This window comes from Heloderma suspectum, chromosome 3 (assembly GCF_057233095.1).
Source record: "Heloderma suspectum isolate Gila_16-S chromosome 3, 16-S_ref, whole genome shotgun sequence".
NCBI lineage: Eukaryota > Metazoa > Chordata > Lepidosauria > Squamata > Helodermatidae > Heloderma > Heloderma suspectum.
In genome coordinates this window covers 328149543-328292896 of record NC_139460.1, presented here as the reverse complement: position 1 = coordinate 328292896, position 143354 = coordinate 328149543, and the positions used below count along the sequence as shown (strand labels likewise).

Sequence of the window (143354 nt, the reverse complement as noted above, 5' to 3'; positions counted from 1 at the left end):
AAGATGGGGGATACCTGGCTTGACAATGATTTGTGAGAAAAGGATCTTGGAGTTATAGTCTATCACAAACTGAACATTAGGGCTGTGCACCACTTTGGTCCAAAGCCTGAAGTCCAAGCAAGCTGCTTCAGAGGTGCCTCGCGTGATCGGAGGCAGAGCGGAATAGCAACAAGGTGCCCTGGAGCAAAGCAGCTTGTATACGAAGCACCTCGTCCAACTCAGTGATTCATTCTGAGCAACCCAGACAATCTGGAGCCAAAAGTATCAACTTGAGAAACTTCAGTGAGGGGTTGAGGAGGAGGAAGGGGGGAGGGGAGGAGGACGAGGGAGGGAGGGAGCTTTGGTGAATGGAAATTCTAGCTGCCAAATTAGGTAAGGTAACCCAGCAATCTCCAGTCAGTGACAGTGGTGGAGGAGGGGGGGAGACTGAATAACTGGAGAAAAATAGCTGCATTTCAGAGACAGAGATCATTCTGGTGGTGTTACTTAGGGATGTGAGAACCCACCTCCATCAGGGTTTTCCAGATGCACCCCCCTCCAGCTCGTGCTCTAGTCGCTGGTCCCTCCACCTTTGCTGCAATCACCATATTTTTAAAAAACATGGCAATTGGAAGTCTATGTGCTCATAGATGTATATGCAAAAAGCACCGTGAATCTTGAGTATATGGGCAATTCACAGCATCTTTTGTGTGTAAGTCTATGTGTGCACATAGCCGTATACGCAAAAGGTGCTGTGAATCACCCAGGCTGGAGGAGGAGGAGGAGGCATGGCGCACGCCCCTGATGCTAGCTAGCTGTCTCCTCACGAGCAGGAGATGGCTAGCTGTCCTTGGGGCACCACCCAATCGCTTCCACCAGCGATTTACCCCCTCAACTGACAAGGCACAGCGCTATCTCAAGGCTCCGATTCTCCTTTGTTTGGTTTATTGCATTAGGAAGAAACTATTTCCACCCTTCGTTATAGAGATTCTGCAGGTTAAAATGGGGGCTGGTTTCCATCTTTGTGTTCTTCCCCCCCCTCTTTCCCAGCACAAGCATATGTGTGTCTACTCGGAAGTAACTCCCATTGTGCTCAATGAGGCTTGCTCCTGAAATGCAGATGCATCTGGACTTTCAGGGGAAAGGAGGAAGGGGGGGAAGCCTCTCTTATTGGTTCAGCAGCCCCTGCCAGTCAGAGGCCGTTCACTCCAGCCCCCCCCCCCCCCAGCATGTTCTGTGAAGCGATTTTTACTGGGCCAGGGAATCTGCTCGTGGAGCCCTGCTCTCAGCAGAGCTGATTCCTTTTAAAGAACCCGGTACTCCTCCATTAGCTTCTCCTTCCGTTGTTGTGGGAACACGGCCGCAGGCAGCTGCGCAGGCAGCAGGAGGCGGCGGCTGAGAGGTATGGCTCTTTGCTTTGAGAGTTTTTGTGGAAAAAATCAAATTTCACCTGCACCTAGCACAAAATGTACTGACCCAAACTCTCTGAAATTTGGCAAGTGGGATCCCCTCCAGGTCGACAGAGAGGTCCCCAGGTTTTATTTATTTATCGTGAAAACTGAAAAAGTTATTGCCGTTTGTGTTTTTCCATGCAAGTCAATGGGAAAACACCCAAAACGAGTGCTCTGGATATCGAAATCTCACTTTGGATCCGGAACTGAGTCGAAGCGGAGGGGGTCTGAATCGGTCTGAGCTGAAGCAGGGCTAATTTGGAGGATCTGAAGTGGCATCTGAAGTGAAATGGGGGGTCTGTGCACAGCCCTACTGAATATGAGTCAGCAATGTGATGTGGCTGCAAAAAAGGCAAATACAATTTTAGGCTGCATCAATAGAAGTATAGTTACCAAATCACAGGAAGTTCCACTCTACCCTGCTCTGGTCAGACCTCGCATCAAATACTGTGTCCACTTCTGGACAGCACACTTTAAGGAGGATTCAGAAATATTGGAACGAATAGGAAGGAAGTCCTACAACGAAAGATGGAAGGAATTGGTTAAGTTTAGCCCTGAGAAGAGAAGACTGAGGGGGATATAACAGCACTCTTCAAGTACCTAGAGGGTTGCCACACAGAAGAAGGCCACAACCTGTTCTCTATTATCCAAGACATGAAATAATGGGATTAAGTTATAGGAAAGCAGCTTTTGGCTGAACACCAGGAAAACCCTCCTAACGGTCAGAGCTGTCAGACAATGGAACTGGCTACTGAGGAAGGCAGTGGGCTCTCCATCACTGGAGATATTCAAGCAGCTGCTGGACAGCTGTCTGTCAAGGATGCTTTACACTGGATTCCTGCACTGAGCAGGGGTTTGGATTCAACGACCTAAATGGCCCCATCCAACTCTATGGCTCTATGATTTCTGAGCCCAGTTCAAAGTGCTGGTCATTACCTGTAAAGGTCTAAATTATCTGGAGTCTGGGACACTTAAAAGCCTGCCTGCCTACTCCCCCATGCTCAAAAAATGAGATCAGACTCATCAGAGGAGGGTCTGGTTCATGTCCTTCCCCCATGAGAGGTGCGGCTGGTGGGCATGCGGGAGAAGGCCTTTTATCTCCATAGGTCTGCCTAGATCTTGGAACTCCTTGCCTCTCGCAATGTTTAGATGCTAGGCAAAAGCTATCCCATGTGAAATCAATAAACAACGTGCCTATGGGAATGTGTCAGAATAGTCCACCTACATGGATTTTTTTGGAAGGATCTCTGAGCAGGTGTAGATCCCTTCCAGCTCTTGCTTATGGGAGCATCCCAATGAAGTCCAAGTGGATAACTTACGTTGGATGTAATTCCTTCCTAGAGATCATTCCAGGTGGATTACCGTGGAGGCAAAGTTTATGTCTGAAGAGGCCTCCTCACCTGCCAGTTCTGTCCACCGAGTGCTGACTTGGGGCCTGTGTGGCCTTAAACGCAACTGTAAATCAAGTTCATTGCAGTGCCTGTGCCAACCAGGGGAGAGAGGGCTGCTTGCTACAGACCAGAGATGTTCCCGCATCAGCAGTTTTGGCCCATCCTGTCTTTCAGAAAGCAATTGCTCAAGCAGGATTTGCAATCACATCTTTCCAATTCATTTCAGCAACTTTAGCTGGTCGAGCGGCTCTTTCTCAAAGAAGCTGGCACAACATCTGATCGCCAAGACTCAGTGAGAGCTTCTGGCAGCAAGAGGCACTGCTTTCTTCTGCTGGGCAGCCCAGACCAAGTCTGCTCAGGGGCTGGATGATGGCCAAGTGGTGCCAATTGGCCAGCAAAACCTGCGTCCTAACACTGAAGGCTTCTAATTTTCCAGCATAAAAAATGGGGAGGAAGAAACCCCATTAGAAAATAAACTAAAGATGGGGCAAGCATTCATCCACACTTGGCTTGGAATCAAACCCAGGGGGTTTGGAGGACTAAAGTCCCAAACTGGAAGGGAGCCTTTCAACCCCTGAACATCCTTTCCCAAGTGCTCAAAATCTGAGCACCTGAAAGAGGGAGCCCCACACCCTCCTGTTTCCCCCAAGCCATCTCTATCAATGCTCACGCACACACGCACGCACGCACGCACACCTTTCCCTTCTTCCCTTCCCTGCTTCTTAAAAGCAGGAGCAGTAGTAATGAGAGGGAAAAGGTGAGAGGTTCCTCCCTCGGCTTCCCACTCCCCATCCCCATCAGGACCACTTGGACATTGTGGATTGTGGATCCCTTAAACATCAGCAGAATGCAAACAATGAGCTATTCAAAAGGGGGTGCAAACAAATGCTGTCCTCCATAATTCGAATCAAACAATAGCTGTAGGTTTGAATGAGGCAATTTGACACAGTCATCTTTGGCACCTAGTTTTGCTTCACCAGACAAGATACTTGTTTTTCGCCAACCATCCCGAAGAATAAGAACACCACTGAAGCATCTCTCCCATGCCGCTTGCATGTATGAATGTAAATGCAGGACAGAAAGCAGAAGAGAGACATTTTGATACTGAATGGACGTGCTGGGATGGGTAGATGAAATGCTGCAATGACAAAGGGCACACTGGAACATCGGAAGCTGCCTTATACCGAGTCAGACTTTTGGTCCATCTAGGCCAGTATTGTTTATGTTGACTGGCAGCGACGGCTCTCCAGAGTTTCAGGCAGGAGTTTACCAAGCTCTATCTGGAGATGCCGGGGATTGAACCTGGGACTATATGCATACAAAGTAGGTGCTCTATCATTCAGCTATGGCTGCTTCTGGGAAGTTCTCCTGCATAAGTCCCATTGGTTGCATGCACAACTCCCATTCATCTCAATGGAGCTTGCACAGGAGACCTTCCCAGTTCATTTGTGCTGGGACATACACAAGAGCATCTCTTCTTAGCCGATAGAGAAGTCTGTGTAACTTAGAAGTCTGTATATTCCTGTCCTGGCTGACCTTGATCCAATGAGGTTTCTCCCTCTGTCTTGGCATCTTTCTAAGATGAATGTGCCACATGTCACCTTTCATTCTGCAGATAACAGCCCCCTTCTGCCTGTCTGAGCTCTTGGTTTGCAGCTGTCATCTTTAAAACCGTGACAGTGAATAGATTTTAATTATTTAGTGTTCCGAATAAAATGTTAACAGCCTCTTATTTGTTTCAGCTGAATGTTTTTGGAGGAACCTCTAGCGTTTTAAACAGAATCATTCTCCCAGCCAGGAGATTCTGAATTAACACCAGGCTGTGGATGCCAGAGTTTTTCCCTCCCTCCCTCCCTCCCTCCCTCCTTCCCTCCCTCCCTCCTTTTCTTTCTTTCTTTCTTTCTTTCTTTCTTTCTTTCTTTCTTTTCTACAGCAGAATTATTATTTCAGACATTTTGGTCTCTAATATTCACTCAGAGGAGGTTCTCCCTCTGCATTTCCGGAGCAGCTGTGGGCAGAGTGACTCTAAATGGCAAGGGACTCCAGCCAGGAGACAGAACCAGCTGAAAGTGCAGTTTTATGTTTCTTTTTAATCTGCAAAATTACCCCCCCCCCCAGCTAGGTTTCCAATGTGAAAAATTCTGATTTGCAAACCTGCCTGCTTCTAAAACTCAACACTGAAATTCAGACCCTCTTCTGACCTTGCATTTCCACCTTTTGTCCTGGGGTACCTGGATCTCTCATAAATAATAACTACAGTTTATTATTTATACTTAATAGATTCATGACAAGGAGGATCGGTCTATAATTTGATACTCCAGCATATGAAGCTACTTTTTCTTGGATCAGACCAAGAAAAAAAAATATTGAGCTGGATGGTCCATCCAGCTCAATATTGCCAGCAGTGGCTGACAGCAGCTGTTCAGGGTTTCAGACAGAGAGAGGTCTTTTCCAGCGCTACCTGAAGATGCTGCCTGGGCGTTTTGCATGCAAAGCACATGCTCTACCACTGAGCTACAGGCCTTCCTCTAATAATAAAATAGATTGGAATTCTTGTGGTTCTGAATAAAGGACTGCTTTAAATAGCATAGGAAGTTGCCTTATACCAGATCAGTTTATCGATCCATCTCACTCAGTATTGCCTGCTCTGCAGTCACCAGCAGTGACAATCCAGGGTTTCAGACAGCCCCCCCCCCCCCCCGCACATGGAGATGCCAGAGATTGAACTTGGGACCTTCTGCGTACAAAGCATGTGCTCTACCACTGAGCTATGGCCCCTGAGAGCATAAGAGCCATGCTGGATCAAGCCAAGGGTCTATCTAGTCCAGCATTCTGTTCACATACTGGGCAACCACAGCTGTCGACCAGAAGCCCACAAGCAGGACAGCAGCACCCTCTCACCCATGTTCCCCAGCAACTGGTGTTCATAGCCATACTGCCTCTGATACTGGAAGTAGTGTATAGCCATCAGGACTAGTAGTCATTGATAGCCTTCTCCTCCAGGAATTTGTCCACCCACCTCTCAAAGCCATCCAAGCTGGTGGCCATCACTTCATCTTCATGGAATCATAGAATCATAGGGTTGGAAGGGGCCTACAAGACCATGGAGTCCAACCCTCTGCTCAGTGCAGGAAGCCTGATTCCCAGGAAGTCTCCCATCCAAGTACTAACCAGGGCTGACCCTGCTTAGCTTCAAGATCAGACAAGATCAGGCTTTGTAGACCTCTATCATGTCTAGCGGATTCCAAAGCTTAACTGTGCGCTGTCTGAAGAAGTCCTTCCTTTTATCTGTCTTGAATCTCCCACCAGTCAGCTTCATGGGATGACCCTGTTGTGTTCTAGCATTACGGGAGAGGGAGAAAAACACTAGACTTTGTCATTAGACAAAGGCCCAGTTCAGACAGGCCAGAAATAATCTTTGGGTGGTAGAGGTCCGGGCACAATCCTTCCCCTCCACCCCAGCAACAAGGTCACATATGATTCACCCTCAGTCGCTCAGACATCCAGTTTGTGCAACCTCCTCTACTTTTTTGGAGAGGGAAGAAACTCACAAACCATCTGTTGCACGTTGCTCATGACATTATCTACCTGGCAGGGGAGAGGGTGAGGCCTGCCTGCTCCTCACCACATGGATACTTGAGAATGTATTAAATCAAGGGTGTTGAAACCCAGGCCCAGATATGGCCCACCTGGGGTCCTAATCCGGTCCTCTGGGATTCCCCAGAATTGAATACAGCTAGAAGAGGTCTGCCCCTTCGTGGATCACTGCCTTGTTGTGGCGAAGGGGCTTGTGTAACTCAGTGAAGCCATAAGCTATGCCGTGCAGGGCCACCCAAGACGGACAGGTCATGGCAGAGAGTTCTGACAAAATGTGGTCCACTGGAGAAGGAAATGGCAACCCACTCCAGTATTCTTGCCAAGAAAACCCCATGGAACGTATCACAAGGCTAAAAGAGATGACGCCGGAAGATGAGCCCCTCAGGTCGGAAGGTGTCCAATATGCTACTGGGGAAGAGCAGAGGGAATTTCCAAGTAGCGCCAGAAAGAGTGAAGCGGCTGGGCCAAACCCGAAAGGACACTCAGCTGTGGATGTGTCTGGTGGTGAAAAGAAAATCCGATGCTGTAAAGAACAATATTGTTTAGGAACCTGGAATGTCAGATCAATGAATCAAGGTAAGCTGGAGGTGGTCAAACATGAGATGGCAAGATTGAACATCGACATCTTGGGAATCAGCGAACTAAAATGGACAGGCATGGGCGAATTTAATTCAGGTGACCATCATATCTACTATTGTGGGCAAGAATCCCTTAGAAGAAATGGAGTAGCACTCATAGTCAACAAAAGGGTGGGAAAAGCAGTACTGGGGTACAATCTTAAAAATGATAGAATGATCTCAGTACGAATCCAAGGCAAACCATTCAACATCACAGTAATTCCAGTCTATGCCCCAACCACTGAGGCCGAAGAAGCTGAGGTTGATCAGTTCTATGAAGACCTACAACACCTTCTAGAACTAACACCAAAAAAAGACGTCCTCTTCATCATAGGGGATTGGAATGCTAAAGTAGGAAGTCAAGAAATCACCGGGATAACAGGCAGGCATGGCCTTGGTGTACAAAATGAAGCAGGACAAAAGCTAATAGAGTTTTGCCAAGAGAACATGCTGATCATAGCAAACACTCTTTTCCAACAGCACAAGAGGCGACTCTACACATGGACGTCACCAGATGGTCAATATCGAAATCAGATTGATTATGTCCTTTGCAGCCAAAGATGGAGAAGCTCCATACAGTCAGTCAAAACAAGACCTGGAGCTGACTGTGGCTCAGATCATGAGCTGCTTCTTGCAAAATTTCGGCTTAAATTGAAGAACGTCGGGAAAACCACTAAACCGTTCAGGTATGACCTAAATCATATCCCTGATGAATATACAGTGGAGGTGAGGAATAGATTTCAGGGATTAGACCTGATAGACAGAGTGCCTGAGGAACTATGGACGGAGGTCCGTAACATTGTTCAGGAGGCAGCAACGAAATCCATCCCAAAGAAAAAGAAATGCAAGAAAGCCAAGTGGCTGTCTGATGAGGCTTTACAAGTAGCTCACGAAAGAAGGGAAGCGAAAAGCAAGGGAGAAAGGGGAAGATATACCCAACTGAATGCAGAGTTCCAGAGAATAGCAAGGAGAGACAAGAAGGCCTTCTTAAGTGAACAATGCAAAGAAATCGAGGAAAACAACAGAATGGGAAAGACTAGAGATCTCTTCAAGAAAATTGGAGATCTCAAGGGAACGTTTTGTGCAAAGATGGGCATGATAAAGGACAAAGAAGGCAGGGACCTAACAGAAGCAGATGAGATAAAGAAGAGGTGGCAAGAATACACAGAAGAACTATACAGGAAAGATCTGAATGTCCCTGATAGCCATGATAGTGCGGTCACTGAACTTGAGCCGGACATCCTCGAGAGTGAAGTCAAGTGGGCCTTAGGAAGCATTAGTAACAATAAAGCTAGTGGAGATGACAGTATTCCAGCCGAGCTATTTAAAATCCTAAAAGATGATGCTGTTAAAGTGCTGCATTCAATATGCCAACAAATCTGGAACACTCAACAGTGGCCACAAGACTGGAAAAGGTCAGTTTACATTCCAATTCCAAAGAAGGGCAACGCCAAAGAGTGTTCAAACTACCGCACCATTGCGCTCATTTCACATGCCAGCAAGGTGATGCTCAAAATCCTACAAGCTAGGCTTCAGCAGTATGCGAACCGAGAACTACCGGAACTACAAGCTGGGTTTAGAAGAGGCAGAGGAACTAGAGATCAAATCGCCAACATTCGCTGCATCCTGGAGAAAGCAAGAGAATTCCAGAAAAACGTCTATTTCTGCTTCATTGACTACGCTAAAGCCTTTGATTGTGTGGATCACAACAAACTGTGGCAAATTCTTAAAGTGATGGGAGTACCAGACCACCTTACCTGTCTCCTGAGAAACCTGTACGAGGGTCAAGAAGCAACAGTAAGAACCAGACATGGAACAACCGAGTGGTTCAAAATTGGGAAAGGAGTACGACAAGGCTGCATATTGTCACCCTGCTTATTTAACTTATATGCAGAGTACATCATGAGAAATGCCGGGTTGGATGAATCAGAGGTCGGAATTAAGATTGCTGGGAGAATTATCAACAACCTCCGATATGCAGACGATACCACCCTAATGGCAGAAAGCGAAGAGGATCTCAAGAGCCTCTTGTTGAGGGTGAAAGAGGAGAGTGCAAAAGCTGGTTTGAAACTCAACATTAAAAAAACGAAGATCATGGCATCTGGCCCCATCACTTCCTGGCATATAGAAGGGGAAGAAATGGAAGCAGTGACAGATTTTACTTTCTTGGGCTCCAAGATCACCGCAGACGGTGACTGTAGCCATGAAATTAAAAGACGCTTGCTCCTTGGGAGGAAAGCTATGGCCAACCTAGACAGCATAGTAAGAAGCAGAGACATCACCTTGCCGACAAAGGTCCGTCTAATCAAAGCTATGGTTTTCCCAGTAGTAATGTATGGATGTGAGAGCTGGACTATAAGGAAGGCTGAGCGCCGAAGAATTGATGCTTTCGAACTGTGGTGTTGGAGAAGACTCCTACGAGTCCCCTGGACTGCAAGGAGGTCAAATCGGTCCATCCTAAAGGAAATCAACCCTGAGTGCTCATTGGAAGGACAGATACTGAAGCTGAAGCTCCAATATTTTGGCCACCTAATGCGAAGAGAAAACTCCCTGGAAAAGACCCTGATGCTGGGAAAGACTGAAGGCAAAAGGCGAAGGGGACGGCAGAGGATGAGATGGCTAGATAGCATCACGGATGCAATGAATATGAACTTGAGCATGCTCCGGGAGAGAGCGCAGGACAGGAAGGCCTGGCGTGCTATGGTCCATGGGGTCACGAAGAGTCGGACACGACTGAACGACTGAACAACAACAACAACAACAACAACAGAAGAGGTCTGACACCCCTATATTAAATGGGATGAACCAGGCTCAGTCCATGAGGACAGCCCACCAATGGCCATTAAACATGAACACTAAACGGCACCTTCTTGTTCAGAGCACTTACGCCAGGTACTCGGGGCAAATGAGAGACAATGGTTCTCCTGCTTTTGAGTTTCCCGAAGACATCTGCTATCCACAGTTGGACACTAAATGCTAGATTAGACGGGCCTTTGGTCTCATCCAGAAGGAGTTGTCTTATGCTCTCAGATCAAGGGCAGAAGAAAGTGGATGGGAATCTACTGGTGGATCTCTGGGTGGTATGCAATAGACTGCCAAGGGTTACTGCCTTCCAATAGCTTAGCAATAGCAAGGCAAATTGCAAGTTAAAATACACTCTCTTCCATGCCTGACACTGTGCTAAGCTGCTCATCTTTAGGCTGGCCAGGTCTCCTACTTTACAGAGGACAGTCCTCGATTTGAAGGGCTGCCAGAGGACAGTCCTTGATTTGAAGGGCTGTCCTGTCCAAGTCTGTTTTAAAGATACAGAACCATCAGAAGGGTGAGTGATTGGGGGTGGGGAGGACCTTGACATGAAGAACATAAGTACACGAGAAGAGCCATGATGGATCAGACCAAGGGTCCATCTGGTCCAGCATTCTGTTCACACAGTGGCCAACCAGATGTCCTTGCTCTGATTAGAGGGCCTCTGCATTCTAGTAAACAACGAAGTAGATCCCACAAGCCCAAAGTCTGCTGAGCTGTGCTCTAAAGCACTGTGAGCATCTCTACACGAGCCTAAAATCCCGCATTTAAAAGGGGGCCTTTTGCTTCCATTTTAATGCAGGATCACAATGGACTCCCTTTACACACACTTGAAAGGTTGTCACAGAGAGGAAGGCCAGGATCTCTTCTCGATCATCCCAGAGTACAGGACACGGAATAATGGGCTCAAGTTACAGGAGGCCAGATTCCGGCTGAACATCGGGAGAAACTTCCTGACTGTTAGAGCAATATGACAATGGAACCCATGACCTAGGGAGGGGGTGGGCTCTCCCACATTGGAGGCGTGTCAAGATGAGGCTGGACAGCCACCTGTCAGGGATGCTCTGACTTGGATTCCTGCACTGAGCAGGGGGTTGGACTCGATGGCCTTTTCCATCCAACCCTACTATTCTACTATTCTATTATTCCTTCCCCCCCTTCCCCCCCCTCTCCCCCTAATCTGAGTCTTCCATATGTTTCATTGATTTTGCTCCTTTTCTTGCTGCTTTTCCTGTTTCATGGAGGGAACTCAAGCAGAACACACAAGCGGGGTAATTTGATAGCTCATTATCTCTGATCTATTTAAAAGTGGAATAAAGGCCATTTAGTGCAGGAGACACCATGGAGGTTAATGGCATCATCTAAAGAGCCCGCAGATGTCCTTGAGTGAGCCATCTCAATAGCAGGATTAAAGCTCCTGTGAAGAAGCCCAATATCTATTGCTAGGGGGGCTTCTGATCCTTTCTAGAGCTCTACTTTGCTGTGATTTTTGAGCACTAGCTCTACCTGAAATCTGCTGCTTCCCTGGCATAAGAAGATTGAAGGCAAAAGGAGAAGGGGACGGCAGAGGATGAGATGGCTGGATAGCATCACCAATGCGATGAATATGAACCTGAGCACACTCCGGGAGGGAGCAGAGGACAGGAGGGCCTGGCGTGCTGTGGTCCATGGGGTCACGAAGAGTCGGACACGACTTAACGACTGAACAACAACAACAAGTGTAAAAAAAGGAGGGGAATGCCCAGAAAATAATCAGGTGCATGTTTCAGAAGGCTGGACTTCAGTTTGTGTGTGTAGAGACATCCTCTGACTGCACTTAATGAGAAATGAAGTTTGCCCCATGAATTATAGAATGGCTCTTCCCTCCCCACTCCACTGGGAGCCTGGAGCCACCCAGCCAGGATTTACTGCAACCTTGTTTTAATTACGTCCCCATTCACAATCAGCAGAGGTGTGATTAAAAGCATTGCTGGTTACAACACAGACACCCACATTGCCTGGCACAATGTTCCGCTTCTCTGACTACACACTGGCCTAAATCCATCCTGACCTGTTTGGCTAGGGAGACAGCATCTTTAAAAGCAGTGAGTGAGACCAGTCTAGAAATGCCCTCGCTGCAGTTACTACTAATTCTCACCTTTCTTCTGTCCTGGGGGTGTTTCCACGCTCTCAGCTTCACCTGGCTTGCAACTTTGTTGCAATGTTTCCCCAACCGCATCGGCTCGGTTCCCAGTTTCCACAATGCTCGAAGGCCTGGCTTATCGTTGCTGCAGCCTGGGGCTACTGAGCTAAAATCGAATTATTTTCTTGATGGCTGGGCGGCGTCTGGGTTGGGTCTGATTACCTCATCAGTGTTCCTGTCACCGCCTCTTGCTGAGTCCCCCCTCCCTCTCCCCCTTCGCTGACAGAAACATACTTCCGGGTGGGGTGGGCAGATTGGAAGTGAACGTCATCAGGCTGGCAGGGGCTGCTGAACCAGTCAGAGAGGCTCCCCCCTCCAGGCTCTACTCCCCTTAATGGCAATCTTGGGAACAAGCCTCATTGACCACAGTGGGAGTTACTTCTGAGTAGATCTCCCAGACGTCTGCCCGATTCCGCCCATTTCCCCCACTTTCCCTCTAAATAGCAGGCTACCACATTAGCAGGCATACACTAAGTTGCTATCTCATTATCATACTATTGCAGAAGTCTTCCATCAATACACATACCCTCCACATCAGTATGTTGCTATGACTCAATCACTCTATCACTCAACAAAATAGCACTAACACGCATTTGTGCTATTGCGCAATAGCGCATTAGTCCAGGGGTGCCTGCTAACTCCTGTTGAGGTCAAGGGGACTTGTTTCGGAAAATGCACTACCGCGTAATAGCGCAAATGCGTGTTAGTGCTATTTTGTGATTGAGTGATAGGGTGATAGGAAGATACTGACATAGAGGGTGTGCATATTGATCGAAGACCTGCACAATACTGTGATAATGAGATAGTGACTAAGCATGTAATATGAAAACTAGACTATGATGCTTGCAGCATCGTTTCCCTGGTCCAAACGGCACAAAGGAATATTAGTCGTGGATCCTCCCCACGTGTAATTCTGGGGAAGTGAATTGTGATAAATCTGATTTCCTGGATGTAGTGGGAGTACTTGCTTGTCTGTGATAGTAGGCTTATATGCACTAGTGTTCTAGCACTTATTTTCAATGATATTTTAAAAGTTGGTCCCTTGGCATCCTGCTCCAAAACAGCAATGAAACTTCTGGAAAACAGGAAGGAAAAGGGTTGGGTCACTGAGGTCACGAGCGACACACCCACAAGGGCTGGGCTACACACCCCATGGACATGACTATGATACCCGAACCCAGTATGGCTATGGAAACAGGTCAGTAACGAAGCCAAAGTAAGCTGGAAAAGTCAGACTATAGCCAGTCTCAGAAGAAGCGTTTTTTCCACGATAAAATGTGGGGCTGGGGCTGAATGGCCACGACGTCGTGGAAACACAGAGACCTCACCGCGCAGCCAGGTTGGAGTAAGTCACTGGTGGAAACACAGCCCTGGGGGGGGGGGGAAGCTGCATATTTTGTAGATCACTTTGGTTGGGAGAACAGCGGCTTGTGGAGGACATCTATTGGCTAGTGTCTATAACATCTCCCATATACATCTCTCATACACACACCCGCACACACCTGCACACACAGTCTTTATTTATAAGCTCTCATTTGTATTTTTAAGGTGGAAGCTTGAGAGGAGGGGCAGCATTTGTCTTGCTAGCGTGGATGTATGTAAGGCAAAGTTGGAGCCCAGCTCCAGCACCACAGGGGGCTCTAGAGTTTGCAGTCGGAGTCTGATCAGAAGTGGTCCAGAATAGTCTGGACCCCAGTTCAGTAGTGGGAAGCCCGGGGCCTAAGAGCGTGGCTATGCTTTGCTGTTCATGTAATGGCAAGAGGGGCTGCTGGTTTGGGCTGAATCCGACTGTGGAATGTCAGAATAAACGTGAGCTTAGCTCTGCCAGTTTTCTCAGATAAACTAGCAGAAGGGGAGTGAGTGTCCCCTGTCCAGCTGCTACTTGTCGACCTTGAATGTCATGCCTATGGTCAAAATAGCGAACAGCCTCTCCCCAAGAAGCTGGCAGAAGAGACCTGTTCAGAGTGTTCAGGTCAGAGGGGGGTGTTCAGAGGTGTCACGCAGGTCGACAGGTCAACTCTGGAGCCTGGGGAAGGAGGACCAGCCAGCAGCTGCACCGGGTGATCCATAGAATCATAGAATAGTAGGGTTGGAAGGGGCCTACAAGGCCATCGAGTCCAACCCCCTGCTCAATGCAGGAATCCAAGTCAGAGCATCCCTGACAAATGGCTGTCCAGCCTCGTCTTAAAGGCCTCCAGTGTGGGAGAGCCCACCACCTCCCCAGGTAATTGGTTCCATTGCCGTATTGCTCTGACACTCAGGAAGTTTTTCCTGATGTTCAGCCGGAATCTGGCTTCCTGTAACTTGAGCCCATTATTCCGTGTCCTGCACTCTGGGATGATCAAGAAGAGATCCTGGCCTTCTTCTCTGTGACAACCTTTCAAGTACTTGAAGAGCGCTATCATATCTCCCCTCAGTCTTCTCTTCTCAAGGCTAAACATGCCCAGTTCTTTCAGTCTCTCCTCATAGGGCTTTGTTTCCAGTCCCCTGATCATCTTTGTTGCCCTCCTTTGAACCCTCTCCAGCTTGTCTGCATCCTTCTTAAAGTGTGGTGCCCAGAACTGGACACAGTACTCCAGATGAGGCCTAACCAGTGCTGAGTAGAGGGGAACTAGTACTTCCCGGGATTTGGAAGCGATGCTTCTATTAATGCAGCCCAAAATAGCATTTGCCTTTTTTGCAGCCACATCACATTGTTGGCTCATATTCAGCTTGTGATCGACGACAATTCCAAGATCCTTCTCGCTCGTAGTGTGGTTGAGCCACGTATCCCCCATCTTGTAACTGTGCATTTGGTTTCTTTTTCCTAGGTGCAGAACTTGGCATTTGTCCCTATTAAATGCCATTCTGTTGTTTTCTGCCCAGCACTCCAGTCTATCCAGATCACTTTGAATTTTGTTTCTGTCTTCCAAAGTATTAGCTATCCCTCCCAATTTTGTGTCATCTGCAAATTTGATCAGCATTCCCTGCACCTCCTCCTCCAAGTCATTCATAAAAATGTTGAAGAGCACTGGGCCCAGGACTGAGCCCTGCGGTACCCCACTCGTTACCTCTCCCCAGCTTGAGAAGGTCCCATTGATAAGCACTCTTTGAGTCCGATTCTGTAGCCAACTGTGGATCCACCGGATCGTTGTTTCATCTAGCCCACTTCGAGCAAGTTTGCTCATCAGGATATCATGGGGCACTTTGTCGAAAGCTTTGCTGAAGTCGAGGTATATGATGTCTACAGCATTCCCACGGTCTACAAGGGAGGTGACTTGATCAAAAAATGAGATCAGATTTGTCTGGCAGGACTTGTTTTTGACAAATCCATGTTGGCTTCGAGTGCGCACTTAGCGAATCCTGAGCCTGAGCCTGCTTCTGCCCCCGCCACAGGTACTTAAGGCGGGGCTGCCAGAGGCAGCGCCTCGGCGTCGCGCTAAGTGCGCACTTAGCGTCGCAGTTGGAGTCGCAAGATCTACCCACCTGCCTCTCCAGAGACACCAGCAGCCACAACACCAGCAGCAAATAGCAGCAGCAGCAGAGGGCAGCAGCTTTAAAGACCAGGGGAAGGGGCAAACGTGGACTATCTGCTCCTTCTTAGCTGCTGTTCTCTTTTATCTCTTTTATATTCTTTTAAACTGTTGTATATTTTATATCCCCTTCATGGATCACTGCCTTGTTGTGGCGAAGGGGCTTGCGTAACTCAGTGAAGCCATAAGCTATGCCGTGCAGGGCCACCCAAGACGGACAGGTCATGGCAGAGAGTTCTGACAAAATGTGGTCCACTGGAGAAGGAAATGGCAACCCACTCCAGTATTCTTGCCAAGAACACCCCATGGAACGTATCACAAGGCTAAAAGAGATGACGCCGGAAGATGAGCCCCTCAGGTCGGAAGGTGTCCAATATGCTACTGGGGAAGAGCAGAGGGAATTTCCAAGTAGCGCCAGAAAGAGTGAAGCGGCTGGGCCAAACCCGAAAGGACACTCAGCTGTGGATGTGTCTGGTGGTGAAAAGAAAATCCGATGCTGTAAAGAACAATATTGTTTAGGAACCTGGAATGTCAGATCAATGAATCAAGGTAAGCTGGAGGTGGTCAAACATGAGATGGCAAGATTGAACATCGACATCTTGGGAATCAGCGAACTAAAATGGACAGGCATGGGCGAATTTAATTCAGGTGACCATCATATCTACTATTGTGGGCAAGAATCCCTGAGAAGAAATGGAGTAGCGCTCATAGTCAACAAAAGGGTGGGAAAAGCAGTACTGGGGTACAATCTTAAAAATGACAGAATGATCTCAGTACGAATCCAAGGCAAACCATTCAACATCACAGTAATTCAAGTCTATGCCCCAACCACTGATGCCGAAGAAGCTGAGGTTGATCGGTTCTATGAAGACCTACAACACCTTCTAGAACTAACACCAAAAAAAGATGTCCTCTTCATCATAGGGGATTGGAATGCTAAAGTAGGAAGTCAAGAAATCACCGGGATAACAGGCAGGCATGGCCTTGGTGTACAAAATGAAGCAGGACAAAAGCTAATAGAGTTTTGCCAAGAGAACATGCTGATCATAGCAAACACTCTTTTCCAACAGCACAAGAGGCGACTCTACACATGGACGTCACCAGATGGTCAATATCGAAATCAGATTGATTATGTCCTTTGCAGCCAAAGATGGAGAAGCTCCATACAGTCAGTCAAAACAAGACCTGGAGCTGACTGTGGCTCAGATCATGAGCTGCTTCTTGCAAAATTTCGGCTTAAATTGAAGAACGTCGGGAAAACCACTAAACCGTTCAGGTATGACCTAAATCATATCCCTGATGAATATACAGTGGAGGTGAGGAATAGATTTCAGGGATTAGACCTGATAGACAGAGTGCCTGAGGAACTATGGACGGAGGTCCGTAACATTGTTCAGAAGGCAGCAACGAAATCCGTCCCAAAGAAAAAGAAATGCAAGAAAGCCAAGTGGCTGTCTGATGAGGCTTTACAAGTAGCTGAGGAAAGAAGGGAAGCGAAAAGCAAGGGAGAAAGGGGAAGATATACCCAACTGAATGCAGAGTTCCAGAGAATAGCAAGGAGAGACAAGAAGGCCTTCTTAAATGAACAATGCAAAGAAATCGAGGAAAACAACAGAATGGGAAAGACTAGAGATCTCTTCAAGAAAATCGGAGATCTCAAGGGAACGTTTTGTGCAAAGACGGGCATGATAAAGGACCAAGAAGGCAGGGACCTAACAGAAGCAGATGAGATTAAGAAGAGGTGGCAAGAATACACAGAAGAACTATACAGGAAAGATCTGAATGTCCCTGATAGCCATGATAGTGCGGTCACTGAACTTGAGCCGGACATCCTCGAGAGTGAAGTCAAGTGGGCCTTAGGAAGCATTAGTAACAACAAAGCTAGCGGAGATGACAGTCTTCCAGCTGAGCTATTTAAAATCCTAAAAGATGATGCTGTTAAAGTGCTGCATTCAATATGCCAACAAATCTGGAACACTCAACAGTGGCCACAAGACTGGAAAAGGTCAGTTTACATTCCAATTCCAAAGAAGGGCAACGCCAAAGAGTGTTCAAACTACCGCACAATTGCGCTCATTTCACATGCCAGCAAGGTGATGCTCAAAATCCTACAAGCTAGGCTTCAGCAGTATGCGAACCGAGAACTACCGGAAGTACAAGCTGGGTTTAGAAGAGGCAGAGGAACTAGAGATCAAATCGCCAACATTCGCTGCATCATGGAGAAAGCAAGAGAATTCCAGAAAAATGTCTATTTCTGCTTCATTGACTACGCTAAAGCCTTTGATTGTGTGGATCACAACAAACTGTGGCAAATTCTTAAAGTGATGGGAGTACCAGACCACCTTACCTGTCTGCTGAGAAACCTGTACGAGGGTCAAGAAGCAACAGTAAGAACCAGACATGGAACAACCGATTGGTTCAAAATTGGGAAAGGAGTATGACAAGGCTGCATATTGTCACCCTGCTTATTTAACTTATATGCAGAGTACATCATGAGAAATGCCGGGTTGGATGAATCAGAGGTCGGAATTAAGATTGCCGGGAGAATTATCAACAACCTCCGATATGCAGACGATACCACCCTAATGGCAGAAAGCGAAGAGGATCTCAAGAGCCTCTTGTTGAGGGTGAAAGAGGAGAGTGCAAAAGCTGGTTTGAAACTCAACATTAAAAAAACGAAGATCATGGCATCTGGCCCTATCACTTCCTGGCATATAGAAGGGGAAGAAATGGAAGCAGTGACAGATTTTACTTTCTTGGGCTCCAAGATCACCGCAGACGGTGACTGTAGCCATGAAATTAAAAGACGCTTGCTCCTTGGGAGGAAAGCTATGGCAAACCTAGACAGCATAGTCAGAAGCAGAGACATCACCTTGCCGACAAAGGTCCGTCTAATCAAAGCTATGGTTTTCCCAGTAGTAATGTATGGCTGTGAGAGCTGGACTATAAGGAAGGCTGAGCGCCGAAGAATTGATGCTTTCGAACTGTGGTGCTGGAGAAGACTCTTACGAGTGCCCTGGACTGCAAGGAGGTCAAATCAGTCCATCCTAAAGGAAATCAACCCTGAGTGCTCATTGGAAGGACAGATAATGAAGCTGAAGCTCCAATATTTTGGCCACCTAATGCGAAGAGAAAACTCCCTGGAAAAGACCCTGATGCTGGGAAAGACTGAAGGCAAAAGGCGAAGGGGACGGCAGAGGATGAGATGGCTAGATAGCATCACGGATGCAATGAATATGAACTTGAGCACGCTCCGGGAGAGAGCGCAGGACAGGAAGGCCTGGCGTGCTATGGTCCATGGGGTCACGAAGAGTCGGACACGACTGAACGACTGAACAATATTTTATATCTTAATATTTTAATATGTGCCTGGGAGGACTATTGGACAACTCAGGGGGTGGGGGAGGTGCCACCATAACTGTGGTCATGGGCAAGGGGAGGTATGGCGTTGGGGGATTAACAGGCCAGCTGAGGAGAAGAGGGGCTAGACACCTTACAGCTGTCCCCTCTTCTGGTTCTTCCCCCAACCTGATGGTTCCTGGCAGCCTTACCAGTCTGCCCTCGGGTCTGGTGGTGCTGCTGCTGAATGCCAGGTCGGCCCAAAATAGGACCTCCCTCATCCATGATTTGATTGTGGATGAGGGGGCTGACCTGGCATGTATTACTGAGACCTGGGTGGGGGAACTGGGAGGGGTCACTCTCTCCCAGCTGTGCCCTCCTGGGTACTCAGTGCAGCACCAACACCGACTTGAGGGTCGGGGAGGGGGGGTTGCCGTGGTCTATAGGAATTCAATCTCCCTCTCCAGGCTTCCTGCTCATTCGAGTGCAGATCTTGAGTGTCTGTACCTTGTGTTAGGTACCCGGGACAGATTAGGGATTCTGTTGCTGTACCGCCCACCCCGCTGCCCATCAGACTCCCTGCCTGAGCTGACGGAGGTGGTCTCGGACTTGGTGTTGAGGACCCCCAGGATGATGGTCCTGGGGGATCTCAACTTCCATGCTGAGGCCGCTGTATCCGGGGCGGCTCAGGACTTCATGGCCGCCATGACAACCATGGGGCTGTCCCAACATGTCATCGGCCCAACGCATACAAAAGGACACACGCTTGATCTGGTTTTCTCGACTGGGCAGGAGGATGGTGATCTGAAAGTGGAGGAATTAACATCTGTCCCTTTGTCATGGTCAGATCACTTCCTGCTGAGGTTTAGACTTCTGGCGGCCTTTCCCCTCTGCAAGGGTGGGGGACCTATTAAAATGGTCCGCCCCCGGAGATTAATGGATTCCAGAGGGCTCTGGGGGATTTTCCCGCTGGTATGGCTGGTGCTCCTGTCGAAGCCCAGGTCGCTCTGTGGAATGCAGAGATGACTCGGGCGGTTGACACGATCGCGCCCAAGCGCCCTCTCCCTCTGAGCAGAGCCCGGCCAGCTCCTTGGTATACACCTGAGCTGAGGGCAATGAAGCAAGAGGGGAGACGGCTAGAACGCAGGTGGAGGAAAACTTGTGCTGAGTCTGACCGAACACAGGTAAGAGCCCACTATCGAGCCTACTCTGTGGCGGTGAGGGTGGCAAAGAGGCAGTTCTTTTCCACCAGCATTGCATCTTCTCAGTGTTGCCTGGCGGAGCTTTTCTGAGTGGTTCGCGGCCTGTTACATTCTGGGCCAGGGAGAGAGACGGTGGAACCCTCGGTAGCACGCTGTGACGGGTTTGCGCAGCACTTTGAGGATAAAGTCGCTCAGATTCGTCATGAATTGGACACCACGATTAATGCAGTTCCATTGGTAGAGGCGTTCAGAGCACCGTCTGGTCCAGTTTTATTGGATGAGTTTCAGTTACTGAGGCCTGAGGATGCGGACAAGGTGCTTGGCCAAGTCCGATCGACCACTTGTGTGCTTGACCCTTGTCCTTCATGGCTTATTAAATCAAACAAGGAGGGGTTGTCCGGCTGGGTCCAGGAGGTTGTAAATTCCTCCTTGAGAGAGGGAGTGGTGCCTGCCGCTTTAAAACAGGCAGTAATTAGACCACTCCTGAAAAAGCCTAACCTGGACCCAGAGGATGTTAACAATTATAGGCCAGTGGCCAACATCCCCTTCCTGGGCAAGGTGCTTGAGCGGGTGGTTGTAGGACAGCTCCAGGCACTGTTGAATGAAACGGATTATCTAGATCCATTTCAATCGGGCTTCAGGCCTGGTTTTGGAACGGAAACTGCCTTGGTCGCCCTGTGGGATGACCTCTGCCGGGAGAGGGACAGGGGGAGTGCGACCCTGTTGATTCTCCTGGACCTCTCAGCGGCTTTCGATACCATCGACCATGGTATCCTTCTGGATAGGTTGTCTGGGTTGGGAGTTGGAGGCACTGCACTACAGTGGTTCCGCTCCTACTTGGATGGCCGATTCCAGAAGGTGGTGCTGGGGGATTATTGCTCTGTGCCATGGCAATTGTGCCATGGGGTTCCACAGGGCTCTATTCTATCCCCCATGCTGTTTAACATCTACATGAAACCGCTGGGGGAGGTTATCCGGAGGTGTGGGCTGAGGTGCCATCAATATGCGGATGACACCCAGCTCTACCTCTCTTTCTCATCAAAACCAGGTGAGGCAGTGGCTGTTCTGAACCAGTGCCTGGGCACGGTAATGGACTGGATGAGGGCCAATAAACTGAAACTCAATCCAGACAAGACAGAGGTACTGTTAGTGAGTGGTTCGTCTGCCCGGCTAGGTGATATTCAACCTGTTCTGGAGGGCGTTGCACTCCCCCTAAAGGATCAGGTTCGTAGTTTGGGGGTGCTCTTGGATCCAGAACTGTCACTTGAGGCACAGGTGAACTCAGTGGCACGGAGCACTTTTTATCAGCTTAGGCTGGTATACCAACTACGCCCTTATCTGGACAGAGATAGCCTAGCTACAGTTATCCATGCTCTGAGAACTTCTCGTCTGGATTACTGCAATGCGTTATACGTGGGGCTGCCTTTGAAAACGGTCCGGAAACTTCAGCTGGTCCAAAATAGGGCAGCAAGATTGTTAACAGGGTCTGGCCTGCGAGCTCATATTACGCCAGTACTTTTCCAGCTGCACTGGCTGCCGGTCCATTTCCGGGCCCGATTCAAAGTGCTGGTGTTAACATTCAAAGCCCTTAACGGCTTGGGGCCAGGTTACCTGAAGGATCGCCTCCTCCCATATGTGCCTGCCCGGATCTTAAGATCATCATCAGCGGCCCTTCTCCGTGAGCCCCTGCCAAAGGAAGTGAGGCGGGTGGCTACTAGGAGGAGGGCTTTTTCTGCTGTGGCACCCCGGCTCTGGAATGAGCTCCCTAGTGAGGTTCGCCTGGCGCCTACATTGTACTCCTTTCGGCGCCAGGTGAAGACCTTTTTATTTTCCCAGGCATTTTAGCTTTCTAAATTTTTATCTTTGCTGTTTTAAATCTGTATTTTAAACTCCTGTACTGCTGCTAGGTTTTATTGTGGTTGTATTGTTATATTGTGGTTTTAATGTTCTATATATTTTAAATTGTTTTATTGTGTGTTGTTTGGTTTTAGTTTTTGTGAACCGCCCAGAGAGCTTCGGCTATTGGGCGGTATAGAAATAAATAAATAAATAAATAAATAAACTCGAGGGCAAGCTAGAAATGCCCTGTTTGGCGTATGTTGCATTTATAGGCTAAGCCCCCTGTCAATTAGATAGGTGGGAGGTGTGTGACTGCAGCCCCACCCTTGCTTTTACGACGATGCCCAGGCTTTGCTGCATCTTCAATGTCCATCTTTTATTGCCCACCATATTTTATTGCCTGTAACCCTTCATGTTGGGACTTCCCTCTGTCTGAGCTGTGAAAAACACTTCTCACATGGACTTAGTTTACTGTTTCACCTGCAATGTCTTTCCCCGAAACCTGAATGGTCTGTTTGATCTGTGAATCATTAAGAACATGCCAGGGAAAGTATTGCTATACTTCTCATAGGCCTTGCATTCTTGTTTGCTATGGATTATGTAACTTCATCGTCGATAGTCCAGAGTGCCTGCTGGCTTGGACTGATCCTGACTCTTGGACTTTTCTGTGCCTGGACCCATGTGGCATGGAGATACCAAAGTGGAAGCTATGGTCATCAAAATCTTTGCGTGTGTGGGATTACACTGCGCTTACTCTTGAGCCTGTGTCTTGACCCTTGGATTTGAAAGGCCTGGACCTGGGTAGCGCAGAGGTTCCAACGAAGATTTCACTGTTAGACTAAATCTCTGGATGTGTGTGGATTCTCTGGATGTCTTTTTCTAGGACCCTCGTCTTTGATTGCTTGGAATGGCTTATGCCAGGAATCATTTGAGCCTTTTGCCCTGTATTTTGCACCATAGGGACTGCAACAGTGAAACCAGGTTGTATGGATCTCTGGCATGGTTATGATTAATAGCTCTTGATTGTTCTTACAACTATAGCTAATTGCCATCAGCTATACAATTTCTTGCAATGAACATGAATTTGAGCATGCTCCGGGAGAGAGCGCAGGACAGGAAGGCCTGGCGTGCTACGGTCCGTGGGGTCACGAAGAGTCAGACACGACTGAACAACAACAACAACATACAATTTCTGGAGTATTGCAACCATTAAGCTTTTGCCACGAGAGCTAAGAAGCTCATTTATGAAGACTGATTTGCTAACAATAAAAGTTCTCACAGCTTCTGGTGTTTTGTGTTAGTATGCCAGGATTTGTTTGTGCCATGAGATGGGGACAGGACAGGCAACTTGCTCTTTACATGTTTACCTGTGGCCTCAGTGCTACGCATGCTCATCTCCTCCTCCTTCCCCCTCCTCCTGTTTTCCCACCATCATATTTGGCATTTATCTCCCACCTCCTCTGCTTCCTGGAGCCTGATACGTTTTCTTTGGCTGTGATCCTAGGGGGAGGCCCTCCTGCACAAGGCTTGCTGAAATGAAGGGGAGCTGCACAAGAACACAGTACCGCTCCTACACAGTTCTGATACATTTGAACGGAGCTTGCACAGGAGAAATCCACCCCCCGCAATTTCATTCTTCAGGAATAAAAGGATCCAATGCTCTTGTGCAATATTCGTGGGAAAGTAGTTGATCCCTTTGGGCGCAATATATTCCATGCCTCTTTCTCTAATATTGATATATTTTCTGTAATATGGGATTGGCTGAGCCAAAATCTCTCAATTTTTCCTCCCTGTTTGTGGGCAGAAAATGGGGGAGGAGCATTTGGTCAATCTTTGGGGAGGCAGGAGTTTCAGGCGTGGGGGCAAACTGACCCACTGGCTGTGTTTGTTCCTCTCAGTTCCTCTGTGAGTGATGCTACCTCATCATGTAGCATGATTTAGCATGCAATCCTATTCAGATAGGTGGCCGCCTCCAAACTCGGCAGGAGAAGCACGAAGGGGATTGTTCCCTCTGCGCTTCTCCTGCCCTGCATTTTCGGCTAGACAGCCGATTGCGGCTGTCTAGCCACAAGAGGGCTGAGCGGGGGAAGAGGCTGCTGTACGACACACTGGATGCGTCGTACAGGCATTTCCCCCCACCGCCCCGGAACGCCCCCTGGAACGCCCCTTTTCAGCCGCTCCGCACTCCTCTTGAGAGAGTGGAGCACAAGATAGAAGTGGGGGGAGGTCAGTTCCTGGAAAACCAGATATCCTATGGCTGCCTAGCCACTGTCTAGCAGCCATAGGATTGCTCCCTTATAGGGGCATTATGAGGAAAAATAGTGACCATCATTTCCCTCTCCACAGAAACATCCTTGCAAATGACAATGGCAAGACTGGAACTTCGAATGTTTTTGGAATATTAATCTCAGCTCTGGCTGGGGCATTCTGGGAGAGGCAGGACTCTTTCCTGTCTGAACATGCATAGCATTGTGCCCTTAATCAGTATTCCTCCAGACACACTCAGGGTGTCCCTTTTCAACACGCACGCAAACCGCGAGCCCAGACAGGCAGTCTGACATTCAGCACAAGGAAATGACCTCCCTGCTCAAAATAATTCCAGCAATTTGCATTTCTTACCAAGCTGGGAACAGCGCAACCAGATGCTAAGATGAGGCAGAGCTCTGCCAGGCCACCACACTCACCCACTGTGCTGATGCCATGGCTGCAGAAACATGAGAAATGCCATGATGGATGAGACCAAGGAAGCCCATCGGTCTCCTGCTGGATTCGATCAGGGGTCTGTCCAGTCTGGCATCCTGTTTCCCCTCAGCGGCCAACCAGGTGCCTCCTGGAAGCCCACAATGAGTGGCTGAAGAGAATGGCCCTCCCTTGATTTAGCTGCTTGCCCCTAGCTAACTTCTCCATCATGACTAATGGCTGTTGACAGACCCATCTTCCTCCATGGATTTGTCTATTCCACCCTTCCCCAACCCAATGCCTTCCAGATGTTTTGGACTACTGCTCCCAGAATCCTTGACCATTGCTGTCTGGGGCTGATAGGAGTTAAAGTCCAAAACATATGGAGGACGCCAGGTTGGGGAAGGCTGGTCTGCTCTCATCCCCTTTCAAGCCATCTAAGAACATTTCTACACCAGGCAAAAATCTCGCAACTTTACTGGGGCTTCTGCTTCTGGATACCTCACACGATTAGATGGGGTCCTTTCCATGTGGCTTTTTCCTCCTTTTTTTCCTCAGCAAGTCTCTATGTTTCATTATAAGCCACTAGATGGCGGTGTTGCATTATGTGGGATGATCCTCTGCGTCCGTGAGGACAGCGCACACGGAGTTAAGCCGGCAAATAGCGCAATAACGCTTGCAAAGGGTGAGAGTTGCCCTGGAAGATGAGGAGGCCATGCATAGGCCCCGCGAGCACCCGCGAGTGACCAATCCCAAGCACACGATAAAGGCCTCGCGTAGGAATGGCCTGGGTCAGGGGCTGTCGCTGCGGCTCGCGCTCTCTGGCGACAGCTCTGTGGTTGGGCTCTTGGTATGTTTCAGTTGTTTAATATGCTTCAGTGGTAAAAGCATGGCTATAAAGCTGACTCCAAAATTTAACCCCTCAAATGAATTTAGACAGAATGCAAGCATTTATTTATACAATGTATCACCCACTTTTCATTATAAAATAATTCTGAATTGGGGTAAAATACTAATAAAACACACCCCAGTTCTTCCAGCCCTTTCACATCCTTTCTCTGAGAATTCTGGCATCCAATCCCAGGATCCGCGTTGCACTGCAGTAAAGCTACCACATGCTGCCATTGGACCAGGTGGTTTTCTGTGCTGTTCTGGTTGTGTCGGTGGGAGAGGCCCGCTCCACCCAGCACCTTCTGTGGCACTGCAAGGGATCCCGGGACATCACTCCCTCTGATTCCCCCTCTCAGGGCAGCCGCTTGTTCTGGGCTAGCCTTGCTGTGCCTTGGCTGAATCTACACATAGCGGTTGCACCGTTATCATAACTATTGGTGCCCATTGGTGTCATGTGACCAATGGGTATGGTAACGGTACGGTAACAGTATAACTGCTATGTGTAGATTCAGCCCTTGTCTGCCGTTGCACAGCGTTAGACAAATAACCGCTCCACAGTTCCTTATTTTGTCATTGTAAATAAAAGCCTTGCACAGACCAGACTATTAAGTCCCTTCCCCAGCCTTTTGTCTGCCCCCACCATGGATGTTTGGCCGCCACATGCGTGAGCGATTTCCCAGCTGAGTGCACTGAGCATGTTACAGGAGCAGTCCAACTTTCAAGTGTGGCGGTTTCAGCACCTGTACATTCCAGCACTGCAGGAAAGCTTTGAAAGAGCAGAGAACTGCACACCCTGAGAGGATCCACTCCTGGCAGGAGAGGCGGCACCAGTGCTGGCCTGCCGCTAAATTAGCTACGGCACAGCCAGCGGCGAAGAAAAGGAACGGAGCCGCCTGGAGAGAAAGCGTGCACGTCTAAAATGGCCAGGGCTTCTCAGCTGAAGATCCAAATGGCTGCTCATTATCATGTGTTGATAATCTCCATTGTCCTTAATGTGTGAAATGCATCATTATTATTATTTATAAAAAGTGCTTCCCCTCCTCCTAGGCTGTTCTTTCATTTATGACCCATCAGGACCCACCAAAGAGAGCACCTGCTTGCCAGTTCCATCTTCTGTGCACCACCAGGCGCATGGAGAGAAGCACGCTTTAGCTCCCCATAATTGTGGAGCTCCTTTCCCCTGTAGACAAGTCAGAGTTGTACTCTGCACCCCTTTCCAAACTGCCACCCCCTGCCACAGGATTTTAATACCTGAGCACTTTTACCTATTTGATTCATAATTTAATGCACATTTCAGTGCATTGTTCCCTGCTCCAGAGCCTCCAGGAACAGACTAGCTATAAAAATCTGATAAATAAATGAACAATCTGTAGGCTCTGTGCAGAACATAGGATTGACATCATCTTTGCCTGGCAGGCTTATATTCTACTTTAGATGCATAAGATGGGGTAGAAGGAGGGGAGAGGGGGAAGTCTGTTTGCTGTTAAAGGGCAAGTCTAATGAGGCAAACCAGCTTGCCTCTCACCAAAATTAATTAATTAAATAAATAAAAATAAAAAGTTCCTCTTTAAAAGTATGCCCCTCACTGTCCACTTTTCTTCTCTCTCTCTTTTTTTTCTTGACTCTAAATGGTGGCTTATTGATCTTTTAAACAAATAAATGAAACATAGAATCCTAAAGCTGGAAAGGGCCATTTTGGCCATCGGGTCCAACCCCTTGCTCAGTGCAGGAATCCAGTTTAAAGCATTCCTGGCAGACGGCTGTCCAGCAGCTGCCAGAATACCTGCAGTGATGGAGAGCCCTCCACCTCCCTAGGCGGTCAGTTCCGTTGTCTGACTGCTCTGACTGACTGGAGGTTTTTCCTGATTGCTCATCCAAAATCTGCCTTCCTATAACTTAAGCTTGTTATTTCGAATCCTACAGTCTTGGATGACAGAGTTGCACCCTTCTTCTGTATGACAACCCTTTAGGACTTGAAGAGTGCTATCATATCCACCCCCTACCCCCGGTCTTCTCTCCTCAAGGCTAAACGTATTCAGTTGCTTCAATGTTTCCTCACAGGACTTCGTTTCTAGTGCCCTGATCATCTTTGCTGCCCTTCTCTGAACTCATTCCAATTTATCTGAATCCTCGAGAATGCTTGAAAATATGGGAATGCTTGTGGGCTTCCCACAGACATCTGGTTGGCCACTGTGGGAACAGAATGCTGGCCTTGATGGGCCTTTGGTCTCATCCAGCAGGACTCTTCTTATGTTCTGAACAGCTGCATGCTGATCTCACCCTCACCCCACCACCTCAGGTATGTCTCCTCTACTGCTCCTTCGGGACACCTTGTCTCGGAGAACAGATACGCCACAGTAAAACTGGCTAAGCCTTAAGGGGGCTTCTTTGCCCTATAGCAGCATCTCAACAAGGAGATAAATAGTTCTCACCTAGTAATTGCTGCAGATCAGCCTAGAAGTCAATTTGTGGACAGATCAAAAACTCAGAAAAGTTTCTCTGCCTCTCTGAATTAGTTCTCAACAGCAATCAGAGCTTTAACCAGCAGGAGGGACAATCAAGCAATTACCTGGAAGTATTCCACTGGTGACCCTGGGCGGGACACCAGTTGGGGAAGGCTTCGAAGCAGCAGTGGCCAGCTGAAAGCACCTATGGCTATGGTCCACGCATTCCCCAACCTGTGCCCTCCAGTTGTGTTGGAGCACAACCCCCAGAATTCCATAGCTGGCTGGGGCATCCTGTCAGCTGGAGTCCAGCAAATCTGGAGGGCACCAGGCCAGGGAAGGCTGGTCCAGACGAAGTTCAGGTCTTCTATGTCTGTTTGATTTCAGTGGGGAAAGCGCAGCCTATGCTTACATTTCACCCACCAAATCGACAAAACTAGGGCTGGGTCAGATGTGGGAACTGAGTGTTTGAAGGAACCTCTTCTCCCCTGCCAGCCTGCTTGCGCGCTAAGGTCATTGTCCAGTGCCTTTCTCTAAATGCCACCTCCATCACAGGGAAGGTTCACTACAGCAAGGGGGAAGGCCTTTTTTGCTAGGGTGCCCCAGCTATGGAATGACCCCCCCATGGGGGTACACTGGGTGCCAACGTTGTTGTCTTTTAGGCGCCCGGCAAAAATTTTAGTTCATTTTTTATTTACCATCTTAAGTATTTTTAAAAACCTGCTTAGCTTTTAATTGCACTTCATTTGCTGGTTGTTCTGTAAGTATGTATTGTTTTCGTGTCCTGCTTGTGGGTTTCCTGTCAACAGCTGGTTGGCCACCGTGTGAGCCGGACTAGATGGATCCTGGGTCTGATCCAGCATCAGGGCTGTTCTTATGTTTCCCTGTTTTACTTTTGTAAACTGCCCTGAAATCAATGCATGTCCTGTAAACACCGGCTTTAAGCAGAAGAGTTTTCAACGGGCTGTGGAAGGTGGTGTGCAATTGTGGAAGATGAATGGATCTTCTTTGGAAGGGAGTTCCATCAAGAAGTCATAATTTCAGCAAAAGCTCCAATTAATTTTAATTCATAACATCTCCAGTCACTAGAGGCAGGCTTCCCTAACCAGCGCATAGCTTTACAGCCCCTAGTTCAGAGCTTTCCAAACTGTGTGCCGCGGCACATTAGTGTGTCGGCGGCAGTGTGTAGGCATGTCGCGCGAAATGCAGAAAATTGTGCGGAAGGGCACCGCGGAGCTCCCTTACTTGCATTTGCTTCCCTTGGCCCCTCCCCGGGAACTTCCTAAAACAGCTAATGTTAAAGCAGCTTAGCTGCTAAGGCTTAGCAACTAAGGCTTAGGTGCTTTAACATTACCTGCTTTAGGATCATGTGGCGTCTTGATGTAGGACGCACGTGTTTGGCGGTGTTGGAGCGGTACGACGAGGGGTGTGGTAACGCTGGCTGCATGAGGAGTGTGGAGAATTTGAAGTTAGCAGAGCAATTAGTTGAGCAATTTGCAATCAGCTCGGGCAAGAGGCTTCCCCGCATCCTCTTGGGCAGGGCAGCGGGGGAGAACAACGGCCCACTGGATGCCCCCAGAGCAGGGAGGGCTGTGCCGGGCAGGCGAGGAGCTTCGAGCCTGCGCTCCCTGGAAAGGTAGAGGCGCGGGGCGAAGAGAGGGGAAGGGAAGCACTGCCTTGGGAGCAGAGCTCAGCTGACGCCAGCACGGAGAAGTGGCAGCGGCCACCAGCCCTGTGTGGTTTCGGGCGTGCCCTTCGCAGACTTCTGCACCGCGCTGCTGCGCGGCCAAGCCAGAGTAACACGCAGGTGGAAACGCCGCCTGGGACTGGGACTGCACCGAGCGGGCCGTCCGCCGTCTTGGCCAGTCGGAACGGAGCTCAGTGGAGGCCAGAAGCCTCAGAATCAGTGTGCTCCCAATCACCCGGGCGAGCGCAGCTGCAGGCTGTCACCCCGTCAACCCACCTGCTGCTGGCTGAAGGGAGGCCACCCTCCCAAACCCAATGTGGCAAACAGCAGGCCACCCACCACGTGGCACTGATGATTTGATTTCTGCCATTTATTTTCAACAATGGCAAAGTTAAAGACACTGAAAGGTGGAAGCTTAAAAATGCTCGATGACGAAATGTGAGCGTCTTTATCTAATATTCCACCAAATACTGAGAAGCTGTGTTCATCCCATCAACCTCATACATCCCATTAAAATGGTAAGTAGTTATTGGTGTTATTCAACTTTTTAAAATTCTTGCACATATTTACATACCGTTACTCATAAATGACAACAATATATGTTATTATCTTACAAATCATATATTTTTAAAAATATAAATGAAAGGTTTTCATGAGATATGTTGTATCCTCATACATTCCATTATTACCATTTATGTATGTGTCCGAATCTCTTATAACAGGTTAGTTTAACCTCCAGTTTGCTAGTAAAACTGAATTACCATGTCACGAAATGATGCATGTCTAAAAAGTGTGTCACCAACATGAAAAGTTTGGAAAGCTCTGCCCTAGTGGGTCCGTCAGCCTACTACTCCCCCGCTGGCTTTGGAGATACAGGCCTGCCCCTCCCCTGCTGTGCAGCCGCAGGGGAGTGTACTGGACAGTCCCCTCTCTCAGGGGGCTACACAGGCGAGCCATAGCAGGGGCTGTGCCTGGGAGCGCCAGCAGTGCCAGCTTCACTAAGATGGGGTGGGCACAATGTGCCCAACTCTGACCGCTGTGCAAGTTTGCTCGAAAGTGTTGCTGTATCAAAGTCAGAGCTGTTCCACCCCCTGAGAAGCTCAGTCTGTTGTTCTGTAGTGATTGATAGACTAGATCCTCTGAGCATGTGCAGAGCACCCTCTCCTTGCCATTGAGTAATGACATCTCACAGGTCGGAGGGGCCAGGCTACTCACACACTTGGACCCCCAGCACCTCTCACTGTAGCTATCGATGGCTGCACGTCCTGCGCCCCACCAGAGTAGATTCCCAGTGATTTCTGTCCTAGCCTTGCCCGTCCAACCCACCAGACCATTTGGTCTCCCTCTGTATTTTTGTCCCTCAGTAATTTATCTCTAGGAGTCCAAACAGGACACACGACCTGCCTCTAGAGGAGCAGGCCAAAGGCTCCCCTGCAACTAGCAGGCGGTCTCCAGGAAGCCCGTGACTACTGCAAGGTGCGGACCGCACCACCCTCTGTCGCAGCCTCCCCCAGCCTGGTGCCCTCCAGACTGGACCACAATCCCGAACACATCTGGAGGGCACCAGGTTGGGGGAGGCTGCTCCGTTGCTTGCTTCCAGCATCTTCCGAATCAGGGATGGGCAGGAATGTGCCTCACGAAGGCAAAGGGCTGGGCAGCTCCTTCTGTAAATCCCCAGCCAGGCACGTCGGCCTGCAAACAGAGCAACAAGGGACCAGCTGACTTCTGGAGAGAGAGAGAGAGAGAGAGAGAGAGAGAGAGAGAGAAGTCCAGGGAGAGAGAAGACTGTGGCACCTTCATCCCCAAAGAAGGAATAATTTGTCTCCTGCAGTAAATTCTGTAATGAAGTGATGAATCTGAGTTATTACAAGAAGTGAGGACAAGCTGCTGTTGATTTACAGCCTGCAAAGGCTGTGCATCTTCCTGGGGCTGGAGCAGAGGGGGGCACCCCCAGGATGCCTACAAGAGGGGGGGTGTTTTAATCCGGCCTTTCTGCTCATTTTATGGCATGAACATTATCATTAAGGAGGCATTGGAACGTTCTGTGATTTATTCAATATATCCTTACAGTCCCCTTACTGGAAGAGCCCAGTGACCCCTCTGATCTTTGCCTGGTGGCATTTGGTTCCACTGGGTGTGGTCCTTGCCTGGCTCCATCTCTGAGCATGCACCTGTTTTGTAAGCTGCTCTGGCTTGCTGTGAGATGGTTAGGTTTCCATGTGGTGTTCTTAATAAACACGAGGCTGTTTCTCAACCTGCCTGTCCCTGCTGAGCACTGACGCAAGGGCAGAAGCTATTGGAGCGTGGATGCTGGAGTAAGTACTCCACCCCTGGAACCCACCGGGAAAGAGGAAATATTTTCCATGGTCTCTCTCCCTTTTTGTGGTCTTGAAAAATCTTGATAAAATAGTTAAGAGCAGAGACATCACACTGACAACAAAGGTCCGCATAGTGTAAGCAATGGTATTCCCCGTAGTAACCTGTGGCTGCGAGAGCTGGACCATAAGGAAGGCTGAGTGACGGAAGATAGATGCTTTTGAACTGTGGTGCTGGAGGAAAATTCTGAGAGTGCCTTGGACTGCAAGAAGATCAAACCAGTCCATACTCCAGGAAATAAAGCCAGACTGCTCACTGGAGGGAAGGATATTAAAGGCAAAACTGAAGTACTTTGGCCACATCATGAGAAGACAGGATACCCTGGAGAAGATGCTGATGCTGGGGAAAGTGGAAGGCAAAAGGAAGAGGGGCCGACCAAGGGCAAGGTGGAGGGATGCTATTCTGGAGGTGACAGGCTTGACCTTGGGGGAGCTGGGGGTGGCGACGGCCGACAGGAAGCTCTGGCGTGGGCTGGTCCATGAAGTCACGAAGAGTCGGAAGCGACTGACCGAATAAACAACAACAACAACAACAGGAGTCTAACACCTTTCTGGGCATAATGGTCATGACTAGAATGGCCAGTTTCCAGGCCTTGGACCCTAGTATGAAAGGTAGGAAGTTCAGGGCGGTGTAGGAAGAGTCGGTGCCCTTGGGGAAAGGGAGCACTGGATATCTGTGGGCCGGTGCCTGCTCCAGGTTTCTGAGGCCCCTTGGGGAAGATGTGCTTAGTGGGCCCCCTCCCTCAGTGAGCCTCCCTTCTCACTGCTATTGTCACAAGCTGCTCTGGCTCTTCATCCTCTTTCTCCTCATGGCTCCCACTTGCTTGCTTGCTTGCCACTCAGTGAGTGAGGGGGCCGTGGCATCTGCTGCTTCTCCTTCTCACCACCACCGCTGCCTGGGCCAGAGCGAGAGGCACGTGAGCAAGCAGGTTGCAACGGGGAAGAGGAGGAGCCACTCCAGGGGGCTCTTGCCACTCGGGCCCTGCTGGGGATGGGCCCTTGGCAGGTGCCCAACGAGGCCTACCTTTGACGCCGGCCCCGTAGTGGCCTTCACAAGTGTCTGTTCATTGTCACATTTTAAATGGGGAAGGGCGCAATCCTATGCATGTTTAGACAGAAAAAAGTCCCACAGTTCCCAGCATTTTCCAGCTAGCCATGCTGTCTGGGGAATGCTGGGAGTTGTAGGACTTCTTTCTATGTGAACGCGCATAGGATTGTGCCTTAACAGTGGCACAGCAACATCAGTTTGCACTAGGGATGCTGGAGGAATTTGAGATGGACTACAAGGAGCTCGGATTGCTAAGAAACTGACATGTGGAACCTGCTGCGGAGCGACCCCCGCAGGCTGCCCAGAGTCCGCAGGCTTTTGGGTTTTTTTTTTTTTACTTTCCTGAAATGTACGCATATTTATTCATAGGAAAATGCACAAATTTCTGCTGAGGAAAAGTGGAATGGAATGGGGGACAGTATGCTAAATGTTACGTACTAAGGTAAATTAAGTAAATTCTTATGAAACCTCTTACATTATTGTTTACGTATTTTTCTGCATGATGGGAAAAGTAATTTGCATCTATCTCTGAGTGGACAATGGAACAAAAGGTGCTTAAGAATCCAAGAAAGATAGACGGAGCAGATTTCACACAGTCTGTACATCCCTAGTTTGCACTCCCTGAAGCTCACCAGCTCTCAGCATTGTTCCCCGTTTTCCCAAAACCTCCTTACCCTCTGTTTTCTTTCTCAAGACATTGCCTGCTTGGACCCATTGTTTCAGCAACCCTCCTTCTGGGTTTCCTTTAGTTTCTCTACTCATTGTGGGACCTTCCCACACCGAGCGGCACAGTCATTAGTGCTCCCTAATTGTCCTCACTGCTGTTCCTGTCTCAAGGCCTGCATGAGGGACCTTTCATATCGGCTGACAAAGCTGGAGTGATGTGAAGATTCTGTGGCAGACAACGTCCCTCAGCAGATGGAATGTTTATGGATGGTCCATGACATCACATCAGCTTAGTCAATAGGAGCCAGAGGGGCCATCGCTGCTGTTGGAACACCAGACTTCCACAAATCTTTAGTGTGCTAGAAGTATAGATGAGCGAGAGATCCTGAATTCAGCCTTGAGCCTTTGTACTGACTCTCTGCTTAGAGTTCCAGAAGGAGGAAGGAGTGGGGGCAAGTAAGCATACTGATGTGCTGAAACAGATATTGTGGGAAGCAATAAATCTGCTTTCCTCACCCTGGCACTCTCCAGATGTGTCGGACTACAGCTCCCATAATCCACCAACCAGCAGTGCTGGCTGGGGGGTTATGGAAGTTGTAGTCTGACACATCTGGAAGGTGGCAGAGTGGGAAGGCTGCAATGAATAAATCCCAGCATCACCATGGCAACCCCTCACAACAACTGTGACGCTCTTTACCAGGCTTGACGATTTTGTACAAGGCGCTAATTGTCAAAGACTCAACTCAGCAGCCTGGCAGTCTTGCTAAAGACCCCCAGCACGCAACGGCTGCCATGACTGAGCTTTCCATTCCTCCTTTTGTTGAATGCATCTATATCAGGTTCCCAAATATGCCCTCAATCTACATTTAAGGAGACAGCAGAAGCTAAGCAAATATGAGCTAAAATAAAACATACGCATACAGAATTGGAAAGGCTGGTTAGAGTGTGACACGCAAAGCGTCGTCGGGATGGATCTTGGAGCTGATTTACACGTTCCCCTCCTAAATAAAGGAATAGCTGGCATCCTCTTTGTCCTCCTGCATTCGCCTCTAGAAGAGGGGAGAGCCCATTCTGTGGGCAGCCAGTATAAACGGCATTCACTCCAAGGCCCTGGAGGGGCACTGGCCACCAAACAGCCACCTCACATGCTAGCTTGCTGTTTTCCACCACAAGCAGCAACAGCAGTCTCCTGTGGAAGAAATTCACTTGCTTTGGTGGCTGCCAGCCCAAATGCCCGCCATGGCTGCAAGCATTCAAAAGGAAGAGCTTTACCCATCCCTGCTTTCTTTGCCAGTTAGGTGCTCTGTTTTCCCCCTTCCCCCCTACCTCTCCTTTTACTGCCAAACATGTGCCCTTGGTCAATGCGCCCACATGAGCACTCTGTCTTTATAAGAGGCACACCATCGCTATGCAAGGCGCTAGAAGAGTCATGAATGATGCTTGGCTTGGTGCCAACAAGTAGGAAGAGACCAATGGGCTGAACTAAATGTATTCATTTATTAAAATTACATCCTTTCCACTAAAAGTAGTGCCCTAAAAGTAGCAGCTAACAATAAAAATACGACACTATAAATAAAACATTTTAAAAGCATCATTAAGAAAGCAATCAAAATGTGTTGCTTTCATCATGTAACCTTTGTACTGAAAGCAGCTGACATTTGCACAGCAGTCACACCAAACTGAATTGAATGTGTGTGTCAGGCCTGAGGCTGAGCTTCCCACAGGCCTCCCTTATCACAGTCCAAGCTGGCTAAAGACAGGGAGAGGATCACATGGGCCAGAGGCAGGAGATGTATGTGTGAATTGGTTAGAGGTCAGATATTGGGCTAGACGGGAAGCAAGTCAGGTGTGATGTTTCCTGTTGCTGAGCTGAGCAGAGCAGAAGAAGCTGCTCCAGCTGGTCTAGGGGCTATACAAGCAAGCAAGCTCCCAGAGAGCGAGTGATCAGAGCGAGCAAACAGGAGTTTGGCAGGGGAGGTCAAGGGCGAGGCCCCTAACATTTAAAAAAAATATTTCTTTTTTTTGTAATACACACTTCCATACGAGTGGGACTCTGTTGTTAACCTCCAGTGAACAGAGGACAAAGCACAGGCTATCCCAGTACAATCAGAAAGCTAGAAACATAAAGGGAATAGAGACTATGGAAGGAAACACTCTCCGGTGGTGGTGACCTGCAAGGTCTGTGCAATGTTTGTTCTCTTGCCTGAGATCAACACGGCCTACATGTGCAACAAGTAAAAGCTGGTTATGCTGCTGGAAGAAAAGGTAAGAGGACTGGAGCAGTGAGTGTCGACCCTCCACGGAATAAGGGAAGACAAAGAGTTCTTAGACAGAACAGTGGAACTACAGCAGCAGAGCAAACGAGGAAAAATGAAGTAGAGGATATTCCTCGGAAAAGGGTGACAGGAGCAGCAGAACTAGAAGCCACTTGGCACAGGTGGAAGTAGTGGAACTATGGAACTGTTTTCAGGTACTTGAGGATGAGACTGGAGGACAACCTGAAGAGTTGCATTGAGCAGGGGGTTGGACTCGATGGCCTTATAGGCCCCTTCCAACCCTACTATTCTATGATTCTAGGAAGAATTACAGGGGTACCTGCATGAGAGCGAGCAAGAGGCTGAAGGTCAGTCAAGCAGAGGCGATGAAACCAAGGCCTACAACAACAAGAGGAGTAGTAGTGGGAGACTCCTTGTTGTGTGGTATCGAAACCCAAGTATGTCGAGAAGACCCATGGACTCACCAGGTATGCTGTCTCCCAGGAGGACGGATTAGAGATGTGACTGAAAGGTTGCCTGCACTCATAAAGTGCACTGACAGGTATCCCTTTCTTCTCATCCATGTGGGAACAAATGATACTGCCAAGCGGAGCTACGAAGAAATCATGTCAGACTTTGAAGCTTTGAGCAGGAAACTCAAGAGCTTCAGGGCCCAGATAATTTTCACATCCATCCTTCCAGTAATTAGAAGAGGAAAAGAAAGAGAAAGAAAAATACTCCAGGTGAATGACTGGCTACAAAGGTGGTGCTGACATGAGAGATTTGGATTCTGGGACCACAGGCGATACTTCCTGGAAGATGGACTGTTGGCAAGGGACGGGTTGCACCTCACAAGGCCTGGGAAGAATGTGTTTGGCCACAGCATGAAGAACTTCATCAGGAGGGCTTTAAACTGAATCCTACAGGGAAGGGAGATGCAAAGTTGGGGGTAATAATGGATGAAGGCTCATGCACCGCAATGGAGAGAACAGCTCTAATAGCACCCAATAATAGTCTTCACAAACATGTTGGAAGAAAGCCAGACCATGAAGCACATGGTCTTCAATGTCTGTACACTAATGCCCAGAGTATGGGAAACAAACAGAACAAACTTGAACTCTTAATACAGGAGGGAAATTATTACCTGATAGATGTAACTGAAACTTGGTGGGATGACCCCCATGACTGGAATACAGCAATTGAAGGGTATAACTTGTTCAAAAAGAACAGAAGGAACAGGAAGAGAGGTGGGGTTGCACTGTATGTGAAAAATACATATATCTGCACAGAAATACAGGAGGAGGAGCTTGGTAGCCTCATAGAGAGCATCTGGGTTAAATAAATGGAGCAAAGAATAAAAGGAACCTGGTGGTCGGAGTCTACTACCAGCCACCCAATCAAGGAGAAGATGAGGATGAAACTTTTGAAAAGCAAATTGCCAATGTTTCAAGAAAGCATGATGTAGTAGTAATGGGGGACTTCAATTTCCCCGATACTTGTTGGGAGACAAATTCTGCAAAACATGGCCCCTCCAAGAGATTCCCGACTTGTGTTGCTGATAATTTCCTCCTACAGAAAGTGGAGGAAGGAACTAGAGGATCAGCTATCCTTGACTTGATCCTAACCAACAGAGATGACTTCGTGGATAAAGTAGCAGTTACGGGAACTTTTATTCTGCTATGGAGATTGCTTACTCACAGAAGTTTGTGGGTCCTGTACATGACACAGTCTTCCTCCAGGGCACCTCCCACTCTTCGTGAGCTCTATTGGTTTGTTTTCCATGAGGACAAAAGTCCAACCTTTTCCCTCCTCCCACCATGGAGTCGATGTACATGAGGGTATACTGTTTATAGTGGCTTTATTGCAAATTAAACAACAGCGCCACTTAGTGGCTTTGTAATGCAACACATCAACCTTTTTTTAAAAAAGCTATGTGGAAAGGACCAGATCTAATCCCACAAAGATTCCAGAAGCAGAAGCTCCAGTAAATTGCAGGATTTTTAGCCTTGTGTGATGAAGCCCCATGTTATACTGGAGTTCTAGGTTCTAAAGGAAGCAAAAGCCGAGTGTAGCCAAACACGTACCCTCGATTTTAAGAAAATCAATTTTAATAAACTCACGACAATGATACATAAGGTCCCATGGTGAGCGACTCTAACGAGAAAAGGAGTCCAAGATGGGTGGGAGCTTTTAAAAAAGGAAATTCTCAAGGCACAGTTACAAACAATCCCAACAAGAAAAAAAAGGTGAAAGACAACAGAAGAAGCCAATGTGGCTTCACAAAACGCTTAGAGATGACCTGAAAACAAAAAAGCACACATATAGGAAGTGCAAGGAAGGCCAAGCAACAAAGGAAGAGTACTGGCAGGTAGCACAGAATTGCAGGATGGCGTCAGGAAGGCTAAAGCTGAGAACGAGCTGAGGATAGCGAGGGAGGCTAAAAGCAACAAAAAGGCTTTCTTAAGATATGTGCATAATAAAAGACAGAGGAAAGAAATGGTGGTTCAACTCTGCAATAAGGATGGCAAAATGATAACAAAGAGAAGACAGATGTGCTCAATTCCTACTTTGGCTCTGTCTTCTCCCAAAAGAGGGTCTATGACCCCCCTGGCAAAGGCGAAGTACAGGCTGAAGGGGCAGGATTGCAGCTTGAGATCAATAGGCATATGGTCAAGGAACACCGAATTACTCTGTATGATCTCAAATCTCCAGGGCCAGATGATCTGCATCCTAGAGTAATAAAGGAACTGGCAGAAGAACTCTCAGAACCACTGTCTATTCTCTTTGAGAAATCATGGAAGATGGGTGAAGGGCCAGATGACTGGAGGAGGGCTAACGTTGTCCCTATCTTCAAAAAGGGTAAAAAGGAGGAACCTGGGAACTACAGACCAGTCAGTCTGACATCAATCCCTGGGAAAATTCTTGAGCAGTTTATAAAGCAATCAATCTGTAAGCACCTTGAAAACAATGCTGCAGTGATTATTCAAAGCCAACATGGATTTGTCAAGAACAAATCCTGCCAGACTAATCTGATCTCATTTTTGGATCAGGTCACCTCCCATGTGGACTGTGGGAATGCTGTGGACATCATATACCTCGACTTCAGCAAAGCTTTCGACAAAGTGCCCCATGATATCCTGATGAGCAAACTAGGTCAAAGTGGGCTACATGAAACAACGATCCGGTGGATCCACAGTTGGCTACAGAATCGGACGCAAAGAGTACTTATCAATGGGATCTTCTCCAACTGGGGAGAGGTAACGACTGGGGTACTGCAGGGCCCAGTCCTGGGTCCAGCACTCTTCAACATTTTTTACTAATGACTTGGATGAGGAGGCGCAGGAAATGCTGATCAAATTTGCAGATGACACAAAATTGGGTGGTATAGCTAATATCTTGGAAGACAGAAACAAAATTCAAAGTGATCTTGATAGACTGGAGTGCTGGGCAGAAAACAACAGAATGCAATTTAATAGGGATAAATGCAAATACACAGTTACAAGATGGGGGATACGTGACTCGACAATACTACAAACGAGAAAGATCTTGGAATTGTTGTAGATCACAAGCTGAATATGAGCCACCAATGTGATGTGGCTGCAAAAGAGGCAAATGCTCTTTTGGGCTGCATTAATAGAAGCATAGCCTCCAAATCTTGTGAAGTACTAGTTCCCCTCTATTCAGCACTGGTTAGGCCTCATCTGGAGTACTGTGTCCAGTTCTGGGCACCACACTTTAAGAAGGAGTCAGACAAACTGGAGAGGGTTCAGAGGAGGGCAACGAAGATGATCAGGGGACTGGAAACAAAGCCCTATGAAGAGAGACTGAAAGAACTGAGCATGTTTAGCCTGGAGAAGAGAAGACAGAGGGGAGATAGCGCTCTTCAAGTGCTTGAAAGGCTGTCACAGAGAGGAAGGCCAGGATTTCTTCTCCATCATCCCAGAGTGCAGGACACAGAATCATGGGCTGAAGTGACAGGAAGCCAGATTCCGGCTGAACACCAGGAAAAGCTTCAGAGCAATACGACAATGGAACCCATGACCTGGGGAGGTGGGGGGCTCTCCCACACTGGAGGCATTCAAGATGAGGCTGGACAGCCATCTGTCAGTGATACTCTGACTTGGATTCCTGCACTGAGCAGGGGTTGGACTTGATGATCTTATAGGCCCCTTCCAGCCCTACTACTCCATGTTTCTATGATCATGACTAATAAATAAATGGTGATGATGTAAACTATATTAATAATGGCTAATCTCAAGAACATTACCTATAATGGTAACAGCCACCAATCATTCATGTAACAAGGAGAACCACAACCAATTGATCTTCCAAAGGCTGGAAGATTGGTTGACAGTTACCATCGGGAATGGCTCCACCTTGGACCACTGGTAACTTCTAAAGTTATGCTTCCTCATCATTTTGGACCTTGGATTCCCATGTAAAGACCCCCTTAAGTAATTGTGTACAGTGGCAAAGTCATATATAGCATGTAATTGGAAATCTTGAAGGGAACAGTCTAAACAATAGTGGACAGTTAAAATTTGAGAGCCTGTGTTCATGTACAAACTTACTCAGCAAATGCAACAAGCAAGGAATCCTAAAAAGATAATATGGTACCATGGTATCCATTTATTTCCTATGTGGAAGCCCTTCAAATTTCTGATCAAATTGCAATCAAGTACAAATGTTTATTTTTTTCTAACTATGAGATAAATACACACAGAGAGACATTAATTCATTTGATTTATTACATACCACCCGATAGCTTATGCTGTCTGAGCAGTTTAAACATACACACACATACACACACACACACCCCTTATATATGTTATATAACTTAGTTATCCAGACTTACTTTAGATAGCAAGCTTATCCTTAGTCTATTTTACTTTACTAAGGACTGTAATAAGTGAGTCATTTCTTCAGTGATCCTGTTGCATTGTCGTGTGTGCGTGTGCATGTTTTACCTGCATTTTCAACTTTATTTCAAAATAAAGTAAAAATCTATGAGGAACCCCCCTCCCCAATTAATCTTAAGAACCTTATCCACAGTATGGATAAGAGAGCTTCGGCTATTGGGCGGTATAGAAATGAAATAAATAAATAAATAATAAGTATGGTGGATAATAAAGGTGTAATCAGGGATGTTGTAGTTGCATCCGGAATCCTGTAGTTGCATCCAGATCTTGCATTGAGCAGGGAACAGGACTAGATGACCTCCAAGGTTTGCTGCTGCCTTCCCTATATGCAAACAGTTGGGACATGCCCACACCCACACATTCACAGTGAGGTTATCCTCAAATGTTGCTCAAGTGTTTTCTTTCTCGGAGAATTCAGAAAATGTGGCTGTAAGCTTAGATGTCATCCTTACATTTTAAGGCTGAAATACAGTTGGATAAGCTGAGCACTGAAACAAGGTCTCTCCCCCCCCCCCCCCGCCATCATCCCAAAGGAGACATTCAGGACAAATTGCAAGGCACTGAGGAATGTGGTGCGAAGCCTATAACCACCACAAGCCTGATCAAATGCCAATGGAGACACCGCCACAATGTGGCTGAGCATGTGCAGCACACCACTGTTACACACAGCACCTCCTTTGTTATTATAATATCATGGTCATCCTTGACTACAATGGCTTCACAATGTTCATATTATTATTTACTGCAAGGAGGTCAAATCAGTCAATCCTAAGGGAAATCAACCCTGACTGCTCATTGGAAGGACAGACAGAGAAGCTGAAGCTCAAATATTTTGGCCACCTAATGCGAAGAGAAAACTCCCTGGAAAAGACCCTGATGCTGGGAAAGACTGAAGGCAACAGGAGAAGGGGACGGCAGAGGATGAGATGGCTAGATAGCATCACCGATGCAATGAATATGGACTTGAGCACACTCCGAGAGAAAGCGCAGGACAGGAAGGCCTGGCGTGCTATGGTCCATGCGGTCACAAACAGTCGGACACGACTTAACTACTGAACAATGAAACAAAACCCTTTTGAGTTTGTGGTGGTTACGATTTTCTATTTATTTTTGTATAACTCTTAACTAAGCACTGCTGAGAGAATGAAAAACACAGGTCCCTCTCTGAACGCTTACAATTCTAAGTGTTGATATGACACAAGGGAGAAGTAGGGAAGTTGGAATGAACAAAGATTATTTGTATGTATGTATTTGTTACATTTATATCCCCCCCTTTTTTTGTCTTGCAAGGAACCCTCCTCTCCATTTTTATCCTCACAACTCCCTGAGTGGGCTAGGCTGAGTGGCAGTTGTTCAGTCGTTCAGTCGTGTCCGACTCTTCGTGACCCCACGGACCAGAGCACGCCAGGCCTTCCTGTCCTGCGCTCTCTCCCGGAGCGTGCTCAAGTTCATATTCATTGCATCGGTGATGCTATCTAGCCATCTCATCCTCTGCCGTCCCCTTCTCCTTTTGCCTTCAGTCTTTCCCAGCATCAGTAGGAAGCAGGAAAATTAAGATAATTTCCTGACCTCTTTGCCCTTCCGAAGGAGGAAATCAAAGGGTGGCAGCATTAGCCCCTTGGGGGAAATTGGCTGGCTGTTCAAGGCTCTCTTCACACCTGGCATTTTATCCCACTACAAACCGATCCTTTTGATTCCAGATCCTTTCTGGGATTTAGACTGGCCCTGTATAGAGGCATCTCTCATAGTGCTTCCCTCCACTCTATACTCATGGCTGTATGGAAAAATCAGGACAGAAGGCGGATCAAGGGTTCCCGTAGCATGATTGATGGCCCCACCCGCCCCTCCACTCCTCCGCAGCAGGGGGGAAGTTGGAAGCCCTTCTCGTGACTTGAAAGGCGGGGGGGTGGGGAATCAAAGGAGCACCTCCCCCCTTCCCTCCCTGGCATGTGTGCAAAGGGGCGGCTGGGGGGAGTCTTGTTTTCGTCTCTTAATTGGTGCTGCACTGTTTCCTCACAGCCCCCAGGAAAGCTATGACTTACTTCTGAGTAGACATAAGATTGTGCTGTAAGTCTGCAACTCTCAGCACACTTACTTGGAAGTAAGCCCCATTGAACTCAATGGGGTGCTCTGAATCAGCAGAGGACGTTGCTTCTGAGCGTGATGGGGTGTGGGATCAGGTGTGTCTCCCTTGGTTGCAGGGAGGCATTTTACCCTCTTCTGCCTCCAATCGAGAAATGTGCTCAGGCAGTTACATGGCAGGCAGGAAGAGAGTGCAGCCCACAGCTAACCAGACACAGTGGTATCTTCCGCTATTGGAGAATTTCACAGGGAGGCCATGGCGCTCCTGTTCCGTGGGCTGGGACAAATACCACTTTTTTGCGTTTGGGGAAAACATGGGATAGGCTGGGGGAAATGGCAGGAGATGCCCTGGAGGTTCATGGCATCAGAGCCCATAAACGTCCGTGAGAGAGCTATCTCAATAGCAGGATAAAAGCTCCGTGTGAAGAAGCCCCAACTCTCAAGAAGCCCCTCCCTGTCGTGTTCCTCCAGATGATGGTCAACCTCAGGGAACCACCTTCAAGCTCAACTACTTTCTCTTAGATTTCCTTCCTAAATATACAGTCAGGGCCAGAAATATTGGAACAAGGATAACTGTTTTGGCAGTTGGCCTCCGTACACCAACACATTGAAGTTGAAAGGAAACACACCCAGATGGGAGCAAAGTCAGGACTTTCAGCTGTAATTCAAGAGGTTTGACAAAAGTGGGGCACTAACCATTCAGGAAGTACAGCCAGTGGCATGCACACACACCCAGCGTTGGTGGCTCATAAGTAATGGAACAAACCAACATCATTTCAAACTTAAGCATCGCCTTTAATACCTGGATGAAAATCCTTTGCAGTCAATGACTGCCTGAAGTCTGGAACCCATGGACGTGACCCAATGCTGAGTTTCCTCCCTCCAGATGCTTTGCCAGGCCTTCACTGCAGCTGCCTTCAGCTGCTGCTTGTTTGTGGGTCTTTCTGCCTTCAGTAAGTGAGAAGCATGCTCTACTGGGTTGAGATCAGGTGACTGACTTGGCCATTGCAGAGCATCCCACTTCTTTGCCTTGAGAAACGCTTGGGTAGCTTTTGCTGTACGTTTTGGGTCATTATCCATCTGCAATATGAAGCGGCGTCCTATCAGTTTGGCAGCATTCGGCTGAATCTGAGCAGAAAGTATAGCCCTATACACTTCAGAATTCATCCTGCTGCTTTTATCAGCAGTCAGTTCATCAATAAACACCAGTGACCCGGTTCCATTGGCAGCCATACATGCCCATGCCATAACACTGCCTCCACCATGTTTGACAGATGATGTGGTATGCTTCGGATCATGAGCTGTTCCTTTCCTTCTCCATACTTTTCTCTTCCCATCATTCTGGGACAAGTTAATCTTGGTTTCATCAGTCCAAAGAATCTTATTCCAGAACTGGGCAGGCTTTTTTAGGTGTTTGCTGGCAAAGGCTAATCTGGCCTTTCTGTTCTTGAGCGTTACCAGTGGTTTGCACCTTGTTGTGAAGCCTCTGTATTTACATTCATAAAGCCATCTCTTGATTGTAGATGTTGAGAGTGTCATGCCTACCTCCACAACAGCATTATTGACCTTGCTAGATGTTGTAAAAGGGTTCCTCTTCACCATGAGCAGAATTCTGCGGGCATCCACTTTAGTGGTCTTCCGTGGTCTTCCAGGCCTTTTGCTGTTGCTGAGCTTGCCAGTTAATTTCTTCTTGTTCAGGATGTTCCAAACTGTTGTGTTGGCCACTCCCACTGTTTTTGCTATCTCTCTGATGGGTTTATTTTGTTTCCTCAGCCTAATGATGGCCTCCTTCCCTCGCATGGACACCTCTTTGGACCTCATGTTGGGAGTTCCAGGGAACAGCTACCAAATGCAAATGCAACACTCAGAACCACCTCCAGGCCTTTTATCTGCTTGATTGGTCATGGGGCACCCAGGAAACAGGCCACCACTGGCCATGCAGCTGCTTGTCAGCCATTCGTTCCATTACTTATGAGCCACAAACGATGGGTGTGTGTGTATGCCACTGGCTGTCCTTCCTGAATGGTTAGTGCCCCACTTTTGTCAACCCCCTTGAATTACAGCTGAAAGTCCACAGACAATCGGTCCCATCAGGGTGTGTTTCCTTTCAACTTCAATGTGGTGGTGTACAGAGGCCAATTGCCAAAACAGTTATCCTTGTTCCAATATTTCTGGCTCTGACTGTATATTGCTGTTGCTATTATTTTTTATTTATTTGAAATTATTTTTAGGCCACCCTGAAGGAAAAAATCCTCACTAGGCAGCATACAGGATAAGAAAAAACATACAAAAGTGTTGTTGTTGTTCAGTCATGTCCGACTCTTCGTGACCCCATGGACCACAGCACGCCAGGCCTTCTTGTCCTCTGCTCTCTCCTGGAGTGTGCTCAAGTTCATATTCATTGCATCGGTGATGCTATCTAGCCATCTCATCCTCTGCCATCCCCTTCTCCTTTTGCCTTCAATCTTTCCCAGCATCAGGGTCTTTTCCAGGGAGTTTTCTCTTCGCATTAGGTGGCCAAAATATTTGAGCTTCAGCTTCAGTATCGGTCCTTCCAATGAGCACTCAGGGTTGATTTCCTTTAGGATTGACTGATTTGACCTCCTTGCAGTCCAGGGGACTCATAAGAGTCTTCTCCAGCACCACAGTTCGAAAGCATCAATTCTTCGGCGCTCAGCCTTCCTTATAGTCCAGCTCTCACAGCCATACCTTCCTACTGGGAAAACCACAGCTTTGATTAGACGGACCTTTGTCGGCAAGGTGATGTCTCTGCTTCTGACTATGCTGTCTAGGTTTGCCATAGCTTTCCTTCCAAGGAGCAAGAGTCTTTTAATTTCATGGCTACAGTTACCGTCTGCGGTGATCTTGGAGCCCAAGAAAGTAAATCTGTCACTGCTTCCATTTCTTCCCCTTCCATATGCCAGGAAGTGATGGGGCCAGATGCCATGATCTTCATTTTTTTAATGTTGAGTTTCAAACCAGCTTTGCACTCTCCACTTTCACCCTCAACAAGAGGCTCTTTAGATCCTCTTCGCTTTCTGCCATTAGGGTGGTATCGTCTGCGTATCTGAGCTTGTTGATAATTCTCCCAGCAATCTTAATTCCAACCTGTGATTCATCCAACCCAGCGTTTCTCATGATGTACTCTGCATTTAAATTAAATAAGCAGGGCGACAATATAATTGTCAATACAATAAGCCTTGTCATACTCCTTTCCCAATTTTGAACCACTCGGTTGTTCCATGTCTGCTTCTTACTGTTGCTTCTTGACCCTCATACAGGATTCTCAGGAGACAGGTAAGGTGGTCTGGTACTCCCATCTCTTTCAGAATTTGCCACAGTTTGTTGTGATCCACACAATCAAAGGCTTTAGCATAGTCAATGAAGCAGAAATAGATGTTTTTCTGGAATTCTCTTGCTTTCTCCATGATTCAGCGAATGTTGGCGATTTGATCTCTAGTTCCTCTGCCTCTTCGAAACCCAGCTTGTACTTCTGGTAGTTCTCGGTTCACATGCTGCTGAAGCCTAGCTTGTAGGATTTTGAGCATCACCTTGCTGGCATGTGAAATGAGCGCAATTGTGTGGTAGTTTGAACACTCTTTGGCGTTGCCCTTCTTTGGAATTGGAATGTAAACTGACCTTTTCCAGTCTTGGCCACTGCTGAGTGTTCCAAATTTGTTGGCATATTGAGTGCAGCACTTTAACAGCATCATCTTTTAGGATTTTAAATAGCTCAGCTGGAAGACTGTCATCTCCGCTAGCTTTGTTGTTACTAATGCTTCCTAAGGCCCACTTGACTTCACTCTCGAGGATTTCTGGCTCAAGTTCAGTGACCGCACTATCATGGCTATCAGGGACATTCAGATCTTTCCTGTATAGTTCTTCTGTGTATTCTTGCCACCTCTTCTTAATCTCATCTGCTTCTGTTAGGTCCCTGCCTTCTTTGTCCTTTATCATGCCCATCTTTGCACAAAACGTTCCCTTGAGATCTCCGATTTTCTTGAAGAGATCTCTAGTCTTTCCCATTCTGTTGTTTTCCTCGATTTCTTTGCATTGTTCATTTAAGAAGGCCTTCTTGTCTCTTCTTGCTATTCTCTGGAACCCTGCATTCAGTTGGGTATATTTTCCCCTTTCTTCCTTGCTTTTCGCTTCCCTTCTTTCCTCAGCTACTTGTAAAGCCTCATCAGACAGCCACTTGGCTTTCTTGCATTTCTTTTTCTTCAGGATGGATTGAGTTGCTGCCTCCTGAACATTGTTACAGACCTCCGTCCATAGTTCCTCAGGCACTCTGTCTATCAGGTCTAAGCCCTTAAATCTATTTGTCACCTTCACTGTATATTCATAAGGAATATGATTTAGGTCATACCTGAATGGTTAGTGGTTTTCCCGACGTTCTTCAATTTAAGCCGAAATTTTGCAAGAAGCAGCTCATGATCTGAGCCACAGTCAGCTCCAGGTCTTGTTTTTACTGACTGTATGGAGCTTCTCCATCTTTGGCTGCAAAGGACATAATCAATCTGATTTCGATATTGACCATCTGGTGACGTCCATGTGTAGAGTCGCCTCTTGTGCTGTTGGAAAAGAGTGTTTGCTATGATCAGCATGTTCTCTTGGCAAAACTCTATTAGCTTTTGTCCTGCTTCATTTTGTACACCAAGGTCATGCTTGCCTGTTATCCCGGTGATTTCTTGACTTCCTACTTTAGCATTCCAATCCCCTACGATGAAGAGGACATCTTTTTTTGGTGTTAGTTCTAGAAGGTGTTGTAGGTCTTCACAGAACCGATCAACCTCAGCTTCTTCGGCATCAGTGGTTGGGGCATAGACTTGAATTTCTGTGGTGTTGAATGGTTTGCCCTGGATTTGTACTGAGATCATTCTATCGTTTTTGAGATTGTACCCCAGTACTGCTTTTCCCACCCTTTTGTTGACTATGAGTGCTACTCCATTTCTTCTAAGGGATTCTTGCCCACAATAGTAGATATGATGGTCACCTGAATTAAATTCGCCCATGCCTGTCCATTTTAGTTCGCTGATTCCCAAGATGTTGATGTTCAATCTTGCCATCTCATGTTTGACCACCTCCAGCTTACATTGATTCATTGATCTTACATTCCAGGTTCCTAAACAATATTGTTCTTTACAGCATCGGACTTTCTTTTCACCACCAGACACATCCACAGCTGAGTGTCCTTTCGGCTTTGGCCCAGCCGCTTCACTCTTTCTGGCAGTACTTGGAAATTCCCTCTGCTCTTCCCCAGTAGTATGTTGGACACCTTCTGACCTGAGGGGCTCATCTTCCAGCGTCATCTCTTTTAGCCTTGTGATATGTTCCATGGGGTTTTCTTGGTAAGAATACTGGAGTGGGTTGCCATTTCCTTCTCCAGTGGACCACATTTTGTCAGAACTCTCCACCATCACCTGTCCGTCTTGGGTGGCCCTGCATGGCATAGCTTATGGCTTCACTGAGTTACGCAAGCCCCTCCACCACAACAAGGCAGTGATCCATAGAACGGGATACAAAAGTGTACAACTAGGCAAATAAATATACAATAAAACACTATAAAAACAGATCGCACCAACAAAACCTGCAGCCCACAGATTATGGGAAGGCCAGTGAAAACAGGTGAGTATTCAGAGCCTTTCTGAAGACCTGCAGAGGAAGGGCCCGATGAACACCACATGAACCTCATTCCAGAGGTGCAGGGCCACCACTGAAAGGGCCACCTCCCTTGTACTCACCAGCCTAACTGCCCTTAGCAGTGGGCAAGTGTACTATAAAACATTTTTTTATAGCCAGGGTTGGAACAACTTGGTCTATCCCGCCTCTACCATGCGCCCTGCCTCCTGAATCGTGCCCTGTGTCTGATGCTCCGTTTCCTGACCTTTCGGACTGCTCAACAGCCCTGCTTCTGGACTGCGGAACGCGCCTGACTGATTTACTGTTTGTCCTCGTGCTTGCGACCTTGACCACCCCTGCTGCTGCCTGGTCCTCGCGGCCTGCCTGTGTTCTGACCTCTGCCTGGATGTTGACCACTCCCGCCTTAGCCTAAACCTCCTTGCACTGAAACCTGTGTGCCTGGCCCTTTGCTGGCCAACTTGACTACTCTATTGCCTCGCTCCCTGGCCTTGCTTGCAAACAGCCAAGACGCGATTGGGAGCAGGACACTGTCACAGTTGGAATAGGCAATACTGAGCTAGATGGAGCCGCGCTCTACAACTGCATTAAGGGAGTGTCATCTCTGTTCAGAAAGGAGGTGCCAATCTCAACTCGAGCACTTGAGGGAATAAGGAAAAGCTGTGTTTCCGACGACAGTGTGATGTGATCTCAGCTTTCCAGAGCCACCGGCAGGGAGGGAGCAGTCACACGTTGTGCTAGCCAAGGCTTCCAGGTGGTTCTGGAGCAGCCCAGGCTTGGGTGGCCTTGAAGTTCTCCACGTTCTGGGGTTCCGCAATAGAACCAGATCAGTAATGGCAGACAGGCATCTTAGAGATAATGTTGATCTTCTGTACAGCTGCGCAGATTCTGGGATGGCACATCAGTTCATGCAGAAGGACTGCAAGGCTCAAGAAACCTGGCTGTCCTGGCCCAGGACGTTATGGGCAAGTGCTCTCGAATACACTTTGGCTCACAGGCAGCTGTCAGAGCTGCACTCCTGGGGTTCTCTGTGAGATGGTGACCTGGTTTGCACCGTCACAGGGCGGTTCAGAAGCCGCAGCGACTTGCTAACCACCCTGCACAGGTTGGTTGGATTGACATAATTACCCTCACCAGCGCGGCTTGTTGTGACATCTGAGCCGGGTGAGGATGGGTGGTTAACAAACCACCCAGAGCCCATGGTCCGTTTTAGGGTTGCTGGGTGGTCTGTTGCCCACTCCAACAAGCCACCCTTGCCAGCTCCAGACAGTGCAAGAAGCTGTGCCAGTGATGGTAATTATGCAAATCTGGCCAACACTGACTGGCACGCGCAGGATGGCTTGTTAACTACCCTGCAATCATGTCAACCAGATCACAGAATTGAAACCATCCCCTGCAGACGGAACTTTTCAAAGCTTTATTTATTTTCGGTATAGCCTTTCCACTAAAACTAGTACTAAAGGCAGCTCCTGTTCGAAGCATTTGAAAACAGTCTCTCTTCTGAAGAGAAAGCTGACCACTTTTCCTGGGCTTGGAAGATGTCTACATTTGCCTAGAATTTTCTGATGAAACACTGTGGAGAAATTAAAAGTGCAGGACAGGTTTTCTGGGGACCCAAGGTTGTATGTGCGATTTTTAAAAAGTAAATGTTCACAACCATATTTGCATTTATAAAGGGCCTAAAATGACTAAATGCCTTACAATTTTATAAACAAAAACTAAGGTCAGATTATCTAGCTACAAACCAAAGACATGAGACAGAAGCAACTTTAAGTCCACCAGAGAGGGAGGGTGTATTGTATAAAGGGCTTTAGAAGAGCCCATCAGACCATGTGGCATTTGTCAGAATTTCACCGCCCCCCTTGCTGCAGTGTTCGCCAAGAATGGAAAAACACAGCTGTAGATGGAAATACTTCCAAATTATAAAGCCAAAACATAAATACATCCACCCATTGTAAATAAATGCCAATACTTTATTTTTTGCTTCAACGTTGCCATTTCCAGAAGAAAACCAGCTTAGAATCCTGTTCTGACATTACAGAGCTGTCCTTAGTCTCAGAGTACAATCAAGCTAAAGGCTACACTGCTATTTTGCTACTTCTAGTAGATTGGAAGAACATAAGTCATTGGAACAACAGGCAAAGCACGAGAACAAAGCCAGGGTCATGTGGAGGCCCTGTTAAGTTGGTTCCTGCACGGAGAACGGCCAGTGGGACTAACCAAGCAGAGCAGCGTTCTTGACTAAAAGCAAGGAAAAAATCAACCCCTGCCCCCAGAGGGGGGAACAAAGTTTTGGGGAAGAAATTTAAACATCAGTAGTACTTGGTTGTTGAGTTGGAAAGGAAAACTTTGGTTTTGCTAATAACGCTGGAACCCGTGAAATTTGTGCATTGGTGGTACATGGGCAAGCCTGGGTGTATGGTTCAAGGTTTACTGAACTGCTTTACTGCAGGCACATGCTGGTTTTTCAACACACATATGGGATTTGGTCCATGGAAAATCTCAGAAGCATTTGTACTGCATGGGAAAGCACCTGATGTGCTTGAGGATGACACTTGATGTACAATGAAACATTCCCCCAGCAACTTCAGCATTTGCTTACTTTGGCCCATGTAACACACTTCCAGGATTGTGCAAAAGAAGTTTACATTTATTTGAAAGCAATAACATGTAGTGGGCATGATCCAGGGAAGAAACATTAAGAGGGCCTTTTACTCTCCAGCAGCACCTCCCCTGCCGAACTAGGGATTCCAGCAAGAAAAGCTACGGAAACACAAAATTGCCCAATGCACAAGCAGATGCTTCGTACAAGCACAGCTCTGGATTGTGGTCATTGCGTAGTATAAATTTGGACATTTATGAATATCTAGATTTTAACTTGCATTCAAGTAATAATAAAGTACAGCTGAATGTTATATTGTAAACTAAAACCAGCCATTGCGGGGAATCGTGACAACAGTTACTATATTGTTGTTGCAATCTACTCTGTCTGAAAGATCCCAGCTTTAAATCTGAGCTTCAAAGGCCTGATGTGCAGAAACAAGAGTAATGCTTTAAACATTGTTCTAAAATTGTGGCTCTCTCCATTCTGAACATCTTTTCCACAATTCAGCTTTGCAATTTTCTGGATTCTTTCACTGAGCTCTCCCACCTAGGACACGTTCTGGGTTGTTACATTTGTTTTAAAAGGCCTTGTCTTCTCAAATTCTGCATTAAAGGTAAGAATAAGCTTGCAAGTCCATTTGAGGAAAAAGAGACAGCTGCAACAAATGGGGATAATATAATAAATGTGGAACGATGGTGCTCCCTTTACATTCAAAGAGTTCAGAACGTCATTGGCAGAATAGACACGACATATAGGAGAAAAAGGAAATCTTTAAAACCCACTTGGAAACTCTACATTAAACACAGAAGCAGCTCCATCTGAACAGTAAAACCAGCTTATTGCATAGATGGATAGTTTTTAGTGTGCAGTCTACATTTATAAAGGAGATACAGCTGGGTGGATCTTAGGTTGCTTCCACACTTTTTTTTTTGCACAATAGACATAATTTGTTCACTCAATTCTTATGCAATTAATTGCAATCTTAAAAAAAGAAAGAGCAAATGCTGTGACTGTAAAGAGGAAACCAACAATCCCTGCAGGGAACAAGAACGCACTAATTAAGGGCCAATTCAGGAATGCCAAAGCTATGTGAATGAACAGGAATAAGCTAATTAAAGGGTCAGAAGCACGGGCAGTGTTTTCAAAGAAGGGGGGCAAGGAGGAAGCTACTAATTAAAATGTTGCCAGAAGAAGCAGCGCCTTTGAGGAATGGGACTAACTTCTGAGCACACACACCTTAAGATCTTACTGTGGGATAGGAATTACTGGATTTTTAAAGAGGGGAAATGGTGCTTTACCAAATTGTGGAACCACCATTTAATTCCTCTTCCAGCTGACTGTGGAAAGACAATGCCTCTGCAGAGCTAAAGGCCCTAGAATGGAAGCAAACATAGACTAAGCTTACAGTTCTTGAAGGGGGATTTAACCCAAGGTTCCCATCTTTAAAGCTAAATCCCCGCATGCTACAATGGACAGCTATCCTTGAAGACAATGCCCATGCATTCCTCCAAATGGGCAGTTGCTAATAGGTAGCGCAGTGCACACATACAGGCAGAGACACCCAGGTACGATTCACTTCCAGGAAACTGCAACCCCCCCAGCCAACTTACACTTAAAAGCTGGGGGGTGGGATGCACAGTCACACAAAGCAGAGTAGAGCTACTGCTTTGCATGCAGAAGGTCCCTGGTTTGATCCTGGCATCTCCAGGTAGGCCTGGAAAAGAATCCTGCCTAGAACCCTGGGCAGCTGCTGCCAGTCAGTGTTGACAATACTGGGCTAAATGGACCAAGGATCTGACTCAGTATAAGGCAGCTTCCTCTGTTCCTGTTATCTGCTAACTGTGGAAACTTTGTGTCAGAAGTTAGGTTTTATTATAAAGTGGCAGGTTTCCTTTTGCTGTGGAAATATGTACCTTTGTGCATGTACAAAGGCGGTGGGGGGTTGGGACTGCCCAAACTGGGACCAGGAGACACAGAGCAGGAGCACTTCCTGTCCTAGTGAAGCAGAGCTTCAGATGCCCAAAGCTGAACACATGCCTTTCATCTCAACTCACACAGACCTGGTTTGCATGGAATGACAAACCATGGTTTAATTAACCATGGTTTGCTGAATCATGGGTTGTTACCTGCACACCTGGAACAACAGGTTAAGTATGGGTTGTTAACCACCAACAACTCAACAAAAGAAGACATTATTTGTTGCTGGGTTGTGAACTGTGGTTTATTTAAGCCATGGGTTGTCATTACATGCAAACCCAGACCTGTGGGTTGTTTTGCCAGGCTACAGAAGCAGTGGGCAAGAGTGTTAAAAAAAAAAAAAAAAAAGGCAGCTCCTCTAATGCTAGTATTACATGCCTCTATCTTGCATGCAAAGGGACAGAGGAAGTGAAAGGGGTGGGAACCAAACAATTCAGGAATTGAAAAAACAACCCACACTTTGCTTGATTGTCTGGTAGCCAAATCATGAGTTAACCCTGGTAAGGCAACAACCCATGGCTTAATTAAACCATGGGTGGTGGTTATGTTACCAGTAAACTAGGTCACTGTCATAGAGAAATGGGTATCAATCCAAGACAGGAGATGGCTTCCCAGAATGAAGGGGCACAGCTTCCCTCAACCCCCAGCTACAGCTACACAAATTGTGTCACTGTGTGCAGCAGTGACAAAGTTACCTGAGGGGGAAGGTATTGCAGGGCAGATTTAAGTGCATGCAAATGCTATGAATAACATCTCAATGAGGACGCAGCGGCTGACGGTGGTCCCCACTAGCCGCAAGATGTGGCACAGAACTGCAAGTCCATGATTGCGCGTTTGTGTATAATCAGACTGACTGCGAAGACATCCCAGAGTGTCTCACCTGGTGGTGCCTGAAAATGTACAGCTCAAAGAAACACAGAAAGAAGCCTTTCCCAACCTGGCGCCCTTCAGATGTGTTGCACTACAACTCCCATAATCCCCAGCCATCACAACTCCCATAATCCCTAGCCAGCTATTATGGGAGTTGCAGTCGAAAAACATCTAGAGGGCACCAGGTTAGGGAAGGCCGAACAGAGTATCTCCATGGGAAATTCTCCTTCTGTCACTTTGCTCCATCACCTTGGCAAACATTGAACTCCTGCTGCTATTCTCTGCTTTGTCCCTGTGAAGCAAAGTGTTCCCCTTGCATGAAGTGAAAGGGTACGAAGATACAGCCTCTGAAAGAGCACCCAACCTTCTAGCAATTCTCTCCTGGGAGGAGGAGTCAGGCTCCAGTACCACTTGCACGGGGAAAACGGCTGGGATCACCTGCCAATGTCAAATGATCACCGATCAAGTGCAAACCCTACTGCAATCGGGAGAAGCATTCCAGCAAGATGTCAGTAGAGAGAAGTGGTCCAAAACAGGGTGCCATGTTCCATTCTGAACGTCACACTTCAAGAGGGATGGCGACAAAAGGAATGAGGATTCAGAAGATGCAGCTTCCAGAAAGTGCAGCTCAACAAGAACAGGGTGCGGTGATGGCCGCCAAGATAGATGGCTTTAAAAGGGGATTAGATAAATTCGTGGAAAACAATGCTATCAGTGGCTCCTACTCATGATGGGGATCTGCAACTTCCAGTATCGGGGGCAGTAACACACGCAGGAAGGTGCTACTGCACTCATGACCAGGTCGAGGACTTCCCGTTGGGGCAGCTGTGAGAAACAGGATGTGGAGCTAGCTAGGGTGCTGCTCTGATCCAGCAGGGCTCTTCTTTTGTTCTTAAGAACCAGGTTGTGCCATTAATCAAGAGACACAGAGGCCAATGAAGTCAGGAATTGCTGACAACTACGGGGCGGTCGGTTTAGCTGGACGATTAGAGAGACCTTCCTAAGGGTACAGGCAGTGCAGCAACACAGCAAACAGCCTAGAAGAGTTGTGGAAGCTTCCAATAAAGAGTTGATGAAGCGCTGGCTGGGGGCGCTTTGAGAATAGCAGCACTGGGGATTGGACCATATTCCATGAGCACAGAGCCATCCATTCTTAGGGTATAGATCTTCAAGAGCAGTCACAAGTAATAAGGGGTTTGAAGGGCCACTGAATTCGCAGACCAGCCGCCATCTTAGGCAGAAGCGAACAGGAGAGCAGCCTTCCCCAACCTGGTGCTCTCCAGATGCGTTGGACTACAATTACAAGCATCCCTAGCTAGCTATGCTGGCTCAGGGATGCTGGGAGTTGTAGTCCAACACATCTGGAGGGCACCAGCTGGGGGACGGCTGCAGTAGAGAGAGATTTTTATTCAGAGCTTTTAAACAGCATTACCAGCAAGAAAACATCCACTCTCATGGGAAATAATGAGTGGAAATCCATTGTTCGCTTCCATAGGAGTTATTCAGTATTAAATACACAAGTGTTTAGCACTGAACGGGAATGAAAGGAAAAATACAGAAATGGATCTGAGCTGAGCAAACATCTTGGGGTAGTTCTGCTCCCAGCCTTGGCATGGAAGGGAAGATCCGCAGTCAGGATTTTTCCCTCTTTAAAGCAACAACATTTGCAAGTGCTACATCAATCAATCCAATTCCCATTTTAAAGAGAGGGGACAGTGCAATACAGAATACAAAACAAGATTGGTTTGTAATGAAGAGCTGAGCGCTGCTGCTATGTTGAGTGGTTCCCATCGTCTATTGCTCAAACAATAAAATCAACAAGGGAATGAAAACGCATCTTCCCAATGTCAACATCATTCCTGTCAAGGCAAAGGTAAGTCTTGCACATTTGCTGCCAATGGCCACAGCACCTCACGTCACCAGAGGACCGGCCTCAGGCCTTTCATGGCAAAGAGCTCCTGAGTGGAACTGGGACAGTGCTGGGCGACTCTGGGCTTAAGGCACAGTGGCTTTCTTCACCAGCTACCACACTGCATCCTCAAAGAGCACCAGAAGTGTTGTGCTTTGGGGTGGTGCCAACATAATCCCTCCCCAAGCTGAGGTGGCCATCCACCTGCTTTCATGTCCCTCTAGTTCTGAGGCAGATGCGGGGTGGAAGTTTTTGTCAGTGCTTTATGTTTCTGCTGAAAATTTTCCATTTCACAAGTTCATTAGTAACAAAGAATGGATGCCAACTGCAAATACAATATTAGGCAAGCTTGGCCGTTTCAAAGTTGTAATTAATTTTTTTCACGTGATTATCCCTAGCAAGTACGTGAGAGGATACATATAAGCCACTGAAACACATAAATGTCTCAGAGTGAAATGGAACCCATAAATAGTGACAGCGAAGCTGGAGGTGCCCCAACAACCTCAGTGGGGGCGTTCGACTCCGCTGAAAGAGAAGCGTGGTCGTGAGCATCTCATGCGCAGTTCTTTGGGTTGCTAAAATTAATTCGTGTGTCAGCAGTTTCCAGTACCTTTGTTTCCCACACTTAAATTTAAACAATGTAAGGGAAGTACACGCTATTATCTTATTTTTTACAACTATTCCAAAGCAGTGTTCTACATAATATTTAAATCAAATAAAGTGTGCTTTAATTTTTCTCCCTCAAATGTTTCACGTCAAATACGTGTGGTATATTGGGGCAAAAAATTAACATGGGGCACTTTTTTTTTTTTAGCTTTGTTGTTTACTAAATACGAGTAAAATAAATACGCTAAATTAAATCACACTCTAGGGTAGGGGTGGGCAACTGGTGGCCCTCCAGATGTTTTGACCTATGGCTCCCATCAGCTCTACCCAGCATAGCTAATGGTGAGGCATGATGGAAGTTGTAGGTCACAACATCTGGAGGGCCACAGCCCCCCGCCCCCTGCTCTAAGGCATCAGAACCTTTTCCGATGCAAACTGAAAATTTTTCAATGCAAATGACCCTAACTTGCTTTGGAAAATTTGCACTGGAAAATTTTCCAATGCAAAATTTTCCAGAAAACCCACATCACTGTGTGGGGCTGACCTGAACCAGAAGGGGTCAAATACTCAAACCTACTGTGTGAGTATGTAGGGCTGATGAGCTATAGGGTAGTGGTAAATGTCAAAGTGCAGGCACTGATCATGACAGTACTCTAAGGAGATTCCAAAGACAGAGGCAGCTGGGTTGATCTGCAGTTTTCCTCTCCACTAGGAGCAGGTCTTTTGTAAAGCGAACGGGCTTCAACTGCCCAGTCCAGACCAAGCCACGCCAAAATACTTTGCATCAGTGTCCCTGCTAATCAAAAAGTCCTGGTGCCTCGACCCTGTGAGCGCCGGCTCACTGCACCGCTGCTGTTGAGGTGCCCCGTTGCACAGAATTCTGTGAAAGTAGTCGGTGACACTGGATGGATGCTGCACTGCCAGGAAGAGATGATACTGGACTAAGCAAACCAATGGTCTGCCGCATATACTGACACATGGTGGACACGATGGACAGAGGCACTGAGGAAACTCTGTGACCAGCACACTGCTTTGAGGAAACACCCTTAAGAAAGAGTTGCTGGGGGCACCTGTGCAGGCCCCCTTCATCACCCAGGAGCATCCATGTCGGGTTCAGATTAACCACTAAGGACAGGCAATAGGAGGCAGAACATTTGGGGCACTGGTTTAATTTCTGGCAGAAGCCCACCATGGCTGCAGAGAAAAGGCAACAGCGCCCATTCATTCCTTGATAGGTCTGTGGAATAATCTCCAAGGAGGTGGTTTCCAAAAGTCAACAACCCTGGGGGATCTGACCTTCCACTGTGACAAAATCCACTATCTAGATTTTGCTTGGATGCTCTGAAAGCAAAGGGTGCATTAGCAGCTGAGCAATCCCCCCCCGCCCCCTTGAGCATTGACTTCTATAGTCATGGGTGCTTCCAGATGGAGTGCTGCCAATCTACCAATCCAAAGGCACCGTGCAGCTATTCCATCTTTTTCTCCCCCCCCCCTGCCAAAACTATAGAAGACGTGGTAGCAAAACACAGGAGGGGTATGAGTGGCAGATGTCACCATCTCCCTCACTTCCCCCCATAAAATTCTGTGAATGAGGCAGGCTGGTGGCACAATAAAGGCCTTATCTGGAAGCACCTCCTGTGTGCTGGAAATCAGGTCCCCTGGGTGTGGATAAAGGGGCCCAACAGGCAATATTATTCGAGATCATCTGCATTTGAACAGCACTGACCCTTTAGACAAAACCAACTTCACTTGGTTCCCTGCTTGTGGTGACTCAAAGGGTAAAATGACACTTTATTTTTAATACGTGATGCGCAGCAACATCTGTGCTTTTTTCTTACTCCAAAGTAAGCGTGGGCCCCTGAACTAGATCAGGACCACAGAAGATGGGAAGTGGGGGTTAATCCTTCCCTCCCCAGCAGCGACCCCCACTCTAGAATCCCTGCCCCCACCCCAGTGAGGGATAGTGAAAAAGCTATGGGTTTGTGCCAATGGCAGCTTTTCTACTACCTCTGCACATGGGGGTGGGCAGTTTTTTTTGTGGGGGGGAGTTGTGGCTGAGGAAGGAAGGATTAAACTTCCCCTCCCCACACAAAGCAGTCCCAATCCAGGCTGGAGCCCACCATGCTTGCTTCAGAGTAAGAAAAAAACACCAAAGGAGCAGGATGCGACATGCTGTTTGACCCGAAGTCCACGCTTGCTGGGGGAACTGTTTGGGAGCAATCCACTGGGAAGGACTACTGTGTAAGCCACACGTCAGTGAACTGGAGTTGCCAAGAGCACCGATTTCAATGGGGCTTGCTCAGGAAACCTCCCCAGCGGACCATGCCCTTCGTCTGCACCCATTTATGAATAACCTCCAGGAGATGCCCAAGTTAAGCACATGACTTCTCCCCTCCAAAGCAAGAGGCGTTGCCCCCAAACCTAGCTGTCGAAAAGAACTCCCTAGGGTTTCCTGAGCAATCTGGGGAAGAGCAGCTAACAGTCTGGGGCCAAAGAGAGGGAGGAGAGTGTGGCGGTCTAAACTCTTCATCTTGACCACTGGAGGGCATTTGCTCCTTGCTTTGATCCTCATGTCTGCTCAGGGGGCAGCCATTCCTGACAGCAGCCCTCTCTCCACTTCTTCTCCCCTTCCCGAGCATAAACAGACTTGTGGTCTGCTCACCAGTGCAAGGGAAACGGAGAAAGTGCCTGCATTCCCAGCCAGCCAGAATTGTACAGAGAAGCTGTGGGAGTGCATCTGACAACACAGCGCAACGGCGACACAGACCCTAGTTGTACAGGCCAGTTTTTGGTGCCTAAAACCACAGGGTAACGTTTAACAATAATAAATACAGGTGTGATGGGATGCAGAAAGTCAGAGGGGGTGGAAGAGAGGAAACGGCAGCTTAATTAGTAAAAAATAATTAACAACCTTTGACTATTCTATGTCATATAAAAATAAACCATATATAAAATCAAACTGCTGGACATGGCACTGCAGGGGTATAAAACAAAACAGAAAGAGAAGTACACCATGCATATTGGTTAATTTGTCAAAACAGAATTAACACTTCTGAACAGGACACCCAAACAAAAGGTAAGATTGGAAGGGCAGGAGGCTAGAGCAGTGAAATCCAGGCAAGGTTGGGACTGAATCCGAAAACTTGGTGGGGGAAAAGAGGACGAGTAGAATGGAGAGTGTTTTTTCCTGGGGGTTAGCAGAGAGAGTGCACCAGGCAGTGGAGCTCAGAGCACGGTGGGCAGCCTGTCCTCCCCCTTCCACCCTGCCCAAGGCACTTTTGCACAGCCTGTGGCATCTTAATGGACTCCAAATCTTTCTAGATCTCATTGTCTCAGAAGTAAATTTGAAGTTATGAATGCTAAATAACTCTTAACTAGGAGGAAAGTAAAACCAAGGCTGAAAGTTAACTGCTTTTCTACTCTGATGATTTTGAAGTCCACATTCTTAAGATTATTATTTTTTAAAAAACCCATGTAATCCAGTTGAGTGTACAATATGATCACCATGTGGCGCAGTACTTGCTATGGGGCCATCCAAATAATTCACAAATTAAGTTCAAAATGTGTAGATAAATGTGCAATTAGCTGCGGTCTTTCAGCCCATAAAAGTTTTCAAGATTCCATACTAGAGTACCAATTCTACCCTCATCCTTGTACATTTAAAAAGGTAGACCTTTTCCAAATGCTACAAGCTATAGCAAGTCAGAGAGTTTTACACCACTTCCTTTGCAATGCGAGGCAAGGGCAAAGCTACTTTTAGGATAGAACTGTTGACCTCAGTGCCTTTGGGGGAGCTCATCTATACAAGCTCATGACTCAGTAACTTGCACCATCAAGTGACAAATTGCATATGTGAAAACAGGCACTGCAAATAGAACTTTCATATCACCAGGCCACCTCAAACTAAACATGTTTTGTGAATGCAGTTCCCATGATCACCAAGGGCCATTTCACACATTACGAAACAGCAAACCTAGCTTTGCCACTCAACATACACCGAACAGGAAGCTGCAGCGAATCCTGCCATGTGTTCCTGTATGATACACTGGTTTGCAAACACAGACCATTGCACTTCACATTCATAGGTATCTTAGGTATCCCTATAAATATAGCTTAGGCATAACCCCCCAAAATGTGACATGTGAAGCAGCCCTGAGCGATATTACTTCGTGAGTTATTTAGTGAGGTACATGCATGTCTGAATCAGCCAGACAAAACATTTCAGGGGATGAGAGACTAGTGGAGAGATCACAACTTTTAGAAATGCTTTGTAATGTGGAGGGAGCCAGGAGGCAGTCAGGGGCAATACCTCCGCCGACTACAACATGTCTCTTATTGGAGCATTCACAGGAACCGTCGCCACGTGGAGACATCACTGCCTTCTCGTCGATCTGAATTCAGTCAAAGTCTCACCGTAAAAGCACCTGTTCACTGGGCTTCAGCTTTGTCTCCATCCACCCACTCTCATGCTCGAAACAGGAAAGAAAATTTTAGTGACAGAACTATTGCTCAACCACAACAGAAGAGAGTGGTGCCACAAGACCCAAAGCCGAAACGTAACTACGGAATGGAAGAGGTTCGGGGTGGGGTGGGGTGGATAAGCTGCCCACAAGCAAGATGTAACTGCCCTGCCTGAGAAATCAGACACAAAAAAGAGAAAAACCCCACAGATGGAAGAAGAGGCACTATTTGTGGACACTGTGATGCTTGGAAACGACAAGCGCATGGGAGCTCCTCGCAGGGGGAGAGGAACTTGGAAGATCTCCAGGAAGAATTCCGGCAAAGTTTGCTACAGAAGAGAGTCAGTATCAATGGAAATGTCTAGTTTTTTCTACTGCTTATAGTGGTGACCTACAAACAAACAAAAAGAGAGAGAAAGATGAGGTCAGCAAAGTGCCCCCCCTTTTTTTGTAACCTAGTCCCTTTGCTATGCCCTTCCTATTTCAAGAAGGAAGGAAGACCCCACACATCTAACCGCTGTCTGCTTGAAACAGGATGGCACAGGGCACATCATCCCCTGCTCTCGCGTGCCCTGGCTCCCCATGCGCTTTGGGTGATGAACAGTACTGTTGCAAGCCACCCAACAAACAGGAGAGAGTTTGCTGCTTCTGTGGAATCCATGCAAGGTGACCTATAAAAGCCTTACATGGCTTGGGACTGCAGTACCTCACGGAGCGCCTCTCCTGGCAGGACCCTACCCATGCGCCACAATCGACATCTGAGGCCCTCCTCCAGGTGCCTCCTCCAAGGGAGGTTCAGAGGATGGCAGAAACAGAAAGGGCCCTCTCAGTGGTGGCTCCCAATTGTGGAATGCTCTTCCCAGTGAGGTCCATCTGGCGCCAACATAGTCATCTTTTCGGTGCCAGATCAAGACTTTCTTCTACTCCCAGATGTTTGGCTATGTAAGCTGGGGCATTTTAGTTTTTCTTTTTATCAGGTCCTGGTAGTTTTGTTAATTGTTTTGAACTTGTTTTAAAACTGTTTTAAATTTTTGAATGTTAAAGGTTTTATATTATGCTTGTATATTATGCTTTATCATGCTGTGACCTGCCTAGAGAGCTTTGGCTATTGGGCAGTATCAAAATGGAATGAACGAATGAGTATGTGAGGGTAGCACAAAGGCTGGCTGAGCAGAACTCAAGCCGCCGCCGCCGCCCCCCCCCCCCTGGTTTCTTGCATTCAGCTGGGGTTGAGCCACCTTTGTGGGCTCCAGCCTCCTTGGGGTTTGATCCCCTTTTTTAAAGCAGGACTCCTATACCTGTAAAAACGTCACAGCGGCAATTTCTTGACTGAAGATTGCTGGGGTCAGAACAGCCCTTAACTCCACATTGTGCTTTCTGCTGTTCATATACAGGGAGGTGGCCAATGTTTGGAAGGGAGGTGGCGGTCTCTCCCGTGTGAAAAGTCGGGTTCAGGAGGTGGTGGCACACACTCCCTGGCATCTGGGACATCATGACCAAAGCTGCAACTTGCTGCCCATCCTTGGGTCCTCTTTCCCTCCCCTCAGAACTCTGGTTCCTGACCGTTTCCTTTCTCCTGTTGTCAACGTGGCACCCGCTCTATCTCCCCGCTTCCCTCCATCGATTACCTCTCCCTCCTCAGGCCTTGCTCCTTCCTAGGTCTCTTCCCCAGTGAACTCATCAACCCCAGCCCTGTCTTCCAGCTCCCCTTCCCTCCGCTCACTTCTTCCTGGACTCAGCCACTCTACTTGTCCACATTCTGGTCTGTTCCTCCCTCCGAAGGAGCTGTGGAATGTTTGCAAACATCCTGCGACGTCTCGCTGTGGCTCAGCCAGAGGCTGAGCTCCCGGGGACAGCAAGTCGTCAGCACAGTAATACCAATACTAACATCAATTGTTTTTATATAGCCCTCAGCACTGAAAATAAATGACCGCATCCTGTTCAGCTGGCTGCGCACTGAGCACCTTATCTATCAACTGAGAGACCAGCCAGCCCTCACCTTTGTGAGGAGGGTCTGGTTTGGATATTTGATGCACCGAGTTATGCTGGCTCGTGAGACTACACAGCTGGTCCAGGTCGTCCGTGGGAGGCGGCGGAAGCCTGGCAGAGAAGGTGGAATTGTTAGGAAAAACCCACTGCAAGGTCACCTCCACTCTGGCGTTGGCCTGGGAAGGTGGGACCGCTACACGGGCTGGGACCCTAAGACAAGCTGACTCAAGGAGGGTTGGGGAAGGAACGTCCCCCCTGCAACACCTAGGAAGCATCGCCAGAGGGTCCCCTGAAACCCTGTGGGGTGGGGCGCAGGGGGTGCCAGGGAGAGGAGGGGAGACTTTCCTTCCACAAACGTCCATAAATTAACTTACCTTAGAATCCAGGGTTGGTCTCCCCAATATGCTAATGTTGTATGTGCAGGAAAATACCTTTCTTTGGTACAGAGAAGCATTCCTATAAGAGGGAGCCAACTCCAACAGACGCCAGGCAAAGCACACGCGCACATGCCCAGCCCCGCGTGTCTGTCCGTCGCCCAGCCCATGTGGACAGGGAGGCCCGTTTCCACCCGGGATGTGGGAGGCGACACCTCTGGATCTGTGGGGGTCTGGCACATCTTACCGTGTCGGTTTGTCACTCCTGGCTCGGTGAGGCTCATGACCTTCTCTTGACCTTGGGGGGCCCAATTCATGCGTATTGTGCTGCTGGGTAGAGGAGAGAGAGCCGGTTGGGTTAGCTTCCCTGGGGGCATCCTCATGAGTGGGGCTCTGTGCGCATGCTGCGTGTCCACGGCGGCATGGCAGAGGTGCAGAATGTGGCACCTAGCACAGAATTCGGGATACTGGCGACTTCAGGATACAGGTACTGGCCGGGCCTGGCCCAGTTTGCTTCTGAGATCAGATGGGGATTGGGACTCATTTGGGAAGGCGTGGTCACAGGCAAGAAAAAAAAGCTGTCCCTGTCGCTGCATAGATAAGATTGGCACCTTATGGGCTGAGGTCTTAGCCATCATCCCTGTCAGCTGCACAGAGGCCTCCCGCTGGGCTTTTGTCTCCATGACATTCTGCTTGGCCCTGAATTGCAGAGGGGAAGCTGGACTGCAGGGGCTCTTTGTCTGAGCCAGCAGTGCTCTTCCTGAACATCACTTGCAAAATGATCAGAGACAGCCGACGTTAATGTATTCTGACTGAGGTTACAGAACGTCCCCCCTTTTTTTGAGGGTGGCGCTATCTCCTCCCTCTTTCCTTTTTGAACAAGGAGTTTTGCAGGTTCCATTTTCACAGTCAAATATGACGATCCTGGACAACTGGAACCAAGCCTATTTTGCAACTTCTGTCCCTTCTTTCCATCACAGACAGATGCCAAGATCAACTCAAATTTTAACACCAACATACACACACATGTTTGGATGTACACACACACACACACACACACACACACACTTGAGAGAGCACCTTCTCCCTTACCAACCTGCCTGGTCACTGAGGTCATCAGAGGGCATGCCCCTGGTGGTTCCACATGGACCCATGGCCCGACTGGAGTCCACCAGGAGAAGAGCCTTCAACGTGGAAGCCTCCTTTCTTTGGAACTCCCTGCCGCTGGAGGTCAGGCAGGCGCCAACCCTGTGTTGTTTCTGGTGCCTCCTGAAAACAGCACTGTTCCAGGAGGCATTCCTTAACTGACCAGCCACGGTTTCTATTGGCATTCTGTTTTTTAAAAAGCATGATTTTAAGGTGGTGTTTTAATTCTTTTACTATTTTACCTTTTGTGCTCACCTCTCTGAAATCTGTTTTGGATACAGAGTGGTATACAAATACTGTAAATAAATTTTATCTATACCTATCACAGAATTGTGACTGACTGGCAGCATATCTCCAGGGTTTCAGGCAGGAGACTTTCCCAGCCCTGCCTGGAATTGAACTTAGGATCTCCTTCATGCAAAGCAGGGGCTCCATGGCCCTTCCTCAATTGAAAACAGTAAATTAAAATAGCCAAACCAATAAAAACCAACAGCAGATAGCAATTAACAAGCATTTGAACAGGCATAAAACATACAGTGGGTTGCAGGCACCACATCCGCCTGCAGAGTTGTCACCTCCAGCACAGAAAATATTTCAAAACAGAATACCGGGAAAAGACAGAGCGAGGGAGAGGTTCTTGCTAAATAAAATAGGATCCCTTCACTGTAACTCCACAGGCCACAGCTTTTTGAAGTGGTCTCTAACCTTCTGCAATCCATGCCAGGGTACAGGCAGAGGGGATCAGAATCAGGCCCGTGCCAGGCAAGAGCTCATTTCATCTCCCGCAGCCGCCTCTCTGCCTGGCCAGTGACTCCGTCAAACCGGGTCCAAACCCACCTTCCAGTCTTGGTCCTGCTTTTTCTTTTCGGAAGACTTCTCTCGCTCCTTTGCTTTTTTGTATGCTTTCTTCTCCTCTGCCATAAGGAGGCGAGCTATCTCCTAGCAGACAAATGCACAAACAGGAACTGTGGCATGACTGCGGTTGAGAAACTGCCTTTGGCCACGAGCCCAGCCTCCCACCGCTGGAGTCAGGTCGCCAGCCCTCCATGGGCTCCGCCTGGCCAGCTCACTGGAAGCAGTCTGACTGTGACCCCGAGAGGCCGAGGGGTGAACCCCTGCTCATGCACACACGCCTAAGGAGATGGGGGCAAAAGGAGACCAGGGCTGGTTGGATAAGGGACACAGCACCCCAGGTGTGAAAGCCCCACAGGCTTGGGGCAGAAGCTGGCGCTGCCCCCTCCCCATCTCAGTCTCCCTGTTACATTGAAGGCCCTCCCTGGACTGCTCCATCTGCACACCAACAGATGTTCAACAAGGTTTTTTTAAGCACAGCACAGGGGCCACTTCGCACATCACGGCAGCCCATCAAGGGCTATTTCACCCTCAAGGAGCCACGATGCTTGCGGGCTGCCACTCTAAATATTCTGCCCCTGCTAGGGTTGTCGTTTCTAGACCCCAGAACAGATCATGGGTTATGAGAGGGCTTTGAGCCCTTGCATAATCCACAGTCGCCAGGCTGGCACACAGAAACCACCCCCGGCCAGGGCTGAACATTTGTGTTGGCAGCGCGCACGCACAGCGGCACACCGGGGATGGCCTGATCACACGAAATGGGCCCACACGCTAACTGCCTCCCTCATGCTGGGGCATCTGTGCTATCAGCAACAACTGCACTGCGAATGAGCACGGTTCTTAATGTGATTGTCACTGTCAAGGACTTTCTGAAAATACAGAATTTACACATTTCCTTCTGAGCTCGCTGCTTACAGTTCTTCCCCTGCTCCCTGCTGCACATGTACTGAAACTCTCCATAATACTCCAGGCATCCGAAGAAGTGAGAGATAGTCCACGGAAGTTCACGCCAGAATAATGTGTTAGTCTTCAAGGTGCCACAAGTTTTTGCTGTTTTTGCTATAATAGACGAACATGGCCACCCTCTGAAAATTGTCCAAATGTATTGCGTTCCTTTTGGCACTGGCCAAGACCTTTCTATTTGCCCAAGCATTTTAAAATATTGTATTTTCAGCAAGGTAAATATTTTATTGTACTGTTTAAACTTATTAAATGTTACCTTAATTGTATTGTATTGTTTAATGTTTTAATACTGCATAGATTTCAGTTATTATTTTATGTAGACCAGCCTGTAATCCATTTTTGGGGATGAAGGTGCAGTTTGTGCATTCTTTAAACAGATAAAATAAAATTGTAGGAGTTCTGGGGAAATGTTCTTGGTGGCTGCACCATTGTTCAGGAGACGTGCCGCAGTTCAACCCTGAGCCGCTTTTGGAACCACTCTGAGACCCATCCGACTGGACTGGCATTTTATAGTCAGGGCTGAACTTTTAATTCAGAACGGGGCCTTAGCATCTGTTTGATTTCACTCAATTCTTATTCTGATATGCTGTGCATCATGTTCTCCTAGTTTGACTCACCAGTCACCCTAAAAGCTGCGCAGCCTAGAAGTTCTCCCAGACCAGGAATGGGGAACCTCTTTCACCCCAAGGGCTGAATCCCATTTTGGAGAAGCTCTCGGGGGGGACATTCCAGTAATGGGTGGAACTGAAGACAAAGGGGGTGGAGCCAAAGTTGAAAGGGCTGGGGCCAAAAATAATAAAAAAAATACCAGCCTATTGTAGCTTAAAGCTCTTCCTGCCAGTATCTGAGCCTTAGGAGAGGCACTGCAACCTTTGTGAATGGGGGGGGGGGGGGAACTGCCTGAAAGCCAGGAAATCAACAAACGATCAGGAAGGGGGGCCATCTGGGGAACCCTGGAGGGCCAGACGTGGCCCCTGGGCCTGAGGTCCCCCCCACAATCCAGACAAACAAAACAACCACACATACATTTACATGTTGTTCCCAGTTTTTCTCCACCACCCATGAAGGTTCAACACAGTTCTATGGGATTATACACATGCACTGTTCTTGTATGTGAGAGAAATTGGAGAATGCTGACGTTCACTGCACTGGGGGTGGCTAACTTTCCCTAGAGCACAAATTATGTCAACATGGTGCCATTTCTGACAGAAACAGGTTCAGGTTCTTTGCTCTACAATGCAGTTGCAGTGTGGTGAACCTAGGGCTTCGTGCTGCACCACCCAGCCCTGGCCAATAGCCCTAGACAGGCAATTGTGTTTGCCCCGTAACTCTGTTCTCTAAGTAATGTCCTCTGCAACCATCATGCAATTTCTTCGGCCCAAAAATGTCACTGCGGGACTGTCCTGGACGCATCTCTCAGCTCTTTCCAGTCTAGAGAAACTGCACTGGCTTCCCTATATGAGCAAACCAAGTGGTCCGGGGGGGGCAGGGGGATGAAACTGGGTGTGGTCCGAGAGGATCCCGTGCAATGCTGCAGGGGATGGCAATGCCCAGTCTAAGAGCTGCACTCCAGCACTTCCTGTGACAGTGCAAGAGATCCTGGGACGGAGCTCACAGGCCAGGCACTGTAGCTGCTGGAGAATGCTGGAGTTTGGCCCTGGTCAAGACTGGCAGCTGGACTGATCTTTCCAGCTAGGCAAATCATGCTGTAGCAATAGTGCAGGAAGCAAGCGGAGGGAAGGGCAGCTGGCAGGCTCCAGACGCAAATACAGCTGCAAGGCAGAGCACGGGGAAACAACCAAAATAAGCACAGTGGGAAAGAATCTGGAAGTGGAGCTCTGCGAAGCAGCAAAGGTCTGAGAGTCTGCCTCCCACACTCGCAGAGGAAAATCTGCTTACCTCATCCTGGGCAACCTGTGCCGCCCTCTTATCCACCTGGCTGGCCTAGAAAAAGGACAAGGCAACACAGAGGTTACAGAAGACCCACCCCAACCCAGAGGGAGCAGGCTTTGCTGGCCGCAAGAGGCCCGTTCCCCCAAATGCATAACTCTCCTCTTCCTCCCTGTCACAAGGCCCAAGCAAGACGGCCTTTCCTCCCTGCCACACTGACCAGGGGTGCCGCGCTAGCTGTGCTCCCCTCCCCCCGGCATTTGTCCACCACGTCTAGCCGGCGTTGCCACAGAAAATGTCCCCCCTCCCCCCCGCAGCTGCGCCATCTCCCCCTCCTTCGACCTTCCAGCACATTCTGCTCTGGATCAGGTTATAGGATGGCGTGCCAAGTATTCCCTTCCCCACCAGGCCCATGGGTGCCTGCCGCTGCCGTGATCTAATGCTTGCTAAGGCTTGAGTTGTTTCCCCCCTTTCCCAGCACGCTCCTGACTGCCCGATGTTACTGTTAACAAATATCTTCCTGCTCAGAAGCAAACCATTCCCAGCGTGTAACAACTGCTGCTATTCAACGTATCTATAAAGAGTAGCTTCCAGGCTGGAACCAGCTTTGTTCTGCTCCAACCTCCAGCCAAATACCAGGAAGGACCCCCTTGGGACGCTCGTTCCGGTCATGGGGCCCTGCTGAACCCGGTCTAATATCCAGCACTTGTTCTTACTGGGTGCTGCCCAGTTCTGCAGAGGAAGTTGCCCCCTGCCCCCAAACTCCCCCTTTGGGGAGACGCCAACCCATCCTGCTCACCAACAGTTCCTCCTCTTGCAACTTCCGGGCGATCTCGGCATCATAAAACTCCTGGTCCTGGGTGGCAGCTGTGCGGGGTTTGAGGTAAATGGCTTCTTTTGTCCCCCTTGATTTTGTCCCTACAAAACGGGAAGGCAAATTTCTCATTCCTAGAAAGAAAAGACCTCAGGGGCTACATTCGGAGCTGCTGACACAACTCTGCGCCCCGCACCAAAGCAATGCTCCTTCTGCCAGCGACATGGGTCTGCCGGCATTTTGCACATGCTGCTGCGCTTTCAGTGAGCGTAGGCAAGAACGCAGAGCGGCGCGCAGCACTTGAGCCAGGACAAGCAGGTGTGGCCCTGAATACAAAAACCTTGAACCTATGAAGCTGCGTCACACAAGTCAGCGCTTGGATCCCTCCAGCCCAAGGACTGAAAATGCCTGGGACTAAACCGGGGGCTCCATACATGCAATGCACGTGCTGGTCCCCTGAGCTGCGCTGCCCTGGACTGCTGGAAATCCCAACCAGCCCCTGTATGAATGCCAAGGTTTCATCAGGCCTTGCACACATGGCTGGAAGTTTCACTTTGTCCTGTGCATAAGATGAGGGATTCTGTGCATGTAATCTGACTGAAGTCCTCCATCCCCTCAGAAAACAGTGCAAGAAGTGGTTTCGAAACGGTTTTCAAATCCAGGGCCAGCCAAGCAGTGCAAGCTATCAAACACTTTGATTTAGAGTGGCACTATTTGCAGGGGCCACCACCAAAACAGCCCTGTGCAATCTGAGTGGGGCACTGCTGAGAACCCTTGCAAATCAGGGCAGCACTCTGGTTTTATTATATGATCCAAGAGCAGTGCCTGGCATTCTGGAGCTTTATTTATTTTATTTATGAAATTTATTAATCGCCCATCTGGCTGGTCACCCGGCCACTCTGGGCGATGTACAACATAGAATAAAACAGTTTAAAACAATAAAATTCTACAATAAAAACATTTTCTAAAATACCCTAACCCACCCCAAATGCCTGCCTGAACAACCACGTTTTTAATGCACGACGGAAGCTCATTAAAGAGGGGGCATGGCGGAGTTCCCTAGGGAGGGAGTTCCACGGAGTGGGGGCTACCACAGAAAAGGCCCTCTCCTTCGTCCCCACCAGTCTAGCTGTCCTGGCTGATGGGACAGAGAGAAGGCCATGCGAGGCTGATCTTGTTAAGCGGCCAGTCTGGTGTTGCTGGAGGCGCTCCTTAAGATAAGGCTGGGCCGGAACCATATAGGGTTTTAAAGGTCAAAACCAACACCTTGAATTTGGCCCAGAAAACAACTGGTAACCAGTGCAACTCCTTCAGCACTGGAGTGATGTGATCTCGCCGGTGGCTGCCTTTAATCAGGTGAGCCGCCGCTTTCGGGTGCTATCGTTCTGGCTCCCTCCATCCTGGCTTCCCACTGCCTCTCCTCCTCCTGTCTTGGCTTCCACCACTACCAGGTGCACTTAGACCCCCACCCAAAAGTTCCCTGCAAACAACAGCACACCATGGTCACCCACTATTGATTACCATCTTGATGTGCCAGAATTATCTCAGCTGTGCATCCTGCCATCGAACTGTAATGCTGCAGGAACCCAAACAACATCCCGAAGCAAAGAGGGAGTGTTTCTCCCTGCCAGCCTCCAGACTGCGCAGCCTCAAAAAACCTAAAACTATGCAGAAATATAATGCTATTGTTTAGCACAGCATCCCCCAGCCTGGCTGTGTTGGACTACAACCCCCATCATTCCCAGATAGCCATGCTGACTGGGAATTATGGGAGCTGCAGTCCAACACATCTGGTTGGGGAAGGCTGGCTTAGCCTCTACAAAGCATCTTGGAACATGCAAAGGGACGCAATGACACAGCCGCCCCATCGCTGTCATCACCCTTTTGCAAATAGGCAGAGGTGTGCCTTGAACAAGAGCCCACCAGCCCCCATGCAGTGGAGGAAAGAAAGAAAGGCACCAAATGCAAAAACAAAATGTGGGGAGGAGACCACACTGCTCGGAGAAGCAGACTCTCTTCTCCATGCAGCAGGGGCCAGTAGATGGGGCTCGAGAATTTGCTTCCCACTGGGCCTCTCCTGGCCTGGCTGCCGGAGAGACACTCAGCTGTCCCTTTGGCCCAACAATGGCCTGGCAACCCTTGCGCTCCCTGGCAGAGGCATCTCTCTCCCAGACATTTCCTGTTTGCACAGATTTAGCAAGCTGCTGAAATTCCCTTCTTCTGAGGGATGCGGGAGCCTCAAATTCCTCCTTTGCATCTGATCAGTGTCGCCCGGCCGGCAATCTGACGGGGTAGCCCAGCACCCGCTGCTAGGGAGTTTGCGGGGGCGGGGGCACATCTCTCCGACAGCATGGTGCAGGAGCTGAGAGAAAAGATGGGCCACCAGGGAGGCTCTGCTCCATTGTCACGCCGGGGTAAGCAGCAACATCTGGTGCACAGAAGAAGCCAGCCTGTGAACTAAGCCAGTGGGGAAAGAGTCTCCGAGAGCCTGCTCCGCACCGAAGAGGCCAACGCACAGAACTTCCACACGACTCCTGCTCGCGCTTGGCAAGGGCCCAGTCACAATGGGGAGGCAGCTATGATTAGCACCCACAGGAAGAGGATATGATGAGGTCCCACTTACAGAGACACTTGTGCTATTTCAAGCCCGACAGCCATCAGCAAATATAACAAAACTGAAAGGGGAATGAAAAGATACGGCATGATCTTGTGCCAACTGGACGAACGTGACCAGATCTCCATGAGCTGGTTTACAATCTCCTGGTGTAGGGAGAAGGTGAGATATGACTGAACCGGGCTTCATAATCCACCCTAAATGCCAGCACCATCATCACATGGGGCAGTTTTGAAGAACCAATCACATCTGGGGCCAGTTCGCACAACCAGGGCAGGAAGCCACAGCTGGGAGACTAATGCATGAATCAGAACAGGGTAGGCAACCTGGTGTCCTCAAGATGTTCGGGACTACAACTCCTGTAAGTCCCAGCCAGCAGGGCTCATGATTCTAGGAACCATGTTTCACAGTCTGAAACATCTGGAGGGCACCAGGTTGCCTACCCCTGAATTAGAAAGAGAGGGAGTTTGTAAAATGGAGTAACAGACTGCTGTTACCCTTCCTCACAGAAAGGTATATGGGAGGCACCATCATGCCCTGTTCCTGGAAGGATGGGGCAAAGGAGAGGGCAATGTGGGACCATCTGGCCCCTCCTCGAGACTTGGGGACTCCTAAAACTCACAATTCATTTCTGGAACTCACTACCACAAGATGTGGTGATGGCCACTCACTTAGATGCCTTTCATAAGAGGTTGGACACACCCATGGAAGAGGAGAGCTTGAACAATGGCAGGCTACTAGTCATGATGTCCATCTGCAGCTTCCACTGGCCATGCTTGCTGGGCATGATGGGAGTTGCAGTCCAATGCATCCAAAGGGCACCAGGTTGGGGAAGGCTGCCTTAGAGCTCTATCTGCCAAGACGCTTCCACCCCCATCCCTCCAACCACTGAGCCTCACTGTACCCGCTTCTCAGCCCTAAATCCCATCTTCATCGGCGGTCTCGGTAGGGATCGTGTCACCAGGACAGATCCGAGCCACGTTGCCCCCACCAAGCAGCTGCACCACAGAATCCAAGAGGCAAGCCCCCAGGGTCTCTTGCAATGCTGCACTGAATTCTGGGACACCACTATTGGATCACGTGCTGCTCCAAGAGACCACGAGGACCACTGGCTCTGTTTCTTCTCCTCAGGGCCTAGTGTGCTCCTGGGGAAACAGGGTTTCTTTTAAAGGCTGTAAGCAGCTTGGGACAAGAGACCGTGGGCTTTCATTATCATTTATAAACTCCTCTGTAGGCACTATATATATGTATCGGTTTTAATGTTTTTATCTATGTTTTAGATCGATGTTATTATATAATTAATGTATATTACTATGTATTTTAAAGTATTTAAGTTATTTTGTAAACTGCTTAAAGATATTTTTAAATATGGTAAGCGGTATATAAATCTATTATATGCTTTGCCCTTGTTGCAGTGGCAAAGTGGAGGATCTGCCTCACTACTTGTTTTATTGCCTCATTTATTCCAAAATTTGTTCTAAGAATTTAGACCTATTTTTTGAGAAAAAGTCCATCTGGTCTGATTTGGAGAGAATAAAAATTTTGTTTGCATGTTACAACAAGACAATCCTTCTGGCATTAGCCAGAAGTTTTGCTTCTGTAGCCCAAAATTTCTGACCTTACAGAATATTAAAAATTAGTAATATCTGTTTTATTTGATCTTTTATCTATCCATGTTTTGTCTGCTTGTTGTAACCTTTGGTTGAAACAATAAAAGTTTGTGTGTGTGTGTGTGTGTATATATATATCTTTAATAATAATAATAATAATAATGGCAGTAGCACAGACATATAGAAAACAGCACCAAACTCCATGATGCTAATCTTGAAAAGCAGTCAAAAGTGGAGACATTTTCAAACTATAACAGCAGATTAAGATGTCATTTCACAACCAGGAAAACACACAGTTTGAACATGATCTTCGTAAACAATTCTATTCGAAGTTCTTTTGCGAACCAATAGCATTTGAGACCCAACAAAATCTGGCATTCGGTGTGGAAGCCAGCAAGTTATCATCTTACTCTTTAGGCGCAATAAGGCAAATTGGAACTTCCACACTCCTGTTAGACACAACCGTCTTTGTTTTCAAGCACAGGCTGACCCCGTTTCAGCTTGGAGGGGGGATGAAACAGGAAAGCCAAATAACAAACAGACTCCCCCCTCCCCCCCGAATGTTGAAATGATGAAAAGCTCTTGGTTGAAACTTGTCTATTTGCCAACACATATGGAATATACTCAACAGGACTTACTAAGCCAAAATTAGACTTTGATATTTTGTAAAGAGCACACACAAATTTGCATTTCTAACATGTTTCTGGCAGAAGTCACTCTCACAATCTCTCTCTCTCTCTCACACACACACACACACACACACACACACGGAGCTTGGATTCCCTTTCCACTTAGGTTCACTGCATCGGAATGACTAGGCAGGAACTAGCTTAGCATAACTGGAAAAACAGAGTTCTATGGATTTTACAGACAACCTAGGATACCTTCTCAAGGATCAGGCACAGAAAGACCCCACCACCTACGCCCTGTTACCTGGGTTCCGATGGCGTCCTGCGGCCATTTCCCAGTCCTCCCCATGGCGTGAGGAGGGCGAGCCTCTTGCCCCATCTCCCGCTTCTTCGTGTTCTCTTCCTACGTCCCTCCTGGGGCCTCGCTGGGGTGGTGCTTCCAAGTCCCGGAGCCTGGGGTCCCGGGAGGGGGGCCTCGAGGATTGCTCCTTCTCATGGGCCAGGGGCTTATGACGGTCTGGGATTGGTGAACAGCTGTTGCCACAGCACTGGTTGGAGCGTCTTTCCTCCTCGTCACCGTTTGCGTTCAGTGACCTCGGAGGCTTTTCTGAGCTGGGAGATTGCCTTTCCCAGTGCTTATGATATCGTCTGTTGCCATGACCTGCACTTGACCCTTCATCTTCCCAGTCTACAGGAAGAGCGGGCATCCTTGGGGGCCTCTCCCGGCTTCGCGGCCTCCTTTCTTGCCGCTCCCTGCGGCCTCCACCATCCGGCATAGGTGACGATGACCCCGGAGGTCTCTCCTGGCTGGCTGGCTTTCTCCCCCTGCCTTCTCTGGTTCTGCTGCCGCCTCTGTCGACATGTTCGTCCTCCGCGTCTGAAGGAGGCTTCCGAGGCTTCTCCTGGCTGCCTGGTTTCCTGTCCCGCCTCACTCTGTCGTGTCTCCGGCCATCTCTGGCCTTCCTCACTTCAGAGGCGCTCCCCAAAACCTCCAAGTCAAGCCCCTCAGAAACCAGAGGAGGCCCCCTTCGGTGTTCCCTTGGCTGCTGGGCTTGCCTATCGCCACTCCAGGGGCGACAAGGTCTGGCCGGCTCAGATGCCTGCTCCCTGGGGCTACCGCACGAATGGTCTGAGCAACGGGTGGATGACACAAACAATGAAGGTGGGTTAGTGACACGGGTTACTGGCAGACACATGCTTAAACCACAGCATGCAACAAGGAGTGGAGGAAAGGCCAGAAGGCAGCTTGGAGGCAGGCAGGGAAAACATGCAAATAAAGTCAAAGGAGGAAAGATGGAAAAAGAAATGGAAACCCACAGGAGGCATCCAAGGGTTAGGCACCCACAACCCAAAGCCATGCAGCCTATGAAGACGGGCAGCTAGACCTGGGGCCACCAAGCCGCCTCCTCTGACTGGCCGTGGCATTCCAGGCTCTCAGGAAGACTGGGGACTTTCCAACCTTCCGCCCCCTGCTCTTTTTATGTGGAGATGCCAGGGATCGAACCTGGGACCTTCCACATGCGGAGCAGGTGGCTCTATCACTGTCTGTATTGTCTACATTGACTGGCAGCAGCTCTCCAGGTTTTCAGGCAGGAGCATTGGGCTGTAAGCAATTTTCTGTCCAGGCCACCCCTGCAGCTTCTCCAATTTCAGCAGGAACAATCCCTATATTTTCAAGCTTCCCTATGCAATCAAAGGGGCTCAATCCAGACTCCACTGAAGTCAACGAGAAACCATTTTAGTGAGACTGGAATTAAACTAGTCTTGACATAGGGTGTATACCAGCCTTCCCCAACCTGGTGTCTTCCAGATGTGTTGGACTACAATTCCAAGATGGGGCATGCTGGGAATTGTAGTCAACACATCTGGACGACACCAGATTGGGGGATGCTGGGGTATCCAATAGTGCTCTTACGCAGTGCCCATTCATTTCAGTGGGGCTGTTGCAGGAGAACTTCCCACTTGATCAGGATTTGTGTAGACAAGACTCAGGCCAAGAGCTAACAAGGTAGTTCTAATTTCTCCTCTGCATCTTTCAAAATACCAAACCTCCAACAAACAAACAAACAGTATTCAGGGACAGGAGCAGCTTCAAAGATTGATTTCAACTGCATCCCCCCCACCCCCACCCCAAGAAACAAGCAGGTGGAAAACACATCAGCCCCATAGTACATTACTATTCTACCTATGCACACCTTTTGCAAGCAACAAAGCAATCCTCCAAACCCTAGGCCACACATGTAATGTCACAATGAAGCAGCTAGAGGGGGCATCAATTCACCATGCCATGCTGAAGCCGTGTTGGGAAAGATCCGTCTTTTGGGGGGAGATGGAGGGAAACCCAACCCAAACAAAAAATACATTTTGTACAATGTGGATGGATGATTTAGATGGCCCTGTTTTTATTCCCACCACCACTACACACCAGAGGTTTAGCTCTAGCAGTAGATTTTCTTGTAATGTCTAGTTTGATGCCTAGAATCAGTGAGACCTCAGCTGTATCATGGGAAGACAACTGCAGGTCCAGGCCATCAAGTCATTGGCTGCTGGTGCAATCCACTAGAAATCTCTGCACATACACTGTTAAAAGAATGAACGGGGAAGTCAGCCCATAACTGTAGAGCACAGGCCCTGCAGAAAATAGGGTGGTCTCTAGCAACCCTGGTTAAACGGATCTTGAGTAGCAGGACAAACCAGTGCTGAGGGCTCAACTGATGCAAGCCAGAGGTGACAATATTGGACTCAATCAGCTAGTATTTGGTTTGAGCTGACTCGGCAGAAAAAGCACCATTTTTGGTTCATGTGGAAGGGTTCACGTCGCATTCTGACAAGGCTCGGGCAAGAGAATGTGTCGCAGATTGTGGCCACTTGTTAATGAGAGGCACAGCCCCCAAGAAAGCATGGAAGTGGGATGGTCACCCTCTGGGAAACCCACAACAAGCCAAAGAATCTAAGAGCAGGCAGAGACCTCAACAAACACCTGCTACTGGAAGCTGAAGGAGAGCGTGAGGATAGGTGAGGATAGGTGTGTGCCAGAGAAACCACCACCAGCAATGGCAAAGCAAATTCCCAATTTTGTAGTCATTGAATCCTCAGGATCATGGCTCATTTGATCTCAAAAGTCTCTCAGAGAAGAAGAGAAGATCTAGGAAGTAGCTCAGCTTCCTGCAGTTTCCAATCTGGAGTGACAATCATGCCAAGAGATGACATTTGGCGGTGATCAGAAAGGTGGTTCAGCAAGCGTTATACATCCAGCATCTGTTGGGCTCACGTTCCCATTCTGTGTATCCGTTCTCCTCGAACAAGAATTCATTTCAGGTCACGCCACCACCAATGACAAACAGAGAACCCCCACCATGGCAAGCAGAGTGTGGAATTGGCAGCAGGGAATGGCTCCCACTACAACCACTCCCACCACAACTGTGTCATGAACAAGACCCACATTCCACCTGCAAAGAAGCATCAGCCCCCACTTCCAACCCAATATATGTACTAGCAGCACCTTTCTACACAAAACTCAGTTCGGAGAAAGGAAGAAGAATGGTAACATTCCCATTCCAAATTAGGGCTGCAACCCTGCAGCATGAGTGTCAGATTATGCAACCCTAGAGACGGTCTTTCAAGTTTCTCCCACTAAGTTGCTTCTTAAACCCCTAATGTAGAAAGTAGTTCAGAGCTGGTGAAAGCAAAACCAACACAAAAACTCTGGTGCCCGATCACTACTGTGCACGAACTGCCTCCTAGTATGCAGCTCAAGGGCCAGAGGTCTACGTTGCAACACAGAACTTCTGGGTCGGAGGTTAGGACAGCAAGGTCAACCTGGGACCAACATGTCCATAGCTCGTGCTGCTCCCTGCTCTGCTGCTTCTACTTACCTCTGCTTTCTGGATGGTAACCCTCGTCATAAGTGCCGTGTCGCAAAGACTCTGGCTGAGGTTTCTTCCTCCTCTTTTCCTCTTGAAGTTCCTTCTGCTGTAGAATCCGAGCAATGTCCTAAAGGAATTGGGGGGGGGGGGTCAAACAGCAAAGAATCTTTTGTCTAGTTTCTCGAGAGCATCTCAAGTCATCTTCCATTTCTATTTACTGTTTCCCAGACTTCCAGAGGCTGCAAAGTGCAGACCGATGTATGCGGGGCTGCTTTCTAGCAGATCTCACTGAGCGGGAAGTCTCCCAGTCTTGGGAGTTGAATCCTTTCCTCCCCCTGCCCCAAACCTGGAAATGTTCTCTCTTGTCTTTGGGGATAAATTCCCACCAATATTGTTTTCAATTTGCACAGTTCCAAATCAAATTCTGGGCCCTTTTTTTAAAAAAACACTTGGCATCAGATAAAACCACCTTCCTCTCTGCCCACAACATTAAGGTTTACCTCATCATCCTCTTCCTGCCGACGCCGCTGTTCTGCTTCAATGACCAGCTTGACTTGAATTTCCTGAGCTATCTCACAGTCCTGCCGCTCTCTGAAAGATATGGAGGTGGGGGGAGGAAGTGGAGAGGAAGAAGTGAGTGGGGGACAAATGGAGAGAGAGAGGCAGGAAGAAACCGCAGCCCAGGGCTCTGATTCTGATTGCTGGCTCCACACCGAGAGACGAGTGTCTTCAAGGCGGGAAATGTTGTTGTGATATTACCCTCAGTTTTTCATCTTCTTTTGCCTTTTGTGCCATCACCCAAAGGAGGCCTACAAAAAGTTCTCTGGCAGTGTCCCGCCCAGACGCCAAGCAGGAGGCCTTTCCCAGCCCCACTACCTGAACTCCTTCGTAACTGGATGTGCTGAGGACTGAACCTCGAACCTTCGACGCACAAAGCAGGTGCTCTTATCCCTGAGCTATGGCCTTGAATTGAAACTGTCTTACGCTGAGACCACAATTAAAGTAAATGGGGGGGGGGGTGAAGCATCCCAGGTCCTAGGGGGCGTAAATGACCTGAACATGGTGGAAACTCTCATTTAACAAAACAATGGTTACTTTGGCCGAACTTACATGGAACGGCAAGCCATGATTCTGGGGGACCTTGGTTAACTGAGCGCATGTAGCCTGTTTCTCCAGGCGCTCCTGCTTGGCTCCTCCTGCTAGTGCAAGTAGCAAAACAAACCAGAAATGGGTTTTGGGGCACATTGTCTGGACCAAGGACCTTTGGCTTGCTGCTCCCAAACAAGCCAGGATCTGTAAACAAAGAACAAACCCAGTTTACAATTCTGGCTTGTCTGGGAGCGACTACACACTAGACAACCCATTTCTGGTCTGCTTAGCCACTCACTCTAGTGGGAGGAGTGAAGTGGGTGCAAGTGGGCTCCAGGCACCAGCACACAACTTGCTCACAGCTAGCCAGGATTCCCCCAAATCCTGCCTTAGATCCTGCCTTACCAGTCTGTGCAAATGCAGCCAATATGCTGATGCAGCCCTTAAGACAGGTCCCAGCCACTCACTTTTTTTTCTGTTTGTCCCTCCAGAAGATTTTGAACTGAATGGGAAAAGTGCATGAGTGAAGTATCTGAGGTCTTTGAGACCCCATAGGGAGTAGCATCTGTGTCATTACTGGCACCAGATAATATCTCTGTATAGTTATACTGTGCAGTATAAATAATAATACAATTTCATATTACATTACACTGGATTCAATAGCAAATGTATCCTGGATTTCTTTTAAAGCTGCCAAACTAAACAGAGGACTAAACATCTGATTATGAAGTAATCCTGCAAGCACATACATGTGGGAACATTTGTGTTACACATGCAACCTTTCTCTGAGGGATCCAAAAGCAGGATCTTAAGATATTGGCCCGGATCCCACTCTTGAAATATTAGATTGGCTAAGGCCTCTCCATTTGCCAAGCGTTCCATTTGGATCTGCCCCTCCACGGCCATGTGGCTCCCTTCCATACACAGCCTCCTCGCCATTCACAGGTCTGACTGCTTTTTTCCCCATCCCTCCCATATCCGCTACTGAGGGCTCCGTGGGTGCAGGTCATCTCATGTTTTGCATCCTCAGTGCTGTACAGTCACACAATCGTATCTTGTCAACTTCCAGGGTACTCTTCTGGACAACACGGGGTCAGAAGAAGTCCACTGAAGAAGTGACTAGGTCTCTCTGACTCAGCCTTTCCCAACCCGGCGCCAACCAGAACTCACCTTCCTCAATTCTCCACCGCTGTCCCCACCCTGCCCTACACTGACGGACGACGCGGAGACAGAACATCACCATCCTGCACACTCACAGGTCTTTGTGGCGCCCCTGGATGCGGGCGCGCGCTTTGCGGTCCTCTTCCTCCTGCAACTGCTTGGCCATCTGCAAGTCATGCTGCACCAGACGGTTGCGCTGGATGTTTGTTGCCAAGTGGTGCTCGACTGCAAGGGTGCACAAAGACATGCAAGTAGGCTGAGGTGGGGAGGGGGCTATATATCTATCTGGGCTACCAATGGCTACCAGACCCGATGGCTACCTCCGGTATTGGAGGTATTATGCTTCTGTAAGCCAGATGCTGGGGGCATGGGCAGGAGGGTGCTTTTGCACTCATATCTTGCTTGTGAGTGTCAACACTAGCCACGGCTCCCTCTCTTTCAAGCTTGAGGCATGGTGCCAAGACCTCCTTATTCTGCCAAGCTTCTGATGTGGCTTAATGTTTTTTTTTGTCTCCCTGCTCTTGGGGAGCAAGCCTTTGGCCACTAGGCAGAGTCCTGGGGGCCACAGGATAGTTTGGATTCCTGGATCAGTCTCAGTGCTCTGACCTTGGAGCCAGGAATCCAAGCTCCCTGCCCCTCCCTCTCACAGCTGGCACCGAGAGAACTGCAGGGGTTGCCTCTCTGAGGTCACAAAGGCAACCTTGGAGAGGATGGACAGGAGGCAGATCGGTAGGTGGGGAGGGGATTGGGGAGCCAGTGTGGTGTAGTGGCAAGAGTGTTGGACTAGGAGCTGGGAGATCTGGGTTCTAGTCCCCACTTGGCCATGGAAGCTCACTGGGTGACTTTGGGCCAGTCTCAGACTCTCAGCCCAACCCACCTCACAAGGTTGTTGTTGTGAGGATAAAATGGAGAGGAGGAGGCTCTTGTAAGCCGCCTTGGGTTCCTTGCAAGAGGAAAAAAGGCGGGGTATAAATGCAATAAATAAAATAAATTATGCCATATCCCCAGGCCTCTCCAGCCTCCTTCCTTCCTGCTCTGCAGAGCCCCAGCTAAATGGGCGAAAAAGCCTGTCTAGCCAAAATACAAAGCAGGAGGAGCGTGTAAGCCTCCAAATTCGGAGGCTTTCGGTCATCCTGACAGGATTGAGCCCTTAATCTTGCTTTAACCTGCTCTTATGATAGGATGCTGTTTTTAGTAATTTTCAGATAGTTTTCATGATTGCATTTATTGTTCTGATGTGTTTTAGGAACTTTGCAAGTCACTTTGAATGTATTTGTAAAGACAACATGGGACAGAAATGTCTATATAAATAAATGATATGCTTGCAATAGATTGAAATACTGGAAGCAGGGATGTGTGAATCAGCAAAACCCAAGCTCGCTGCGGTTCTCTGAATTCCATCTTGAAGCTCGTTCCAACTCGAGTCCGTATCACATTGTGACCTTAGCTTTTTTTTCTTGCATGAAAATCTGAGCATATTTTCCTGCATATTTTTCCAAATGTATGCATCAATTCCGAGGATCTTTGACATGTAAGTATTCTTCTCCCATTGATTAAATCATGTTTGTGCACATTTTTCAATAGTACATATTTTTTCACGCACATTTTTCAAATGTACGCATGTTGTCTGACACATTTGTATTGGTCCACGAATCACATTGCAAGTTCAGAAATGTACGGACTTCAACAGCAGATTGCATCAGAGCCCATGTTTGGACCGGAAAGTGCAGACTGGGCAAATCACGATCAAAAACAAACTGAAATGAATTTCTCACACATCCCCAGTTGGAAGCCATGCAGATGGCTGAGTAGATGGGGGACAACAGGGTGTCAGTAGCCTCCATAGTTCCTGGCCTTGCCCCAGGAGTAGCAAAACCAGAATTAAGCAAAGCCATAAAGAGGCAGAACTATGCAAAATAAAGGAAATTCTGCAAACGTGCATAACATATACAGGTGGCAGAAGAATCCATCTTTGTTGGTCTGACGAGACTTACTTTCCTGTTCCTGCAGGCTGTGGGCCAAGGTGTGATCCTCCAAGACTGCAAAATCTCGGCACACTGTGAGGAAAAAGCAGACACAGAGGGTTACGTAAGCAGAAGGGAGTGCAAACCACCTGACAGAAGCTTGGCTTATTATTCCAGAGCCCACAACCTCTCTGACCGCCACAAGGCAGCAGAAACCACAGAAATATGGAACATGCAGCATTTTCTTGCAATGCATAAATTTCCACTGACCACAGACATTGCAAGAAAGTGCTAAAGCAAAACATAGCGACCAATTTCAAGGAAAGGAAGGCAAACAAAGGATTTTAATATATAAATTGTGCAGATAAACACTAATTTCCTGCTTGCGTATTTTTTGAATAATATTCAGTTCTTAAAAAGAAAAAAACAGCAAGGGAAAGAGAGTAAAATCATCAGGATTTGGGCAATGAATTAAAATACTGTGCTTTGAGACAAAATCCATCAAAGCAGAGCTGGCGCTGCAGTTCCCCATGCCCCGCCGCCGAGAATGACAAGATTCTGAGTATTTTGCACATCTGCTCTAATTTTGCCTGATTTATGCTGCACCAAATCTTTGAGGTCTGGCATATGTGTGGGGATGGGGTGGTGCATAGGGGGTTTCTCTCCTGAAGAATAAGCTGGCCGGCCGGCTTCCCTAGCCTCCACCCCCCTTGCCTTTCCTGCTGGGCCAAAGTGGAGAAAGGGCTCTGCTCCTGCTCAGGCAGCTGCCCGGCTTCCCGCAAAGCATAACGAGCAGCTGGGGACAGAAGACAGGCTGGTCTTTTCTCAAGTAAGCACAGGAGCAAAATTCTTGCTGCCCAAAGAGCTGCTTCGGCCATGCAGCTTTGCTGTGCGCTATCTGCTTGTTTCGGCTTGTGCTGGGGCTGGCCCGGAGGTGCTTTTGTTGTGCTTCTAGAAGATGCTCAGGGTGAGACTTTGGAGAGTCTCCAAAGGGTGGGAATTCCACACACTGGCACACATTTGCAAATCTACTTCTGAATTACCAGAGACCAGTAATTCCAACACATCCTTTTAAAACTGGCTTGCAGAGCTGAACAAAAACCTCGTCAAAAGCAACCAGTTGGTACTCTTACAGATGAGGAACACAGAGGCTGAGAGATAAACTATGAGCACGAAGCCAGTCATGCCAGAGATCTGATCCCCTTTGAATTTTACTTGCACTCATTAAAGTATTGGGAGTCAGAATCCCTTGGAGATCTGCTGCAAATCACTCCAGAGACCTACCAACAGATCCTGACACCTTCTGCACAGCTCTGCTGTACAGGATGTCAAAAGAAGCAAATGGCACAAATTCTGCCTCCCACTCTTATGTTAAGGGCGGAGGGGCTGGCTATTTTCGAACCATGATGGTCTTATCCCCCCCCTCCACTTTCCTTGTGTGTCCTCTTAGATTGTAAGCCTGTAGGAAGGGACAGTTGCCTTTAACTGATTGTACGTAAGCCACTCTGGGAGCCTTTGTGGCTGGGGAGCAGGATAAAAATACTCCTAATAAATAAAGAGGCTCCTCAAATAGCAACGTAAGCATCTGTTGCCAAGAAAAATGCTCGCTGCTGTCTGAAGAGGGGTCTGCCACATCCAGCCTCCCTTCCTGAACTCTCTGCCGGTCTGTCTCCCCCCCACCATGGAATCCCTTCCCCCTCTTGCCTTCTGCTTCTGGGGAAGCATCCAAACAAAGACGCTTCTATTCTGCCAAACCTATCTCTGAAAATCAAGTCAGAGCCCCGACACTGGCCGAAGCAGTTCGCGGGGAACTGAGATGTGGCCCTTAGATTTAAACTGCTGTCTTCCATGGGCTACGTTATTTATTTTTTTAAGTACATCCCCAGATTCAACGCACAGTGCATCTTCAACAGAGGATTTCTCCTTGCTGCTGTTCCAGGAAGCTAAAAACAAAAAACTGGAGACCCAGAGAAAGAACAGCTTGAACAAAATGTCACATCAAAGAGAGCATGCAGAAGGCGCCCACAGTTTCAGGACCCTGGATCTGGCAGCGGCGGCTTCCGCAGTCGCTCACTCGCTACGGATGCGTGTGCTTTAAGACCTGGATCCTAGAAAGTCTGCAGCTGTCACTTAAGAATTATGACGCTAAGACATACGGACATAAATAGAGCCCTGCTGGATCAGACCAAGGGTCCATCCAATCCAGCATTATGTTCACACAGTGGTTGACCAGCTGTTGATCAGGAACCCACAAGCAGGACAGGAGCGCAACAGCAGCCTCCCGCCCATGTTCCCAGCAACTGGTGCACAGGCTCGCTGCCTCTGGTACTGGAGGTAGCACATAGCCATCAGGACTAGTAGCCATTGATAGCCTTTTCCTCCAGGAATTGGTCTTTTAAAGCCATCCAAATTGGTGGCCATTGCTACATCCTGTGGTAGCGAATTCCAGAGTTTCACTACGCGTTAGTTTATGCATAGTTTAACTACGACGTGAGAGTTTGGAGATTTTTCGGCAGTGGCAGCAGCATCTTAAGTAGTGTTGTGTCTGGGAAAAAGCATACTCCTCGCCCAACACCCCCGCTCCCAGTCAGTGCCACGAGGGGGAAATAACCCTTCTTTTCCTCTCCATAAATCTCTCACAGTGGGATTGGTTTGCTTTACGAAGGAGGTCTGCTTATCTCTGGGCGGAACAACCAACAGACCTTTCCTAAAATGCAATCAAGTCAAATCTGGCATCCTTCTCAGAACTGAAATGCATCACTGCCATCCGGAAAACGGACATGCCTTCCTCCACTGAAGAGAAGGGGCATATATACTGACACATACACAGGCACCGTTTATTTCCAAAGTCAAATGATTCAATTTCACAAAAGCCCACAGGGTTTGTCTGGTTTAGGAACAAGGCTGGTGGAAGCTGTCAAAACCCCGTCAATCCAAAATATGTCCAGCAAGAGAGAAGCTCCCCCAAATGAGCCCGTTATGAACAATCTGGAAAGATGTACTGATTTATAAACCAAATTCACTACTGACAAATAAACGGTACACAAATGAAAGTATTACTACTAATAACAACACCGGCCTGCAAAAAAACCCTTACTCATTTGATTTAATGAGCAGAGAGGAATTGGCCAATGTGAAGAATTTTGCCTGCGTATGATTTATGCTTTACAAAATTATTGTCCCCATTTATTAATTTATTTTCAGATGTCTGGCGACAAAAACAAAGACTCTCGTGGCAACTTCACAGACTAACAACTTTATTATGGCAGAAGCTTTCACTGCCCACTTCATTAGATATTATTTATTATTTATTAACAATAAACAATGTTTATATGTTGTCCAATAACGAAGTTCTCTTTTCAATAAGTTCTTAAGACTGAGTACAATAAAGTAATAAAAACACTACTAAGGGTACAAAAAAATTAATACACACAATTTATACCAATACAAAACATATGGCAGCAGAAATAAAATATACACTTCAGAGTCTCCTTGAGATATTTACAGCACATTCCTATGCATGTTTACTCAGAAGTAAGTCCCATTCTGTTTAACAGGGCTTACTCCCAGGTAAGTGTGTCTAGGATTGCAGCCTTCAAGTTGAAATGCTTGCCAAAACTGAAAGACTTACTATGCCTGAGCAGACCAAATTCCTGGGCCTGGCAGATCTCCTACGGAAGCCTTCCCCAACCCAGTGCTCTCCAGATGGCCATGTTGGCTGGGCATGATGGGAGTTGTAGTCCAACACATCTGGAGGGTGCCAGGTTGGGGAAGGCTGACGTATGGAATAGAGTTCTTCAGGCCCAGGGGATCTACCAAGGAAGATCTATGAACAATAGAACAATCCTACCTCTGGTGATAGCAGTAAAAGGTCTTAACTCTCGACCTCAACAAATGGGCGGGGTCAGTATATATGGGAGAAGGCATTTTAGGCTTAGGAAGTTGTTGTTCAGTCATGAAGTCATGTCTGACACTTCTGACCCCATGGACCATAGCCGCCAGGCCTTCCTGTCCTCCGCTCCCTCCCGGAGCGTGCTCAAGTTCATATTCATCGCATCGGTGATGCTATCTAGCCATCTCATCCTCTGCCGTCCCCTTCTCCTTTTGCCTTCAATCCTTCCCAGCATCAGGGTCTTTTCCAGTGACTTTTCTCTTCGCATTTGGTGGCCAAAATATTTGAGCTCCTTGAACCAAATCGATTTTACTATGATACATCATGTAAATGAAAGGTTTCTAATATGAATTCCTATTGCAATAGGGGCAAAATAACAGCAGAATCAGCGTGTTCAGATGAGGGATGCAGGGCCACGGTACCAGAGAATATGGGAACCAAATATGGAAACTGTAGGGTAATGCTTGGCGAGGAACGACATGATGGCATGTCTGGATGGAGAATTTACAGTCTCTATTACAGATCCCTTCCGTCATGGTTAATGATTGTGATATATGGTGCCAAGTTCTGCACCTAGGAAATGCCAAGTTCTACACCTAGGAAAAAGAAACCAAATGCACAGTTCCAAGATGGGGGATACATGGCTCAACAACACTACAAGCGAGAAGGATCTTGGAACTGTTGTCGATCACAAGCTGAATATGAGCCAACAATGGGATGTGGCTGCAAAAAAGGCAAATGCTCTTTTGGGCTGCATTAACAGAAGCATCGCTTCCAAATCCCGGGAAGTACTAGTTCCCCTCTACTCTGCACTGGTTAGGCCTCATCTGGAGTACTGTGTCCAGTTCTGGCCACCACACTTTAAGAACGATGCAGACAAACTGGAGAGGGTTCAGAGGAGGGCAACAAAGATGATCAGGGGACTGGAAATAAAGCCCTATGAAGAGAGACTTGAAGAACTGGGCATGTTTAGCCTTGAGAAGAGAAGACTGAGGGGAGCTAGGATAGCGCTCCTCAAATACTTGAAAGGCTGTCCCAGAGAGGAAGGCCAGGATCTCTTCTCAATCATCCCAAAGTGCAGGACACGGAATCATGGGCTGAAGTGACAGGAAGCCAGATTCCGGCTGAACATCAGGAAAAGCTTCCTGTTAGAGCAGTACGACAATGGAACCCATTCCCTAGGGAGGTGGAGGGCTCTCCCACACTGGAGGCGTTCAAGATGAGGCTGGACAGCCACCTGTCAGGCATGCTGTGACTTGGATTCCTGCATTGAGCAGGAGGTTGGACTCGATGGCCTTGTAGGCCCCTTCCAACCCTACTATTGTATGATTCTATGGCTGTTGCTTTCCCTAATCGGAATCAGTGCACATTCCTGCTGAACAGCAACAGAGCTGAACCTACTGTCCTTGGTCATAGCTCTCAGGAGGGCAGGAATCTTTTTTGCTGCACCTCACCAAGAAGGCCCTCTTGCAAGTGAACTAGCAAAAGGCCTGTGAAATTTCATGGAGACGGGGTGTGTCTGCAAGGAGCGCTCCAGCCCTCTCAACTCTTCTTCCAACCGCCTCCCCTTGTGTGTCGCCAGGCCTTCTGAAGCCACTTGCACTCTTCCTCACTGGGAAGTGGTGATGGTAAAAGAGTGTTCAAGATGGTGCTGGGGTCTGGAGTGCTTCTTGTCTCTTCTAGGGGCAGCTCCATCTTTTTGGAGATGGCACCACATCTCACGGCCCACAGCTCAGTGGTAAACCACATGCTTTGCACTTATGACTGTTCCTGACAGTTAGAGCTAAAACTTCCTGACAGTTAGAGCAATATGACAATGGAACCAATTACCTAGGGAGGTGGTGGGCTCTCCCACACTGGTGGTGTTCAAGACGAGGCTGGACAGCCATCTGTCCTGGATTCCTGCATTGAGCAGGGGGTTGGACTCGATGGCCTTGTAGGCCCCTTCCAACCCTACTATTCTATGATTCTATGTGGTTCCAGGTTCAGTCACAGGCATCTTCAAGTGAAATGGGGCTCAAGTAACAGGACTAGGGAACAAATTAGATTTCCACCCTTAAAGGCAGCCAAAAATCATTCACAACAATAAAAGACGATGCAAGTTTCTTGGTCCATCCGTCTATCAGCACCATAACCGTGAAACATAAGACACCCGAAACTTGGCATAGGTACTACGAGAGCCCTAGGGGTCTGCACCTCAGAATTATTTTGTTTTTAAAATGCATTAATTTTATTATTTTAAATGTGCCTGGTTCTGAAGCCTGCAGTATCAACTTCAGTCACTAAGTGGCAGAGCTCTGGCCATAAGGCGCTGTAGCTCAGTGGTAGAGCAGGCTTTGCATGCAGAAGGTCGCAGGTTCAATCCCCGGCATCTCCAGGTAGGGCTCGAAAAACTCCTGCCTGAAACCCCAGAGAGCTGCTGCCAGTCAGCGTTGACAATACTGGGTTAGATGGACCAAGGGTCTCACTCCCTGAAAGGCAGCTTCCTGCGTTCCTATGCTCCCTAACCAGCACATAGCTTTGCAGTCAATACAGTCTGAAGGTAAGGGGGAGTGTTCTGAGAGACAGAGTTATATGGGTGCCCTTCCCCCTGCTCTGGGACAGACCCACCTCAGGGAAATGGGGTGAGAAGACCCCTCCCTCAGGGGGCTATAGGGGTGCATTGTGGCAGAGACTGTGCCCAATGGTGCCAGTGGGCATTGCTTCACTCAGACGGGGCAGAAACAATGTCTCCAAGCTGTGTAAGTTCGCCTGAAAGCTTTGTGGTATCAAATTGAGGGCTATTCCAACCCATGCACAGCCGGGGCTGTCTGCTAGCTTTAAATTAACTAAAGGAATTTAGGCCTCTGCCCAAACCCTGGGAGAGCTGCTGCCAGTGAGATGAGACAATCCTGCGTGGGCATTCTGGACACTGCAGCAGCACCCTACGCAAGAACATAAGGGTCTATCCAAGCCAGCACTCTGTTCACGCTGTTCAAACAGCTGCCTACGGGAAGCCCACAAGCAGGACATGAGTGCAACAGCGCCCTCCTCTCCATGTTCCCCAGCAACTGCTGTACAGAGCTCCTCTGATCCTGGAGGCAGCACAGAGGCATCAGGAATAGGAGCCACTGATCGCTTTCTCTGCCATGCATTTGTCCAGCCCCCTTCTAAAGCCATCCAAACTGGTGGCCGACGCTACGTCTTGTGTAGGTGAATTCCATAGTTTAACTTTGCACTGTCCTGAGGACTGTGGCGGCAAGTCTGGTGAGAAACATACAAAGAGGTGATAAAAAAAATGGGTGGATCCCCCCCACTCCCGGCAATACCCCAAACCTAGCTGCATGGGCACTGAATTTTACCACTGATAACAGATCATTCATAGACTAGTAGTTCAAATAGCAAATTAAGAAACCTACTTCCCCCCCACCCCCTTTGTCCATTTTTAAACTACCTTTGAAACTTGCAAATTAGATTTTATCAGAAGTGTGTTGAATTTCCAGATGCGCATTTGGAAAGCTCCTGGACATCAGTCAGCCAAATGCAATGCTGGAGTCATGCATAGTCGTGCATCTCTGGCCACTTCCCCATTGTGTATCCTGAGAAACCAAGCTAGTTTAAAAGACCCATGAAAAGAGAGCCCCAGATTAGCCACAAGAAAGGGACGGACAAGGGCCAAGAAGAACGCCCCCTCCCCCTCCACACAGCAGCTCAGAGCAGGCAGGATGTGGTTACAAACTATGCTTGGGGTGAGAAGGCCTGTACAAGGTTGGGTCTATTTAAGTTGAAAGGCGGGGAAGAGAGAAAAGGAAGTGCAGGACACAGGAGTTGTTTATAAAATTCTGAACAGCATGGAATCAGAAGACAAAAGAATTCATTCACACAAACGCACACAAGCAATTGGGGCCATCCAATGAAACAGACTGGCAATAGGACCAGATCAAAACAAAGCAAGTAGTTCACCATGCACCAAGGATAGCCACCTTGGAGCAGAAAGGGCCGCAGCTCGGCGGCGGAGCCCCTGCTTTGCATGCAGCAGGCCCGGGTTCAATCGTCGGCATTGTCAGGTATGGCTGGAAAAAGTTCTGCCTAAGCCCTTGGAGAGCCTTTGCTGCCAGTCAGAAGAGACACTACGAAGTTAGATGCACTGGTGGTCTAACTCAGTAGAAAGCACTGAGCACCTTATGGGACGTCACTATCACAAGGTGCTATGGTGACCTTAGAGAACTTTTTTAAAGGATTCACCAAACCATGGAGGAGAGGCCTACCAATGGCAGTAGGCCAAGAGAGCTAAACAGAATCTGCACGGACAGACGCACTATATTTCCAATACGTGGGGACAAACAATGCCAACTTGGTGCCATCCAGATGTGCTGGGCCTCAATGTCCAGCATCCTCCTGGGGTGCTGCAAGTTACAATCCAACACATCTGGAGGAACCAGGTCGGGGAAGGCAGTTCTATGCTGGTCTTATTAGCTGGGGGAAAAAAATGTGTTGGCAGCATGCAGACCAGCACATCTAGACAGCGGCAGATGGGGAAGGCTGGGCTAAGGGGATTCATCAGCAACATGCAGCTCACCGCTCTTCTCCAAGCGTTTGTCTCCCATTTTGAATATTTATAAGAAAAATAAGTGCACAGGAAATGCCAGTAAATTTCAACTCTAGTTCTGAAAACTTGGCTGAAATTCCAGCCCAGCCCACAGAACATATTGAGGAGCATTTCGAGCTGCTTACATCAAGTCAGACCACGGCTCTGCCTAACCCAAGATTGTATAAGCAGCAGATCTCAAAGGTCTCCAGCAGGGAAAGTCTTTCCCAGGCCAGGATTAAACCAGGGACTTTCTGCATGCAACCTATGTGCCCAAACGGCCCCTCCTACAGATCTCAGTTTCGTCTCACTATCTCTGCTTTTGATGCTCCTGTTTCTATTTGTTCTCAAATAGTTATGGATTAAGCAACCAGCTCTTATCTAAGCAGCTTTGTCAAAACACTGGGGCCATGTATAACTAGAGATGGGAAAGCCTGGGGGGGGGGGAAATCTGAATAAAGGGGGAAGAGAACCTCGTTTGTTTGTTTTTCCCCAGGGATATTGGGGGGGGAGGGGGGAAGTGTTCCCCCCCTGAACTCTTCCACTCCCCTTGCTTTTTTCTGAGGGTTGTGTGTGTGTTCTACAAGCCTTCACATTGCTTCATACAACTCAAGAACAGTCTCAAGCAGCCCTCTGAGGATGGCCAAAGTGAGGTGTACTTTCAGTACAGGGCAAGGAAAAGTAGCAGAAATTTGCAAAACTGCCAGGCACGCCTCTTCCTGCCATACTAGGGGAAGCCTCCAGCCTTCCAAATTCTGCACAAAGGCATCTTTCGTCCTCCAGGAAATGTCATGGTTGTCTCAGTCAAAGGACAGCTACGAATGAATAAAACAGCTGAACTGAAGGAAGATGCTGCCAGGCCGTTCAGCCCCCTGAAGAATGACTAAAGTGACCTTTAGCCAGAAGAGACAGGGAGGGTGGAGGTTTTGCTCAGAGGACTGGCCAGGATCGGCTACAGCTGGCGTGAGCAGGTTGCCCTGGTGATGGGCTCCATTCTACACACTTTGGCTTCCCGGCCCTTTGTTTGACAACAGATGCGGCCTGCTCCGCTGTCACTGAGTCAACGCGGCCTGGATCACATTCCTTGTCTCACGGCAATTTACGCAGCTTTAAATGCACAGCCTCAATTTAAAGCCATGGAAAAACCTGAGCAAACTCGTTTCCTTTTTCCAAGTTAAAGCAAGCTAAAAGGACGCCAAAGGCTGTTAATGCAAACTGAGAGAAGGACAGGTTTCGAAAAGGGCATTTCCACCAGTTCAAAAAGCAAACTGAGGCAGGATCATTAGGAAAACAATCAACCAGCCTTGAGTCAGGGTTAAGAATTTAGGAATGTGCTAAAGGAGTGTCTCCCTGGGAAATCTGAAGGCCTTCTCAAAATGAGGCTGGATTTCTTCAACATTTTTTGGCTTACCTTGCCTGAGAAGGAGCTCCCAGATTTGCTTCACTATAGTGGCAGCTCTAGTTAAAGCTGATCAGCCACCCTGGGGCTAAATACCTTCAGCCACCCTGGGGCTAAATACCTCGACACAAATGGCAAAATGTAGGATTATGCCTGCCCTAGGTGGAGCCCTAGCACCATTTCTATATCTTTAAGGCATCCTATGCAGTCAATCACTCCAGGAGTATTTCTACTTTGTCCAAGGAGTACTCTGGACACTGTCTTTTAAAACATATTATTATTATTATTAATTGCCCCCAAGTTTATCCTTCTAGCTCCCTTACTTAGCTTCTTTACCATGCCCATGAGCAGGACCTTACTCACATGCAGGTTTTGACTCATGAGAAGGCCTCTCTCAAGGTCAAGGGAACCAGCTGCCTCCATGGCAGGATTGCTGCTTACCCATTGACTCCCCTCTCTGCCCAGCCCTCTGGCTTCTCTTTCCTCTTCTCACCCTCCCCATCACAGAACGTGCTCCTGGGGCGGGGGGGGGGGGCAAGCGGAGGTGCACAAATGGTCAAACAATAATCACGTGGGTGCGAGGTAGACGTGGATCTGCTGGTCAATTTCTGGGTGACTTTGGATTCCCAACTGGCTAACAATTTGTTGTTGTTCAGTCGTGTCCGACTCCTCGTGACCCCATGGACCAGAGCACGCCAGGCCTTCCTGTCCTGCGCTCTCTCCCGGAGTGTGCTCAAGTTCATATTCATTGCATCAGTGATGCTATGGCTAACAATAGCAACAACTAAAAAGCCTTCCCACCCCTGCCCCTAAATGAAGTTGCTGAAGAAGATCGCTTGGAGAAAACCAGGAGTGGATTTTCTGTGTGAAAGGACTTGTGAGTTTGGTTCTGGTGTTGATCACAAATTCCTGGGCTGAGCATGTGCTCAGAGGCACCCTCTTCCTTAATGGTTAGTATACATCCACCCACTTGAGCCACTGTTTTGCACCTGGCCCCATTTGGTGGACCTCGTATCAGGGATCTAGTAAAAAAGAAAAGGAAAGGAAAGTAGATCCCACAAGCCTGATGTCTACCCACCTTTGATTTAAAGTATTAATGTATTACAACAGTAACAAAGAACAGGAAGAGTGATGCTAACTGCATAAATTACGGCATTCCCGAAGACTCTAGCATCCTTCCCAGAAGCTTTGCAGAGCAGAGGGAGGCAAATACAGCAGACCTGGCAGCAGCCCTGGACACCTTCTGGACACCTGTGAGCTGTTGCCACTGTAATGGTGGTTTGAGTGTGTTCACTGCAGGTGCTTTTGAGCAGGAACAGGATTCAGGAGGAAACAAAGACCAACGTTGATAGGAGACAGGCCATGCAGCACGGGCCACCATTCACAGGTAGCTTTGACAGCACAAACTATGAGCGAATGCTGTAGCCACATAGGTGGGACCAATCAGTAGCTCTGGCAAAACTCTCATGTGCCTTTGCTGAAGTGCTCTCCAGCCTTTTCTTTTGCACATCTGGAGCTTGGGGTCAGGGAAGGGAGCTTTACAAATCAGAACATTGCTCCTGGAAGTGGCTGGGTAAATAACTGAGTACATGAGATCTGGGTGAGTGTTTGGGCGGGGGGAGGAAGAGAGGAGAATGGGCAAGGAGTTTCTAGAATCCCTCAGTGTGAGAGAGGGAGAGACCTGTGTGTATTGGGAAGAAGGTCAGTTCTGGAGACAGACAAAGGACTTGTAAATGCACAGATATGGGGAATTCTGAAGTACCCTTGGGTTTGTCCCATTTGATACCTTCAATCTTAACATGGTTTTATAGGATCTGTACCAAGGATGCTAAACAATGTAACATGTTACCCACAGTTTTCATTGTAAGCAGCGATGTGGGGCAGACATTTTTCCATTTGATAAGTTCATTAGTAAAAATGAATGTTCAACAACTGCAAATACAGCATCAGGCAAGCTTGGCAGTTTCAAAGTTGTAATTAATGTTTTTCGGGTGATTATCACTACCATACATGTCTGCCACTGAAATACATTTATGTCTCAGCGTAATATTAATGCATAATATTATGACATAAATAAATATTACGCATGGCTTACTTGCTCAGAATTAAGCCATGCGTAATTCTGAGCAAGAGAAAAAAGCAACGTCTTCCAGATCACATTTAGTTTGACCCCCAGCAGCCAGTGATGAGACAAATTCACGGACAAACTGATGGAATTCTATCTGCAAAGTCCTTTCACAACTAGCCAAAGAGCCATCACTCAGTAGTAGAGCATGATGCTGTGCATGCAGAATGTCCCAAATTCAGCCTTCCCCAATCAGGTGGCGTCCAGATGTGCCGGACTACAATCTCCACCATCCCCAACATGGCCAATGTCCAAAACCTATGGATGGCCCACAATTGGGGAAGGCTGCCCAAGTTCAACGCTTCATCGTCTCCCCTTTAAAAAGGGGCAGGGGAACATATCAGTGCCAGGCCTGGGGGAGTACCCCACCCCTCTCTTTGCCTGTACCCTTCCAGAGCTGCTACCAGCCAGAAGTGGCAATGGTCCAATTTGATATGGGGCTGCTTTATATGTCCATATATGTGCTTCAAAATCAGCATGGTTTTCTGAAGGTGCCCCAACAGCAGGAAAGGCCAGTCCCTCTCTCCCTCCTCCCTCTCTCCAATTCCAGCTGGAAAAAAGCACACACAACCTCTTAGCCTTTTCCCACAGCTCTGCAACAAGATGACATCCTAGCATAAAAAGGAGCCCTGGCCTCTTTCTAGCAAGGCTGGATTGTGATGAGGGGAGGTTAAGATCAAGGAGCAGTCAAAGCTTTGCATAATCTTTGTGGAAGTCTCAGGGGCCTATGCACCCCCTTTCCTTTCTCAGCACACTACAGATCTTGGAGACACAATCGCCTAAGACAATAGAGCAGATCCCTCCCTGCTCAGTCTCCCTTCTGACTTCCACGAAAAGAAGAGGCGCCCCCACCCCCAGCCCAATCCTTCACATTTGCCAGTGTCCTTTTGAGATCCTGCCAGGAAAAACAAAATTGCAGACAATACAAGGCACTTTCCTTGCAGCCCGTTTTTATATCATCATCTTATTTTTTGAGGATCAATAACCAAATTTAAGGCTGCAATCCTATACATACTTACTTGGGAGTAAACCCCAGTGCACGCAGTGGGACGTACTTCTGAGTAAACATGCCCAGGGTTGTGCTATGAGAATTATGTTCATTTTAAGCATTCAAAACCAACCTTTCCAGAATGCTGGTGAGAACCCTTTAAACCTGCCCCCTTACCTGGACCTTCAACTTTCTGTACATCCACAGACTACTCACATAAGAAAAACATCCATGTGGTGACATCACACAGAACAGCATTACACCATTTTCCAGAGTTAGCACTTTTGCACTCTTTGGGAAAGAACACACTCTTCATGCACACAAACTTTGTGTCTGTGTTGCGGGGAGGCACACACACAGACTGAGGAGGAGAGGGTGCTTTCTCCACAGCTAAAGTAGCAAGCAAAAACTGATAATCTGTACAGCCACATCTGGTCACAGAAACTGGACATCCATCTGATCAGGCAAGATAAATAATCATATTTCCCTTCCAATGAACACATAGGTTTCGCCACCTCCCCACTTCAACCACATACTGCATGAACCATATTAAAAAATACTGGAAAGACAGCTGTGAATAATATTGCAGCACATATATTTTGAGAAGCTATACTCCCCATTTAAACCTATAAATAGCTTTTCGAGGTGGCTTGCAGTTGTTAAATACATAAGAAATAAAAACAATAAAACAAACAGTGCATGAAAACAAAAGGGAAAAATATAGAACTCTGGAGGACTCAAAACATTTCATGGGTATTGTCTCAGCCATCTTTGCAACAACGCTGACATGCAGGTTAGCAGGAGGGGACACAGATCAGTGACAGAGGCCCTGCTTTGCATGTAGAAGGTCCCCGGTTTGATTCCCAGCAGCACCTCCAGGTAGGGCGAGGAAAGGATCCTGCGTGAAACCCTGGAGAGCCGCTGCTGCCAGTCAGTGCTGACAATACTGGGCTAGATGGACTGAGGGGGGTCTCAGTATAAGGCAGCTTCCTATGTTCCTATCCAAATACGACCAACACAGGAGGAGGCACTGGGAGGGGGTGACTGGCATAGGGCCACTAAAGGAGTTCAGGCAGTCATTCCATCCGGGGACTTACTGTGTTCCCACTCACTCTTTATGCTCCTCCTATGCTACACCAGTTCTCAAAAGAACTAAACCTTCTTTTGAGCATCTTCCTACACTAGTAAGAGGTGGTGACAGAGGATGCTTAAGTGATCTGAGGAGCCTTTTCTTGCATTTCCTATGTCATGCCCAAAGGAGGAGTTCAAACAATGTATCAGACAGAGAGAGAGAGAGAGACAGAGAGCAGTTTCACTTGAGATATGGCACAGGAAGCACTAAAACTGAAAGTGTGAAGTTTGGGTGCTTCCAGATTAGGCTTTTTGTACCACATTCATGGACTTTTACTGGTGTGTGTGTGTGTGTGTATCCAGATGATAGTATTGTCAACTCTAACCCTCCTGTGTTTTCCCACCACGTCTTCCTTTTTCTTACAGCAAAAAAACTGTTACAAAGAAAAAGATGGAATAGCTGCAGAATGCCTTTGGATGGTTAGTGGTAGGACCCCTCTATCTGGAAGCACCCTTTCTAAAGTGTTAAACCTGGAGGAGAAATCAGATCTTAATGTAAAACATGAGGAAGACCTTGGAATATCACTTCTCAAAATTGTCCTGCTGTTCATTGGATTTTGTTGTTGCTGTTGTTCAGTCGTGTCCGACTCTTCGTGACCCCATGGACCATAGCATGCCAGGCCTTCTTGTCCTCTGCTCTCTCCCGGAGTGTGTTCAAGTCCATATTCATTGCATCGGTGATGCTATCCAGCCATCTCATCCTCTGCCGTCCCCTTCTCCTTTTGCCTTCAATCTTTCCCAGCATCAAGGTATTTTCCAGTGACTTTTCTCTTCGCATTAGGTGGTCAAAATATTTGAGCTTCAGCACCTGTCCTTCTAATGAGCACTCAGGGTTGATTTCCTTTAGGATGGACTGATTTGACCTCCTTGCAGTCCAAGGGACTCGCAAGAGTCTTCTTCAGCACCACAGTTTGAAAGCATCGATTCTTCGGCGCTCAGCCTTCCTTGTAGTCCAGCTCTCACAGCCATATGTTACTACTGGGAAAACCATAGCTTTGATTATATGAACCTTTGTTGGCAAGGTGATGTCTCTGCTTCTGACTATGCTATCTAGGTTTGCCAAAGCTTTCCTCCCAAGGAGCAAGCATCTTTTAATTTCATGGTTACAGTTACCGTCTGCGGTGACCTTGGAGCCCAAGAAAATACAATCTGTCACTGCTTCCATTTCTTCCCCTTCTATATGCCAGGAAATGATGGGGCCTGATGCCATGAGCTTAGTCTTTTTAATGTTGAGTTTCAAACCAGCTTTTGCACTCTCCACTTTCACCCTCAACAAGAGGCTCTTGAGATCCTCTTCGCTTTCTGCCATTAGGGTGGTATCGTCTGCATATCTGAGGTTGTTGATAATTCTCCCGGCAATCTTAATTCCGACCTGTGATTCAGCTAACCCAGCGTTTCTCATGAGGTACTCTGCATATAAATTAAATAAGAGGGCGACAGTATACAGCCTTGTCATACTCTTTTCCCAATTTTGAACCACTCGGTTGTTCCATGTCTGGTTCTTATTGTTGCTTCTTGACCCTCGTACAGGTTTCTCAGGAGATAGGTAAGGTGGTCTGGTACTCCCATCTCTTTCAGAATTTGCCAGAGTTTGTTGCGATCCACACAATCAAAGGCTTTAGCGTAGTCAATGAAGCAGAAATAGACGTTTTTCTGGAATTCTCTTGCTTTCTCCAGGATCCAGCGAATGTTGGCGATTTGATCTCTAGTTCCTCTGCCTCTTCGAAACCCAGCTTGTACTTCCGGTAGTTCTCAGTTCACATACTGCTGAAGCCTAGCTTGTAGGATTTTGAGCATCACCTTGCTGGCATGTGAAATGAGTGCAATTGTGCGGTAGTTTGAACACTCTTTGGCATTGCCCTTCTTTGGCTTTGGAATGTAAACTGACCTTTTCCAGTCTTGTGGCCATTGTTGAGTGTTCCAAATTTGTTGGCATATTGAGTGCAGCACTTCAACAGCATCATCTTTTAGGATTTTAAATAGCTCAGCTGGAATACTGTCATCTCCGCTAGCTTTGTTGTTACTAATGCTTCCTAAGGCCCACTTGACTTCACTCTCGAGGATGTCCGGCTCAAGTTCCGTGACCGCACTATCATGGCTATCAGGGACATTAAGATCTTTCCTGTATAGTTCTTCTGTGTATTCTTTCCACCTCTTCTTAATCTCATCTGCTTCTGTTAGGTCCCTGCCTTCTTGGTCCTTTATCATGCCCGTCTTTGCACAAAACGTTCCCTTGAGATCTCCGATTTTCTTGAAGAGATCTCTAGTCTTTCCCATTCTGTTGTTTTCCTCGATTTCTTTGCATTGTTCATTTAAGAAGGCCTTCTTGTCTCTCCTTGCTATTCTCTGGAACTCTGCATTCAGTTGGGTATATCTTCCCTTTTCTCCCTTGCTTTTCACTTCCCTTCTTTCCTCAGCTACTGGTAAAGCCTCATCAGACAGCCACTTGGCTTTCTTGCATTTCTTTTTCTTTGGGATGGATCAAACCAAGAACAAAAGCATACCAACAATGCTACTGCAACAACGGGGAAAGGTCTTTTAGATAAATGATGGAAGCATTAAAGATGCAACTACCTATACATGTAATGACTTGGTAACAGAAGAAGCATGACAAGTATAACAGGAAGTTGCCATCTATGTTACTGCTTTATCCTGCTGTTATTCTGTTGATGGTCTAAAAGCTGTTTGTGTGTGTGTATCTCTGTGTGTGTTGTTTTTACTGCAGAAGGGCGGCTATACATTTTCAAAAGTAAAAAAGTAAAACTTGAATTTTCACAACACTGACAACTGCAAGGACTAAAAGAGCACCTTGTCGCAAATCTAAATAAAATATTAATGTAGGTTTGTGATTGACTAGGAAAAGGGAAAAAAACATTAAATTCCTGCTCCCATAAAGGAAAAAAAAAGTTACCTTTTTATTGATTTCTGGAACAGAAGAAATCCACGTAACAAAAGACTGAACCATTAAAAAAACCCTAACTTTTCGTCATCTCGCAGGTATTCCAAATCTGCACGTTGGCGTGGTCAATAGACACTGGGCAGTACCCTATGCTGCCTGAGCTAGCAGTTGTTAAAGCAACGTGAAATGAGTCAAAACTGTCATTTCCAAAACAGGGCAGGTCAGCAGAGCTTGCAGAAAGGAGCTCTGCTGATCTGTCCCGATCCGGAACCTAGCATTTCCGCTCATTCCAGGGGTTCCTTCACAGAGCATTAACTCCAGTTGCTCCAGTAGTGCGACCTGCTGGAGCAACACAGTCAACGGAAGAGCAGCGGCCCCGTAGGATACGGCCCTCTGTTTTACTTTTCAGTCCTTCTGTAGAGCAGAGATGAAATGTGTTCCAACATTCATAATGCTATAAAATCCTACTATGGATTTTGGATTTGTTCTTTTGGGCCAGCTCTGACTTTTTAATGAAGTCTGTTGTCTTTTCTACTCTTTTCCAGTCCTCTCTTCTGTCCAGTATATACACTTTCTCTTTGCCCATGCACAATCACACACTTTGGGCCACTTTTTGAAGAGGTACACTTGAGAAACATACAGTGTGAATGTGGCAAACACTTGAAACATCCAGATACACTCATTGCGACTGGCTGCAGTGTACATTCATTGGCAAACTCTGGTTTGCATCTGCATAAGGTAGCCCCCCCACCCTCCAGATCTGTTGGACCAAAAACTCCCAGCATGGTGGGAGGTCCAACACATCTGGATGGCACAAGTTTCAGGGAGGAAGGCCCGAGGTGTGAAATGGCCCTCTCGCTTTGGAAAGCGTGATGACTGCTTCAGTACAAATCCAACACTCATAATTTTGGTCCAGTAACACTGTCTCACTCACTACCTGAAAGGGGCAAAGTGAATTTTCCCTATTCCAACATTGCTTACGCCACACACATGCACGCACCCTTATACTCCACAGCGGTTAACCAAAATTCACTAATGCACACCCAATTCAATACTAAAAATCACTACAAAAGATTTGAATTCAATTTCACTCAATGAGCATGCACTGAAAGAACTGGGGTGGGGGGAAAGGCACCCACCCTTTTACCAGCTTCTTTTGAGTGCAATGGTGTGATTAAGGCTGCAATCCTATACACATTTACTGGGAGTAAATCCAATTGAACTCAGTTGGGCTTACTTCTGACTAGATATGCGCAGGATTGTGCTGTTAAGAGGCACAGCAGGATAACTAGCCTATATCCTTTTGGAACATGCACTCCATCCATAATACTTGAAAAAGCGGGAAAGAATTTGACTGTGAGTACAACAGGGTGGCTAAAAAATGCCAAGAAGCAAGAAACACAGAGTCAGTTGATGAATGCGGCAGAAGAAAGGGGTTACATTAGCACTTCAGGAGAGGAAAAATACTTTTCATTTATGCTCCATTTTTCCTCCAGTCAAAGAAAGAAAAGCAGCTTATAATAGAAAAGTATAAAACACATGGGGTTGGATCCAGACTAAGTCTAAACATGACTTATTGAAAACAATGGGACTGAGGGCACAATCCTAAACTACAACTCCCAGCATGACTGGCTGGGGAATGCTGGGCATTGTAAGACTCTTTCCTGTCTCAACACGCATGGGATCATGACCTTAACTGTCCATATCAGTGTAATACCTTCTCATTAGACCAACCAAAAGTTCACAGAAAATGTGCAAGCTTTCAAGATCTCCAGATTGCTTACTCAGGTAAGATGTTACAAAAAGCAGGTTTGGCACGAGGGGAGGGCAGGAGGAAAAAAATATGACTTCACCCAGGGTGGAAACATGTCTGAGTAACAGCAGGATTTTATATGTCCAAAATAGGAGATAGGAGAGTCAACTTTTTCCATTTCCCGTCAGCCCAAGAGGCAGTTCCAGGTACAACCTGTTACCATCATATGACCTGCAGAGCCTAATTTGAATGTGTGCGGACTTCTTCTCCCTGACTTCGTCTTGGGACTCTGACTATGCAGACATGGTGCTCCTTCAGATGGAGCTTTTACCCTGCGGGCGGGGGGGGGGGGGGGTTGTGAACCTCCAGGGCGTCTCCTGCACTAAATGACCTGCATTCCATTTTTAAACTGATTGGAGATAATGAGCTTGGTTGTGTTCCGCTTGAGTTCCCTCCATGAAAAGAGGAAAAGTGGCAAGAAGAGGGGTGAGATCAATGGGAAACACATGGAAGACTCAGATAAGGGGGGAAGGGAAGCACATGTAAAGGGAGTCTGTTGTGACTCTGCATTTAAAACGGAAGCAAAAAGCCCCGTTTTAAATGCAGGATTTTAGGCTGGTGCACAGACGCTCACAGTGACTTCACTGTGAAAAACCAAGCCGGGTTTTTTTTTCTCCCCCTCTCCAACCTGCTTTTTACAACATCTTCCCTGATGAAGAGATTTGGAGACCTTGAAAGCTTGCACATTTTTGGTAACCTTTGACTGGCCTAACAAAGGTAGTCCATTAACATGGATTTGGGCCATTTTCTTATGGACTTCACAGCAACCTTTACTTCAGTTAGTCATGCCTAGTTTGTCCCATTGATTTCAATGGATGTTCTCTAAGCATAACTAAGTCTCGATCCAACCTATACACTATAATAAAACAGAATAATAAAATCAGAAATGAAAGTAAAACAGACCTGCAAGGATTAATCAATTACTGTTTCTATAAACGCAAAGGTATCCCAATTAGTTGGGCAGATTTTAATTTTAAAAAAAATTCAAGTACACTTCAGGTAGCAAACCCCACTGGACGAGAGGCATCCCGCCCCCTCCCTCCCTCCCTCCCTCGAAGGGAAGGCCTCTCCTGACAGCTTTCCAGCTGCCACACCTAAGCCGGCGCTGAGCCTCTCGAGCCCGAAGGGCCGTTCTCACCCACGGCAGTTCAGCCCTAACAAAGAGACGAACGACAGCGGGAAGCGCCCGCAGCCGCGGCGCAGGAAGGCGGCTGGGCCACAGCCGCCTTCCTGCACGGGCGATTCTGTCCGCCAGCCTCCTCACGCGGGTCGGAAGCGGGAGGCGGCGCTGGCCAGCGCAGCCCCCCGGGAGCCACCGCAGGCTCCCCGCGCACGGGGGAGTCGCGCGGCGGGGGCACGGAGCGCGGCGGGGCCCTTGCCGAAGAGCGCCCGCGCGGCGAAGCGCTCGGAGCGGGGCCTGCCGCCGCCTCCCAGCCTCGCCCGGGTGTCGCGCGGACGAGGAGGGGGGGGGCGGCGGCGCGGGGAGCCCTCGGGCCCCTTGCACGCGGGGAGGGCGGGGCGGGGCCCCCGGGAGGAAAAGCCGCCCGCGCGCAGCGGGCCAGTCCGCGCAGGGCTCGGCCGCCCGAGGCTGCGGCGCGCGGCTCCGCCGGCCCCGGCGGCGGCGGGCGACCGGGAAGCCGGCCCCCGGCGCAGCCGAGCCGAGCCGGGCGCGCCGTGCCGGGCTGGCCTCCTGCCCGGCCCTGCCCTGCCCTGCCCGCGGCGGAGCGCGGGGTGTCCCGCCTGGCCGGCCGCTGCCCGCAGGCGGCGCCGGCCGGGTCGCATTTCCCAACGTCCCGGCCGCCGCCAGCCGGGCTCGGAGCCCGGAGCCGCCCGCCCGCCCGCGCGCGCCGGGGCCGCACCTTCTTTGACGCCGGGCAGCTTGGACTGGTCGATGCCGACTTCAGCCATGTTGTGGCGGGGAGGCGACCGCGGCCCGCGCCTGCAGCTGCTGCCGCCGCCGGACGAGGAGGAGCAGGAGGGCGGGCGGGGAGGGGGCGCGCCCGGCCCGGCCCTCCGCCGCCCGCCGGGGGCTGGCGACGCGGGGCCCCGCTCCAGGAGGAGGCGGGGAGCTCTGGCGCGCCGCTGCGCCGGGCGCCACCCCGGGCTGCGGCGCCGCCTGGAGCAGGGCGCGCCGCGGCCGCGCCAGCCGGGAGCGCTCCTCGGGGCAGGGCGGCGGCGCTTCCTTCCTCGCGAGGAAGCGGCCGGGGGATCGGGGCCTCAGCGCCCGGTCTCAGGCGTGCCGCCGACGGACGATGAGGCGCCCCGCCCCGCCCCGCCCCTCCCGTGCGCTTCCGCGGGGCTTACTCCTGAGCAAGAGCGGCGGCGGGCCCGGGGCCGTCGGCGGCGGCCGGCAGAGGCCTGTCTGCGCGGGCGGGCGCGGCCTCCCCCTCCCCCGGCCTGCTCCCTCCCCCAGGGCGTGGAGGCGGAGCGAGCGCCGGCGGGGGCAGGCGGGGGGGCTCCGGTCTTCCTCGCGAAGGTAAAGCGACGTCTGAACCCGCCCGGCGGCGGGGCGCCTTCCAGCTTCCCCCGCCCCTTTCCCTGAGGATTCTGGGAAGTGTAGTTCGGGCACCGTCCACGGGGGTGGACGGGGGGTCCCGCCCGCGCCGGAGGGGCGTGCGGGGCGGGGCCGCTGCCTGCGAATGCGCAGCCCGATCCCGGACCCCGCGGGGCCGGGTGGCCCGGGGCGCTTTCCTGCCCCCGCTCGGGACTGCTGCTGCGGCGCCGGCGCCCCTGCGCAGACAGGCGGGTCCCGCCCGCCGCCCGCCGCCCGCCGCCCGCCCCGCCGAGAGCCCCCCCGGGCGCCGGGGCGGGGGCCTCGCTGCGCGCCCAGCTGCAGGTGCTGCCCCAGGGCGAGCGGGGGGCGACTAGGACAGGGGGGCCGCGCTGCGCCTGGTGCGCGGAAGGGGGACGGGGAGACTTCTTCCTCCCGCTCTCCCCATGCTGGAGCCCGCGGGGTCCTCCGGGAAGCTGAGTGTCCGGAGCTCCGGGGCAGAGCAGAGGCGGCGCTTGTCGCGCAGCGCAGAGTCCCGCTGTGGCGTTCGCGACCACAGGACGGAGTGCGGCCACCCGTCGGGGTGGCGTTCAAAGGGGGCTGGCCGCGTCCCTGGAGGAGAGGGCTGCCCATGGCCGCTAGCCCTGGGGGATCCATGCTGCCTCCAGCACCAGAGGCGAGGCCCCTGTACACCAGCTGCTGGGAACATGGGGGGGGGGGGCGCTGCTGCGCTCCTTTCCCGCTTGTGGCTTTCCCTCGGGCGGCCGTGTGAACAGAGTGCTGGACTTTTGGACTGATCCAGCACGGCTCTTCTTATGTTCCTGCATGAGCGATGGCTCCTTCCCTGGAGATGAATGGATACAACACTATCCTGTCTACCTCCCCAAAGCCTTTCCCAACCAGCTGCCACCCAGATGTGTTGGATTACATTCTGGCACATGTGTTAATCTGGGGTCCTGAGCTTGACAGGATCCTTATCAAAATAGATTTGGGATGAGCCAAAGTGAGGCAAAGCCACGCATGGGTCAGTTTAACAGTTTACTTGTTACACAAGTGATGGCAAATGGATGCAGACATAAGGCAAGGCAAAGAGCCTCGCAGGTCTCTTGCACTGTCTGGAGCTGGCAACTCCCCCCACAGCCACCCACACATCGGGGTCCCAGTCAGGATACACAGGACACCGCTCCACGAGCCAGTAATCAATTCCCCAAGGTGGAAGTGTGTCGATTCCCCTTGGAGCAAGACCGGCTTGGCGTGGTTTAAACAATGCTTCTGTACCTTCTCTTCCATGCCCCAGTGGGTGCATCACGGCCAGGGCAGCCAGCCCCAGCATTCCAATCCGGCCTCCAAAGCTTCCCAGCTCTTCATGGAGACATAACACTGCGCTCGTATCCGAGGGACCAGGGGAACCTGGCAAGAATCAAGCGCTCTGTTGACATACAGAGCTGGCCTTGTCTGGCGCCAGCACTCCTGTGTGGGGCAGCCTGCTTGACTACCCAGAAGCTGCCGTTAACACAGGGCTCTGTGCACTTAAAGTGTGTAGAACATTACTGTGGAAGCTCGCTGTACTCTTGGCAGCTTCTGGTGTAACCCACTACAGCGGGGGATGACGGGGCCTGTAGTCCAACACATCTGAAGGACAGGGAAAGGCTTCTGCAGCAAGGATGGGGAGCATTTAACTGGAGATCGAACCTGGGACTTTCTGCATGCAAAGCAGGTGGCTCTACCTTTGAGCTATGGGCTGCTCACAATGAAGCTGCCTCATACTGGATCAGACCATTCCTCCCAGATTGGTCTACGCCTCCCAGCGGCAGCATCTCTGCAGAGCCCCAAGCAGAGAGAGATCTTTAGCAAGAAATAGCAGGAATTGAACCCAAGACCTGCATGCGTGCAAAGCGAATGTTCTGCTCCCTGGCCTACGGCATCTCCCTATAGATTGGGTTGATCCATCCAGCTGACAGAATAAACTGGAATGGCCCATCTTTGCTGACACAGACTTCCACATTTGTCAGGATCCAAGGCCTTTCCCAGCCCTGTTACCTGAAATCCTTTCAATGGGTAATGCAGGAGAGTGAACCTCCAAGCTAGGCTACTGTAACACATTCTAATGGGGCTCCCCTTGAAGTTGTTTCAGAAGCTTCAGATAGTGCAGATTTGGCATCTGGAGCATGTTACTTCAATATTGTATCAACTGCACTGGCTGCCTATTCATTCTGGAGCTCAGTTCAAAGTGCTGGTTTTGGCCTTTAAAGCCCTTTCACAGCTTGGGACTAGGTTTCTTGATGGACTGCTTGTACCCATATGAGCCTGCCCAAGCCCTGAGATTAGCTTCAGGTGCCACACTCGCAGACCCAGCAGTAGGAGCAATTGGGTTGGCCAGGATGCGAGACGAGGCCTTTTCGGTGGTGGCTCCCAGTTTTTGGGACTCACTCGCTAGAGAGAGATGTTTGGGCCCTCCTTTGTTTTCTTTCAGACAGGCCTTGAAGACATTTTTTGTTTCCGTTTGGTTTGGGAGAAGTTTAATTGTTGCTCTTGAAAATGTTTGGATTTTTCAAAATTATTGATTAGGGTGATATTCTGTTATTTTAGCTGATTTAGCTCCACCACTGAGCTACGAGGCTCTGAGTCAGGGTGTGTGGCTTCCTCTTTAGTAAGTGTGCACACTCCCTGTTAAGCCAGGCCTCATTCTAATTTAGTGTGCAGAACCTGTGACACATCCAGCAGAATGTGGCCCACCAGAACTGGATGTTGTGGCCTTCTGGGTGCTGGACAGCCTTTCTGTCCCCACAGATTCAGGCAGGCAGCAAAAACAGGACGCTTGCTGGGGTCACCACCATATGTGGCTGGAGGGTGGTGTGGTTGGTTTGGCGGCTCATGAGTTGTATATGAGGGAAAGGGCCAGTGCAGGAACTAACAAAGAGGTAACCTGGAAGGAGCACTAAAATATCTGTTCAATCTTCTGCATTCCAAATCTGCTGTGACTTAAGGGTGCTGGTAAAACAAAGCAGCACTTGGATTTTCTACGTGCTCTGTTGCAACCTACAATTGATTTTATCTGTTGATTTTACTCTGTGTGAGATGAAGCCCTGCACACTAATCGTGAACTCTTTCCCCAAGTGTGGATCCTTATGTAGCCAAAACTGCACCATCCATGCACAACCGGGGAGCGTCAGTGGGCTTGGGGGAAGCCCAAGATTTGCAGAAGTTAAAGGGGGGGGGGGTCATCAGATTCTAACACTAGGCAAATCGGATGCTCAAATTATCCTTATTTAATAAATGCATTCGTCACTTAGCAAAGGAATTTACAAAGTGTGATGGGGGCTGCAGAGGTGGCATGGAGCCCTTCTCTCTTGTGATAGCCACCTTAGAATCGTAGAATAGTGGGGTTGGAAGGGGCCTACAAGACCATCGAGTCCAACCCCCTGCTCAATGCAGGAATCCAAGTCAGCTATTGGTTTAGCTATTGTTTTTAGAAGGCTCCCCGAAGATCTGTCCTCACCAGCGTGCAAAGCCATAGGAACCACTCCAGCCCCAGCACTGGTCACCCTCTGGCTTTTAAATGCCACATGGGGACTGGTTCTGAGCTGTACATGAGTAATGCATTGAAAAATGGAGCACATCTCTCTCCGTGTAGGAGTCTCCATCTGAGGTTCTGCTATCTTTGCAACCCTTAATAAGCCAAGGAAAGGGGATGATTAGGCGGTTTGCAAAATGACAGGATAATTATCGTTGTGGTTTCTCGGGCTGCTCTTAGGGAACGAGGGATGGAAGGTTAGCTGGCCTGGCTTTTGCCACAACTCACACGCCTTATAATATATTCACCAGCCAGAACGGAACTAAAGACATGGTGCATTTCACAACAGACACCTTTTCACCCAGCGACATCTCCCCTTCCTGGAGTTCTTAAGGAAATGGCAAGTCAGCCATCACCTCTGAGTTGGAAGCCACAACGGAGATTGCTAGGAAGGCCATGCACTCCATCTCGTCCTTGGTACTTCACATCGCTACACAATACAAACACATTTCCCCAAGCATAGGAAGTTTGCGAGGGGGAGGGGGAGGGGGAGGAAAGGGTTGGGAGAGAGGAGGGGAGATTTAAGGGCATTTTATGGTGTCTATTTATTTACAAATGTCCAAATTAAGCGATGGGGAGCACGCAAGTACCTTTTCTGACAAAGCTAGCCTTTTAAAGCAGCATCCATTCCCCCGAAAGCAAACAACATGCACTTGAAGCCCCACAGCCAGCTGTGAAAACTCAGGCTTCTGGCTGGCTGCGGTCTAATTGCCATACTGTTTCATAGAATCAAAGAATTGTAGGGTTGGAAGGGGCCTATAAGACTGTTGAGTCCAACCCCCTGCTCAATGCAGGAATCCAAGTCAGGGCATCCCTGACAGATGGCTGTCCAGCCTCATCGTGAAGGCCTCCAGTGTGGGAGAGCCCACCACCTCCCCAGGTAATTGGTTCCATTGTTGTACTGCTCTAACAGGAAGTTTTTCCTGATGTTCAGCCGGAATCTGGCTTCCTGGAACTTGAGCCCATTATTCCGTGTCCTGCACTCTGGGATGATCGAAGAGATCCTGGCCTTCCTCTCTGTGACAGCCTTTCAAGTACTGGAAGAGCGCTATCCTATCTCCCCTCAGTCTTCTCCAGGCTAAACATGCCGAGCTCTTTCAGTCTCTCTTCATAGGGCTTTGTTTCCCTCCAGCCCCCTACCAAGCACATGGATAGTACCACAGATTCCAGTGGCTGGACCCAGTGAATGTTAAGGGAAAGTCTGGTGCTGTACTGCACAGTCATTCAAGCTAAGCAGGTATGGATCTGACCAGCATCGGAGATGACTTGGAGCCCGTGATTGAAACAACAAAGTAGCTAGTAGCCACTAGCCACCGAAAAGCGACTTTATACCTTCTTGCCTTTAGTGTGTAAGGAGGAAAGCGATTTACTAGAGCAAAGACTAGAGAAAAAAGGGGTTTTTCACTAGACAGGTAAAACAAGAAGTGTTATTAGGACCATCAGAAGGGCAGCCACCACATCTGCGTAGGGCATATGATATCCTTACAAGTACTTGAGCTGCCTGGGAATAATGGGAGTTGCAGTCCAACACATCTGGAGAGGACCAGGTTGGGGAAAGCTGCTCTAACCACTATGTCATGCTGGCTGTCCAAGCCAGCATGATTGATTAGGACTGATGGACCCGTGATGGATTACGGGTGGGGAGGCATGTGTTCAAATCCCTGTTCCACCATGAAACTAGCTGGCTGATCTTGGGCCAGTTGCAATCTCTGAGCCTGAGCTACCTCACAGGGTTGTTGTGAGAATAAAGGGGGATGCATTAACCATGTATATACCCCTGCACTCCTTCAATGAAATGCAGGATAAAAATGATGTAATGAAGAAGAAAGACTGCAATGGGGATGGTGAAACATGGTTTGTGGATTTAAAACAATGCTCCATTTGATGTTCAAGACCCAGCTTGAGACCCTCACTCTTTTCAGAGCTGGGGAGGGGAGGAAAACTGCAAAATAGTTTGGGATGTAATATCCTCCCTGGGGACAGATCTTGGCAGGGAAGTTGGCTAGCATCTCCAGGACCGCTTGTCACCTTCGAGGGCATTCTCTGCACTGATTTTCAAGACCACCAGGACTGAGCAAGGCCTCTCAAACTTACTAATAGTCTGTCTGTTAAGAAATGCTGAGCAGAGAATGGTAAAAGGGTTTTTACAATACTGCAAAAGGCAGGAAGACCAAGAGATAAGTGTCGGGGGGGGCAGCTTGGTAGGTGTGGGAGAAACGGAAATATCTGCAGCCAGGCCGTGCATGTGACTGAGCACACTAAGCCTTGCCAGCTTTGTGCCCATGTGCACAAAGCGTGCAAACAGACGCATGAACTTCTAGCAGTCTCTCATGGACCAGTAACACCCTGCTTCATGAGCAGAAGGGAAAACAGGCAAAATAATGTGGACCCATGCCTTTTTGCTCTTCCCTTCCAGGAGCTTTTCTACTCCCACCAGGTGGAGATCTCCCCCTCTCCCTAGCACCTCCACCCAACCAGTCTTAAAACCCTGTTATGGGGGTATTAGATGTGGGGTGGGCAACCCAAGAGACCACAACATTTCAAACAATGTGTAAAAGTTTACTGAAGAAAAATATTAATAGGAAAAGGTTTTAAAAACTGATTAGATACACACAAAACCATGTGAGCAATAGGGTAATAAAATAGCCAAGGGTAAACCCACCCAGCTAAACCAATTAGACTATGCCTCTATTTTATCCAGATCGCTTATTCTAGCAATATCTTAACAGAAGTATGGTACGCTCCAGCACACACTGGAGTTCTCCAGTTACAGCAGCTCTTACTCTCTCTACTGTGACTCTGGGCTTCTCCTCTCTGTCTCTGCCTTAGACTTTTGATCTTAAAATTAGTTATTTTCCCCTCCACAACTCCAAACAATCAGGAGAGTAGTTCCTTGTTCACCTTTCTCCCTCTGATCTTCAGTTGAGCCTCCTCCTCCTCCTCCTCCTCCTTCTTCTTCTTCTTCTGACATCCTGGCCCCATGTGCAACGAAACCTTTGACTTGAGCTGCCTTTGGCTTCTTGAGCAGACATCCTTCCTTCTATAATGGCCACTGTATGAACAGAATGCTGGACTAGATGGACGCTTGGCCTCAACCAGCATGGCTCTTCTTATGGGAGTTCTCCAGCCTCTTAATAATTTTAGGATGCAACCCTATCGGGATGCTCATCAGCCTCCGAACTTGGAGGCTGACAGGCATCCCATGCAGAGCAAGAGGAGTGTGGAGGGGATTTTCACCTCCATGCTCCTCCTGCTCTGCATTTGTGCTAGACGGGCTTTTTCGCCCAACTAGCTAGGGCTATGTGGGTCAGGAGGGAAGGAGGCGGGAGGATTCGTTGTAATTGCCAATTCTCATAATTGTCAGTTCCCAAACAGCCACCATTGGCTTCCAGTCCATTTCTGAGTAGACAAGAAAACATGCAAGATGGGCTTCTCCTGTGAACAAACTGAAGCTTACTCTGGACAAGAGGAATTCTGCTGAGCAACGTAATGTCTGCTACATGGTAGACGTCGTGTAACGTCTGAGTAACGTCTGCTACACAGCAGTCCCAGGGCACAAAATGGCAGATGTCGCTAATGATTTGGTGCTGTTGCTGTGGATCACGGCTGTCTGCCCATCAATTAATTAGGCATTCATTCCATGCCTTGCTCTTTTGCTGAGAATCACGATTTCCACAGGCTTTCAGCTCCTCCATGGAATTGGTGCAGTAAAGGGACCCCCACAAAGCACACTGGGTGACCTTGGACAATGCTCCATCCATCTGGCTAGCAAGCATGCAAACAAAAACCACTCAGGGTTTCTGTGAAGCCAGAATAACAGTGTGACCTGCCCAGTAAGCTTTGGATTCGGAATGGTCTAAATGCCTTCCTAAAGCTCAGCTGCTGGCAGCAAGAGCTTTAGGATGCAACCCTATGCAAGTTTAGACAGAAAAAAGGCCTACAACTCCCAGCGTGCCCCAGCCAGCATTCTTCTGTCTAAACTTGCATAGGATTGCGCCTTTAAGCTACAATAGGCTGGCATTTGGGCCCTGCCCCTTTTGCCTTTGGCCCTGCCCTCGGCTCCGCCCACCACTGGACTGTGGCCCCCAAGAGCTTCATCGAAACGGAATCCGGCTCTCACACTGAAAGGGGTTCAACACTCCTACAGTTCAGGCTGAAGCTCTACTGGTCTGAAAGCGTGTGTGACTGTACAGCAGGCGGTGAGCGTTATTTCTCACGGGGAAGGCAGTGGCAGGAGGCCCCCCGCTAATCAGGAGAAAGGGAAGAAGGTGAGCAGTGAGGGGGGGGAGTGAATGGATATCCTTCCCCACACAGGTTGCCCCCCCTCCTTGCCGGCAGGACTTGCTTCAGATCTGCCTCCATCCCAAATCCTCTTATTGAATGCCCGGGGGCAGCAGATGCTGGAGGTATAATGTTCAGCAAGCAGCTGAAAATTATCCATAATCCAGAGTGGGATGAAGTGAGAACAGGATATATATAGACTGGGGGGTGGGGAGAGAGGCTTCTGTCGTCAGCTACAATGGGATTGACGTGGGCTTCATGTATAGGAACACACTGCTATGCTAGAGGTTGAACAAAGTTCTGTCTAATCTAGGTGCGGGCAACCTTTTAGCCCCTGAGGTGGGCCACGTGCAAGAGTGGGTGGCAGGCCAGGGGCTGCATATTGACAGTGAGTGTGGCCAGAGCGAGTGGTGGGCAGGGTCTGTGCTCCCTCACCCCCACAAACACACATACACAGGCAAACACGCTCCCTCTCCCCCCCATCAGATTTAATAACTGAATGTTACATCCTGAGTGAAGCTACTAATTGCCCTACTGGATTGGACCCATGGTTCTAACAATGGCTAGCCAGATGCCTCAGGAAACTAGACAAGGCATGATGGGAATATCCATCCCCAGCATCAGGAGAGGTGCTTTCCATTTTTCAACATGTCTGAAATGTCTCCGTGAGATTATCATCAGCCCAAATATCAAGCGTTTTATCTCATTTTCCCTCCCACTCAAGCTTGGCAAAGGCTGTGCAATGTGAAACATGGTTTCCAGCATTTTAAAAGACAAAAGTTGTTTGCCTCAGTTTAATTCTGAAACAACAAAACGAATACATGGGATCTTGGTCTGCTTTGCTTGATGTTGCTTCTTTCCCTCTGGCTATTTCACACAGGAGGTTATAATTGTCTTTAGAAAAAATGGGTGGGGGGAATAGTTACCCTGACAATGACCTTATTAACTGACCCAGAGGGTTACTGAGATATATGTGCTCTACATGTGCTGTGCAGTTTGGATTGCATGTTTGAGGTCTGATGGGAGCAATCTCTTCCTTTTCTTCCAGAATACCCCTTGCCAACACAAAATAAATGCCACATAAAATCAGGCTTAGAAAATAGCCTCCTATGGAATTTGGTGCCTCCTGAGAGCTGGAAGTGAACAAGAGCTAAATTGCTTCCTGGGGGTGATTTACTGGGATGCTGTGCTTGTTGTTATTGTCATTGTCACCACAGCGCAGCACAGAAACTTTTGTTTAAGTTCTCATAACTCTGGGCACTCCTTGATGTGCTTTACTCAAGAATCAACTTGAGCAACATCATCATGAGACAAAGCAACATCAGCCATACCATCAAGAGCTGCATCATCTACACATCTTAGAATAGAATAGAATTATAGAATAGTAGTAGGGTTGGAAGGGGCCTACAAGGCCATCGAGTCCACCCCCCTGCTCAATGCAGGAATCCAAGTCAGAGCATCCCTGACAGATGTCTGTCCAGCCTCGTCTTGAACACCTCCAGTATGGGAGAGCCCACCACCTCCCTCGGGAATTGGTTCCATTGTCATATTGCTCTAACAGTCAGGACGTTTCTCCTGATGTTCAGCCGGAATCTGGCTTCCTGGAACTTGAGCTCATTATTCCGTGTCCTGCACTCTGGGATGATCAGGACGAGATCCTGGCCTTCTTCTCTGTGACAACCTTTCAAGTACTTGAAGAGTGCTATCATATCTCCCCTCAGTCTTCTCTTCTCAAGGCTAAACATGCCCAGTTCTTTCAGTCTCTCTTCATAGGGCTTTGTTTCCAGTCCTCTGATCATCTTTGTTGCCCTCCTCTGAACCCTCTCCAGTTTGTCTGCATCCTTCTTAAAGGGTGGTGCTCAGAACTGGACACAGTACTCCAGATGAGGCCTAACCAGTGCAGAGTAGAGGGGAACTAGTACTTCCCGGGATTTGGAAGCTATGCTTCTATGAATGCAGCCCAAAAGAGCATTGGCCTTTTTTGCAGCCACATCAGATTGTTGGCTCATATTCAGCTTGTGATCGACAACAATGCCAAGATCTTTCTCGCTTGTAGTGTTGTTGAGCCACGTATCCCCCATCTTGTAACTGTGCATTTGGTTTCTTTGTCCTAGGTGCAGAACTTGGCATTGATCCCTATTAAATGTCATTCTGTTTTCTGCCCAGCGCTCGTCTATCCAGATCACTTTGAATTTTGTTTCTGTCTTCCAAAGTATTAGCTATCCCACCCAATTTTGTTTCATCTGCAAATTTGATCAGCGTTCCCTGCACCTCCTCCTCCAAGTCATTAATAAAAATGTTGAAGAGCACTGGGCCCAGGACTGAGCCCTGCGGTACCCCACTCGTTACCTCTCCCCAGTTTGAGAAAGTCCCATTGATAAGCACTCTTTGAGTCCGATTCTGTAGCCAACTGTGGATCCACCGGATCGTTGTTTCATCAAGCCCACTTTGAGCTAGTTTGCTCATCAGGATATCATGGGGCACTTTGTCGAAAGCTTTGCTGAAGTCAAGGTATATGATGTCTACAGCATTCCCACGGTCCACAAGGGAGGTTACTTGATCCAAAAATGAGATCAGATTTGTCTGGCAGGATTTGTTCTGGACAAATCCATGTTGGCTTCGAGTAATCACGGCATTGTTTTCAAGGTGCTTCCAGATGGATTGCTTTTATCATCTGCTCCAGAATTTTCCCTGGGATTGATGTCAGACTGACTGGTCTGTAGTTCCCAAAAAATGATGTCAGACTGACTGGTCTGTAGTTCCCTTTTTAAAAGCTCCCACCCATCTTGGACTCCTTTTCTCATTAGTGTCGCTTGCCATGGGACCTTACTGATCCCATGGCAAGCCCTTATTGCTTGCCATGGGATCAGTAATCATGGGATCCCTTACTGACCTTACTGATGTGTCTTGTAGCATGACACATGCAGTCAATTGCCAGCAGTGATTCACTCCACAATATATCTCATGTTTCTCCTTCGGAACTGTGGCAGAATTAAACTGGCATAGATTTGCACGTAGTAATCCTTGTCAAACATATATTTGCACAGAGGTTAATGGTTAATAACGGCCTACCCAAAGTCTCTTAGAGAAGCCTAGCCAGAGAAAAGGTAGGCCAGCTGTACTGCTTAGCTCAGCCTTTAACCTGGTGCTTTCCAGATGTGTTAGATGGCAACACCCATAATTCCCAGCCAGCAAAGCCAGTGGCCACACTGGCTGGAAATTATGGGAGTTGCAGTCCAAAACATCTGGAGGGCACCAGGTTGCAGGGAGGCTGGCTAAGCTTGCAGCAAGCGGTCTGGAAAATTACAAGAGGAGTATCTAGCAATGCACAAGAACACAGAAATGCCAGTTTCTGTGGTTAGGGCTGAATACACAGGAATAACATAGGCAGAGTTCTGCAGGTTTCGATGGAAACCAGTATTATCTAGAAAAAGGGATACACAGCTTACATAGGTAGAAGGGGGGCACCCCGTGGAAACGGTTGGGGCAACGTAGGACCAACAACCAGTCAAAAGCCCAAACACACACCATGACCAACTTGGGATTTGATCCAGTTGAGGGATTAGTGGTGAAAAGATATGGTTAAGATTAGGAGGTTAGTCACCACTGCTAGCAGGTACAATTGATCAAGCTTGGAATGGTTTGTAGGATTGTCAATTTTCTTTTGTTATTTTTCTGTGTGAGTCTGAGATTTCTGTTTCTGTCTTATATACTTTCTTTCGACTCATTTTAAAGAGCCCGTGCCATTCAGCTCAATAAAATAGGCCACTCCCCACACAACGTGAGTGTTTTCTCTGCACAGAGAGATCAGTAGGACTCCTTGTGCAGCTAAATGGGCATTCACGTTGTTTCAGCTGCATCCTGTGTACAGTCATGAATTCCTACAGAGCTCATGACAGTGCACATGGGGCCCCCAGGTGACGGTCCATCCAGCCACTGAGCAGACCCAGCTTCCCCTCCTTCAGGGAGGTTGCTACATCTTCAGTCCCCACATCTTGCCCTAGGACCAAAAGCTCTTCTGCCATTTACGCAGGTCCAGTTGACTGGACTGCTTCTATACATAGACTCTACCTTTGGAAGACAGTCTTACTCGGTCACAAGTGATCGCCATGATGATACAAGTAATTAGGCAACTCAACTCAGATAGAAAATTGGGTGTGTGCGCATGTGTGCGCACGCACGGATACTTAATCTCTCTGGGGAATATTGTAGCAGACCTTAAAGATTCATTCATTGGTTTGTTTGTTCATTCATTCTCTGGGTGGTTTACAAAGATTAAAAACCATTAAAATACGTTATGCATGGTATAAAAACATTGACGTACAAACATATAAGACAGCACGCAGACAGACGCACATATATCTAAACAATTTTGAACAATCAAGAGTAAGAAAAATCCAGGACCTGATTAAAACCTCAAATGCCTGAGAGAAGAGGGAGTCCTTAGCCTGGTGCTGATAGATCACAATGCAGGCTCCGGGGAGTTGTTCCATGACCGGCGTGGGGGCGTCACCGAGAAGGCCCTCTCCCTTGCTGCTGCCTTCCGAGCACCTGGAGGAGGGCCTTAGGTGACGAGTGCGGTGTTCACGCTGGAAGAGGCGCGCTCCCGTATTGCGCTCCTGAGCCGTGCAGGGCTTTCTAGGTTAGAACCAGCACCTTGAACCGGGCTCAGAAACATACAGGCAGCCAGTGCGAGTGGCCAGGGTCGGTCTTCCATGCGTGGACCTTTTTGTCCTCCTTGTCCCCAAAGTTCACCTACACCAACAAAACGTTGCGAGAGTGAATCCTGCCTGGAGTGCAGGTGTAGTTGGCACTACGGATCTTGCTCTGCCAATAATCCTACTCCCCGCAGTTGGGTCTTGTACTCATTTCACTGGTATTTGTTCGACTGGATTCCGTATTCATTTGTGCTCTGCATATTCCTGTGACCTCCTTATTGATACCTCTTGCATTGCTTCACTGTTCAGCCTCACTTTGGAAACAGCAGCAACAACAAACCCTTTTCTCCCCCCACCCCCTGGCACCCTCAGGTGTTTATGCCTATCCACTTAGGTCCTTCTCCATCCTGGCGCCCTCCAGATGTGCTGGACCACAACTCCCATCCACCAGAGATGGCTGGGATGATGAGAGTTGTAGTCCAACACATCTGGAGGGCACCAGGTTGGGCTGATCGCGTTGTGCATTTTGAAGTGCGAAAGAGGTGTGTGTGTGTGTGTGTGGGGGGGGATGCCAACCTCTCTCCTGCCTCCTGCTGCTCCTTCTCCCCCCCCCCCGCACTACTGTGCCCCAAGGTAATTTTCCCCACAGCTGGGCTCCAATATCAGATTTGCTCCATAAGCATTAGTAGGATGGCGCTGTGATGCTGTCGATTTCACTTTCAACCCATTTGCTAATAGCCCCAGTGTGGAGTGTGCATTGCTCACCACCACCGCATGCGGATCAGATGTTTCCACTAAGCAGCCCACCACAAGCCCAGCGTCTTGCCTTAGCCAGTTGAGACGCAACCTGTGCACCACCTTGCGCACCCCCAGCTTCCCGCCGGAGCAGCTAGCCTCTCCTTCAGAAGAGCAAGAGTGGCCCTTCCACATCTGTCACTTGCACAGAGCAGCCTTCTTTTAAGCAACTGAATATCAAAGGGTCTATCCTCACATTTTTAATCTGGCAACAATTCTTGGTGTGTAGGCTAGAAATGCCTCCCACAGCTACCACCCAAGCAGAGAGACACAGTTCCTCTCTGCGGGGACACCCCGGTCTTCCGCTTTGCTTTTTGTGACTGTTGTGGTTGGAGAAGGGAAGCAACTGAGACTCCTTAGCATGACTTCTCCCTCAGTGTCTCCCAGATCAAATGCCCTCAGTAAGTTTCACAATGAACCGCAGCAGGCCTTTAACTCCCGGAGCAGCAAACTCCGCCCGCTGGGCTCTGTCATCCTGGCCCTTGAACAGGGAGCAGGTCCAAAGTAAGGGCTGCGACGGCGGTGGTGCGTGCTTGCGTGCGTGCGTGCCTATGTGTGTGTCCACCGCAACTCTTCTGCTTCTGGTGCAATATGATGTTTGTGGCTGTCCTGGAAAATATGCCGAATGCAATGAACCTGAAACAGCCGGGCTCAAGATGCTCTTTTGCCTGTTTCTGTTTATTAGCAGATATTCCACCCACCAAGAAGCCTCTTCTTCATATGAACACGAGAAGAGCCTTGAGGCTGGATTAGGTCCAGGTGGGTCCACCTAGACCAGCATTCTGCTCCCAACAGAGGTCAGTCAGGTGCTTCTAGGGAGTACACAAGCAGGGCGTGGAAGGGACAGCCCTCCTCAGAGGGCCCCCCCCCCACATCTGGTATGTGTATGGTTTGGCCCAGCACCAGCCCAAGATATTGTGCTGCCTGAGGCAAAGGACAAGATGCCGCCCCCCTCCCCATTCCAGGCATGTTCAAAAGCTGGCTGGGCTGGCAGCTGAATCTTACTCCAACACTGGTGATGGGATTGTATCCATCACCACGCCTGAGGCAGCCAGCGGGCCAGTTGAGGGGACCCAGAAGGGGCTGTGTGGCATACACAGCTCGGTCCTCTAATGGAAGGGAACAGGCGGGGAGCTCAGGAGGAACAGTGGGGAGGCGGCCACTGCTGCCCTCAGCATCTGCCGCCTGAGGCAGTCACCTCACTCCGCCTAGCAGCAGGGCCAGCCGTGGCTTCTGCTTAGCAATTGTGGCTGATGCTCACGGGCAGCCTTCTCCTCCGCGCATGTGTCTACCACCCTTTTCAAGCCATCTCAGCCTCTCCTGGTAGCAAATTCCATAGCTCAACAACAAGCTGTGTGAAGAAGGAAGTCCTTTGGTCCAGCCTGAATCTCTCACCAATCCGCATCATGGCTGGACCCCAGACAAGGGCGGCCCAAGGATGCAGAGTGCTCTGGGCAACCTTAAGCACCCCCCCCCCTCAACTGACAGCGCTCTCTCTCTCTCTCTCTCTCATGCTCATTATAATACTCGAAGTGCTTTTAGTGCCTGGTACTGTTGCCTCAAAGTAAAACCATGTTCCACTGATTTTTATCTAGAATGAATGACATCAAACTGGATATGAGGGGTGGGCGGAGGCTTTAAACCTAATTAATGGAAGTTTATTTTTGTAGGTCGTACCCACCCACCCCCGCCAACACCTGTAAAACATTGAAAAAATGGGGAAAGACATTTAGAGCACAATCCTTTGTATGTTTAAGCAGAAAAAAGCCCTACAACTCCCAGCATTCCCCAGCCAGCCATGCCAACCTAGATCACTGCAGACTATAGACTACCCCCCCCCCCCATCACCAAGTTCAGCCGGGTGCCCAGCGCAGGCTCACCCACCTCAAAGGCCAGCCATGACCCCTGGGTTCTAGTATTACAAGAGAGGGGGAAAACCATCTTCCAGTCCACTTTCTCCACACTGTATATAATTTTATACACCTGTGTCATGTTCCCACCATGTCTTAAGCTGCAAACGCTTTCTCCTTTCCACACACAGCAGCTGCTGTAGCCTCCCCTTCCCCACCAATCATTTTGGCTGCCATTTTCTGTACCTTTCCCAGTACTATGCTATCCTTTTTCCCAGATGACCTCCTGAACTGAACACAGCATTCCAAATGGAGCCACACCTCAGAGATCTTATGATATGTGAGGATTTTCTTTCAGTCCCATCCCTAACATGGATCTTGCCCCCTTTCCCCACTACTTCTGCACATGGAGTGGATGTTTCCATTGAGATATCTGACATACTCCAAAGATCTCTTTTCAGGTTAGTCACCACCATTTCAGACCCCATCCAAATGTGTATGTGAAGCTAGGATTTTTGTCTCAAATAGGCATCATTTTACACTTCCTGAAACTGAACGTCATTGCATAGGAAGTGTCATGCTCCCGCTGGAGGAATCCTCTTCTGAGGAGGAGCTAGAGCACCCAAAGACAGCCAGCACCAAGGACTCACCCATGGCAGGAGACCTGGGGGAGTCTGGGCCCTCCAGGGAGATGACCATGGTTCCGTCCCCACAGGAGGAGGGGAGTTGCACCTCTAAGGCAGAGGCTAGGCAACCACCTAGGCCCCAAGAACATCGTCACCTCAAGAGGCAGGCCAATAGGGCCCCTTTAAGGAGAAGGGCTCAAATAGATGGACTCCTCAAGAGGAAGGGACTCCTTAGGAGCGTGGCATGTAACAAATCGCAGCTGAGCCCTGGGTGGGGCTCAGGAAGCTCTGGCAATATAAGCCTGCAGTAGCAGTCTAGCCATTCTTGGAAACAATGTCTTCTATCAGGTCCAGTGCCTTGTACCTCTGACTGAGTGCTGTGACTGAACCTCTGCGCTACTGAGTCTGGACTCCTGCTTGACTGCTTCTTGGACTGCATCTTGCACTTGACTGCTTATCTGTGTTTGGACCTTGGCTGCTCCTGAAACCTCCAACCTGGAATTCTCCCTCTTGCCTGGTAAAAGTTAGCCTTGGACCATTGCCTATTTATTGGCTTGCCTTTGGCTTGCACCAACGCTGAGCGTGATCCAGCCCGTGCAGGATAGGACGCTGTCTCCTGCCAGGTCAGACTGTCTAGCAGCTCAGCTGGGTCTCCTCCAGCCAGCAGTGGATCTCCAGAACCTCAGGCAAAGGTGTCTTTCCTATCACCTGTTCAGGGATGGGCGAACAAGCAGTGCTTGAGATCGCTGGGATCCTCTGAACATCATCTCACTGCTTGTCTCATGCCCAGTTCCTGTTTGCAAACGCTGCTCACTTTGCGTGAATGGGAGACTTGTACAAATGGAGCAGCAACTGAATCAGAGATCTGTGCAGATCTTCTGAAAATGGTGCAAATCTCCTGGAAATCGTGCAGATCTCCTCCATAGACAAAAGCTGGGCTGATTCCGTCTACGGAGGGTATTTGTGCAAATTAGGAAATTCATGCAAATCGAACTGGGCTTCAGGTATGAGATGGACATGAGCATGTGTTTGACAATTTGCAAAAAACTTCGGAGGACACGTGCTCACATTCAGGGCTTCAAACCAGGCATGCTCACGTTTTGTGAGCAGAACTGAAATTCTCCCACATCCCTGCACCTGTTGCGTGATCCCTTATTTACTGTAGATGCCAGGTACTGGACCTGGGGTCTGCTGCACGCCCTACCAGTGCAACGCAGCCCCATTGCCGTGCTGTGGCCTGTTCTCCCAGAGGCTTAGGTGGTTGCTTGCTGCGGTTGTTTTTAAACTATTCCCAGGCTGGGGGAACATACGGAAAGATACAGGAGCTGGATTGATGGGTCTCCCCCTGGGGATGGTACCTCTCCCTTTAAGTTTCACTGTGCTCATCCCATTCCATTTGTTCATCTGTGCTCTTGCCCACCCTTCTCTCCTACTTGCTGTGGGGAGAAGGACCCCAGAACTGGGGTCCATCACAGCAGCAGGAGGGTGGTCAACAAAGAGGCCAGTGGAGGAACCAGGCAGGAAGTCTAGTGACTGCAACCTTGTCTGCAGCGTTCGCTCAGTGGCAGAGCCCCTGCCTTGCATGCAGAAGGTCCCAGGTTCGATCCCCAGCAGCATCTCCTGGTAAGGCTAGGAAAGAATCCAGCCTGAAACCCTGGAGAGCCGCTGATGCCAGTCAGTATTGGCAATGCCAGTGGTCCAACTCAGTATAAGTCAGTAGAGGGACCAAGGCAGCTTCCAGTGTCCCTAAGCTCAGAGCGTAGGTACAGTCTCTGGGTGGGTACCTGGCAATTCTACGGAGGAGTGAATGTTGGACACAGGAAAAGTATTGCCGCTAGCATCTGCTTGGAATACAGAAACCACCTTTTTTCATCGTTTCTCTGCAGAGTGCTTGCTTGAACTGCTTGCTTAGTGAGCATGAATGGCTTTTGGTGGCTGCTAGCTACTGGGCACACCTCACCTGCTTCAGTGGGAGCTGAGAGAAAGCAGATTGGCAACTGGAGTTCAGGCAGCAAAGGAGACAGAGCCCCGAGGTTTTGAAGCTGCCTGGGAAGGGGTGGGGCTCCAAATGCATGCTGCTTGCTTTTGGGGTACCTGATGTTGCTATCCCGATGTTCGCTCACACCCTCAACCTCAGTTGGTTTCTAAGTAAAATGATATTAGCCCCCTCAGACCTCCCCCCCCACCCTGTATGTCTGCAGAAATCTCTCCTCACAGCAGGACTCCCCTCCCTCACAGGTCTGTTGTGAGGATAAACAACATGGTACTAGAAACACAACAGAGATGACAGAATTATAGCTGGCCATCCATGGTGTATGCTATTTTATTTTAACATGGTGGAGTTTATGCAGCAATTCCATAGCTCTTGAATAAGGGGCATCTCCAACTTCCAAGCATGTAACACAGGCATACAGAGAGACTTCTCTCATGGAAACTGAGGAAGGAAGGAAGACTGAAGGAGACAATGCGTTGTTGCTCCCAAGTGCCCCGTTTATCTTTTTGTAACACGTCAGCTTTCAGCCTTGGATTGTAATTCTCACCACTATTCCATGCTGTACAGGGACACTAGTGGTTAAAAATCGTGAGCACGAAGCAAGAGAAAAGACAACATGGCAGAGCATGGTTCTTCCAAGCAGAGGAACCTGGGAGAACATCATGATGCAGCTTGAAAACAAGCACTGTGGGGCACCTGCTTTGCATGCAGATAGCCCCATGTCCAGTGCCTGGCATCTCCAGTCAGAAGGAGCAGGTGGAAGGAAAAACCTCTTTCAGCCTATGACTTGGAGTGCTGCTGCCAGCTAGAGTTGACCAGAGAGGGCTAGATGGACCAATGGTATGAGTCCATTTAAGACAGCTTTGTATGAGAGAAGGCAAATGCTAGAGAAACACCAGCCAGAAAGGGAAGTGGAAGGAGCAGCTGAATGGGGCACAATAGTGGATGAGATGCTGTCAAAAGAAAGGACACAAAAAGATAAAGCTTTTTCACCTGGCTTGCACAAAGCACCAAGCCAGGACTTGTTTAGCACTAATTGTGGTTTGTTTGAATGTCTTAACCTAAACCAGGCAATGAACCGTGTGTTACTTTTTGGCAACAACCCCCAGTTTAAAGCCATAGTTTGAAGGTGGCTTATGAATTCTGGCTTGCTTTGACCGTGGTTTGTTATGTCTTAACCCAGAATGCTGGCTTATCCTGGTTTGTTTCCTTGACCTGCCTGTGCCTTTTGCCAATCTATAGAGGTGAGAAGCAAGCTAAAGTGCTCTTGCTTCCTTTCTCCCCCAAACTCCTCATCCCTCCTCATTCTCCCTGGAGACTTCTTTCTACCTCCAACTCCACCCTTCTCGTGAGTTCCTCCAGTGCCAGAACACCCCTGCTTTCTGCTGCTGCTTTGCGTGGAGAGAAAATCTTTAAGGGACCTATGTGTACTTTCATAACATCTACCCAGGACTACATGTTGAAAGCACAACTTTAGTCTAAGCAGGAGACCCTGGCCATTATATCCACACCCTGCAAAATGATAAACTCTCAAAAGGAACAAAGGACTGAAAATAAGGATCGCTTACTGGCCCCCACCCCACCCCGAAAACAGACAGCAAACTCTCCCAATCTTCTTCCCAAACACACAATCCAGAAAAGACCCCCCCCCAAAAAAAAATACAGGCAAAACACACACCATAATAAAAAAATATCCAGAAATACCCACACCCACAAACATACAGGCAAAATAGTCTTCTACTGTTGCTAGAATGTTTGGGATACCATCTGGGTCCTGGCAGAAGAGGCGGAGAGAAAACAAACTATGAATAGGCTGAATAAACCATGATTGCTTTGCTTGTCTGCACAACTGACCATGGCTTGTTCAACATACTATGGTTAAAATAAATCCTGGTTAAACATTCTGTGCAAATGCAGCCACAAGTGGGCGGTCTCGATGCCCATGATCCTGAGGGCCACTAACCCTGGCTGGTTAAAGTGGGAGACTGCTTACAAATGTTATGCCTCTCCCTGCTCTGCGGACCTGCAGAAGTACTTATTTTCTGTGGTCTTCCAGCTGGAGGCCACCACGTTAAGAACTGTCCCATCACCACAGCCCAAATGCAGAGGGCTTTAGTAAGAGCTACCAACCAAAAGTTAAGTAACACCAAGCTGGTATAAAGAGAGACAAAGCTGTGTTGTGATCATAATGATGGGAAAGAATGCTGACCTCAGCAGTGGTGCTGAGCTGACCACAGAGGGAGGACCAGCAAGCAGATGAAAAAGTGTTTTGTGGAACTCAGAAGCTTTGCATAGTCCTACATGAACTGGTCTGGAGTCCTAGAATCATAGAACAGTAGGGCGGGAAGGAGCCTGTAAGACCATCGAATCCAACCCCCTATTCAATGCAGAAGTCAACAACATCACCTTGCTACTTTGTTTCACCATCCTCTAATAGCCCTTATTAAGCTAGCAAACTCCTTTTTATGATTAGTATTTTTTAAAATCACATGCAATGAAATTATTATATACATGCAAACAAATAAAGACTTTCTGATCATTTTTACCAGCAGGACAGAGCGTCAGTGAAAGAAAATCTGATCCAGTGGACTCAACCTGCTATAGATCATACAGGGATGACATGGGATGGGTGCCTTTTTTAAGGAGATTGCTCCTTACTTGCAAAGTCATTAGATAAAGACAAGAGGGTGGGGCTCATTGAAGCGCCTTCTGCAATGGGAGATGGTCTGGATGTGGTTTCAACCAAGGCAGGCAAATCTGTGGGAAGAAAAGTCATGAAAAGTTAATAGATAACAGAATTTCCTGGTGAGAAATTTTCAGGCTAGCAGAAGGTGCTTCAAGCGGGGGCTGGGATCAAAGGTGCTGCAAAAAGACACTTTAGATAAGGATCCCCCAAATGCTTGCATTTACACAGCCAACTGAAACCACCTTCAAACCGGTTTAGCTCACTTACTGCCCGGCCTAGGGACCCTGGGAACTGAAATCCTGTGAAGGCGAAAGAGATCTCTAATAAAAATATCTCAGCATTTCACTGTAGGGCCAAACCCATGCCCCGTCTGCACGAGTCTTTTACTCTGGGGCAGCTGCCAGTCGAGGTCCTTCGGGACATATGACACCATTGCCACTTCGCAGCCGTCCATGGTTTTCTCCCGGAAAATGTGGATTTCCAAGGGGGCGTTTTGCTGTGATGTTTTTGGTTTGCTGCGGGTTTCCCGCGGTTGCAAGCCATCTGTCCTTTCCCCAAATCGACTTTGCATTTTGCAGTGGGCGTGTTTTAGGCATGCAAAGTGCTTGTGTCACTCTGTGACATACCTTTACTCCCCCCGTCCCTTTGCAGCTGCGCAGTTACAGAGGCACAGAGGGGCGTTTTCATTTATTTAATCACACTTCCGCACATTTCTGCAGCTTCGTATCTTTGCAACAGTCGCTTTTGGACTCAGTGCCCAAGGGCTGGGGGAGGGGGGGGGCTTGGGGAAGACCAACTTCACTCCAGCCACCATTTCAGAGTGATGGGTAGCCACGTACCGCAGAATTCTTTGCGAGAAGTCATCACAGTTAAAACAGTTTCAAACTGGTTTGCCAATTCAATATCCAGTGAGGATGTCAAGTTACTTCGTTCACCTTGGGACTATCGCTGCCTTCACTGGCTGCTGCCTCATCCAGCACAAGGTATAAGAAGCTGCCTTAGACTGAGACAGCAGCTCGCCAGGGTTCCAGACAGGATGTTTTCCCCATGTTTTCCTGGAGATACCTGGGACCTTCTGCATACAAAACATGGGCATTGCCAAGCAGAGGCTCAGCAGGCAGTGTTCTAGCTCTACATTCCCTGAATCAAGAAGAAGGTTGGACCAGTGGCCCCCGTGATGCCTTCCAGCTCTTATCGTTCTCTGATTCTATACACTGAGCCAGGACCACCACCACCCTGCCAACCTGTGATTTTGTAAACTAACGGATTATTCTCAAGATGGGCACAAAAGTCTCTAGTGTTCTGTTTCTCCTCCAAAGGACCCTGAGCCTGAATTTCCTGCCATTTGAAGAAGGGGAAGAAAAAGCGGAGACAAAACTCTCTCTATCTGGATCACTGCTCTCCCATGCAGCTTGTAGTGTGCAGCAAAGACAGAGGGCTTCTCCCCACAGAGGCTTTTTATCCTGTGATTTTACCAGGGCTTCTGCTTCCCGATTCTTTGTTGGGATTAAGAGCAGTCCTTTACATGAGCTTCCTCCCACTTTCCCCCCTTTATCTGCGAGTTCTATATGTTTCATTATACAGCCACTAGATGGTACTGTTGTTATACTATTACTTCCTCTTTACGCAGGCAAATTCAAATTGATTCAAGTAACTTCTTTTTATTAACTCATTATTTCCGTTTCAGATTAGGCTGCGGAAATGGTTGGAACAGCATCATGTAAAGGACCTGCAAACTTCCATAAGTAACCAATCTCAATTGCAGGATAACAGACCCATGTGGAGAAGCCCACAAACAGGCTCCACACACCTAAGCAGATCTTTGGTGATTTGATCTTACCCATGTCTGCTAACCTCTGGAGTTGTTCAGACGGTTCACTCCGATCCGGTCGAGAGGAAGTCCAAACCGTCTCTTTGGCAGTTCCACAACTTTCCTACAGGATGAGAAAAATCAAGAGACTTGACTCAGTGGATTATGCTCAAAGTCCTGCTGTATAAACTTTGTGCAAACAGACACAACAAACCCTGTCTAAGAAGCTGACCTCTTCCTGCACACCAGGGTGTTGAGCCTCCGGCCCAGGGGCCAAATCTGGCCGTGCCAAGGAGGCTCCCCTGGCACTGCCATGGTTATCCTTCAGATGCCAGGTGAACAGCTCGTTCTTCATCCAGGCATTTTAAATGCCACTAGCGACCCATAGGAGTGTTCTTGCTGGCTGCTTTTACCTGCTGCTTGATTCTGTTTTTACTGCAGTTGATGTTATAATTGTGTTCTAACTTACTGTGAATTGCCCCAGAATTGAGAAATGAAGAATGGTATATGAATGAATTTTTAAAAATGGGTGTTGTAAGCCAATCAGATGAGAGCCAAGGAGACCAGGGACGGTGATGCTGCACAAATGTGTAAAGTGGGAGGCAGCTTCTTAGACGAGGGTTTGTCTCTTTATATACAGCAAGGGCGGGGAAACTGCGGCCTTCACCCTAATTCCAAAGGCCTCTGTGTGCAATCAGTTCAGGCTGCCTGGCAAGACTAGCGACCTGCCCCTTCCCTGGCAGCCCACTGGGTGGGAAGGGCGGAGGGGAGAGACAGAGAGAGAGAGGGAGTGAGAGAGAAGGGGGGAGCCACCCACTTCTTGCTCTGGCCCTGCCCACCACTGGCGTCGCCCTTACCCACTGTGCAGCCCCCGACAGATCAACCATGAGGGAATGTGGCCCATGACAGACCAAACGTTGCCCAGCCCTGATATACCGTTTGGACACCACTGCTGTGAGAAGTAGCAGCCGCCTCAACTGGAAATTTTTAACTAAGACTTTAGAAGAACTGGACTTTGGGAAAAACTTTATAAAATGGGTGAAATCAGTATATACCAATCAAAAGGCTCAAATAATTATAAATGGGGACTTGACTAAACCTTGTGAGATACAAACAGGAACAAGACAAGGTTGCCCATTGTCACTGCTACTGTTTATATTGGTTTTAGAATGCCTGAACAGAGATATAAGACAAGATGATCGAATTACAGGAATAAAGATTAAAAAGGAGAAATATAAGCTGAGGGCTTTTGCAGATGACTTGGTGTTTATGTTGGAAGAACCTTTAAAGGGAATGGAAATTTTAATGAAAAAATTAAAAGAATTTGGAGCAGTGACAGGGTTCAAAGTTAATAAACAGAAAACAAAAATTTTAACAAAGAATATGAATGTTCAAGGAAAAAAAGGTTAATGGATAAGACTGGCTTCCAAATTTAAAAGAAAGTAAACTATTTGGGAGTCCTTTTGACAAATATGAATTGTATGCTTTTTCAAAATAACTATGTTAAAGTGTGGAATGAATGCAAAGACGGGCATGATAAAGGACAAAGAAGGCAGGGACCTAACAGAAGCAGATGAGATTAAGAAGAGGCGGAAAGAATACACAGAAGAATTATACAGGAAAGATCTGAATGTCCCTGATAGCCATGATAGTGGCCGCAAGACTGGAAAAGGTCAGTTTACATTCCAATTCCAAAGAAGGGCAACGCCAAAGAGTGTTCTAAGTACTGTACAATTGCGCTCATTTCACATGCCAGCAAGGTGATGCTCAAAATCCTACAAGCTAGGCTTCAGCAGTATGCGAACCGAGAACTACCGGAAGTACAAGCTGGGTTTCGAAGAGGCAGAGGAACTAGAGATCAAATCGCCAACGTTCGCTGGATCATGGAGAAAGCAAGAGAATTCCAGAAAAACATCTATTTCTGCTTCATTGACTATGCTAAAGCCTTTGATTGTGTGGATCACAACAAACTCTGGCAAATTCTTAAAGTGATGGGAGTACCAGACCAGCTTACCTGTCTCCTGAGAAACCTGTACGAGGGTCAAGAAGCAACAGTAAGAAACGGACATGGAACAACCGAGTGGTTCAAAATTGGGAAAGGAGTACGACAAGGCTGCATATTGTTGCCCTGCTTATTTAACTTATATGCAGAGTACATCATGAGAAACGCCGGGCTGGATGAATCAGAGGTCGGAATTAAGATTGCCGGGAGAATTATCGACAACCTCAGATACGCAGATGATCCCACCCTAATGGCAGAAAGCGAAGAGGATCTAAAGAGCCTCTTGTTGAGGGTGAAAGAGGAGAGTGCAAAAGCTGGTTTGAAACTCAACATTAAAAAACCGAAGATCATGGCATCTGGCCCCATCACTTCCTGGTATATAGAAGGGGAAGAAATGGAAGCAGTGACAGATTTTACTTTCTTGGGCTCCAAGATCACCACAGACAGTGACTGTAGCCATGAAATTCAAAGACGCTTGCTCCTTGGGAGGAAAGCTATGGCACACCTAGACAGCATAGTAAGAAGCAGAGACATCACCTTGCCGACAAAGGTCCGTCTAATCAAAGCTATGGTTTTCCCAGTAGTAATGTATGGCTGTGAGAGCTGAACTATAAGGAAGGCTGAGCGCCGAAGAATTGATGGTTTCGAACTGTGGTGCTGGAGAAGACTCTTACGAGTCCCCCGGACTGCAAGGAGGTCAAATCAGTCCATCCTAAAGGAAATCAACCCTGAGTGCTCATTGGAAGGACAGATCCTGAAGCTGAAGCGCAAATATTTTGGCCACCTAATGCAAAGAGAAAACTCTCTGGAAAAGACCCTGTTGCTGGGAAAGACTGAAGGCAAAAGGAGAAGGGGACAGCAGAGGATGAGATGGCTAGATAGCATCACCGATGCAATGAATATGAACTTGAGCGCACTCCGGGAGAGAGCGCAGGACAGGAAGGCCTGGTGTGCTGTGGTCCATGGGGTCACGAAGAGTCGGACACGACTGAACAACAAATTAAAATGGGAAAAATTACAGCTATCACTTTGGGGAAGAATTGCAACGATCAAAATGAATGTATTACCTAGAATGTTATTTTTGTTTCAAATGATACCCATTATTACATCAGGTTTACCTTTTAAGCAGTGGCAGAGCGATATAACAAAGTTTATATGGCAAGCAAAGAAACCAAGAGTTAAAATAAAAATGGTACAAGATGCAAAGGAAAGAGGTGGCTTGACATTACCAGGTTTTAAAACCTATTTTTCTGCCTGCTGCTTGATGTGGATGAAGGAATGGGTGACGTTGAAAAATAGAAGGCTTTTAGAACTAGAAGGATATGCATTGAGATATGGGTGGCATGGTTATTTGTGGTATGATAAAACAAAAGTGAATGTAGATTTTAATAATCATTATATAAGAAGGGCTGTATTAAGAACTTGGAATAAATATAAATTAGGGTTTTATAAAAAACACATTGGATATCTTCACAAGAAGCAATGCATAGAAGAAAATTTGATAGCACGCATAAATGGATATGATATAATGATTTACTGGAACTGTCACAAGGGGAATATAAGTTAAAATCAAGGGAAAGCTTATTGGAAGAAGGTCATGTCTGCCAGTGGTTTTCATATTTGCAAATTTAAAAAAGGTTTAAAATAGATGAGAAAAATGGTGGATTTGAACAAGCAGAATCTGAGTTTGAAACAGCAGTGTGTACAAATGATGAACAAGTTATTGCTAAACTGTATAAATTACTGTTAAGGTATGAGACAGAGGATGAACAAGTAAAAGACTGTATGATAAAATGGGCACAAAATGTTGGTCATAATATATCTGCCTTGATATATATATAGATATATATAGGAGGACATAATATATATATATATATATATATATATTTATTATGATATACATCGTAATATATCTGCCTTGCCTGCGGAAGGCCCCAGGTTCAAGCCCCGGCGCCTCCGCACAAAGGGTCCAGGTCACAGTTCGGGGGAGACCCGTCCCTGGGACTCGGGGATGGCTGGCCGGAGCAGTTCTTCACGTGGGAGAAACGGGCTTCAAGCTGGGCTGAACATGCAGCGGGTGCAGGGCTGCCCCTTGCGTACGCCACCGGAGAAGCGATTGGTGGTCTGGGGAAAGGCGCGGCCCCCAGGGGAACCAGAATGCGCCCCCCCCGTGGGGGCTGGGCTTGGCCCCTGGGCCTGCAGTTCTGCACCCGTCCTAAAGACTCTCCAAAGCCCGGGCCTGACCGTCTTCCGGAAGACTTGCGAGTCCTTTTTCCTTTGAAAATTCTGCAAATCGCTGTATATTATTAGTTTGATTTCTTTCTTTCTTTTCCTCCCTTCCTTCCTTCCCCACTCCGGTAGAGCCGCAGGGCGGGCGCGGGCGCGACGCTCAACCGCGGCGCTTGCGCCCGTGGCGCGGGGCGACAGCAGGCAGCGGCGCCGGAGCGGAGCCCGCGCCCCGGCTGCTCCGGCAGGGCCCGGCGGCGCGTGGGGGGCCGCGCCGGAGCGACGGCGCGCCGCGGGGGACGGGCCCCCTCTCGTGGCCAGCCCGCGCCACAGCAAGGCACGCCCCGGCGCCGCCGTCCCCGGGAGGAGCCCCTCTCCGGCGCGCCGGCACGCCGGCAGGCCCGGCCCGGCGGGAGCCGGCGTGGCGCGGTGGCGAGAGCGCTGCGCTGCGCTGGGAGCCGGAGCCCGGGCTCTCGCCCCGCCCGGCCGTGGGCGCTCTCTGGGTGGCGCTGGGCCGCGCGCAGACGCCCAGCCCACCTCGCAGGGTTGTTGTCGCGAGGATGAGAGGGGGAGGAAGACGCGCGCTGCCTTGGGTTCCTTGCAAGAGGGAAAAAGGCGGGGTAGAAACGCCATCCGTCCGTCCATCAATCGCTCATGGCGATTATTATGCCTAAGACGCGCTGACGCGGCTTGTGTTAGCGCTGCTCGGACAGCGTCTTCCACGTTTTTGGCCTTTCTAGTTCAATTTGGTAGGAAGGCAACTGCGTTGGAAATGAAATTCGGAGGAGAACGACGTGGCGCCCGCCCTCTTCAGGGGCTGGGGCAGCCTGCCGCCGCCCCGGCTTTCCGCACTTCGGCTAGAGCCCAGGGGAAGGGCCCCGAGGCGGTTCCTCCCGCAGGGCCTCTCCGGCTCGGGAGCGCAGGCAGGCCGCCCGGGAGGCTGCGGAGCGACGGAGGCGCCCGCAGCAGGGAGGCGAGGGGCGCGTGCTGCGCTCCCGGCCCCGCCAGACCTCCTCCGCCGCTCCCACGGTGGCTCCCGCGCCCCCCGGGCGCCATGTCCGCGGATGGCCCGACGTTCGGGACGGGGTTCAGGGCGCAAAATGGGGGCCGGGCTGCCAGGCCGCTCGCGGGGGCAGCGCGGAAAACGGAGCCCGAGAGCGCGCGGGGGGGCGGTGCCACCGCCGCGGCTAGGGGTGCGCAGCCGAGGGCACGCCCGAGCGCGCCGCCTCCCGCTGGAGAAGTTGGGGGAAGCCGCCCCGCACTTCCTCTGCCCGCAGCAGGGCGGAGGGGCTCTGGCCCGCGCGGCGCCCTCGCGTCACGGCCGATCCCGTTCTCGCGGACAGCAGAGCGGGCGGCCGCCCTTCGCCGGGGCCACGGGACGCTGCCCGCCGGAGCGCGCAGGGGAGCCCGCAGAGCCGGACGCAAACCCCTCCGCGGCGGCGACGGAAGCTGGCCGGGGCGGGGGGGCCGGGGCCTCCTCCCGGGCGGCGAGCTCCCCGCGTGCAGCGCAGCGGCTCGGCCAGCCCCGCGGAGGGCTTTGCGCTCGGGCGGGGCGCGCGTGCAGTCGCGAACAATGCGTGTTTGGAGGCGAGGCGCGGCAACCTGTCCGTAGCTGCGGCGCCCCCGGCGGTGCCGCCCCCCGCCGCCGGCAGCAGCTCGCGTTGGGCGGCAGCGCCCCCGCTCCACGGGCGCGCGCGCGCCTTCTCTCGACCGGTCTTCCCCTTTCTGCCCTCTCAGACTAGCCCGCCCTCTTCTCCACGGAGCCCCGAGGAGGGCAAGCCAGGCTCCGCTTCCCCGTAGCAAAGTGGGGGGAAGGAACGGGACATCAAAGGGTGGGAGGGAACAGCGGGAGAACGCTGGCGTGAGAAGGGGAAGGCCGGCCAAAGTGGGTGGCGGAGTCGAGACAAACCGAAACGCGGAACGTACCGAGGCTAGCCAAGAAACGAGCGCGCGGCAGAGGCCCTGGGCGCCCCTCCCGCGCCGCCTGAGGTGGGGGACTCGCCCCCGGCCCGGGCGGGCTGGCCTTGCGTGTGACGGCCGAGGCCGATGCGAGGAGGGAGACCTGAGGAGAGCAGGTCTCCAGCTGATGAGTTGGGAGGAACCTGCTACTGGGCCGCAACCTGGCCTAAGGTGGGTCGCAACTAGTGCTGCGCTGAAAATGTCGATTCTTCCATTTCTGGCATTTGGGGGGCGGTGCAAAGTGAAAACCCTGGAGAAAGAGGCTGGGAGAGGCGAGAATTTTGTCCTTGGGGAGGGGACAGGGTTTCCACATAACTTTTTAAATGTAGGAGGTTGTCGAGGGGTGGTCTTCCTACTTTTTTTTAACACTCCCTGCACCTGCAAAAGCCCAGGACTCGCTCCCGCTGGGAGTTCTTCCCGAATGTCTCTTGGAGAGGGAGAGGCCACATGATCTCCTGGGAGTTCAGAAAGAACTGCCAGGCTGGAGAAGAGTCCTGGCCTCCTGCAAGTGCAGGGGGTGGTTTAAAACATATATATATATAGAGAGAGAAAGACCCCTCAAGAACCACCTACACTTAAAAAGGTATGTGGAAGCCCTGTCCCCCTCCCCAAGGAGAAAATTCTCTGAATTCTCCCCCTCCCTGCAAAAGAGGCAGCCCCCCCCATACCTCTTTCACAAGGAGAGAAAAAGTTCCTGAAAATAGGGGGCAGGATTTGACACAGCACTAGTCACAATAGCAACATTACCCCCATATATGTACACAAGTGTGCATCCCCAAATGCATGCTTGGGCTAAAGGCCAGTCCTGGGTCTTAAAAGGCTGGAGAATACTGTGCTGGGGAAGGACTGCAGACCGGTGACGAAGCGCAGGCAGGACCTGAGCCAGTCATTGCACTGCGCTACGTGGCTCTGCACAGCCTGCCTGAAGGCCGGGGAATATCTGGCCTTCTGGGCACTATGGCAGCAGCAGCATTGATTTTAGCTTCATCAGCTGTGAGACGGGTTGCTCTGGAAGGGAGGGCACTTCATGGCTGAGTGGGGACAGTGATGCAGCTAACTAATGTTAGACCCTGGATTTGACGTTCTTCTGGGGCGGGGGCTTTGAACAGCCTGGTTATGAACCATGCAGCTGACATTTCTACCCCCCGGCCCCCACACCATGCCATGCTTCACAGCTGCTTCTGCATTCCCCGTACGTTAGCATGTTTGCCAATGCTGAAATAAATGTACTCTGAGCATGTGCAGCTTTTCATTTAAGCTCACTTCACTCATAGCATTCGGACTTCCAGAATGAAGTGGCGTTTGCTTCAGCTGCCCAGATGTGCCTTGCCTCATCAGCTCCTGCTTTCTGGGTGGTCCTTTGGCATCCCGGGTTTTGGCCCCTGGTCCGGCACTAGCTGCACCACTGCACGGGGTTCCAAATGCTCTGGCAGCCACCACACCCCACGAGCCCCAGCTCCTGATCTTCGGTGGCGCCCTCGGCAGCAATTTCCAAGGACACCCCAGTGCTCTGGAGGCCTGCAGACATTTTGCCCAGCTCACCTCTGCTTGGTCTTCAGGCCCACGGAGCCGGCCGAGAGCCTGTCGAGGGGGGAGCCGAACCCTGGGAAACTCCGCTTTTTCTTGGTCTCGATGATGTCGTTCTCAAGGGACACCAGCTCGTCCAGGAGCAGCAGTTTGGCTGCCAGGTCCACAGCTGACTTCTCATCACTGGAGGGGGAAACAGGAGCCCGGCCCAGGCCAGGTGAAGGGTCCACTGGCTGCTGCAAAGGGAAAGCGGGCTTGTTTCCAGGAGGCTGGCCTTTCTGCACCCTCTCCCAGGGGTCCCGTGGCTGACCTATAGGGAGAGGACCTGAGCTCAGGGCGGGAGGCTCTGCCTGACGGAGGCCCCAGGGGTAGCTCTGCAGCACCTCCAGTGTAAAGGACCAGGGAGCATTGGGCGGGGGGAGGCACAAGGCCAGCCTTTCCCGACCTGGTGCGCTCCAGAGGCCTGGGACTGCAACTCCCATCATTCCCAGTTGCAGTCCAAGAACACTTGGAGGATGCCAGGTTGCTGGAGGCTCCATTAGACAGCTGCTGGTGGCCAGAGGAGTCAACACCAGGCTAGGCGGGGCTGGACTCAGGCCTGGTTTTCAGGCGGACTTTGCTTGCAGGGTGAAACGGGCACTGCCTCACACAAGCGCTAACCCTGTAGTGCAGCATGCACCAGGACTGTGTCCGCCAGGAGAATGGAAAAAATGGGGCCCATAAAAACATCAGAAGAGCCCTGCTGAATCAGCCCAAGGGTCCATCTAGTCCATCCAGTTCACACAGTGGCCAACCAGCTGTTGACCAGGAACCCACAAGCAGGACAGGAGTGCAACAGCACCTCCCACCCATGATCCCCAGCAACTGGTGTACAGAGGCACAGTGCCTCTGATACTGGAGGTATCCAGTAATTTGCCTAGCTTGCTTGCTTTATTATGAACTCTTATACCCCTCCCTCTTTCTCGAAAAGTATCACAGAGCATCTTACAATATTCATAAAACAAGTACCAATAAAACCACCCTAAATATGTCAAAACCATCAAGGCAGGAGCCAAATGCTTGTGCAATGAAAAAGTCCCTCAGCCTGCATTTAAAAATAGCCCCAGTGGGGGCTCTTGACACCTCTTTGGGGAGGGAGCTCCCCAAGCAGGGGGCACGCCATGGAGGAAGCCCTGCCCTGGGGAGCCACGCACCTGGCACCTCCTGCAGATCGAGGGCCCCTGTTGGCTGGGAGACTCGGGGGGGGGGGGTCTCCTTCGTTCAGGGCTTTTGTCAGATACATTTGGATTCCCTTTCTGAGCAGCACCTGCTGCTCTTCCCCTTTTGTCGCCACTTGCCACCCTCCCAAGTTTGTTTTCGGTTTGCTTTCAAACTGATTCCAAGAAGAGTTCACGGATGAGGAAACCCCAGACCTGACCACTTGACGTCACTTTGAAACCAGAAAGCCAGTCACGGAAAGCCACCATGCAGCCAGCCTGGCCTGCCAGAAGCGATTGCCTTCCCGTCTGGGGCTCCTCAGGACTTACCTCCGGGGATGCCTCGGCCTGGAGCGCCACCCCAGCTTGCCACTGGAACAGCGTGATGGCCAGGACAAAGCACCCAGCCGCTCGCCGGCATGACAGCATCTGTGAAGGACAGCAGCGGATTCCTTAGACTCACAGAGCCGCATGGCTGGGATGCCGACCCCAGGCTGGCCACAGAGGAGGACTCTTGTGGAACAGGCAAGGACAAACATCTGCAGTACCGTACGGCAGCCTTCCCCAACCTGGTGCCCTCCAGTTCTGTTGGACTGCAATTTCCATCCCCAGCTAGCATGGCCATCAGCGTACAGTCTGTTGTAAGGCATCAGGCATCTCAAACGGGGAACCAAGCAGCCTGGCAAGGTTGTCCCAGAGAGGAAGGCCAGGATCTCTTCTTGATCATCCCAGAGTGCAGGACACAGAATCATGGGCTCAAGTTACAGGGAGCCAGATTCCGGCTGAACATCAGGAGAAACTTCCTGGCTGTTCGAGCAATACGACAATGGAACCCATTACCTAGGGAGGGGGTGGGCTCTCCCACACTGGAGGCGTTCAAGACGAGGCTGGACAGCCCTCTGTCAGGGATGCTCTGACCTGGATTCCTGTATTGAGCAGGGGGTTGGACTCGGTGGTCTTGTAGGCCCCTTCCAACCCTACTGTTCTATGATGCTGTGATTCTATGATTCTATGGCGTTGGACGCCCTGAGCCCCCAGAAGGAGCCGCCATTGGGCTGGAACAGAGAAACATTGGAAGCCACTACGCCATTTGCTTTCCTTTTTTTTGTGTGTGTGCTGTTAATAGCCTACATAAATATTTACGTAGGCTAAAACAGCAAAAAAAAAAAAAGGGGGGGGAATGCAAATGGCAGCGGCTATGGCAGCCGCCATTTGCGTCCCTGCAGGCTGCGGGTGGCCCCGGCCGGCGGCTTCGTGGAATCTCTGCAGAGTGGAGCCAGCCGGAGAGAATTTTGGGGGGAGGGACGGAGTGCCTCCCCCCCACCGCGAATGTCACCCTTCGAAAAGGTAAGTGACTTTCGCACCTCCCTAATGCTGAGTGGCCACTTAACCCCAGGGAGTGCAGATGCCTAAAGGACAGGTTCAGGGTCGGACAGCTGCCAGACCCAGAAGTGCCTGCCTGAGGAATAAGGATGGCTTGTGAGTAAAGGTTTACTAGTGAGCAGGGCTCTGCTCATAAGTAGACCATTCCTCAGGTGGCACTGATGGCCTGCAGCTGTGGCCTGGGTGGGGCTCTGAAGGCTCAGGCTTAAAAGCCTTCAGTTCCAGGTAGAGAGTTGCTGGAACAACGTCTCTGCAGGAGCTTTGTGCTGTGAGTTTTCCCACCAACCACGGTCTCCTCTGGAACTCTGTGTTTCTGCTGCCTACTGATGTTGGTACCGCCCTGACTAATTTCTGGGTGTTCTGTCCTTGCACCACCTCAAGTAGGGCAGCGGGATCATTTGCAGTCACATTCAGCAGGGGGAAGCATTTTCAGAGGCAGAGGAACTAGAGATCAAATTGCCAACATACGCTGGATCCTGGAGAAAGCAAGAGAATTCCAGAAAAACATGTATCTCTGCTTCATTGACTACGCTAAAGCCTTTGATTGTGTGGATCGCAACAAACTGGCAAATTTTTAAAGAGATGGGGGTACCAGACCACCTTACCTGTCTCCTGAGAAACCTGTACGAGGGTCAAGAAGAAGCAACAGTGAGTACCGGACATGGAACAACCGATTGGTTCAAAATTGGGAAAGGAGTACGACAAGCCTGCATATTGTTGCCCTGCTTATTTAACTTATATGCAGAGTACATCATGAGAACTGCCAGGTTGGATGAATCACAGGTCAGAATTAAGATTGCCGGGAGAATTATCAACAACCTCAGATATGCAGACGATACCACCCTAATGGCAGAAAGCAAAGAGGATCTCAAGAGCCTCTTGTTGAGGGTGAAAGGAGAGTACAAAAGCTGGTTTGAAACTCAACATTAAAAAAACAAAGATCATGGCATCTGGCCCCATCACTTCCTGGCATATGGAAGGGGAAGAAATGGAAGCAGTGACAGATCTTACTTTCTTGGGCTCCAAGATCACCGCAGACGGTGACTGTAGCCATGAAATTAAAAGACGCTTGCTCCTTGGGAGGAAAGCTATGGCAAACCTACACAGCATAGTCAGAAGCAGAGACATCACCTTGCCGACAAAGGTCCGCATAATCAAAGCTATGGTTTTCCCAGTAGCAACGTATGGCTGTGAGAGCTGGACTATAAGGAAGGCTGAGTGCCGAAGAATCGATGCTTTCAAACTGTGGTGCTGGAGAAGACTCTTACGAGTCCCCTGGACTGCAAGGAGGTCACATCAGTCCATCCTAAAGGAAATCAACCCTGAGTGCTCATTGGAAGGACAGATACTGAAGCTGAAGCTGAAATATTTTGGCCACCTAATGCGAAGAGAAAACTGTCTGGAAAAGACCCTGATGCTGGGAAAGATTGAAGGCAAAAGGAGAAGGGGATGGCAGAGGATGAGATGGCTAGATAGCATTACTGATGCAGTGAATATGAACCTGAGCACACTCAGGGAGAGAGCGGAGGACAGGAGGGCCTGGCGTACTGTGGTCCATGGGGTCATGAAGAGTCGGAGACGACTTAATGACTGAACAACAACAAGCATTTTCAGGGGGATGGAGGGGCTGCTGAGGAGGAGGAGGAGGAGGAAATGGTGGGGAAGTCTGCCTCCACCAGTCCAGTTCCATGCAACTGACTCTGGATCCAAGCCCTGATATGTTAGAACAAAAACAAAACTCTGTTGCCAACCCTGATTCTAAAAATCAGGAGCATGTGCAGTTCTGCATTTTAAACTCACTTAAATCATAGCAACGTCATGGTTACAGGAATAAAATGGAGTTTGCTTCTGCTGCCCTGATGCTAAACACATTTACTTGAGAATAAGCACCATTTTGCTGCAGAAAAGGATAATATCTTTAAAAGTAAAAACAATGAAACCTGTGAGCATGTACATGCCTGGCTGGCCACCCCTTGGCTATAAAATGTTTTTAAACATAAGAAAGAGATGCTGCTGCACTGATCGGCATCCACCTAAGTGGGTCAGGGCCAGGCCCGTTCAGGTGCTGCTGGGGCTGGTTGCCACTGCCTCATCACCTGCCACTTTCTGGGTGATGATTTGGGCCCTGCCCTGAGCTGTGCGGCCCTTGACTTTGGCTGCCGGCCCTGCTTTCTAGACAGATCTTAGCTCCCCCTCCCAAGGTCATTTTGTAGAAAGGAACCACAAAGCAATTCCCACACATGCAGCCCAGTGGGAACCCTTCCCTTGAGCTCCTGTGGGACCTCTGCTGGGGCAAAAAGTCTGAACGTCAGACGATGTCACAGAGGCTGTAATTCAGCTGCAGTCCTGCCAGGGTCTGCTTCCAAGCCAAGCAGAAAAAGAAATATTGCATAAACAGGCACGCTTGATGAATGGGGCTTGGTTCTGCGGATCTCCACTCGCGATCTGTCACTGCATCCTCAGATAGGGAAGGATGAAGAAGCAGGAAACATTTAGTCTGGGATGAAGAGTTCTTTACTTACTTCTGTTCTCCCTCTTTGGGATGGCTTTTGCTTTCCAAGCAGACTGGAGAGACCACTGAATGGAGGATGTGGCAGTTGCTTGAAGGAGAGATCTTGCCTAAGTGGCCCCACATGCCTTCTTAAGAAGGAAATACCCAGAGGCTGGTGATGGGTAATTGCCTCATCAGCATCATCCTCAAGGCTTTCTCACTTAGATCCATCCCGGATCCCTCTACCATTCAAAGAGTGTGAAATTGTGTAGAGACGGCCACTACGATCCATGCTGCTTAGATCTCACACACACTGGCAAGCCTGCCTCTTTGTTCCATGGGAGAAAACAGACTGCCCTGTGCCATGGGAAAGTGTCCCCTGTCTAGAAATGGATGGGGCAGCTGCTTTGGCAAGGAAGCTCTGTGTGTGTATGTATTGCCCCGGCCGTGGGCTTTGACCTCTTAATTTAGAGGTGCCAAGGTAATGATAAATCAGACCCAGGTTTACTTACAAGGAGTACTTTATTGAGTAACTTACAGCACACAGGTGTACCCAATGGTTGGATCAGACAGCTTCTCTGAACCCAGAGCCACGGGGCACAATGGGTCTTATACCATACATGTTAGCAGTGAGGCAGCATGACAACAGCAAGCGCCTCCTAGCGTTTATTCTCAGCATAGACTCACAGTGCTTGGTTCTCAGCACAGCCACCTGCACCTTTAAGGTAAACTTAGCTTCCCAGGCAGAGTGCTTGATAACACTCTCACTCATTAGTATGGAATGTCCTAGGTCGCACTATCGGCCCTTTGACTCATCTTCACATGCTCAGAGGCTTACTAGCAAGGGAATTGCACTAATAATAATAATGAACTTAGCAAGGCATTCTGGATCTCTAGGCCCCTCTAACTCTACAGGTGACTTGGTTATGCTCCTGGGGCCAATACAGTGTATTGAAGCTGCAATGCTTGTAAGGAACCGCTGGAGAAGGGCAATGGAGTTGGAGGCCCTCGCCGAGCTCCTCTGAAAGACATTTGGCTCCCCTGCTCCCCCACGGCCAGTTTGTGCAGCTGCAGACCTGAGTGGGACGTTGAGGGTGCTCTAAGCACCTTCAGCTCAAGCAGAGCAACAGGTAGATCCTCCAGGGCCCTACAAGCACCAAGGTGGGTTCTTAGAACATGCCTCCAGAAGTCTTGGCATGACACTTGGGTTCCTCAGCAGAGGAGACCAGGGAGAAAGCCCTGCTTTGGAGCAGGAGAGGGATGGTGTCAGTCTTCCATGGTCTACTTTTAAAACAGAGAGAAAGATAAGTAGAATTTATAAAGCAAATGTGCACACTCAGAATATATTAACACTTGGGGGCCACACTGAATTTACCCCTGCCATTTCTCCATCCCATTTGCAGACAGAGAAATATGGGGAGGGTTTTTTGGTGTGATTTGGGGGGATGGGGAGAAGCTGACTGAACGGAGGAGGGTAGGGGCAGCACATTTTTTCATGGCTGGTGGGTTCCATTTTTTTCTGGGAAGTCGTGTCCCACAGACAATATGGGATGATGAAGCAGAGGGGTGCAGCTAGGTAATTTTAGACCCTGGATTAAATGGTCTTGTGGGGCCCCCTTTGATGATCATGTGTATCATTTCAGTTGTGAGGCACAGCAACATTTCTATTCTCTCTTCACCACCACCCCACGTATAACCACGTATTCCATGCTTTGCAACTGCTTCTGCATTCCTGATACATTGGAGGAAAAAGCCAAATACGCTGGTGCACCAGCAACACCAAAACACCTTGTGTGCCAACCCTCAAAACGAAGCAGCAGCAATACTGAGCATGTGCAGTTTTGCATTTTAAGCTCATTTTAAGCCGGCACCATCCTGACTATAGGAATACAATAGCGTTTGCTTCTGCTGCCCTGATTTTTTGGAACAGACATCACTTTGTTGTAGGAAAGGATATGTTTTAAAAGGAAAAGAAATAAGATGTGCCTATGTATCCATGCACATACCCAGTTGCCCACCCGCTTTTAAAAATCCAAAGAAGGATGCTGCAGTGACCCGTGGAGGTCTGGGCTGTGGGGCTTTGGATTTTGGCTCTGCAGTCCAGTCCTAGCCAGCTGCAGCACAGATGAAGCATGGCTCTAGGAATACTTCTGGGTTTTAACAAAAATTGATGCCACCATTTCAGGACAGGTGGTGCCAATAGGGATTTGGAGAAATCTGCAGTGGATTCAAATGAGTTCAGATTTCTAAGAGTCCAACCTGCGGATCCTGCAGTGGGCTGGTTTTTCACTTTGGGGGTGGGAGGATTTGTGCTCATTTGCAAATGCGAGTTAGCGTATAAGCACAATTGCCCAGCAGTGCTGATTCATACAGGCAGAACTAAATTCTAGTGAAAGAAACCCAATTCCATCAATGGGTGGATGATGGAACGAAAGACGCCTGACAATCCACAAAATATAGATGGGACAGATTTAACAAAATCCATACATCCCTTGGTATTGATTCAGAAAAGCTGGGCACAGGGCAGAGGTTTGGGGGCATCTTTGCCCCTACCCCCAGCCTTCTCAAATTGTATTTTTATTTATTTTATTATTTACATTTCTACCACCCAGCAGCCAAAGCTCTCTGGGCGATTCACATATTGCAAGCTGAAAGTTCACTGCAGCAATTTCAGCTCAGCCCCAGTGTTATGTGGTGTATGGTTTTTGGGGGGCGGGGAAGCTGGCTGATCTTCCCAGCAGCAGTGGCGGTGCTCTTTTTGATGGTTGGTGGCTTCCATTTTTCCTGAGATGTTCCCTCCCAGGGACTGTGGGGTGATGATGCATACAGTCAATATGTCTGGGTTGTGGGGGGAAATGGTGCCACCTAGACCAGCCTGTTTTGCGAGCATCCCAGCACTTAGCAAGATGAATTTGGCTAGTGGATCACCTATGTTTTGCCTACCTGGGTAGTAGAGCAGGGCTGGGCAGTCTTCAGGCTTTTTGGATACACTTTGTTTTTTCACTAGAACCCCAAACCAACCAGAGCAAAGCCCACTTAGAATGAAAGAACAGGGTGCCTCTGAGCACCATCTGAGCCTGGGCATTTGTTTTCAGGACCAGAACTGGATTGTGCTCACAGTTCTTTCACACAAAATTCACTCCTGGTTCCCCCCATGTTTACTGCATTTCAGCAGCCTAATTTGGGTGGGAAACGTCATTTTCTTGCTGCAGTTATTAGACAGTTGGGAGTCAGAGACCCCTGCTGCTCTGCTGCAAATCACTCGGAGAATTCCCAGTAGATCAGATCTACCTCCTGCCCACCTCTGCAGCGAAGAACGAGGGGGGCTCGGACTGTTTACAGCTACCAGTGGCAGCTCCAGGTTTGGGGGGCCCTTGTGCAAGATACAGGAACGTAGGAACTTGGGAAGCTGCCTTACAGTGAGTGAGACCCTTGGTCCATCTAGCCCAGCATTGTCGACACTGACTGGCAGTGGCTCTCCAGGGTTTCAGGCAGGAGTATTTCCCTGCCCTACCTGGAGCAGCCAGGGATCGAACCTGGGGCCTTCTGCATGCAAAGCAGGGGCTCCGCCACTGAGCCATGGGTCCCCCCTTTCCTTCAAGACACCTTCAGTAGGCCCCCTCCCTCTGTGAGCCGACTTCAGCCCCGCCATGGTCACCATCCGCTCTTGCTCCTTCTCCTGTTCTCGTCATTGCTCCCCCTTGCTGCTCGACAGGCGGAGAGCCAGGCGGCCGCGGCCTCTGCGCTCCTCACCACCACCACCACCTCCGTTCTCTGGGCCAGAGTGAGAAGCAGGGGAACAAGCCGGTTGCAGTGGGGAAGAGGAGGAGCCACTCCAGGGGGCTCTGGTGTTGCTGGCCCCTGCTGCGGTGCGGGCCTTTGGCTGGTGCCCGCCCATGTCTGCCCTTGGTACTGGCTCTGACAGTTGGTTTTGGCCACCAGTGTTTGGCCCTTGCGTGGGAGGAAGGAGAGGAAAGGCTGGGCGGAAGGGACCAAACAGCCAGAGAGTGAAACACTGATGGAGGTTTGCCTCCTCGCACAAGCTGAGAACTCCTCCCCCGGCAGCCAGTTGGTCCTTCTCCGAGGCCCTTTGGGTTTAGTGCAGGACTCTGCACTTACGTGAGAAGCTGAAGTTTATCTCTCTCCAAGTAGCCACATCCTGATTATCTGGATACGGAAGTGGGGGATATAAAAATAAACTGCGAAGTTAAGTACACACGTTTTTCATGGCGAAACATCGGTGCTGCTGTTCATTCATCCCGGTGAGCTAAAAATAAGCCTCTGTACGCTAATCAAAATAAACACGATGGAACCCGCAGAGCAAAAGACAACTTGACTTACACAGCCTGGGCAAAATTAGGAGCAGGGGAAACTGAGAAGGCAAAAGCTTGTGAAGGGCCTTCAGCCTTGTTCCACAAATAGCTGATTGCACTTGCTAGACCCATCTCCCATGTTGTACGGGTGGGGGTGGGGATAACTGTATTCCATCCAAACAATAGCTTCTTCAGATGTTAAAGCTCCACAGGTCTGCAATTCATGCCTACACTCGCACAACAGATCTCTGAGCAAACTGAAGGTATCCACCCAGGTCTAGGGAGTCCCATGACCCAGAGCCTTGGATACAGTCATGCATGGAACTCCCATCCCCTTGTTGATTGCCAGAGAAGAAGGGGACTTCCCCCCGCCCAGTGCTGCATGTCACATGCCCCCCCTGTGGCAGGCCCAGCAATCTGTCAGGATCCACACTGTACGCACTCCTACGGAGTCACTGAGTTGAGAGCGGCCAGGAGTCCAACTTATGCACAGCCCTGGGTGAGGCCACCCAGAGATCAACCACACACAATCCAAATGTTGAAGTTCTGAGAAGAAGTGCAGTCAGCATGGTGCCCTGTGCAGGCCTGGTTGTGCCTAGCGGGCGCTTCAGGTTAGTCCAGGCTAAGGTCACCACCATGGTGCCACGGGCCCTGCTCTGGGCCCCCGCCAGGCTCCCTGCCCCTCCTGATCTTT

The 143354-nt window shown here is 49.0% G+C and overlaps 2 protein-coding genes across 8 annotated transcripts; both read right to left on the bottom strand.

Annotated features, from left to right (window-relative positions):
- Window positions 1–56740: 56740 nt before the first annotated feature.
- CCDC50 (coiled-coil domain containing 50) lies at window positions 56741–102996 on the bottom strand. Of its 7 annotated transcripts, none has more exons than XM_084847820.1 (12): window positions 102659–102996; window positions 82016–82078; window positions 80117–80246; window positions 78272–78362; window positions 77781–77898; window positions 74210–75034; window positions 69038–69156; window positions 68248–68292; window positions 65371–65472; window positions 63635–63717; window positions 63024–63124; window positions 56741–61415 (listed from the first exon to the last, which is right to left on the bottom strand). In XM_084847820.1, the coding sequence occupies exons 1-12, from the start codon at window positions 102705–102707 to the stop codon at window positions 61396–61398; spliced, it is 1746 nt and encodes a 581-aa protein (XP_084703946.1). In that variant the 5' UTR covers window positions 102708–102996; the 3' UTR covers window positions 56741–61395. The 7 variants fall into 7 exon arrangements, with proteins under 7 accessions (XP_084703946.1, XP_084703939.1, XP_084703943.1 ...); XM_084847813.1 differs by having other exon boundaries at window positions 63635–63714; window positions 102659–102800; XM_084847817.1 differs by lacking the exon at window positions 65371–65472 and having other exon boundaries at window positions 102659–102800.
- An 18378-nt stretch (window positions 102997–121374) lies between these two features.
- On the bottom strand, window positions 121375–134902 carry OSTN (osteocrin). The gene is made up of 4 exons (XM_084842110.1): window positions 134804–134902; window positions 133293–133513; window positions 125594–125687; window positions 121375–123824 (listed from the first exon to the last, which is right to left on the bottom strand). Exons 1-3 carry the CDS (start codon window positions 134900–134902, stop codon window positions 125603–125605), a joined length of 405 nt encoding a protein of 134 aa, XP_084698236.1. The 3' UTR covers window positions 121375–123824; window positions 125594–125602.
- Window positions 134903–143354: the final 8452 nt, after the last annotated feature.

What these genes read in the sequence shown, in the direction of transcription:
- CCDC50 (XM_084847820.1), bottom strand. Translation starts at nt 102,707, where the DNA reads ATGGCTGAAGTCGGCATCGACCAGTCCAAGCTGCCCGGCGTCAAAGAA. An exon ending in GCTGCCCGGCGTCAAAGAAG is followed by an intron (nt 82,079 to 102,658) that starts GTGCGGCCCCGG and finishes TTTTCCTCACAG; the next exon opens with TGTGCCGAGATTTTGCAGTC. An exon ending in TTACCATCCAGAAAGCAGAG is followed by an intron (nt 75,035 to 77,780) that starts GTAAGTAGAAGC and finishes CCCGTTGCTCAG; the next exon opens with ACCATTCGTGCGGTAGCCCC.
- OSTN (XM_084842110.1), bottom strand. Translation starts at nt 134,902, where the DNA reads ATGCTGTCATGCCGGCGAGCGGCTGGGTGCTTTGTCCTGGCCATCACG. An exon ending in AGGCCGAGGCATCCCCGGAG is followed by an intron (nt 133,514 to 134,803) that starts GTAAGTCCTGAG and finishes TTCCCTTTGCAG; the next exon opens with CAGCCAGTGGACCCTTCACC. An exon ending in GGCCTGAAGACCAAGCAGAG is followed by an intron (nt 125,688 to 133,292) that starts GTGAGCTGGGCA and finishes CTCATCCTGTAG; the next exon opens with GAAAGTTGTGGAACTGCCAA.